The 143,292-nt window shown below is 40.4% G+C and overlaps 1 protein-coding gene across 1 annotated transcript; it reads right to left on the bottom strand.

Annotated features, from left to right (window-relative positions):
• Positions 1 to 23,437: 23,437 nt before the first annotated feature.
• Positions 23,438 to 135,426, bottom strand: grapa (GRB2 related adaptor protein a). Its single transcript, XM_061981591.1, has 5 exons — positions 135,144 to 135,426; positions 117,754 to 117,851; positions 114,279 to 114,398; positions 74,354 to 74,522; positions 23,438 to 27,548 (listed from the first exon to the last, which is right to left on the bottom strand). The coding sequence occupies exons 1-5, from the start codon at positions 135,219 to 135,221 to the stop codon at positions 27,363 to 27,365; spliced, it is 651 nt and encodes a 216-aa protein (XP_061837575.1). The 5' UTR covers positions 135,222 to 135,426; the 3' UTR covers positions 23,438 to 27,362.
• Positions 135,427 to 143,292: the final 7,866 nt, after the last annotated feature.

The following is a 143,292-nucleotide window of genomic DNA, read 5'->3' as shown; positions in this document are numbered from 1 at the left end:
GCGGGGGCAGCAGCCTCATCAGGGAAGCTCAGACTTCCCTCTCCCCAGCCACTTCGTCCGGCTCCTTACGGGGGATCCCGAGGCGTTCCCAGGCCAGCCGGGAGAGATAGTCTTCCCAACGTGTCCTGGGTCTTCCCCGTGGTCTCCTACCGGTCGGACGTGCCCTAAACACCTCCCTGGGGAGGCGTTCGGGTGGCATCCTGACCAGATGCTCGAACCACCTCATCTGGCTCCTCTCGATGTGGAGGAGCAGCGGTTTTACTTTGAGCTCCTCCCGGATGACAGAGCTTCTCACCCTATCTTTAAGGGAGAGCCCCGCCACCTGGCGGAGGAAACTCATTTTGGCCGCTTGCACCCGTGATCTTGTCCTTTTGGTCATGACCCAAAGCTCATGACCATAGGTGAGGATGGGAATGTAGATCGACCGGTAAATCGAGAGCTTTGCCTTCCGGCTCAGCTCCTTCTTCACCACAACGGATCGATACAGTGTCCGCATTACTGAAGACGCCGCACCGATCCGCCTGTCGATCTCACGATCCACTCTTCCCTCACAACAACAACAAAAGAGCAATAAATAACACATATTGCACACATAGACAAACAACAAAACACAACAAAAACACCATCCTAACACCCACAGACAGGAACAGACCCAACAAAGTATCCAAGGGAGCCGACTCCGTTCTAGGCTGCCCACTAGCTCTCGGCCAATGTCCTGTCCGCGGGGATAAGTGGCCGAACCATGCTCATTCAGCTAGAAGTCCGTGAAGGTCGTCCATCCGTACTTCCCTTGATCCTCTGGTCTCTTCACCAAACATGACCGTGGCCCAAAGAAGATCCAAAAGTCCACAAAGAAACACCAAAAAGCAGCGCAGAAGTCACCGAGGCAGAAACCCATGAAACCAAGAGGAAAACATCAAGAACACAAAGGAGGACACACAAGAGCACATAGCTCCTTCAACCAGCAGCCACTACAGAGCGCCATCTTGGGACAATAGAAGTAAAAAGATAGATTTGACAGCATTATAATAATAATTAAAGCTGCAAGCAGCGTTGGACGGGCCCGCGTATTTGGCAGGTGCTAGTCCTAAGTGTCCCAATACTTTTGTCTACTTTTAGTCTGAAGTGTCCCAAGACTTTTGTCTAGTGTACCTACCTTGTCTGCATTGTGTGGGCACGTTGGTGCTTCCTGCTTTTAAGCAGCCATCTTAAAAAAACAGCAGCACAGCAGCATCAGCGCTGCGGGTCTTTGAAGGGTCATAAAATCAAAACCGGAGCAGTTATAAAAAAAGCGCTTCTGTTGTTGTATTCACAAGGGTTCAATCTCTCTCCTGTGTTAGTTTGAAGGCGAAACGAGAAACGCGCTCAGAGGAGTTCGTTTTTGAAGGAAGGTGACTGGTTTTTACACAAATTTTGTTTTGAAGGGGGAATAGCAAACTTCCTGTTGATTTTTGCTGGGGGTTGTCAATTTATGAAAGGTAGGTCTAAGTGAGACCTACATAGAGGTATTTGTTTCATCTGTCTCCGACCTTCCCAGTGGGAGTTACAGGCAGTTTTCTCAGATTTGTCATCCGAGGAGCAGTTTTTTGTGCGTTTTATTAAAAAATTGCTGTAGAGCACAATTGTTTGATTTTGGGTTGGGTTTTTTCATTAGATCACAGTTTTAGACAGTCCTGATGTGTGTGTTCAGTTCGGTGAGTTTTGAAGCATGTTAAGGGGGTCAAATTACAGCTCAAAGATGCAAAAGTGACTGTTTTTAGTACTTTTTTGTCTTGAAGGGGGAATTGCCAACTTCCTGTAGATTTTAGCCCGAGAATGTACCATTATGAAAGTTAGGTCTGAGTCAGACCTACATAGAGGATTTTGTTTCATGTCTTTCCGACCTTCCTAGTGGGAGTTACAGGCAGTCTAGTTTGTTTTTTTCCTAGGGGGCGCTAGAGCGCAATTTTGATTTTTGCGGTTTGGTTTTTTTATTAAAAGACAATTTTCGCAGGTCCTGATGGGTGGGTCAAATATGGTGAGTTTTGAAGCATGTTAAGTGGGTCAAATTAGTGCTCAAAGAGGCGGCGGAAGAATAATAAAGAATAAAGAATAAAACGAACGAATAACAATAGGTCCTTATGTCCCATTGCATAAGGACTCCCTGTGGGAGTTCTTTTGCATAGGGCAGGGAGTCCTTATGCAATGGGCCATTGCGGGCCCTAATAATAGCGCTTTTTTACAGCTTTAATATTTTTAGTCTAATTTGGAAAACATCGCTCGTCTCTTTACTGGTTTATTGATCAGCAGTTTAACAACTCCTGGTGTTGTGTGTGTGTGTGTGTGTGTGTGTGTGTGTGTGTGTGTGTGTGTGTGTGTGTGTGTGTGTGTGTGTGTGTGTGTGTGTGTGTGTGTGTGTGTGTGTGTAGGGGGCTGTTAGTGCCATCATTACTTTCACTAAACCGCCCAAGGCTGTCAGTTAGTCAAACAGGTTTATCACTTCTAATTGTGTTCAGCTTCCCCACCTAAGAATATCAGCAACTCCTCAGCTGCCTGCCCTCTCGCTTTCTTACTGTCACTCCAATCTGTGCACTTGATCTACAGCTTTCTCTCCCTCTCAATAACTTCTCCTCCTCAGTTCCCGTCCCGTTCTAACCCGGCTTGACTCCATCCCGTGCTCTACCGCATGTGACGTCAGCAGCCACGCCCTCGGGTGATTTTCACTGTCACGTCTTGTGTGTGACACAAATATGACACACTTTTTGTGCGCTGGAGTGACTCATCAAATGAAAAAAGAAAAAGCACAATGCCTTTTAGAGCAAAAGCTGTTTTTGTCACTTTTTTGACCGACACCAATCTTGTCAGTGGAAAGGTAAAAAAATAAATACAAATGAAATAATGTCAGTATGACTGTGACCTCATTTCCAGCTTAAAACCAACATCCTGGTGAGAGAAACTGCCTTGCATTCTTTACATAGCACCAGTCAACTGCCAACTGCACTGTCATCCCTAATGACCTGCATTTTGTGTGTGTGTGTGTGTGTGTGTGTGTGTGTGTGTGTGTGTGTGTGTGTGTGTGTGTGTGTGTGTGTGTGTGTGTGTGTGTGTGTGTGTGTGTGTGTGTTCTTGTATTTCTACCCTTCTTGAGACACCAAGAAGGAAAAGTAGCTTTAATATGAGGAGGTGTGAACAAGTGATGACATAAATCATGGTCCCAATACGGAAAATCATTGCATCTAATAGAGAATGTCTCATTTGGTGGTGAAATCTATCAAATTAGGGTGGTCCCAAAAGGAGGGATTTACCAAAATCTATTTAGAAAATAAATAAATATGTTTATAGAGACATACTGTAATAACTTGAAGTAAAAAAATGAAGATTAAAAACCAATTACAAAATAACTAAATGCAGTCTTTTTCTCACAATGTGTTGACTTTTTTCTTATAAAGTTGGGAACAATTTATCATATTCTTTCTGTTTCTGTATTATTGCAGCATTTTCTCATAAAATTATTGCTTTTTATGTAAAATTATTACTTTTTAATGCAAAATGGTGACATTTGTCATAAAATTCTGACTTTTATCACAATATTGCCAATTTGTTTGTTGTTCTTGTAAAATAGTGAAATTTTTTGGGTAAAATTATGACGTGTCATAATTTTGCCAAGTGAATTTCTGATTATTATTATAATATTGCCAAAATGTTAAAGTTTTCTGATAAAATTGTGACTTTTGTCGAGTAAAATTACGACTCTTCTCATAAAGTTTCCAACATTTTAAGCTTTTCTTGTAAAATTGCGACTGTTATTGAGTAAAATTCCAACTTTTATCATACTATTGCACACTTGTTCAGTTTTTCTTGTAAAATTGTGACTTGTGTTGAGTAAAATTACGACTTTTATTATAATACTAGAGGTAGGCATTTTTCGAAGGTCTCAAGAAGGTAAAAAAATACAAGAATGTGTGTGTGTGTGTGTGTGTGTGTGTGTGTGTGTGTGTGTGTGTGTGTGTGTGTGTGTGTGTGTGTGTGTGTGTGTGTGTGTGTGTGTTCTTGTATTTCTACCCTTCTTGAGACACCAAGAAGGAAAAGTAGCTTTAATATGAGGAGGTGTGAACAAGTGATGACATAAATCATGGTCCCAATACGGAAAATCATTGCATCTAATAGAGAATGTCTCATTTGGTGGTGAAATCTATCAAATTAGGGTGGTCCCAAAAGGAGGGATTTACCGAAATCTATTTAGAAAATAAATAAATATGTTTATAGAGACATACTGTAATAACTTGAAGTAAAAAAAATGAAGATTAAAAACCAATTACAAAATAACTAAATGCAGTCTTTTTCTCACAATGTGTTGACTTTTTTCTTATAAAGTTGGGAACAATTTATCATATTCTTTCTGTTTCTGTATTATTGCAGTATTTTCTCATAAAATTATTGCTTTTTATGTAAAATTATTACTTTTTAATGCAAAATGGTGGCATTTGTCATAAAATTCTGACTTTTATCACAATATTGCCAATTTGTTTGTTGTTCTTGTAAAATAGTGACATTTTTTGAGTAAAATTATGACATGTGTCATAATTTTGCCAAGTGAATTTCTGATTATTATTATAATATTGCCAAAATGTTAAAGTTTTCTGATAAAATTGTGACTTTTGTCGAGTAAAATTACGACTCTTCTCATAAAGTTTCCAACATTTTAAGCTTTTCTTGTAAAATTGCGACTGTTATTGAGTAAAATTCCAACTTTTATCATACTATTGCACACTTGTTCAGTTTTTCTTGTAAAATTGTGACTTGTGTTGAGTAAAATTACGACTTTTATTATAATACTAGAGGTAGGCATTTTTCGAAGGTCTCAAGAAGGTAAAAAAAATACAAGAATGTGTGTGTGTGTGTGTGTGTGTGTGTGTGTGTGTGTGTGTGTGTGTGTGTGTGTGTGTGTGTGTGTTCTTGTATTTCTACCCCTCTTGAGACACCAAGAAGGAAAAGTAGCTTCCGTATGAGGAGGTGTGAACAAGTGATGACATACATCATGGTCCCAATACGGAAACGCATTGCATCTAATAGAGAATGTCTCATTTGGTGGTGAAATCCATCAAAATTAGGGTGGTCCCAAAAAGGAGGGATTTTCCAAAATGTATTTAGAAAATAAATAAATATGTATATAGAGACATACTGTAATAACTTGAAGTAAATAAATGAAGATTAAAAACCAATTACAAAATAACTAAATGCAGTCTTTTTCTCACAATGTGTTGACTTTTTTCTTATAAAGTTGGGAACAATTTATCATATTCTTTCTGTTTCTGTATTGTTGCAGTATTTTCTCATAAAATTATTGCTTTTTATGTAAAATTATTACTTTTTAATGCAAAATGGTGACATTTGTCATAAAATTCTGACTTTTATCACAATATTGCCAATTTGTTTGTTGTTCTTGTAAAATAGTGACATTTTTTGAGTAAAATTATGACATGTGTCATAATTTTGCCAAGTGAATTTCTGATTATTATTATAATATTGCCAAAATGTTAAAGTTTTCTGATAAAATTGTGACTTTTGTCGAGTAAAATTACGACTCTTCTCATAAAGTTTCCAACATTTTAAGCTTTTCTTGTAAAATTGCGACTGTTATTGAGTAAAATTCCAACTTTTATCATACTATTGCACATTTGTTCAGTTTTTCTTGTAAAATTGTGACTTGTGTTGAGTAAAATTACGACTTTTATTATAATACTAGAGGTAGGCATTTTTCGAAGGTCTCAAGAAGGTAAAAAAATACAAGAATGTGTGTGTGTGTGTGTGTGTTCTTGTATTTCTACCCCTCTTGAGACACCAAGAAGGAAAAGTAGCTTCCGTATGAGGAGGTGTGAACAAGTGATGACATACATCATGGTCCCAATACGGAAACGCATTGCATCTAATAGAGAATGTCTCATTTGGTGGTGAAATCCATCAAAATTAGGGTGGTCCCAAAAAGGAGGGATTTTCCAAAATGTATTTAGAAAATAAATAAATATGTATATAGAGACATACTGTAATAACTTGAAGTAAATAATGAAGATTAAAAACCAATTACAAAAAAATAACTAAAAGCTGTGTGTGAGTGTGTGTGCGTGTGTGCGTGTGTGTGTGTGTGTGTGTGCGTGTGTGTGTGTGTGTGTGTGTGTGTGTGTGTGTGTGTGTGTGTGTGTGTGTGTGTGTGTGTGTGTGTGTGTAAGTTAGTGTGTGTGAACTTTCAGTGAAAACATGCCAATGGGCCACAGGCCAGACACAGCGATTTTAAGCGTTTAGTTTGGCCTCACACCGCCATAAGGGGGAAGAGATCATCGCATTCCATAGATATGGTTAGGATTTACCGTCTTTTCCAGACCATTGTTTTTCAACCAGTGTGCCGCGGCGCACCAGTGCGCCGTGACATATTGTCTGGTGTGCCGTGGGAAATGAGGCAATTTCACCTAATTGGTCTGGACCGCTTTTCATCAGTAATGATGGCAACATCAGATCTTCTAAGCATTGTACAAATAAATATATACATTTTTTTCCGCAAACCAGAAATTATAATTCCCAAATAATGTGCAGTTGTTGAGGGTCTGTGCTGTCTAGCGATTGGCAGAGTAACCAAGTCATCAGTAATTAGTGATGCATGGATGGTTATGGTTATAGGTTATATCAAACAATTGCGTCAGGTATTTGATGAGAACGACTTTATATTGTCAATAAAAGCTACTGAGTTTAATTTTTTTGATAATTTTCTGCTGGTGGTGTGCCTCTAGATTTTTTCAATTAAAAAAATGTGCCTTGGCTCAAAAAAGGTTGAAAAACACTGTTCCAGAATAAAGACCGCACCGGTAATATAAGCCGCACCCAGTAAATCTTTAGAAGAAAAACAATATGTTTCCGTATATTAGCCACCCCGGACTGTAGGCCACAGATATATACGTCGTGAAATGAGTTATTTACACAGAAATGTGTTTAGATGTTTACAAACGGTGTATGTAACACGGCAGTAAAACGGCTGATCAAACAAAACAGAAGTCATTGTCATGGACCCACTAGCTGCGGAAGCTAGCTCTCCAGTCAGCTAAACAGACTCAATAACTCAATACACACAATAATTCACGTTTTGGTGAATTTACTGAGGAATTTGTGAAACTGAAACAATACAAAAAGAACATTGTAAGTGATACATACTAACAGAGACACTCATTAACGTGTTAGCATATTAGCTAATGCTAACGCTGCTAGCTTGATTACAAATTTCCACAATTTTCTTAGTAAGAATTGTTTTACTTATATTGTAATACTTGCTTGGATATTTAGGAGATGGAACGGCACTTGCACTTCCGGTTCAAAGCTTTAAATAACAGGAAAATAAATACAGCTACAATAGTAAAACACAACAAAAAAACAAAACAACAAGAACAGACTCAACATAGTAACCAAGAGAGACGACTCCGTCCTAAGCTGCCCACTAGCTCTCGACTAATGTCCAGTGCACGCAGATGGGCGAGAATCCGTTTAAGGAGACCGAAATGTTGGACCCATGCTCATCCAGCCAAGGCTCCGGGAAGCCCGTCCATCCTGACGCCCTTGGACGTCTCTTCCTCTCCGTCTCCTCCGGTCTCTCCATGCGGACCCCGATGTGGCAGACAGCCAGCAGCCAGTCTCCGGCGCAAACGTGGCCACGGCTCCCCCCGGCGGCAGACCAGAAAGTTGGCAAAGCAGAGAACAAACACTAACGGACTCATGCTGTCTTTAAGTTGAAGTGGAGTGGTAATTGTGTTTTTTGGCGACAACTAGTGGCCCCAGTAATTCAGTGGTAGTAGTTTGGATAAGTCTTCATCCCCATGCATTTGAGTCCATCCCTTCTCTACCATTCAGTCCAGGGATTGTCTCCAGCTGCCTGCAAGGCTTGAGCCAACCACAGGACGAATGTACAGAGGAGGTTCTGCAGTGTGTCTGATATGCAACGATAACGTCAGAAGTACTTGACCTATTATTGCTTCAGTATAACAGCGGTATTATGAAGAATACATTTAGACTTGTTTTATAACATTGTTTGTCTTGAAAATGCACACATTTACTTGTATCCAGTACGAGAAAATATCATGTGACTCTCATGGAAATACATTTTAAAATATATGTGTTTCATTGCCAAAAATGAAGCCCATGAAGTGGTACGTTGAATGATGTGGAGACGTTTGTTACTGCATACTTTCTAATAGGCTTCTGCCTTGGAACAATTTATGTGTAATATGCAACTATAATTATCTGGTACCGTATTTTTCGGACTATAAGTCGCAGTTTTTTTCATAGTTTGGCCGAGGGTGCAACTTATACTCAGGAGCGACTTATGTGTGAACACATTACCGTAAAATATCAAATAATATTATTTAGCTCATTCACGTAAGAGACTAGACGTATAAGATTTCATGGGATTTAGCGATTAGGAGTGACAGATTGTTTGTTAAACGTATAGCATGTTCTATATGTTATAGTTATTTGAATGACTCTTACCATAATATGTTACGTTAACATACCAGGCACGTTCTCAGTTGGTTATTTATGCGTCATATAACATACACTTATTCAGCCTGTTGTTCACTATTCTTTATTTATTTTAAATTGCCTTTCAAATGTCTATTCTTGGTGTTGGGTTTTATCAAATAAATGTCCCCAAAGAATGCGACTTATATATGTTTTTTCCCTTCTTTATTATGCATTTTTGGCCGGTGCGACTTATACTCCGGAGCGACTTATACTCCGAAAAATACGGTACTTGTTTATATTGACACACATGCTGTTTGAGACTGTAATATTGTTCAATTATTGATACGTATGTCTAGTTTGTGTGCTATTGTTTGCTTACCTGCAGTGTTGGGTTAGTTACTGAAAAGCAGTAACTAGTTACAGTTACTAGTTACTTCATTTCAAAAGTAACTCAGTTACTAACTCAGTTACTTACACCAAAAAGTAATGAGTTACTGTGAAAAGTAACTATTTAGTTACTTCTTTTTTCTTTCTTTTTTTAAAGCTCCAATTAATGCCCTTTTAGCCTTCATTTCAGTACTGTTATTGCACTGGAGAATAATACAATCTGTTGATCAACTTGACATGCATTTGCATCACTCAACTCTGCTAAGCCATGTGGTCTACATACAACACACAAAGACAAAGATATGTTACAAAGGCCAATTTGTTTCTGGCCAGAACAAATTGACAAAACTATTTTAAATAGCTGCAACATAACATACATAAGTAACAAACAGCATAATAACAGCATAGATGTAAACCAAGAAAGGCACACACTACATACACAAAGTCTAACCAGGCATTTTCTTCCTCAAGTAATTCTTATACAAAATCATGTCTGAAACCCAGAACACTACACATTTCCCCAGTTTTAGTTTAGAGATAAGGAAAGATTGGCCTGGCCCACTAGGATCCCTCTTTATGTTTGTGAACTTTATAGTCTATACATTTAGAGTGATGTGATAATCAAACACTCTAGAAGTCTAGAATGAAAGAGTATATAAGAGAATTGACAGCAACGTTCCCTCTCAGGAGCGCGCATGTGCAATTTCGCACTGCTCAAGCGTCCTCTGCGCACGGCAAATCTATGCCATGCACAAAATCAAATAAAAAAATAAGCGCATAACAATTTTCGACACGACACGGACACGACAGAGAAAACCGTTTTCGTCATCATTGTTCAAATATTGTAACGTCTGTCGAGACGCTTTGAGGACATGAATTCCATCCATCACTTTACTGAGCAAAACTCTTTACTGTCGGCCATAAACACATCACCAAAACATTAGTAAAAAAAAATGATATCTAGCAAAACTGGTCATTTTCTGCAGTACAAACCAGACCAAAAGCAACTTTGTTATATCAACAGCAGCCGCTCGCTCTCTCACGTGCGCCAACACTTGCACATATGGCACTTAGCCAGTGATGCGTTTACAGCCACACAAAAAGTCGGACAACTCCAACACCACACATAAAGTGTCATTCCAGGTCGTTACACTATGATTTACCAATCAAATGTGTGCTTATTCTAGTGTCATTTATTAGGAATCTTAATTTATAAATATTAATCATTAAATGCTGTTAGTATATTAAATAAATACTAATAAAAATATATTTTTTTACAAACAGGAAGTTGCAGGAATGTACACATGATCCCCTGCTTACATCTCATTGTGCAACATGTGAATGTTTTAATGGGAACTAAATGCAATGTCTGAAAGGGGTACAAATTATTTCCAAAGCAGGACCTCCACCCAGACAAACAATACAAGTACACAGTTCATGAAAAACAATATTTTTTGTTATTGTCATTATAAGTGGGCCTAAACACTTATATTAGAAATGGAAATGACTGCTGTCATTTGATTATAATAATAAGAGAATGTTGTCTGTCTATCTGTGTTGGCCCTGTGATGAGGTGGGGACTTGTCCAGGGTGTACCCTGCCTTCCGCCCGAATGCAGCTGAGATAGGCTCCAGCGACCCCGAAAGGGACAAGCGGTAGGAAATGGATGGATGGATGGAGATGTAAGTTGTTATTTAGTGAGGTTTGGGACAGGTGTGCTGCTGGTGTAGCCACAGTGTGCACGTCTAAAGTTGCTCACATGGACTCCACTCAATGCTCAGGGAGTTTTTGCGTTTGCTCACACATGAACAATTAGAGGGAACATTGATTGACAGAGTGTGTACCTTCAGCGGTGAATGGTGGTGGTGGTGGAGGTGAAGTGGCATCAGAGTCTCTGTCTCTCTTTACTAGCTTCGTCGAAGCATGTTGCTATGTAGCTTGTTTCAGCAGATTTGAATTGCTGTTTTGGGCAGTAGATGGCATCTTTGATCCAAAGCACAATTTACATTTAACTAAAATGTTATTTTCTTTGTGCTCGACAAAAGAAAAGTAGTGAAAATATCTCCATGTTAGCAAACTCGGCTCCTGGCTCCGCCATGATCAGACACGCCCCCCCCCCCCCCCTCGCTCCCCACACTCACACTCAGACACACCCACACAGAGCGCATGTCTCTCTCTCTTCTCCGGCTTGTGACACAAGAAGAATCAGCTCAGCGCTCCGATAAAATACACTTTATACTACATACAAAGTAACGTAAAATAACGCAGTAACGCATCATGTAGTAACGGTAACTGAGTTACTGAATATAAAAAAATAACGCGTTAGATTACTAGTTACCGCCGAAACTAACGGCGTTACAGTAACGCGTTACTTTGTAACGCGTTAGTCCCAACACTGCTTACCTGTTGTGTAGCTGCTAGTTCCTAATAGCCTATAGCCTCGCATGTTTACCTTTTGTAAATGACTTGACTAAAAAAGAGGAAATTGTGTGCTTATTGGAGGACATTTAGATGTTAAAGGCCTACTGAAATGCGATTTTCTTATTTAAACAGGGATAGCAGGTCCATTCTATGTGTCATACTTGATCATTTCGCGATATTGCCATATTTTTGCTGAAAGTATTTTGGAGTGAACATCGACGAATTGTTTACAATCATGGCCACCAGCAGCAAGAGCGATTCGGACCGAGAAAGCGACGATTTCCCCATTAATTTGAGCGAGGATGAAAGATTCGTGGATGAGGAAAGTGAGAGTGAAGGACTAGAGGGCAGTGGGAGCGATTCAGATAGGGAAGATGCTGTGAGAGGCGGGTGGGACCTGATATTCAGCTGTGAATGACTAAAACAGTAAATAAACACAAGACATATATATACTCTATTAGCCACAACACAACCAGGCTTATATTTAATATGCCACAAATTAATCCCGCATAACAAACACCTCCCCCCTCCCGTCCATATAACCCGCCAATACAACTCAAACACCTGCACAACACACTCAATCCCACAGCCCAAAGTATCGTTCACCTCCCCAAAGTTCATACAGCACATATATTTCCCTAAAGTCCCCAAAGTTACGTACGTGACATGCACATAGCGGCACGCACGTACGGGCAAGCGATCAAATGTTTGGAAGCCGCAGCTGCGTACCGCGTCTGCGTATCCAACTCAAAGTCCTCCTGGTAAGAGTCTCTGTTGTCCCAGTTCTCCACAGGCCAATGGTAAAGCTTGACTGTCATCTTTCGGGAATGTAAACAATGAAACACCGGCTGTGTTTGTGTTGCTGCAGCCGGCCACAATACACCGCTTCCCACCTACAGCTTTCTTCTTTGCTGTCTCCATTGTTCATTGAACAAATTGCAAAAGATTCACCAACACAGATGTCCAGAATACTGTGGAATTTTGCGATGAAAACCAGTGTTGGGACTAACGCGTTACAAAGTAACGCGTTACTGTAACGCCGTTAGTTTCGGCGGTAACTAGTAATCTAACGCGTTATTTTTTTATATTCAATAACTCAGTTACCGTTACTACATGATGCGTTACTGCGTTATTTTACGTTATTTTTTATGTAGTATCGGCTAGAAACTGAGGATCTGAGTGTGTTTTATTCCAGCGAAGCAGAGACGTGCTTCTGATTCTTCCTCTGCGCTCTCTGTGTGTGCGTGTGACTGTGTGTCTGAGTGTGGGAAGGGGAGGGAGGGGAGGGGAGGGGAGGGGGGTGCGCAATACAACCGTTGGCCAACAAAAAAGTAACCACAGAACACTATACGCCTATACGGTATAGTGTTCTGTGGTTACTTTTTGGTTGGCCAAGCGGACGTGACGACAGGCTGTCCCCACTCAGATCCGCACAGACCGGGAGGGGGCGTGCCTTAAGTCCGGCTGGAAATCGGCAGAAATTTGGAGAATGGTTGTCCCAGGGAGAGGCAGTGAAATTCGGGAGGGTTGGCAAGTATGAGATATTCTCACTTCTTTTCTTTTGTCGAGCACAAAGAAAAGAACATTTTAGTTAAATGTAAGTTGTGTCTTGGATCAAAGATCCCGTCTACTGCCCAAAACAACAATTCAAATCTGCCTGGTTAGGCTCTGTGTATGTCACGTGTGCCTTCCTTAGGTGAAGCCAGCTTTACAGCTATGTTGTTGATTGATTGATTGATTGATTGAAACTTTTATTAGTAGATTGCACAGTACAGTACATATTCCGTACAATTGACCACTAAATGGTAACACCCAAATAAGTTTTTTAACTTGTTTAAGTCGGGGTCCAGATACAGATATATACTATCAAATATATACTAACATCATAATACAGTCATCACACAAGATAATCATCAGGGTATATACATTGAATTATTTACATTATTTACAATCCGGGGTGTGGGATATGGAGGGGGGTTAGGTTTGGTTGGTATCAACACTTCAGTCATCAACAATTGCATCATCAGAGAAATGGACATTGAAACAGTGTAGGACTGACTTGGTAGGATATGTACAGCAAGTAGTGGACACAGAGAGAGAGATCAGAAAGTATAAGAAAAAGTGTCTACATTTGATTATTTACAATCCGAAGAGGTATTATGTGGAAGGGAGGGTGTTAGTTTAGGGTTGTAGTTGCCTGGAGGTGTTCTTTTAGTGCGGTTTTGAAGGAGGATAGAGATGCCCTTTCTTTTACACCTGTTGGGAGTGCATTCCATATTGAAGTGGCATAGAAAGGGAATGAGTTAAGACCTTTATTAGTTCGGAATCTGGGTTTAACGTGGTTAGTGTTAGTGTTAGTGTTAGTGTTATTATGCTGTTTGTTACTTATGTATGTTATGTTGCAGCTATTTAAAATAGTTTTGTCAATTTGTTCTGGCCTGAAATAAATTGGCCCTTTGAAACATATCTTTGTCTTTGTGTGTTGTATGTAGAGCACATTGCTTAGCAGAGTTCAGTGATGCAAATGTATGTCAAGTTGATCAACAGATTGTATTATTCTCCAGTGCAATAACAGTACTAAAATGAAGGCTAAAAGGGCATTAATGGGAGCTTTAAAAAAAAAAGTAGAAGTAGTAACTAAATAGTTACTTTTCACAGTAACGCATTACTTTTTGGTGTAAGTAACTGAGTTAGTAACTGAGTTACTTTTGAAATAAAGTAACTAGTAACTGTAACTAGTTACTGTTTTTCAGTAACTAACCCAACACTGATGAAAACAGACGACTTAATAGCTGACCACCATGCTGTCACAAAATGTTCTCTACAATCTGTGACGTCACGCGCAGGCGTCATCATATCGAGACGTTTTCAGCAGGATATTTCGGCGCAAAATTTAAAATTGCACTTTAGTAAGCTAACCCGGCTGTATTGGCATGTGTTGCAATGTTAAGATTTCATCATTGATATATAAACTATCAGACTGCGTGGTCGGTAGTCGTGGGTTTCAGTAGGCCTTTAAGTTTGCACGAGTAAACACCAGTGGTGGGACCAAGTCATTGTTTTGCAAGTCATAAGTAAGTCTCAAGTCTTTGCCCTCAAGTATCAAGTCAAGTCCCGAGTCAAGCCAGGCAAGTCCCAAGTCAAGTCCAAAGTCAAGACTGGAAAGTCTCGAGTCAAGTCCCAAGTCCTGCATTTAGAGTTCGAGTCCTTTCAAGTCCTTTTAACCACAGACTAATATTAGGTTACAGTTGCTGCTGTAGCAGATTGCAGCACTAGTCATGTATTTTAAAACTTATTTTGGGTTGAAGGGTTAGTTTGGGATTTGTGAAGTGGGGTTGTATGAGGGACTACATGGAAAATGGCGGGCAACCCACTCACAATAGAGAGAAGCAGACAGGCTACCAGCACACGACTCAGGCTTTACATTGCTGTGCACGGGTCAGCAGCTAGACGTATTTAAGCCACCTCAAAGAGGCAAACTTAATAAAATCAATGTCAGTTTAAGTGTAACCCATACAAATAATATTTCCATTGCTTTATCGTGCCGTCAAGACAGCCTATTCTGTAAAGAAACTTAAGTTATTTTGCTTGTTAATTCACCATCTCCAGCCCTGCAACTCACGTGTGTTGTGAGGTAAACAACCAGCAGTATGTCGGAAAGCTTGCTAAAACGGTACACATGTTCATAATATAGTATATATTTTAACTGACCTTTTTTTGACTATGTTTGTCTTTTTGTAGGTGGCTAAAATACGCGGTGCTGCTGACCGCCGTCTAACGTTGCGTTACTGTGTGTGATACATTGACTAACGTAATGTTATGTAAAGGTACCTCATGCAACCCTGCTTAAAAAAAAACACTTAAAAAGTATGAATAAGGTAGTGAACTGCAGTGGACGTGTTTGCAATAATGTTTTAACGTTAGCAGTGAGTTTACAGCCTCACTGATTTAACTACACGGCAAATAAAAGTTACGTTACTTAGCCAATAAACGTTATCTTACATTCAAAACTTACCTTTCTTTGTGCAACTTCAAATGTCGAAGGAAGTTGGAAGTTGTTGCGTCTCCGTCTGTAATCTTCGAACCGCATGTTTTGCATACTGCAATTACCTTTTTGTTGACCAAGTCGTAGTTTTTATACCCGAACAAAACTATTTTAGGCATCATTTTTCCTCACTGGCGCGTTGTTTGATAACTCTTCTTTGTTGGTTGTCCTGCAATTTGATTGGATGAATGTTGTTGGATGAAAACAACTTGGATGTAATTTGATTGGATGTTGTACCGACAGACACACAAGCTGACAGACACACACGTACACAATGAAAGATACAGAGGGCTCCTGAATAACTTTTTAATCGTTGGGTTTTGGGGAAAGTAGCAAGTCTTGTCAAGTCAAAAGGCTCAAGTCCAAGTGAAGTCACAAGTCATTGACTTGACTATAAATAAAAAGACTTGCAACTTGACTTAGATTTTAAGTCGAGTTGCAAGTCTCTTTACATTTCGTCAAGTCGAGTCTAAAGTCATCAAATTCATGACTCGAGTCTGACTTGAGTCCAAGTCATGTGACTCTAGTCCACACCTCTGCAGGACTGCTTGTATCGCACATGATATCACACACAAGTAAACACGCTGCAGGACTGCTTGTATTGCACATGATATCACACACAAGTAAACACGCTGCAGGACTGCTTGTATCGCACATGATTTCACACACAAGTAAACACGCTGCATGACTGCTTGTATTGCACATGATATCTCACACAAGTAAACACTTTGCAGGACTGCTTGTGTCACATATGATATCACACAAAAGTAAACACGGTGCAGGACCGCCTGTGTCGCACATGATATCACACACAAGTAAACACGCTGCAGGACCGCTTGTGTCGCACATGATATCACACACAAGTAAACATGCTGCAGGACTGCTTGTATTGCACATGATATCACACACAAGTAAACACGCTGCAGGACTGCTTGTATTGCACATGATGTCACACACAAGTAAACACGCTGCAGGACTGCTTGTATCGCACATGATATCACACACAAGTAAACACGCTGCAGGACTGCTTGTATCGCACATGATATCACACACAAGTAAACACGCTGCAGGACTGCTTGTATTGCACTTGATATCTCACACAAGTAAACACTTTGCAGGACTGCCTGTGTCACACATAATATCACACACGTAAACACGGTGCAGGCAGGACCGCCTGTGTTGCACATGATATCACACACAAGTAAACACGCTGCAGGACCGCTTGTGTCGCACATGATATCACACACAAGTAAACACGCTGCAGGACCGCTTGTGTCGCACATGATATCACACACAAGTAAACATGATGCAGGACTGCTTGTGTCGCACATGATATCACACACAAGTAAACACGCTGCAGGACCGCTTGTGTCGCACATGATATCACACACAAGTAAACACGCTGCAGGACTGCTCGTGTCGCACATGATATCACACACAAGTAAACATGATGCAGGACTGCTTGTATTGCACATGATATCTCACACAAGTAAACACTTTGCAGGAATGCTTGTGTCACACATGATATCACACACAAGTAAACACGCTGCAGTACTGCTTGTGTCACACATGATATCACACACAAGTAAACACGCTGCAGGACCGCTTGTGTCGCACATGACATCACACACAAGTAAACATGCTGCAGGACCGCTTGTGTCGCACATGATATCACACACAAATAAACATGATGCAGGACTGCTTGTGTCGCACATGATATTACACACAAGTAAACACGCTGCAGGACTGCTTGTGTCGCACATGATATCACACATGTGACGTGATAGCGAGAGAAGAAGACGACAGGGAGACGATGACGTCGTTTAGCTGTCAGCGTGTTTTATTGACAGCTTGGTGTGTGAATGAGATGTGTAATTAAACCAAAGAGATGAAGTGTGACTAAATGTGGAACTTATCTGAGTATGGTTGCCAGAGGATGTTGAGAGTGCGTGTTGATCCAGGCGGAAGTCCAAATAAGGGCAAGGCAGGCTCGAGTGTTGGAGGACAGGCGGGTGGTCGAGGACAGGAGCGCGGCGTCGTAGTAAGTGGGCAGGCGTGAGGTCGAAATCCAGGAAGGCAAGGGGGAATCCACAGGGAGGTCCAATGTGACAAGACACACAGCTTGACGACGAGGAACGATGACGGGGAGCTGGAGAACGACACAACACAAGAGACGATGAGAACGACGGGGAGGAAGCACAGGGAGAGAAAATGCACAAGTGGGTGAGCGAGATACGTGTGGGCTTACTGTACTGGGTACGAGAAGCTACGTTCTGGCGTCGGATCTCAGGTTGTGTTGGCTCTTGAAGGCAGATCGCTCATCACGGGCAGGTGTGTAGATTACAGATTGGCAGCAGGCGCGAGGAGGCGCGCCCGCAGCGGAGGGAATGCGTCTGTGGGCGTGGTCCGTGGTGCGCTTGTCAGGACGTACAGCAGGAAGAGAAACAGCAGTAGTTTGATCCATAACAGGACCCCCCCCCCCCCCCCCCCTTATGCGAGACTCCCGGCGAGCTTCGGGGTGCCTCAGGGTGAGCTCTGTAAAAGTCTTCGATAAGGGAGGGGTCGGCGATGTAAGAAGCCGGTACCCAGGACCTATCCTCAGGACCATAACCCTCCCAGTCCACAAAGTAGACCCATCCCCTCCCCTGTCGCCGGACCCTGAGAATCTCCTTGACTGTCCAGACTTGGTCCCCATCCTCGAGGACCCTAGGAGGGGGAGGAGCAGGGGTGGGGGAGGACAGGGAACTGCTAACTACTGGTTTGATTTGGGATACATGAAAGACAGGGTGAGATCTCATGGAATGTGGAAGATCCAAATGTACTGCAGCAGGGTTGATCTTGGATTTTACCGTATACGGTCCAACAAAACGTGGTGCAAGTTTCTGGGAGGAGATCGGGAGATGGAGGTCCTTGGCCCGAAGCAGCACCTGCTGTCCGGGCTGGTAGTCGGGAGCCTGAATGCGCCGCCGGTTGGCATTGCGACACATCCTTTCAGATGCCTTTAGTAGGGCAGCGCGGGCGGACCTCCACACTCTGCGACATCGTCTCAGGTGGGCCCGGGTGGAAGGAACTGCCACCTTGATCTCCTGGGAGGGAAACAAGGGAGGTTGAAACCCCAGCCAGCACTCAAACGGGGACATACCAGTAGCTGCGCAGGTCATGGAGTTAAAAGAGTATTCCACCCATGGAATAAACTTGCTCCAGGAGTTGGGCTGTTGCGCAGCCATACAGCGCAGCATGGTCTCCACCCCCTGGTTAGCCCTCTCTGCTTGACCATTGCTTTGGGGGTGGTAGCCGGAAGTCAGACTAACCATGGCCCCAACCCCCTTACAGAAGGCCTGCCAGACCCGAGAAATTAATTGGGGGCCACGATCAGAGACAATGTCGGAGGGGATCCCGTGGATCCTGATAACATGCTGGACCAGCAGGTCTGTCGTCTCAGCAGAGGATGGAAGTTTGGGCAATGGAATAAAATGTGCCGCCTTGGAAAACCTGTCGATGATGGTGAGGATTGTGGTGTTACCTCTAGAGGGGGGAAGCCCTGTGATGAAATCAACAGCAATGTGGGACCAAGGTCGACTGGGGATGGGAAGGGGGTGTAAGAGACCGGCAGGAGGCCTGTGGCCTGCCTTGTTCCGGGCGCAGACGCTGCAGGCGGCGACGAACTCACGGATGTCTGCCTCCATGGAAGGCCACCAAAAACGGCGTTGAATAAAACTTAGAGACCTATGGACACCGGGATGACAGGTAAACAAACTTGAGTGAGCCCAGTCAAGTACCTTGGCCCTTAAAAGTTCAGGAACGAATAGTCTATCAGGCGGTGCGTTTCCGGGACCAGGGTCGGAACGTAGGGCCGTCTTGACCAAGCCCTCGATTTCCCAAGTTACCATCCCGATGATGCGGTTAGGGGGAAGGATGGTCTCAGGAGTGGATTTAATGGTGGGTTCCTCTGAGAAGATCCGAGAAAGAGCGTCCGCCTTGCCGTTACGTGAACCAGGTCTGTAGGTGAGGGTGTAGTTAAATCGACAAAAAAATTGTGCCCAGCGAGCTTGCCTGTCATTCAGTCTTTTAGCGGATCGGATGTGTATGAGGTTGCGATGGTCGGTCAGGACCAGGAACGGATGCTTGGCCCCCTCCAACCAGTGTCTCCATTCAACCAGTGCATCGTGGACTGCCAACAGTTCTCGGTTCCCTGCATCGTAGTTCCTCTCGGCTGGAGAGAGGCGTCTAGAAAAAAATGCACACGGGTGCAACACATTATTCCCACTGGAACGTTGGGACAAAACTGCCCCAATCCCAGAGTCAGAAGCGTCCACTTCAACCGTGAACGGCACGTCCGGGTCAGGGTGTACGAGAACGGGGGCGGAACTGAAGCTCCTCTTGAGTCTCTGGAACGCCATGTCTGCCTCCTTGTTCCAAACAAAAGCAGTAAGTGTAGATGTAAGTGCGTGGAGAGGTGCAGCTACCTTACTGAAGTTGAGTATGAATCGACGGTAAAATCCAGCAAAGCCTAGGAATCTCCTCAGTTCAGTACGAGAGGTTGGTTGAGGCCACTCCACCACTGCCTTGACCTTCTTGGGGTCGGCTCGGATGTTACCCCTTTCGATGATGTGGCCCAGGAAGTTTACGGAAGAAGAATGGAACTCACATTTCTCTGCCTTGATGAACAAGCGGTTCTCCAGGAGGCGCTGTAGAACCAGACGGACGTGCTGCTGATGTTCCTGCCTGTTGTGAGAGAAGATCAGAATATCGTCCAGGTAAACAACAACAAATTTCTCGAGCATGTCTCTTAAAACATCATTGACCAGAGCTTGGAAGACGGCTGGGGCGTTGGTCAGGCCGAAGGGCATGACCCGATACTCGAAATGGCCTAGGTGTGTGTTAAAGGCTGTCTTCCACTCGTCCCCCTTCCTAATGCGGACGAGATGGTAAGCATTGCGGAGGTCAAGTTTGGTGAAGACTGTTGCAGGGGCCAGAGGTTCGAAGGAGGAGCTCATGAGTGGAAGAGGATACCTGTTCTTGACTGTGATGGCGTTGAGTCTTCGGTAATCGATGCAAGGGCGTAGGGAGCCATCCTTCTTGCCGACAAAGAAAAATCCAGCGGCTACTGGTGACTTGGAGGGAGTGATGATTCCTGAAGCGAGTGAGTCCGTGATATAGTCAGACATGGCCTTCTTCTCTGGTATGGACAGGTTGTACAGGCGGCTAGAAGGGAGTACTGCGTCGGGTACGAGATCGATGGCACAATCGTACGGTCTGTGCGGGGGTAGGGATAGTGCCCGGGCCTTACTGAATACGGCTGCAAGGTCATGGTAGACAGCAGGAACCCCGGACAGGTCGGACGGGGATGACTCGGGCTTGGGGTTCTCCGAGACGGGGGCTGCTGCCTTGAGGCAGTTAGCATGGCATGCCGTGCTCCAGGCCAAGATTCTCCCTGAGACCCAGGAAATATGGGGGTCGTGCTGGCGAAGCCATGAGCGGCCGAGGACAAGAGGAGCTACGGGGGCGTTGAGGATCAAAAAACTGATTTGTTCTGTGTGGTTACCTGACAGGGTTAGTGTGACCAATGCTGTACGGTGGGTGATGGGTCCCAAGGGGTGTCCATCCAAGGCCTGAGCTGGTAAGGACTTCTCCAGGGGAAGAAGTTCAATCCCGGCTTGACAGGTAAAATCATGGTCCAGGAAGCTCTCATCTGCACCTGAGTCCAAATATGCTCCCACCCTCAGACTCTTTGACTCCCAAGATAAAGTAGCAGGGAAGAGACTGCCAGGGTCACTGCGACCCTGGGGAAAGGTGGTATGGCTCACTAGTACTCCCCTTACTAGTGAGCCTGATCTTTTGGTCGTGTGGGGCAGGTCTGGATCATGTGACCCGCACAACCACAGTAGAGGCAGAGGCGCAGCAGGAACCTCCTCTCCCGTTCCTCCGTGGCAAGTCGAGTTCTGCCCAACTGCATGGGTTCCACCCCAATGGAAGGTGCGGGAAGAAACCCAGACTGGTCCACCAAGGGGGCACCTTCAGCCCGATATCTGGTCCGATTCTCCCACGCCGGTCGTCTGGTCCTCTCGCGGGCTGCGAGTCTTCGTTCCGCTGCCCGTTCCTTTAGCCTCTGGTCCATGAGCAGGGCCAACTGGATGAGGTCATGGTAGGTGGCCGGGCGGTCTCGCAACAATCCGTCCTTGATTTCGTCGGAGAGGCCCCGACGGTAAGCGCTCAACAAGGCCTTATTATCCCACCTACTATCAGCGGCCAGGGTGCGGAACTCGAGGGTGTAGTCTGCAACAGACCGAGAACCTTGCTGGAGGGAGTGAAGACGTGAGGCGGCGTCTCCTCCATCCGTGGGGTGATCAAAAACTGCCTGGAACTCAGAGCGAAAAGCTGCAAAGTTAGTGCTGAGGCCAATGTTGTGGTCAACTGCTGCCGTGGCCCACTGGAGGGCCCTTCCTGATAATAAAGAAAAAATAAAGGCTATTTTGGCTCCGTCAGAAGTGTAACGAGAGGGCTGGTGACGAAAAACCATGTCACATTGGACCAAGAAGCCACGGCAAAGTTCAAAATTCCCTTCGAAGGCTCTGGGACTAGCGATCTTCGGCTCGCAGGAAGCAGGGGGCAGTATGGGGGCTGCAGCGGCAGAGGCGGCTTGCTCGGGCGCCGATGGAGCGGAAGAGCCTGGAGAAATCAATTCAAGTCGAGCTAAAATGTCAGCAAAAACAGCATCTAACTTGTTTTCTAGTACACAAAAACGCTCTTGGTGCTGCTGGAGTGCCGAATGCACACCTGTGATGTTGGATACAGGGGAGGTTCTGGAAGTGAGCGGGGTACGCGTCATGTCTTTGCCGTCTGGTTCTGACATGGCCAGAACGTACTGTGACGTGATAGCGAGAGAAGAAGACGACAGGGAGACGATGACGTCGTTTAGCTGTCAGCGTGTTTTATTGACAGCTTGGTGTGTGAATGAGATGTGTAATTAAACCAAAGAGATGAAGTGTGACTAAATGTGGAACTTATCTGAGTATGGTTGCCAGAGGATGTTGAGAGTGCGTGTTGATCCAGGCGGAAGTCCAAATAAGGGCAAGGCAGGCTCGAGTGTTGGAGGACAGGCGGGTGGTCGAGGACAGGAGCGCGGCGTCGTAGTAAGTGGGCAGGCGTGAGGTCGAAATCCAGGAAGGCAAGGGGGAATCCACAGGGAGGTCCAATGTGACAAGACACACAGCTTGACGACGAGGAAGGATGACGGGGAGCTGGAGAACGACACAACACAAGAGACGATGAGAACGACGGGGAGGAAGCACAGGGAGAGAAAATGCACAAGTGGGTGAGCGAGATACGTGCGGGCTTACTGTACTGGGTACGAGAAGCTACGTTCTGGCGTCGGATCTCAGGTTGTGTTGGCTCTTGAAGGCAGATCGCTCATCACGGGCAGGTGTGTAGATTACAGATTGGCAGCAGGCGCGAGGAGGCGCGCCCGCAGCGGAGGGAATGCGTCTGTGGGCGTGGTCCGTGGTGCGCTTGTCAGGACGTACAGCAGGAAGAGAAACAGCAGTAGTTTGATCCATAACAACACACAAGTAAACACTCTGCAGGACTGCTTGTATCGCACATATCACACACACGTAAACACGCTCTAGGACCGCTTGTATCGCACATGATATCACACACACACGTAAACTTGTTTAAGGACTGCTTGTATCGCACATGATATCACACACAAGTAAACACTTTGCAAGACTGCTTGTGTCGTGCATTTTAGATGCAAGCTAATATCATCCGATACCTTTTTCATTTTTGCTGATATCGCATTTTCATCCTTTAGTAATACGGGTTTGGGACATCCCTCCACAATAGGACCCCTAAGTGACATACTAACTGGTTTATCCAGCGGTATCAGGGGCAGTAAGTGAACGAGTCAACTGAGATGACTCCCTGCGAGTCCTTTTGAACGACTCGTTCCTGAGTTGCAAGTACAAGTCATGGCAGGAGTTTGTCTGTTTTGCATGAGTCCGACACAAAATAGCACTGACCTGACAAGGTGCTGTCCAATCACAATGTTGCATTTTTAAATTTGTCCCTTTCCTGGTTCATGCAGCAAGTGACAGACGAAGAGAGAAAGTTTGCAGACTTTATTTCAATAACTGGTAAATACAAGTGTCTTTAAATAGGGTAGATGATGTGGAGCAATAGTCACTCACATTCTTCCATTACCTGCATACTTAAAATAGAAGATTACACACATAAACGCTTCAAGACTGCCATGTCTCTTTTACACTTTCAATCAGGGGTGTCCAAAGTGGGACCTGGGGACCGGTTGTTTTTTGAGGGCCTGCAGCACATTCTAAAAATACTATCAAAAAAACTATAAAAAGTGGACTAAACAGTTGGAATGTAACAAGAAAAAGTTGCAACTTTGACTCTATTTAGTTCTGTTGACTCCATGCAGGCTGTGTTTTATTTTCTTCAGAGTTGTCATTGCTCAAAAAATAATAATGCATTAAAAATCCATGTTATGAATTATTGGCAAATAATTACTTCACATCAAATATTCCACTTTGTAGGGAAATATTGCATGTTTTGTGCCAAATAAAAACAATGTTTACAAAATAAAAATATGAAAACATAAATTGCAATTGACGGATAGATCTGAAGTTGATCGAGAGACTAAAGTCTTGAAAGTAAAAAAACAAAAAAAAACATGTGTGACTTATTTTTAACACTTTTATTAGTGGGACCTTTTGGCTCCCTGAGAATCTTAGTGGGATTTTTTTTTTTGTTAAAACTCTAATAATGCATTAAAATCCATGTTGTTATGAATTATTGGTTTATTTACGACTCCAATTACTTCACATCAAATATTCCACTTTTGGGGGGATAATATTGCATTTTTTGTGCCAAATAAATAACAATGAAAAACAAAAACATGAAAAAATAATAACGTATAATTGACGTAGAGATCTAAAGTTGGTCGAGAGACTAAAGCCTTGAAAGTAAAAACAAACAAATATGAATTACTAATATGAGTGGGACCTTTTGGCACCCTGACAATCTTAGTGGGATTTAGTTTTTTAAACGGTCATTGCTCAAAAAGGAATAATGCCTTAAAATCCATGTTGTTATGAATTATTGGTTATTTACGGCTCCAATTACATCACATCAAATATTACACTTTTTGGGGGTAAATATCGCATTGTTTGCGCCAAATAAAACCATTTTTTTCTTTGACAAAAAAAAGCATGAAACAAAAATATGAAAAAATAATCATTTATAATTGACGGATAAATCTAAAGTGAATCACGAGACTAAAGCCTTGAAAGTTAAAAATAACAAATTACTTATTTTTAATACTTTTACTAGTGGGACCTTTTGGCTCCTTGACAATCTTAGTGGGGGTTTTTTGTTAAAACTGTAATAATAACTGTTAATAATGCATTAAAATCAACGTTGTAATGAATTATTGGTTTATTTACGGCTCCAATTACTTCACATCAAATATTCCACTTTTGGGGGGATAATATTGCATTTTTTGTGCCAAATAAATAACAATGAAAAACAAAAACATGAAAAAATAATAACGTATAATTGACGTAGAGATCTAAAGTTGGTCAAGAGACTAAAGCCTTGAAAGTAAAAACAAACAAACATAAATTAATTATTTTTAACACTTTTATGAGTGGGACCTTTTGGCACCCTGACAATTTGAGTGGGATTTTTTTTAAACTGTCATTGCTCAAAAAATAATAATGCATTAAAATCCATGTTATTATGAATTATTGGTTTATTTACGGCTCCAATTACATCACATCAAATATTACACTTTTTGGGGGTGAATATTGCATTTTTTGCGCCAAATAAAACTATTTTTTACTTTGACAAAAAAAAGCATGAAACAAAAATATTAAAAAAATAATAATTTATAATTGACGGATAAATCTAAAGTGAATCACGAGACTAAAGCCTTGAAAGTTAAAAATAACAAATTACTTATTTTTAACACTTTTATTAGTGGGAATTTCTGGCTCCTTGACAATCTTAGTGGGTTTTTTTGTTAAAACTGTAATAATAACTGTTAATAATGCATTAAAATAAATGTTGTTATGAATTATTGGTTTATTTACGGCTCCAATTAATTCACATCAAATATTCCACTTTTGGGGGGAAAATATTGCCTTTTTTGTGCCAAATAAATAACAATGAAAAACAAAAACATGAAAAAATAATAACTTATAAACGACGGATAGATCAGAAGTTGATCGAGAGACTAAATTTTTAACACTTTTATGAATGGGGCTCTTTTGGCTCCCTGACAATCTTAGTGGGATTTTTTTTCTAACTGTCTTTGCTCAAAATAATAATGCATTAAATTCCATGTTGTTATGAATTATTGGTTTATTTACGGCTCCAGTTAATTCACATCAAATATTCCACTTTTTGGGGGAAAATATTGCATTTTATGTGTCAAATAAAAACAATGTTTTCTTTGACAAAAAAGACATAAAACAATGAAAAAACAACAACTTATAATCGACAGATAAATCGGAAGTTAATCACGAGACTAAAGCCTTGAAAATAAAAATAAAAAAAGACTTATTTTTAACACTTTTATTAGTAGGACCTTTTGGCTCCTTGACAATCTTAGTGGGGTTTTTTTTGTTAAAACGGTAATAATAACTGTTAATAATGGATTAAAATCAATGTTGTTATGAATTATTGGTTTATTTACAGTTCCAATTAATTCACATCAAATATTCCACTTTTGGGAGGAAATTGTTGCCTTTTTTGTGCCAAATAAATACAAATGAAAAACAAAAACATGAAAAAATAATAACTTATAAACGACGGATAGATCAGAAGTTGATCGAGAGACTAAATTACTTATTTTTAACACTTTTATGAGTGGGACCTTTTGGCACCCTGACAATCTTAGTGGGATTTTTTTTCTAACTGTCTTTGCTCAAAATAATAATGCATTAAAATCCATGTTGTTATGAATTATTGGTTTATTTACGGCTTCAATTATTTCACATCAAATATTTCACTTTTGGGGGGAAAATATTACATTTTTTGTGGCAAAAACCCCCCGAAAAACCAAAACATGAAAAAATTATAAATTATAATGGACGGATAGATCTGAAGTTGATCGAGGGACTTAAAAGTAAACTTGAAAGTAAAAAAAAAAACAAAAAAACATAAATGACTTGTTTTTAACACTTTTATGAGTGGGATCATTTTGGCTCCATGACAATCTGAAAATCTTATAGGGGAAAATATTGCCTATTTTGTGTTGTTTCCCATTAAAACAGGGTTTTGACAAAAATAGCATAACACATAAAAAAATGTATAACAAACAGACCTGAAGTTAATCTCTAAATTTAAGTGGTGAAAAAAAAAGACTTATTTTTAAACTTTTTTTATGCATGGGATCAAACTTGAAGAGAGCCTTAAAGGTTAAAAACAATCTTTATAATGTATTGTTATTGAAAATGTAAAAATATGAAAATGGTCCCCGCATGCTATAAGTGAGCGTGCGGCCCAGTTTGGACACCCCAGTTCGGGCCCCAAAGTAGGAGTTCCCCTCCTGCCCCACGCAATGTGTTTTTGACACCATTTAGGAGGAAACCGAAGCATGAAACATTTAAAACTGCAAAAAGGCCAATAACTATTTTTACAAAGTCCTGCTAAATATGCACGAAAGCGGGCAGTGGTCCTCTGCAATTAAAGGGAGTGTTTACACGCGACACGGTCCTCATTAGTGCACGTCAAATACACACAAATCTGCTGTGTCAGTTCATCTTTAGGCCCAAATACGACACAGCGGTACTTGTGTCCGTCCACTTGGCGCGAGAAATGTGCGAGGGGGTGGGCTGATTGCATCATCACGTGGACTAGTGTGCACCAGGGTTGTTAACATGTTTGAGGGTTGTGGTAGTTCTGCACAGGAAGTGGTGAACAGGAAGTCTGCCAGTGATTGCGCGACACGTCGATCAAGCATCTGTTCCGGAAATAACGAGGGGCGGCGGCGGTGGTGGTAGTGGTGGGTTCACTGGCACTGGTAAACGGGCTGGACGTACTCCGGCGGGAAGTAGCCCACGTGTCCATGGCAACGGCCCCTCCAACGCAGCGCGTCGGAGCAGTCGATGAGCTCGATGACGTCGCCCCGCAGGAAGCGGAGCTGCGCGGGGTGGTGAGGGTTGAAGTCGAAGAGAGCGTGGGCGTGGTGAGGACGCTGGCGGAGAGCAAGACGCGGCCGGAAGTGAAGAGGGGAGGGGGCGGGGAGGAGAAAAAAAGGAAAAATGTCAGTATTGAACACTCATAATGTCCGGTTTTTGCTCCGTTTTATTATTAATGTGATCGGTGTTTGAAAAAACTACTAATCACTTATTTTGCCAAAAAGTAATCAAATTAAACATACTAAATTAGCTATAAGGTAAGCCGAAAATATTCGTATGCTAACATCAACATGCGAAAATTAAATGAGCGAGCAAACTTCTAAGATGGCGCTATGTATCTAAAAGTCAGGATTTTTAGGTTTAAACACTCAAAATTAGAGAACAAGCTAGCCAAAAACGTTAGGACTTTAACTTTGGCATGCTAATATAAGAGACGCATGCATACTTCTAAGATGGCGCCAAATATAAACAATTATAATTTTTAGGTTAAAGTATACAAAATTGTCTAGAAACCTAGCAAAAATTGTTGACGATAGCATACTTCCAAGATGGCGCCAAGTATCAAAAATCATGATTCTTAGGTTAAAACATAATAAAAAAAGCGGAAAAGCTTGCAAAAAATATTAGCATGCTAACGTGAGCATGCTAGCACATGACAGGGTAAGAGTAAATACCAAAAGGCACTATTTGTAGGTGTAAACATACTAAATTAGCTAAAAAGTTAGCATAGAATATTAGCATGCTAACAACATGCTGAAATGAGAGGAATTAGCAAACTTCCAAGATGGCGCTATGTATTTAAAAGTCATGATTTTTAGGTTTAAAAACTCAAAATTATAGAAAAAGCTAGCCAAAAACGTTAGGAATTTAACATCGGCATGCTAATGTAAGAGACGCATGCATACTTTAAGATGGCGCCAAATATAAAAAATGATAATTTTTAGGTTAAAACATACAAAATAATCTAAAAACCTAGCAAAAATTGTTGACGTAAGCATACTTTCAAGATAGCGCCAAATATCAAAAATCATGATTCTTAGGTTAAAACATTAAAAAAAGCGGAAAAGCTAGCAAAAAAAAATGCTAGCATGCTAACGTGAGCATGCTAGCACATGACAGGGTAATAGTAAAATACCAAAAAGCACTATTTGTAGGTGTAAACAAACTAAATTAGCTAAAACGTTAGCATTAAATATTAACATGCTAACATCAACATGATAAAATGAGAGGAATTAGCAAACTTCCCATATGGCGCTATGTATTTAAAAGTCATGATTTGTAGGTTTAAACACTCAAAATTAGAGAAAAAGCTAGCCAAAAACGTTAAGACTTTAACATCGGCTTGCTAATATAAGAGACGTTAGCATACTTCCAAGATGGCGCCAAATATAAACAATGATAATTTTTAGGTTAAAACATACAAAATGATCGAGAAACCTAGCAAACATTGTTGACAATAGCATACTTCCAAGATGGCGTCATGTATCAAAAATCATGATTCTTAGGTTAAAACAGAAGAAATTAGTGGAAAAGTTAGCAACGTGAGCATGCGCTAAGATCGGCAGTGCTAATATAAGCGATGTTAGCAAACTTCCAAGATGGCGCCAAGCATCAAAAATCATGATTTTAGGTTCAAACATACAACATTAGCTAAAGAGCTAGCATGTGAATGGGTGCTAGCATTGCAGCCGGCCCATAATTAACCACTCCAAAATGTAAAGTCATCAAATTAGGAACAGAATCACACTTAAACACAGTTTTAGTACCACCTCAGAAAATACTTGGTAAACAAAGTCCCACCAAAAATGACCAATTTTAAAATACAGTAGCGTAGAATGCCTAAGTATTCATTAAAAACGAGGCAGAGGTTTTTATTTAACAAATGTAGTTAAAATGTTCAGCCATCCGTATCATGACACAAAGCTTGAACAGTAACACTGTGTTTGAATATCGGAATATAAAACACTGTACTTTAATCAAATGACTATTTGGTGTGCCGCTAGATAGTGGCACACCTGCCACAGTTTGAGAATCACTGGTTTAAAAAAGAGCTAATTACTAGTGAAAGCACTTACGCAGTTGTAAGACGTTTCATGAAAGCAGAGTGTGTGCCTATAAAAGGCGGTGCCTGTGGCCAAGTGACGTGTGAGACCAGCGAGCCAGACAGAGCAGCATTAGCTCAGCTGTGTTGGATTGTATCAGTGCTAGTGGACAAGGAGATGGGGTGTGTTTCCATGGCGACTGATAAACGGCAACGGTGCATTAAGGGCACATATGTTATTCTGGACTGGGAAAAAGCACAACAATGGACACCCAACTGAAAATTGTGTCACTAAACCGTAACCGTAACCGATCCGAACTGTGGATTTTGCGAAGCGTTCCACCCCGAGTCCTTATGTCACAAACCCAGACTTTGGACACGCTTCACACACAACCGACATTTTTTTAAACCTTAAAGGGGAACTGCATCCTTTGAAAAAAATGTTTGCCCATCATTCACAATCCTTATGATAGACAAGAACACACGTTTTACTTGTTTTATGCATTCTAAATCATAAATAAAGGTTACTAAAAGTCAGCTAAAAATAGAGTCAATTGGAGTAGCTCCACTTCGCCTATAAAGTGCTCAAAAAACATCCAAAAACCTCCATCATTATTTGATACACGTGATGTAAGTACATATGTAATGTAGTAACATTGATAATAACATGTAATATATACATGATGTAAGTATGCATGGAATGTAGTAACATTCATAATAACATGTAATATTTACATGATGTAAGTATATAGTGTATGTAATGTAGTAACATTCATAATAACATGTAATATATACATGTTGGAAGTATGTATGTAATGTAGAAACATTCATAATAACATGTAATATATACATGACGTAAGTATGCATGTAATGTAGAAACATTCATAATAACATGTAATATTTACATGTTGTAAGTATATACTGTATGTAATGTAGTAACATTCATAATAACATGTAATATATACTACTACTTTGGGACAAATGATGATCCAGAACATTTTTGAGCCTGATTATAAGGAGGATGATCTACAAGTTTTAGACGCTGAGTAATAAACAGATCCAGTAACTATAGTAGTATGTATAAGCAATATAAACTAAAAACATAATAAAACAATTACTTACTGTACAATGTCTGCTCTCACTGGATAAAGACTGATGGGATGTTGATATCTTCCCCTTTACATGAAGAATGAGTCATAATCCTCAAGCAGGTTAAAAAACACAAGCGCTTTTCCAAGTCTTTCTCTGGATGTCAAAGTTGACCAACTTGTGGGTTTATGTCCACAACCTTCTACTATGCAGGTGAGAGGCCTGGTTTATCATCCAGAATTAACTTTCACCAACTCAGAGGCGATGCAGCAGCTTAATATGTCAATATCGCAGCTTAAGCCAGCTAGCGCTTTGTGATCGCGACGCCGCTAAAAGTAGTTCCTCTTATATATTTTTTAAAATAGGGACATATTTCCTGAGTTTATAAACATAATATACATTTTTTAAAAACGAAACAAGATGTGATGCCAAAAAAATATTGATGTAATCGTAGTAGTATCGACTAGATGCGTGCCTGTACTTGATATCATTACACTTATGACAACATTCAGGTCACGAGACATAAATGGAGTATTGTTGGATGTTTTTAGACGGCCACCTCTTACTTGCTGTATTTTACGACTAAGAATTAGTGTTGTAACGATACCAATATTTTGGTACCGGTACCGGTACTAAAATTATTTTGGTACTTTTCGGTACATTTCGGTACTTTTCTAAATAAAGGGGACCACAAAAAAATAGCATTATTGTCTTAATTTTAACAAACATTTTTAGGGTACATTAAACATATGTTTATTATTGCAGTTAAGTCCTTAAATAAAATAGTGAACATACAAGACAACTTGTCTTTTAGTAGTAAGTAAACAAACAAAGGCTCCTATTTAGTCTGCTGACGTATGCAGTGACATATTGTGTCATTTATCATTCTATTATTTTGTCAACATTATTAAGGACAAGCAGTACAAAATGAATTATTAATCTACTTGTTCATTTACTGTTAATATCTGCTTACTTTCTCTTTTAACATGTTCTATCTACACTTCTGTTAAAATGTAATAATCACCTATTCTTCTGTTGTTTGATACTTTACATTAGTTTTGGATCATGCCACAAATTTGGGTATCAATCCGATACCAAGTAGTTACAGGATCATACATTGGTCATATTCAAAGTCCTCGTGTGTCCAGGGACATGTTTCCTGAGTTTATAAACATAATATACATTTTTTTTAAACGAAAGAAGATGTGATGCCAAAAAATATTGATGTAATCGTAGTAGTATCGACTAGATGCGTGCCTGTACTTGATATCATTACAGTGGATGTTAGGTGTAGATCCACCAATGGCGTTTGTTTACATTTTGATGGCGGTGAGCTACGGTGTGTAGTGAAGCATGTTTAGCTATTCCTTGTCCTGCAGTGATAATGACACTTGTAAGAAACTTACTTTATTTGTCGCCATGGAGACCAGGATTAGTGATTTAAAAAGTCGCTAAAACACTGCGGACGTCGGATGGACGTTAGCCGCCAGCTAGCGAGTCTTGTCTTAAAGCACCTCTTCCTGAGGGTGTTTCAGTGTTATAACTTCACCTTTATTTTTACTTTTTACACCAAAATGCGTCCGTTCTCCCTTTTCTGTCTACACACTGTGTCTGCTTGTAAGTACTCTGTGTGTGTGTGCGCCGCCGAACATGCTCGTCTGTTCGTAAACCAGCAATGTCACGACGTGACTTCGACGCGGGCGCGGGGGGGTGCGGGACCGGTACGTTTAAGATACGGTATCGTACCGAAAATGATACATTAGTATCGCGGTACTATACTAATACCGGTATACCGTACAACCCTACTTAGAATGTATTAAAAAATAAAGTGTTCTTGTCTTACATAAAGATTGTGAATGATGGGCTAATTTCCAAAATCAGTGATGTTACCCTTTAAATATTTGAGTTAACTATAAGACTGAAACAGCATTTTCTTGGGTAAGTTCAAACAGTGAAAATATGTGCAGAGAAAAGTGCTACATAAATCTAATCCATCATTTTTATTATTAACACTGGAATGAAGTGCTCCTCATTGCATTGTGTTGCTGCCACAACATCGCAGTTGCAGCCATTCAAGGTATTTTTAGGCACATTTGATTTATCTTCACATAGGCTCCCAAAAAGGGACAAGCGGTAGAAAATGGATGGATGGATGGCTCAGGCCATGTGAAATAAAACCTGCACACTAAGGAGAGTTGCCACCTAGACCGGAAGCACAGCAGGAGCGTGAGGCGTTCAAGTACACGTCCAGTGAGGCGTTCGAGTACACGTTCAGTGATGACGAGCACGTCTCCGGAATGACTGATGTGTTCTGGCAGAGCATCCGTGACACCTTCAGGCTGTCAACTTTGCACGGGTGACATTACCTGCGCTGCCCCCGAATAAAACCATTAGGGTCAACCCACCTCATCCAGTGGTATCTTTGTAAATAGTCGTTATGGATGGTGCAGGTGGGCCTGACGTGTTGGCGCTCTGCTTCTGCGGGACGTTTGGCGAGCCCGTGTTGAATAACGCATGAGAGTGTTCATGTTTATGTCTGTAGTGCACCTCCCTCCCTCCCCCGCAGGGGACATGCATACACACAGGACATCAGGAGGGTCCAAAGTGCGGCCTAAAAATACTATTACATTCTCAAAGTGGAAATACTATTACTAAAAACAATTAGCATTCTAACATGGAAATAAACGGTTTGCATTCTAACAAGGGGATAAACAGTTGGCATTCATTTAGCATTCTAACATTGGAACACACAGTTTACATTCTAACATGGGAACAAATTGTTGAGAGTAAATAAAAAATCATATATTACGTACAGTATTTTTAACGCTTTTAGCATTACCACATGGGAACAAATAGTTAGCATTCTAACATGGTAACAAACAGTTAGCATTCTAACATGGGAACAAATAGTTAGCATTCTAACATGGGAACAAACAGTTAGCATTCTAGCATGGTAACAAACAGTTTGCATTCTAACATGGTAACAAACAATTAGCATTCTAACATGGTAACAAACAATTAGCATTCTAACATGGTAACAAATAGTTAGCATTCTAACATGGTAACTGTAGATCATTTGGTAAAATGACTGTTTTGTTGTTGTAATTTTCGAACACACCACCAGGGTGTGCACATCAGGGAATCAGTTATTACCACTCTCTCATGCAGTGCGTATGTAAAATTGCTGTCCTCCTGAAGTCTTTATTAAAGCCAAGTTATTCATGCAGCTCGACATGGTTCTTCCTACTGGTAACCACAAACAACAACATGGTGTCAGAGTAGTGGACAAACTTCTCGCCTGTGAGTACTTTTTGTACTAAAATTTGCCAACGGAGATTTTTTTCCTGCCGTGCGGTGGACACGCCGATCCATAATGGCGGACGGGTTTCGTCGTCCAGACCCAGTCGTCTTCAACGACAATGTCGCGGAGAACTGGCGCATTTTTGAGCAAGAATATGACATTTTCATTGCTGCTGCTCACTCGGACAAGCCCGCGAAGACCCGCGCATACATCCTATTAAACCTCGCTGGTCCAGAAGCGATCGAGAGGGAGCGCTCGTTTGCGTACGTGCCAGAGGTGCGTGCCAGAGGTGCGTGCCGCCGGCGCGGGCGGTGCTATTCTCGCTCCTGCGGAGTCGCGGGAAGATCCCGAGTGCCTGAAGAGGAAGTTCAGAGAAATGTGCAATCCGCGAACGAACAAAACATTGGAAAGGCACAAGTTCCATTCGAGAATTCAAAAGCATGGGGAGAGCATGGAATCATTCATCAGTGATTTGAAGATTAAAGCCAAAACATGTCAATTTGGAGATCTAACTGATGAACTCATATGTGACAAAATTGTGTGTGGCATCACAAACGACTCTCTGAGAAAGACATTACTGAGGGACAGTGAATTGACTCTTGCCAAGGCAATCTCAATCTGCCGTATTCACAAAATGACAGAGGAAAATATCAAAACATTGGCTACACAAGCTACCAATATTGATGAGATTAAACCCACACAATACAAGCAATTTAAAGGCAAATTCCAGAAAATTGCCCAGACTATCACAAAGTGTAACAATTGTGGAGGGAGTCACACAGCAAAAAAGGAAATGTGTCCAGCGTTTGGACAACAATGTCACAACTGCATGAAACAAAATCACTACAAAAAATGCTGCAAGTCAAAGCCACAGAGCCAGTCCAAGTTTACAACAAACAAGCGCTATGGACAGTCTGTGCATGATGTGACAATGGATCAACACAGCCAAAGTGAAAATGACACATTCTATGTGGATGGCTTGGAAATTGAAAATTGCGTTGACACTGTAAATCCACAACAAAGAGACCAAGGTGAAGGATTTGTCACAGTGTGCATAAATGACGTGCCAACAGAAATTAAAGTGGATACAGGTGCTAAATGCAATGTAATGTCATTAAATACTTTCAATAGAGTAAACAGCGGCGTGAAACTCGCCAAACAAAACAAAAGCACAAATTTGGTTGCTTACGGAGGAGCCAAAATCAAGACACAAGGTGAAGCTACACTGACATGCTTTTTAAAGGCACAGCGCCACTTACTGACATTTTTCATAGTGGATAAAAATGTGACATCGCTGTTGGGCTTCCGTGCATGCCTGCGTATGGGGCTAGTCGAGTTGAGTCCCAATGTGCACCATGTCACCACAGAGAACACTGGAGAGTTCAGCGCACGGATCCTCACACAATACCAAGATATCTTCAGTGAAGAGCTCGGAGAACTACCAGTTGTTTACACAATGACAGTGGACCCCAATGTGCCGCCTGTTGTAAGGCCGGCCCACCGCATCCCCATAGCGATGCAAGATTGTGTGAAAGCTGAACTTGAACGCATGGAACGCATAGGCGTTATTACTTCAGTCACCGAACCAACAGATTGGGTGTCATCCATGGTCGCTGCGCACAAGAAAGGCAAATCAGAAATCAGATTATGCATCAACCCCAAAGATTTAAATGAAGCACTAAAACGGCCCCACCACCCCATGAGAAGTGTGGAGGAGGTAGCAGCACAAATGTCAGGTGCAACAGTGTTTTTGGTGCTAGACGCAAAAAATTCATTCTGGCAGATCCGCCTGGACAAGAAGTCCTCAATGAAGACAACATTCAGTACTCCTTTTGGACGTTACAGATTCCTTCGCATGCCTTTCGGTATTAACTCTGCAAGCGAGGTATTCCAGCGCACAATGGATCAACTCTTTGCTGGATATCCATGCTCAGTCATTGTCGATGACATCATCATCGGAGGTCGTGATGTGGCGGAGCACGACGCCAACCTAAAAAAAGTGCTTGAACGTGTGAAGGAAATAAACCTCAAACTCAACCCGCAGAAATGCAAGTTTCGACTTGACCAAGTATGCTACGTTGGTCATATCTTCACAAGTAAAGGATTGAAAGCTGACCCCTCCAAAACTGCTGCTATCACGGAGATGCCAGTCCCCACAGATGTCACTTCACTTCAACGTTTCCTGGGAATGGTCAACTATCTTGGCAAGTACATTCCAAACCTCAGTGACATCGCAACGCCACTGAGGAAGCTGACTCACAAAGAGACGGCATGGTGCTGGTTCCAGCAACATCAAGATGCTTTCGACCGCCTGAAAGCATGTCTCTCCTTTCCACCAGTATTGGCCTACTACGATGTCAAAGAGCCAGTCACGCTGACCTGTGACGCGTCATGTTTTGGACTAGGAGCTGCTTGCATGCAAAATGGAAGGCCAGTAGCCTTTGCATCCCGCACCCTTACAGAAACAGAAACTCGATACGTTCAAATTGAGAAGGAGCTTCTAGCTGTTGTGTTTGCGTGCACCAAGTTCAGAGAGTATGTGTATGGCAAGCCCACCATAGTAGAAACTGACCACCAACCGTTGGTGACTATCTTGAAGAAACCAATTCACAATGCCCCTGCCCGTCTTCAGCGGATGCTGCTACGCCTGCAAAGCTATGACATAAGCTTAGTCTACAAAAAAGGAAAGCACATGTACATAGCTGACACTCTTTCAAGAGCCCCTAATGCGACAGACAGTGAGAGCCCATCTGATAGTGGTTCTTTCGACGTCATGTCGGTGAGCTACATTTCTACGGCCCGCCTGGAAGAACTCAAGAAACACACGGAGGAGGATGAAGTACTGCAGACTCTCAATACAGTTATCCAGCGTGGATGGCCTGCCAGACAGACTCAGCTGCAGCCTGCAATTGAAGTTTTCTTCCCCTACAGAGACGAACTCACTGTGGAAGATGGAATCGTCATAAAAGGGCAGAAAGCAGTTATTCCCCGGTCACTACAAAAAGAGTACATTAAGATTGTACATAAAGGTCACCCGGGCATTGAAGCAACCAAACGCAGAGCAAGAGGTATCATCTTTTGGCCATCAATGTCACGAGACATCACTGAAGAACTACTTTCTTGCACAGTGTGCAACAGCACAAAACCACATCAACAGAAAGAACCGCTCCATCTCCATCCAGTTCCAGACCTTCCCTGGTCCACAGTTGCTACAGACATTTTTGAATGGCGTGGACAACACTACCAGGTGCTAGTGGATTCCTATTCTGGATGGTTTGAAATTGACCTTCTACAAAACATCACAGCGACAGCTGTAATTTCCAAATTGAAAAGACATTTTTCAGTGCATGGTACACCACACACACTGCTATCTGACAATGCAAGACAGTACAAGTGTGAACAATTCAGGAAGTTTGCTGAGGAGTGGGACTTCATCCACACCACTAGCAGCCCAGAGTTTCCCCAGTCGAATGGACTTGCGGAAAGAGCTGTCAGGAGTGCCAAGCAACTGATGGAGAAATCCCACCGGGACAAAACTGATGTCTTCCTAAACCTCCTTAACCTCAGAAACATTCCCCGAGATGCGGACATTGGTTCCCCTGCCGAACGGTTAATGTCAAGACAAACGCGCGCAGCTATCCCAGTGTGTACCAGACTACTACAGCCAACAGCAAAAGACTCAAGACAAGTACATGCTCGACTAGTCGACAAGAGAACTACGGTGAAACGTCACTACGACAAGTCAAGTCGCCCACTGAGTCCCTTGGCAGAAGGGCAAGTGATCCGTATGCAAACTCCTGCTGGACATGACCGACTTGGAATAGTGGAAAAGTTGTGCGAAGAGCCACGTTCCTACATCATCCAATCCGATGGGAGAAGATACAGAAGGAATCGTCGCCACATCCTCCCGGTTCAAGAACGACCACCAACACCTCTCCAGAACGACGAAGCAGACTCTCAGGATGGTAGACATACCGTGGTGGACTTAGTCCCTCCCACACCACTGAGAGAAGAGACAGTGATTAGGCAAACGGAAAGTGCATCACCAATTCGACCCAGATTCATGACGCAGACTGACACAGCTTATACAACACGTGCAGGTCAAGTGTGTAGACCCAATCCAAAATATGTGCAGTAAGAAAAAAAAAAAAAAAAAATGTACATGTGATTTATTTTGAGAGATAGTATTTTTTCTACCTGTTCTGTGATGTGTTTAGATATTTCATACAGATAGTGAATTGTTTGTACTTACCCTACACAGTTAAGAGATTTAATCTCTGTTACATATAGATATTCATTTCACTTATCTGCTTTTGTTTTTTATGAAAGACTCTTAACTAAAAGGGAAGGATGTAGATCATTTGGTAAAATGACTGTTTTGTTGTTGTAATTTTCGAACACACCACCAGGGTGTGCACATCAGGGAATCAGTTATTACCACTCTCTCATGCAGTGCGTATGTAAAATTGCTGTCCTCCTGAAGTCTTTATTAAAGCCAAGTTATTCATGCAGCTCGACATGGTTCTTCCTACTGGTAACCACAAACAACAACAGTAACAAACAGTTAGCATTCTAACAAGGTAACAAAGTTAGCATTCTAACATGGGAACAAATAGTTAACATTCTAACATGGTAACAAACAGTTAGCATTCTAACATGGTAACAAACAGTTAGCATTCTAACATGGTAACAAACAGTTAGCATTCTAACATGGGAACAAATAGTTAGCATTCTAACATAGTAACAAATAGTTAGCATTCTAACATGGTAACAAACAGTTAGCATTCTAACACGGGAACAAACAGTTAGCATTCTAACATGGGAACAAACAGTTAGCACTCTAAAATGGGAACAAACAGTTAACATTGTAACAAGGGGAACACAGTTAGCATTCTAACATGGGAACAAACAGTTAGCATTCTAACATGGGAACAAACAGTTAACATTGTAACAAGGGGAACACAGTTAGCATTCTAACATGGGAACAAACAGTTGGCATTCTAACATGGGAACAATCTATCAATGGGGGGGGGGGGGGTTGCAGCTCACTACGGGTTGTTCTCCCGGGATGCAGAATGGACTACTCCGGACAAGGCGTGCAGGTAAAAACATGATTTAATGACCCAAAACTCAAAGAGGTACAAACAAAAAAGGAACACAAAGCGAAGGCACAACGCGCTGATCGCACTTGGATCTAAAGCTCAAAACTTAGCGCAGGAAACAAAGAAGCTAACACTTAGCATGGACTCGAGACAAGTAATACTCACAAAACTTTTGGCATGAAACAAAACTTCCGTAACAGGTTGCATGAAGCAAATAATGACGCCAGGCCGACTGACTGTCAAAGGCAAACTTAAATAATGCCTCTGATTAGTGCTCGGGTAGCAGGTGAGCGGCCGAACACTAATCAGTGATAGGTGAACATAATTAGCAACAGGTGCGTGAGTCCAAGACGTGCAACGGGTGACACTAATGGTTGTCAAGGTAACAAACAAACAAGGAAGTGCAACCAGGAACTATGGAGTCTTTAAACAGAAAATAACAAAACATGATCCAAACCACAGATCATGACACAAACTGTTGAGAATAAATAAAAAATCATATATTACTTACAGTATTTTTAACGCTTTTAGCATTACCACATGGGAACAAATAGTTAGCATTCTAACATAGAAACAAACAGTTAGCATTCTAACATGGGAACAAACAGTTAGCATTCTAAATTGAAACACAGTTAGCATTCTAACATGGGAACAAACAGTTAGCATTGTAACAAGGGGATAACAGTTGGCATTCTAACATGGGAACACACAGTTAGCATTCTAACATGGGAACATACAGTTGGCATTCTAACATAGAAACAAACAGTTAGCATTCTAACATGGGAACAAACAGTTAGCATTGTAACAAGGGGATAACAGTTGGCATTCTAACATGGGAACACACAGTTAGCATTCTAACATGGGAACATACAGTTGGCATTCTAACATAGAAACAAACAGTTAGCATTCTAACATGGGAACAAACAGTTAGCATTGTAACAAGGGGATAACAGTTGGCATTCTAACATGGGAACAAACAGTTAGCATTCTAACATGCGAACATACAGTTAGTATTGTGACAAGGGGATAACCGTTAGCATTCTAACATGGCAAAAAAACAGTTGGCATTCATTTAGCATGGGAACGTACAGTTGATATTCAGTTAGCATGGGAACAAACAGTTAACATTGTAACATGGGAACAGACAGTTAGCATTCTAGCAAGGGGATAAACAGTTGGCATGCATTCAGCATTCTAACATGGGAACAAACAGTTAGTATTCTGGCATGGGAACAAACAGTTAGCATTCTAACAAGGGGATAAACAGTTGGCATTCATTTAGCATTCTAACATGGGAACACACAGTTAACATTCTAACATGGGAACAAACTGTTAGCATTCTAACATGGGAACAAACAGTTAACATTGTAACAAGGGGAACACAGTTAGTGCTCTAACATGGGAACAAACTGTTAGCATTCTAACATTGGAACACACATTTAACATTCTAACATGGGAACAAACTGTTGAGAATAAATAAAAAAAATCATATATTACTTACAGTATTCTAACGGTTTTAGCCATACCACATGGGAACAAATAGATAGCATTCTAACATGGGAACAAACAGTTAACATTGTAACAAGGGGATAACAGTTAGCATTCTAACATGGCAACAAACAGTTGGCATTCATTTAGCATTCACACTTGGGAACAGACAGTTGAGAGTAAATAAAAAATCATTATTACTTACAGTATTTTTAACGATTTTATGAGTGTGACCCTTTTAGGTCCTTCAGATCTTTAGTGTATTTATTATCTTGAAAAGCAGTCATTGCTCAAAAAAACATTGTGAATCAAAATCCATATTGTCATTAATTATTGACTTATGCAAAGCTTCAATTACGTCACCTCACTTTGACTTTTTTGGGGGGTGAATATTGCATTTTTTGTGTTTTTGCCATAAAAGACCGATTTTTTGGACAAAATGGGCATAAAAAAAAAAGTAAATGTATACCGTCAGGGGTTGATTTAAGTGATGAAAGTAAACAAACTTTATTACTTTATGACTGAGAGCCTTTCTGCTCCACAGGATCTTTAACATGTACCGACCTTGAAGAAGGCCCTGAAGGTTACAAAAAAATCGGCATATTGTGTTGTTTTTTTAAAAATGGAAACCTATCAAAATGTCCCTGCATGCTTTGATTTCTCACTGTGCAAAACGTTTGGACAGCCCTGAAAAAGACGATTTATTGACACAATGTATTTTGTTCAAACAGCAAATATAGAAGAAGAAACGTGTCTTTCTTCAAAATAAAACACGTCTGAAAGGATTCAAATCAGGTGCAAACGCTTTGTTCTTTATTTGACAGCACAAAGCTTTTTATCAGCAGCCTGCACGGAATAAATGACAGGACAGAATTTACAGCAAGCGAGTGCAGAGGAATTGTGTGAGGCTGAGATAAGATCACACACCTGTACTCTAAAAATAGGACAGCAAAATGCGCCTCCATTCCCTCTGTGTTTGTCTTTAAGTGAAGACTTTTCTTCTCTCCTGGACACCAGCCTCCTCCTACCAAGCCAACGTAAACGCGTGCGCTAAGCGGCTATTTTAAGTCCAGCGTCTTGAACCCCGATGGCCTCTCTCGCTGTCAGCTGCACTCCTGCTGAGGAAAGTGGACGTGAACGAGAAGGACCAGCGAGAATTACGGATGCTTTTAAAGCAGTGTTGGCACAAGGCTCGATGAAGTCGTCGGGGAAGAAGTGTACACTGCCTAAACACTAATAAACCACAACATTTTGATGGGCCTGCTATGTGTGCCTTGAACCTCTGGCCGGGGTACTGGTGCCAAGTGTCCGAATCCATGGTTTTTAGGAGCAACCATACAAAATGAGCTAAAAAATAGCCTAAAACATTAGCATGCTAACATTAGCATGCTAATAGGAGACATTGACATACTTCCAAGATGGCACCAAGTATCAAAAATCCTAATTTTTAAGTTTAAACGTACAAAACTAGTTAAAAACCTAGCAAAATGTGTTAGTGTGCTAATGGTAGCATGCTAATATATAAAAAAAAAACATAGCATCCTTTCAAGATGGCGCCAATTATCAAAAATCACATTTCTTAGGTTAAAAAATCAGATATCAGGGAAAAAGCTAGCAAAAAACGTTAGCATGTTAATATGAGACGTTGGCATACTCCCAAGATGGCGCCAAGTATCAAAAATCCAAATTTTTAAGTTTAAACGTGCAAAACTAGCTAAAACCTAGCAAAATTTGTTAGCGTGCTAATGGTAGCATGCTAATATAAATAAAAAAAAACGATAGCATACTTTCAAGATGGCGCCACGTATCAAAAATCCAAATTTTTAAGTTTAAACGTACAAAACTAGCTAAAAACCTAGCAAAAGTTGGTAGCGTGCTAATGGTAGCATGCTAATAAATAAAAAAACGATAGCATACTCTCAAAATGGCGCCAAGTATCAAAAATCCTAATTTTTAAGTTTAAACGTACAAAACTAGCTAAAAACCTAGCAACATTTGTTAGCGTGCTAACGGTAGCATGCTAATACAAAAAATACGATAGCATACTTTCAAGATGGTGCCAAGTATCAAAAATCCTAATTTTTAAGTTTAAACATACAAAACTAGCTAAAAACCTAGCAAAAATTGTTAGCGTGCTAATGGTAGCATGTTAATATAAAAAACAAAAACAAACGATAGCATACTTTCAAGATGGCACCAAGTATCAAAAAATCCTAATTTTTATGTTTAAACGTACAAAACTAGCTAAAAACCTAGCAAAAGTTGTTAGCGTGCTAATGGTAGCATGCTAATATAAAAAAACTGATAGCATACTTTCAAGATGGCGCCAAGTATCAAAAATCCAAATTTTTAAGTTTAAACGTACAAAACTAGCTAAAAACCTAGCAACATTTGTTAGCGTGCTAATGGTATCATGTTAATACAAAAAAAAACGATAGTATACTTTCAAGATGGCGCCAAGTATCAAAAATCATGTTTCTTAGGTTAAAATAATCAGAAATCAGGGAAAAAGCTAGCAAAAAATGTTAGCATGTTAATATGAGACGTTGGCATACTCCCAAGATGGCGGCAAGTATAAAAAAATCATAATTTTTAAGTTTAAACATACAAAATTAGCTAAAGACTTTGCAAAAATTGTTAGCATGCTAATATAGAAAACGATAACATAGTTCCAAAAGTATAAAAAAAATCATGATTCTTAGGTTACAAACATACTAAATTAGCTAATAACTTAGCATAAAACATAGGAATACTAACATCAATATGCTAAAATAAGTGTAGTTAGCAAACTTCCAAGATGGTGCCATATATTAACAATCATGATTTTTAGGTTTAAACACTCAAAATTTGCAAAAAAGCTAGCTCAAAAATATGGATGTGCAACTTTTTTTTGTACATTTTCACACAAAAAAAATGTTTGTCATAAAATGGATTTGAAATGTAAAAAACAAATATTTGCAAACTAAAATAATTTGATTTGAAATACAAAAAATAAATACATTTTTTTTTTTTACATTTTCAAACAAAAAAAAGATTTGGAACACAAAATCCATCCATTTTCTACCGCTTGTCCCTTTCGGGGTCGTGGGGGTGCCGGACCTATCTCAGCTGCATTCGGGCGGAAATCATACCCAAAAAAAAATTATTTTATTTTTTTGGTTGCAGATATTTTTTTGGTAAGAAATAATTAGTGTAGTCTTTTTTTTGTTTGAAAATGTAAAAAAAAAAAGTTGCAAATCCATAAATGTGTGTGCGTGTGAGTGTGTGTGTGTGTGCGTGTGTGTGTGTGTGTGTGTGTGTGTGTGTGTGTGTGTGTTATGACTCAACTACAATCTGGTGCATATGTTTTATTTTCAAATATATTTTTTGTTAGAAAATTTTAAGAAAAATGGTTGCAAATCTATTATTTTTTCTTGCATTTTTTTGTTTAAAAATGTTGTTATTTTTCATGTCGGATCCATTTTTATTTTTTTTTCAAACCCGATTTTTTGGTTTGCAAGTATTTGTTGTAGTTGTAAACCCATTTTTATGGTTGGTAACAAATCTATTTTTTTTTTTTTTTGGTTATCACTCAACTTCAATCTTGTGCACAAGGCCTTTGATGAACAATCTTTTATTATATGTATTTCTGTATTTTTTTTTTATTGGTCATTCTTGGATGATGGCGCGACAATATATGGGCGTGATCACTGACAACTTCTGCCCTGAGAGGGAAAATTCTAAAGACTGGAGGAGGGGCAATACTGACCAATGAAACGGCATCTAACATATTATTCAGAAGACGCCCCACCCACAAGATTGAATTTGAGTCAAAAATGTAAAATAATTATTAGAAAATATATTTTTTACTTTCAAATTTATTTATTTTTGCTTGAAAATGTAAAGAAAAAATGGTTGCAAATCTTATAATTTTTTCTTGCATTTAAAAAAAAAAAAATAAATATATATATATATATATATATATATATATATATATATATATATATATATATATATATATATATATATATATATATATATATATATATATATATATATATATATATATATATATATATATATATAAATAAAATTTCAGATCTCTTTTTTTTTTTTTTTTGCAAATATTTTTTTGGTAGGTTACATTAAAACAAATTCCTCTCCATAGTTTATTGGAAAATCTGCTGCTATTTGTTGGTATTGTTTTGCCACTGGGAGCACTGCTTGATGTGGCCAGGTTGTGGTACAATGCATGATAAGATTAGGATTTAGCAGAAAGAACATCTTGTTAGCAGTCTAACCTGCTGGCTTCATAACAAGCTACAGTACCTAAATGACCGCAGTTGCCAAAATAATGAACACCCTCAGTGTCTGACATTTCTCCGCCTTAGACGACGATCGGAACATTCTTGTGTCAGCTGATAAGCTGCAGCTTTGTCCATTGATACGTTTGTTCGTGGCCCCCGGCACAGTTTTTCCACTTTCAGCCAAACACAAATGGACGCTTTGCATTCACAGGCTTTTATTTGGAAGTGTAAGCTTAGCGTTAGTTGGGAGATGTCAGCTGGGGCATAAAAAAATCATATCTTGATGTGGAAAAAGCATTGTTTGATTCTGGACTGGGCTTATGGTCTGTGGAACTGACCCACACGGTTCAAACAAAGCTGATATCATACAAACAGATATATTATGTCTGCGTGCTACCCCAGTGGTGCGTTCAAAGTGTTCTCAAATGTCTGAATTTTAATCGAGGTCCTAAAGAGGAACTATTAGGGATGCGGACCGAATCCGGTACTTTCTTGGCCCCAACCGAATCCCATCGATCCTACCGGACACTGGTTCACTTCATATCCAACGGTACCATGTTACGGTACTTGGGTTGTGCGTGACGTACTTTGGCGATCACTCCAGCAGCACTGAGAGCGGACTCAGTCAAACTACCTCTAGCTAATGTTGCAATTTTCAACGCCAGTGAAGAAATGGACTCAACGCTCCAATTCAAGTAAAATAAGGCTCTACTTTTCCAAAAATGTGCTAGCTTCATGTTAATATACACTGGTTTTGCTATTGACATGATGCTGATTAGCATTAGCGATTTTACATGGCGATTTTATCACCTCCAAATGTGTTAATGAAAACTACAACTAAGATGCACGTGGCAATAAAACAGCTGGTGCATAATATGTACAGTACTTACAGTATCAACACTTTTTGGGGCGCAACAAAAAACAAAGCAACACACCATAAACTATACACTACTGCCATCTAATGTCTTGGACTTGCAACTTAATGTCATACTTGCAGATGAGACTCAGAAATGTGATAATAAAACAAGATGTAACCAGTTATGTTAATTAGCTAATTTTTAAATGTTATGACCAAAATTGTATTTTATTATCAAAAACAACTACCATATTTTCCGGACTATAGAGCTCCCCGGGGTATAAACTGCACCCACAAAATCTAGGGAGAAAAAAATATTTATGTACCTTAATTGTTTCCAAATGGTGTCTGTAACACAGCAGTAAAACGGCTGATCGTACAAAACAGAAGTCATCGTCATGGACCCACTAGCTGCGGAAGCTAGCCTTTCAATAAGCTAAACTTGTGCAGCCCTTTGAGACACTTGTGATTTAGGGCTATATAAATAAACATTGATTGATTGATTGATAAACAGACTCAATAACTCCACAGTGGTGGTTTGGTGAATTTAGGAAACGGAAACATTACAAAACGAATGCCATTGTAAGGTAATAATACTAACAAAGACACTAGTAAACGTGTTAGCATATTAGCTATATTACATTACAATAGCACTTACATATATGCATGAAAACTCTCCTACAGACATCGGTGTAATAAGTATAAACAGTTGTAGTTATATTGTAAAAACTTACAAACGTTGCTTGGAGTGATACATTTGAGTAAAGACACTTGGAGCGCTTATTTCCAGTTTACGGCATCAAAACAGGAAGTACATTTTTAACTTTTTTTTAAATTTTTGCAATACCTGCAGTGAGTAAACTCATCCAAAAGATGCCGCATTAGAACCAACAATAACACACAATTTCAGTCCTCTGCTTGGGTTTAATGCAAACTATTGAACACAAAACATTATGGGCATTAGCGAAAAAAATCCCATAAATTAGCCGCTCCATTTTATAAACCGAAGGGTTCAAAATCTACGGAAAAAAGTAGCAGCATATAATCCGGAATTTACGGTAATTGGTACCGTTGAGTACCGGTATTGATTCCCAGGTACCAGGAATTGGTACTGTATCGCTTTAAATGTAAATGGTGGCCATCCTTAACTACTACTACTAAGAGGGAATAATGAACAACAATTCAATAAGCAGTGTTGGGTTAGTTACTGAAAAGCAGTAACTAGTTACAGTTACTAGTTACTTCATTTCAAAAGTAACTCAGTTACTAACTCAGTTACTTACACCAAAAAGTAATGCGTTACTGTGAAAAGTAACTATTTAGTTACTTCTTTTTTCTTTTTTTTTTAAAGCTCCAATTAATGCCCTTTTAGCCTTCATTTCAGTACTGTTATTGCACTGGAGAATAATATAATCTGTTGATCAACTTGACATGCATTTGCATCACTCAACTCTGCTAAGCCATGTGGTCTACATACAACACACAAAGACAAAGATATGTTACAAAGGCCAATTTGTTTCTGGCCAGAACAAATTGACAAAACTATTTTAAATAGCTGCAACATAACATACATAAGTAACAAACAGCATAATAACAGCATAGATGTAAACCAAGAAAGGCACACACTACATACACAAAGTCTAACCAGGCATTTTCTTCCTCAAGTAATTCTTATACAAAATCATGTCTGAAACCCAGAACACTACACATTTCCCCAGTTTTAGTTTAGAGATAAGGAAAGATTGGCCTGGCCCACTAGGATCCCTCTTTATGTTTGTGAACTTTATAGTCTATACATTTAGAGTGATGGGATAATCAAACACTCTAGAAGTCTAGAATGAAAGAGTATATAAGAGAATTGACAGCAACGTTCCCTCTCAGGAGCGCGCATGTGCAATTGCGCACTGCTCAAGCGTCCTCTGCGCACGGCAAATCTATGCCATGCACAAAATCAAATAAAAAAATAAGCGCATAACAATTTTCGACACGACACGGACACGACAGAGAAAACCGTTTTCGTCATCATTGTTCAAATATTGTAATGTCTGTCGAGACGCTTTGAGGACATGAATTCCACCCATCACTTTACTGAGCAAAACTCTTTACTGTCGGCCATAAACACATCACCAAAACATTAGTAAAAAAAATGATATCTAGCAAAACTGGTCATTTTCTGCAGTACAAACCAGACCAAAAGCAACTTTGTTATATCAACAGCAGCCGCTCGCTCTCTCACGTGCGCCAACACTTGCACATATGGCACTTAGCCAGTGATGCGTTTACAGCCACACAAAAAGTCGGACAACTCCAACACCACACATAAAGTGTCATTCCAGGTCGTTACACTATGATTTACCAATCAAATGTGTGCTTATTCTAGTGTCATTTATTAGGAATCTTAATTTATAAATATTAATCATTAAATGCTGTTAGTATATTAAATAAATACTAATAAAAATATATTTTTTACAAACAGGAAGTTGCAGGAATGTACACATGATCCCCTGCTTACATCTCATTGTGCAACATGTGAATGTTTTAATGGGAACCTAAATGCAATGTCTGAAAGGGGTACAAATTATTTCCAAAGCAGGACCTCCACCCAGACAAACAATACAAGTACACAGTTCATGAAAAACAATATTTGTTGTTATTGTCATTATAAGTGGGCCTAAACACTTATATTAGAAATGGAAATGACTGCTGTCATTTGATTATAATAATAAGAGAATGTTGTCTGTCTATCTGTGTTGGCCCTGTGATGAAGTGGGGACTTGTCCAGGGTGTACCCTGCCTTCCGCCCGAATGCAGCTGAGATAGGCTCCAGCGACCCCGAAAGGGACAAGCGGTAGAAAATGGATGGATGGATGGAGATGTAAGTTGTTATTTAGTGAGGTTTGGGACAGGTGTGCTGCTGGTGTAGCCACAGTGTGCACGTCTAAAGTTGCTCACATGGACTCCACTCAATGCTCAGGGACTTTTTGCATTTGCTCACACATGAACAATTAGAGGGAACATTGATTGACAGAGTGTGTACCTTCAGCGGTGAATGGTGGTGGTGGTGGAGGTGAAGTGGCATCAGAGTCTCTGTCTCTCTTTACTAGCTTCGTCGAAGCATGTTGCTATGTAGCTTGTTTCAGCAGATCTGAATTGCTGTTTTGGGCAGTAGATGGCATCTTTGATCCAAAGCACAATTTACATTTAACTAAAATGTTATTTTCTTTGTGCTCGACAAAAGAAAAGTAGTGAAAATATCTCGACTTCTGGCTCCGCCATGATCAGACACGCCCCCCCCCCCCCCCTCGCTTCCCACACTCACACTCAGACACACCCACACAGAGCGCATGTCTCTCTCTCTTCTCCGGCTTGTGACACAAGAAGAATCAGAACGATGACAGAGCAGCGCTCCGATAAAACACACTTTATACTACATAAAAAGTAACGTAAAATAACGCAGTAACGCATCATGTAGTAACGGTAACGGAGTTACTGAATATAAAAAAATAACGCGTTAGATTACTAGTTACCGCCGAAACTAACGGCGTTACAGTAACGCGTTACTTTGTAACGCGTTAGTCCCAACACTGTCAATAAGCATGTAACCCTACAACATCCTGTTTGTGGACAAGGACAGATACAGCCACTGAAGCACGTTCCGTCGCTATAATGACAACAATGTGACAAATTGTGGAGAAGTTGTGTGTGAATGTTTTAAAAGCTGAAGCCAAACGGACATGTTGAGGAGCTAAAATGCTTCTTTAGTTAGGCGAGCAGTAAGTGGAAGGCAAAGGTAACAAAGTGCAGTCACTACTGCTGAGTAAGATTCGCCCCCTTGAGATAAGAAATTAGCATAGGCCAGTTAGTTTTTTTAAAGCAAATACTTTCTATTAATAGCACACGTTTTGACTTGGACAATAAAGTAAACCGCATGGAAAATGGTAGTGAAAGGAGCAGTGTCACAGTCTCTGTCTGTGTCTGTTTGTCTCTGTGTGTGTCTTTGGGAGAGTGGCCGTGTTTTGGGCGTAGGCGTGGCTCCAGCTCTCAGCCTAGCACAGCTGATCCCAGCACCCTAATCACTCACCTGCCTGCCATCAACTCATCACCTACAGCCTACAAATGTTTGGACTTTACTCGCCGCGATCGCCAGATCATTTCACCTTTCTACATGTGGTAACGCTTCTCGCCCGTTTGTTCTAGAATTCTAGCACTTTTGATAATCTTGCGAATCTGCTATTTTTGTGTTTTTTGGCTCTTTATTCTACCCCTATTTTTTCCTCTGCCTTCAGTTCCCTACCTGCCGTGTGTGCCTGCTAGCCTCAGCCTGCTCGCCACAGCCTGCTAGCCTCAGTGTGCTCTCCTGGACTGCAAAGCCAAGGACTATTAGCTCCCTTCTTTCCCTCTGGTTTTATTAATAATAACCCTTGAACTTTAATTCTGCTTGTCTTTTCTGCATTTGGGTCCACCAGTTTTACCAACCGTGAGAAGCAGGTTATCATCCATCCATCCATCCATTTCCCACCGCTTATTCCCTTTTGGGGTCACGGGTGGCGCTGGAGCCCACCTCAGCTACAATCGGGCGGAAGGCGGGGTACACCCTGGACAAGTCGCCACCTCATCGCAGGGCCAACACAGATAGACAGACAACATTCACACTCACATTCACACACTAGTGCCAATTTAGTGTTGCCAATCAACCTATCCCCAGGTGCATGTCTTTGGAGGTGGGAAGAAGCCGGAGTACCCGGAGGCAACCCACGCAGTCACGGGGAGAACATGCAAACTCCACACAGAAAGATCCCGAGGCCGGGATTGAACTCACGACTACTCAGGACCTTCGTATTGTGAGGCAGATGCACTAACCCCTCAAGCAGGTTATCATGCATTTTTATTTTACACGCATTTATGGAAATGTTGCCCCCTCCCAGATGGCCATCTCGCTGGCACGTCACTGTGTGTGCTTACTTGCTATACTGCCGGTTAACCCTATCCATGATTTTTAGCCGAAATGTTTGTATAAACATTAGCACGCTAATGTTTACATTCTAACATGGGAACAAACAGTTAGCATTCTAATATGGGAACGGATTGTTAGCATTCCAACATGGAGATAAACAGTTAGCATTCTAACATGGGAAAATACAGCAAAGTAGTGCCCAGTCACAAAATCCATGCTTTCAAGGTTCAAACATCTAAATAAATTGCCAAAACATCTGAACAGTTAGCATACTTAAAAGATGGCGCCAAAGCATTGTTTGCAAAAACGGAGTCATTAAGGTTCACTCAGAGCTGTCCAAAACAAACATTGAGCTGCCCTGCAACTGCCTCTAGGACCCCCATTAGCTACGGAGGAACATTTAGCTGCCTACTCAGGTGCCTGATTTAAAAGCAGTGTGTTTAACAAATCACCCAGGCATAAATGTCTTCCTTGTGGATGTCTGAGTGTGAGTCCTTTGAAGAAAAAAGCTGAATTATTTTTCAAAAAGTGGCAGAAAATGCGGATTTATGGAAAATGTTGATAAAAATGTTGCTTCCGCGTCCTTACTAATACTTCCTTCTGCGACTTCTGCTATTTAAAATGTGAATATCATGTGCACTATACACACTTGTCTATTTATTTATGTACTTGACTTTGACAAATATAACTATTGACAACTAAAAAAGCGGTCACAATAAGGGGCTAAAGATGCCCAACAAAGTGAGCGAGTGAATATTCACCCGAGTGTGAGACAACACAGAAACCTTCCTTCATTAGGACTTGCCAAACTGGTTCTTATGTAAAAGGTTCTAAACTCTTTGTGAAGTCAAGTACAGTTCAAGTCAACAATGAAATGTGGGAATAGGACTTAAAACCAAAGCTTTTTAACGTCATTTATGTAGTTGATAACAATAGATGGACTAGCTACTTCAAGGGGATGTTTGCAACTTTCTCTTAGTTACACATTTAACAATTTAGCTTGGAGGAAAAAGTCTGGCGTTCAGGCCTGTCAATCACACGTACACGCCGGGAGTGCATGCACATACACAAAAAAACAGTCAACGGAAAGCAACTAAAAATGTGCAGTCATGCTGTTATGACTAATGTTAGAAGCTAAATGTCGCTAAATCGCTATTAGTCTGAAAGCCTGAAAAGCTGAAAACACATCAGAAAGTTAGCGCCCGTCAGACATGCGCGTATAGGGGCTGTGTGCAAACTTCACGCTGATCTTAAGCGTTATAATCCGCCGTCCTATGGTTTTTAGCACTTAATGGCGTAAATACATCCATATTTGTGTGTTGCTAGCTAACGTTAGCTGTCATTGAGTGTATCTTCTATCATAACAACAACATGGATGGAAATTGTTAGTTGCTTCTTGGACTGTTTTTGTGTACATGCAGGCGTTCTCTTGTGTGTACCAGACATTGGCATACTTGCCAACCCTCCCGATTTTCCTGTGAGACTCCCGAATTTCAGTGCCCCTCCCAAAAATCTCCCGGGGCAACCATTCTCCCGAATTTCTCCCGATTTCTGCCCGGACAACAATATTGGGGGCGTGCCTTTAAGGTCCTCTCTCCCCTGAAAAGGAGACTATTATATATGTCTCCGTTATCCATAGGTTTATCTACAACCCATAAAGTAGGCAGGCATGGAGCTATTTCTCAGCGTGTGTTTATTCCAGCCGGCACGTTAATACACTGACACACAACATCCGGATTCCCATCATGCACTGCTTCAAAACTACGGCAAGTAGTAATGTCCAAAAACATAACCGAGACGAAGCAGAAGAGCGAAGAAGAGACATGGCGACGACGAGTAAGAAGAAGTACGCTTGCAAGTTCCAAAATGATTGGAAAAAATAATTGCAGTTCATCCAGGACAGCTCGAAGGGGAAGGGGTATGCTGCATGCACATTTTGTAGATCAGACTTCTCCATTGAACACGGTGGCCGAACATATATACTCATTCATGAACGGATTATTTATATATAGGTTGGCAAGTATGGACATCTGTGAGCAACTGTGAATTGAAATGAATTATATTTATATAGCGCTTTTCTCTAGTGACTCAAAGCACTTTACATTGTGAAACCCAATATCTAAGTTACAGTTTTAAACCAGTGTGGGTGGCACTGGGAGCAGGTGGGTAAAGTGTCTTGCCCAAGGACACAGCGGCAGTGACTTGGTTGGCAGAAGCGGGGATCGAACCTGGAACCCTCAAGTTGCTACCAACCGAGCTATACCGCCCCAACCCATTCCTCGGACTGCCGAACAAGTGGTATATAATATCAATATTAGTAATGGTGAATAATATAAACTATGTATTTATTTATTATTCAAAAAGATAATATAAAAAAAGTATAAAATAAAATATTTAGAAAAATTACAAATAAAAAAATATATACATTTTCAAATTACAACAAAAAATAAACAAATATATATGTATATATTTATGTGTATATACATATTAGAGATGCGCGGATAGGCAATTATTTCATCCGCAACCGCATGACAAAAGTCGTCAACCATCCGCATCCACCCGAATTATCATTTAATCAACACCGCACCTGCCCGCACCCGCCCGTTGTTATATATCTAATATAGACGATGCAAGGCATTAGTGAGGTTATAAAGCTTTTGCCTGTTAAAGAAAGGAGACTGATCCAATGCAGCAATCATCTGGGAGCCGCGCTGAGCGCACCTCCAAGCGCGTGGAGGTGCGATGTCCCTCGCACCTGCGGCGGCTCCACCCGGGCTCGCGCCCGAGGCTTCAGCGCGCACCGCGACACCGGCGACGGCCGGGTATGGGCCCGACGCTCCAGCGCCATCCATTTTCAGGGCTAGTTGATTCGGCAGGTGGGTTGTTACACACTCCTTAGCGGGTTCCGACTTCCATGGCCACCGTCCTGCTGTCTATATCAACCAACACCTTTTCTGGGGTATGATGAGCGTCGGCATCGGGCGCTTTAACCCGGCGTTCGGTTCATCCCGCAGCGCCAGTTCTGCTTGCCCCACCCCTTTCGTGAGCGCACTGCGCGCGGAGTGCGCCCTGTTACGCGCCCCCGGCAACGGGGGTGGCGGGCAGGTAAGCTGCGCGGCCGGAGCGCGCGGAGTGACCCCTGTTACGAGCCCCCGGCCACGGGGGTGGCGGGCAGTTAAGCTGCTTACCTGCTGTGCGTGACGCCGGCCGCGGCGAAGGCGGACGAGGCGGGGTGTCGTGCGGTGGGCGCGGTGGTGACCCTGGACTTGCGTCGGGCCCTTCTCGCGGATCACCTCAGCTACGGCTCCCGGTGGGGCCCTCTCGGGGGAAGGGGCCTCGGTCCCGGACCCCGGCAAGGCGTCCCTTCTCCGCTCCGTAAAAGTGTCCATCTCTTTTTTTTTTTCTTCTTCTGTTGTGGCATATGCTGCAGGTGCCTGCTCGTTTTTCGTATGTGGGTAACAACATTTAACTATGTATATATATTTCCGAATTGGTTTAACTGACACCCGCCTGAATCTATTTAAAATCTAATTTTTTTTTATTTCAACCGCCCGACCCGACTCGCGGATAAAATCTAATTTTTTTTTATTTCAACCGCCCGAACCGCGGATAATCCGCGGACTCCGCGGTTGTGTCCGCAAACCGCGCATCTCTAATACATATACACACACACATATACACACAAAAAAAACAATATATATATATGTATGTTTATATACACAAGTATAAATACTAAAAAAATATATATATATATATACCGGTACACTGTTTTATTTTTTCCCTGTTAAGCCACCAATGGTTCAGTTCCCCCCAATGCAACTGGCTGCTTGACTTCCTCACAGACAGACCCCAATTTGTGAGAGTGGGCAACAACACCTGCAGTGCCATCTCCCTGAGGACCGGCTCCCCCCAGGGCTGCGTCCTGAGTCCGCTGCTGTTCACGTTGATGACCCATGACTGCTGCGCCAGGTCCACTACTAACCACATTGTGAAGTATGCGGACGACACGACAGTAGTGGGCCTCATCCGTGACAACAATGACATGGACTACAGGGAGGAGGTGAAACATCTGGTTGACTAGTGCAGAACCAACAACCCGGTCCTAAACGTCAACAAGACCAAGGAGATCATCGTCGACTTCAGGAAGCACCAGTCCAGCCACGCTCCACTCTACATCAACGGCACAGCAGTGGAGATTGTATGCAGCACCAAGTTCCTGGGGGTGCAGATAACTGACAATATGACCTGGTCCCTACACACCGGAGCTCTTGTAAGAAGAGCTCAGCAGCGCATGCACTTTTTGCGTCGGATGAAAAGAGCACAGCCCCCCCCATTCTCACCACATTCTACAGAGGCACTATAGAGAGCCTGCTGACCAACAGCATCTCTGTCTGGACTGGAGCCTGCAATGCCTCAGACAGGAAGTCTCTGCAGAGAGTGGTGAGGACGGTGGAAAAGATCATCAGGACTCCTCTTCCTCCTATCCAGGAGATCGCAAAAAGCCGCTGCCTGACCAGGGCTCAGAAAATCTGCAGAGACTCCTCCCACCCCCACCAAGGACTGTTTTCACTGCTGGACTCCAGAAAGAGGTTCCGCAGCCTCCGTAGCAGAACCTCCGAGTTCTGTAACAGCTTCTTCCCTCAGGCCGTTTGACTCTTGAACGCATCATAATAATCCTTTCAATTCCCCCCAAAAATGGATTAACTCGCTGGAATATAAAGACAATATAACATACATCCATAAACGTGCAATATATTTATCTGTACAGTAATGTATTTATTTATATCTGCACTTATTGTTTTTTTTATCCTGCACTACCATGAGCTAATGCAACAAAATGTCGTTCTTATCTGTACTGTAAAGTTCCAAATTTGAATGACAATAAAAAGGAAGTCTAAGTCTAAGTCTAAGTCTAAGTCTATAAGCTAGCTTGTTACATTTTTTGGTTTTGAAAAGTGCAACTATGCAAGTTGCAAACCACCCCTTTAAGTAACATTGGCGGACCAGCCAGGACACCTCTCGAGCATCCCTTTGTGCACAGTTCTAAACTTGACTCCGTAACAGAACGATCCAACTGTGCTCACTTGACGCCGTATTACGTCACGAAACAACATTGCACGGACTATGAACCAATAAAGACTGAACAAAACAAAAGGCAAGTATTACCAGGAGATTTATGCGTGCGGAACATGTGGGAATGAAACAATCACTTGAATTAGTGGGAAGACATTTGTGTCTTGCTAACCCTTGAAACAAACTTCGTGGCGATGAATCAAGTGTTTCAGACACTCCACACAACACTTGATGAGAGATGACAGGCAGGTTTTGGGAACTCTGTGCTGACCATTAAGTGTTTTGTCTAATGGAGCCTTCAGCTGCTCATTACAATAATTACAACAAGATGTCAAGCTGCTCATCAGCTCATTCTTTGCCAGGCGACAGAGTTTTGCAGGGAAACCTTTGATACCTCAACTGTTCAAGTGTTCATATTGGCTGTCAGGGTTTTAATCATCTATCTTCATTTTGAATATCGCACAACATAATCGCTTCAACTCCGCTGCGTTTTTGTGGACATTCTGAGTGATTCAGGTTAATAACCATGAATTGTGCGTTAAAGTGTTCACAGCACAGCATTTTTTTTAATATATGACCCAACTCAAACTACCTTTCCCACTCATGGCACAAAAGGTCAACACACATAAACGCAAACTGCTCACTGAACTTTGGGGATGTTATTAAAAAAAAAAAAAATGTCCAGGCTCAACACATAATTCAAAATGTCACCCATTTGAATCCCCTGGCAATGCATGATGGGAAAAAAAGCTGCTTGATATTACTGATTGGTCATAAAACTTTAAGCCGGCCGTCATGGACGTAAACAAGATTGGTGTCTATATTTTAAGATACTCTTAATAGTCAATATTATCAATTATCAGTGTTGGGACTAACGCGTTACAAAGTTACTGTAACGCCGTTAGTTTCGGCGGTAACTAGTAATCTAACGCGTTATTTTTTATATTCAGTAACTCAGTTACTGTTACTACATGATGCGTTACTGTGTTATTTTACGTTATTTTTTGATCTGAGTGTGTTTTATTGGAGCGCTGCGGTGTCGGAAAAGAAAAGGCGTGCTTTGTGTGGGTGGGAACGGAGGGGGCTCCCAGACCGTAGTCGAAGAGCGCAGGGGAGACGTTCCTCCAGGGCCTATGTACTTCGGGGCTAACAACCTTCACTCATACTTGCCAAGTATATTTACAGCTAGAATTCACCAAGTCAAGTATTTTTTATATATATATATATATATATATATATATATATATATATATATATATATATATATATATATATATATATATATATATATATATATATATATATATCCTGAAAATATGCAAACAAAACTGTGTTTAGATAATTGATACTTTAACCTTGCATAAATAAATCTTAAGGAATAAAACATAACTTGGCTTCTGAGAGCTTCAAAATGTAATGAATAAAATGCTAAAGTTGTTGATAAACAAGCAATTACTTTAATAATTAAATATGGTCATTTTAATGAATTGTTATGATCATTCAAAATTAATTATTTCAAATATGTTTATTTTAATGTATAATTCTATGGCTGGATGTAATGAGTCACAAAAAATACAAATAAAAAATACTATTAATTTTGATGTTTTTAGCAAAATATAGTAAAAATATATTTATTTTTTAATTTTTTTTATTAATAAACAACATAATAATAATAATAATAATAAATAATAAACAGAATAATAGAATAGTCTGGATGATTTAGTTCTTGTCACCCTGTTGTCCTCCCGTCTCTTCCCCAAGGATGGCTCCATGAGCTGAGCAAACGCCTGGAGATACTCTACGTCAACAACACGGTCGGCGGCCCGTCGGGGCGCAGCTCGTACATTGCCGCCCTCTACTTCACCCTCAGCAGCCTGACCAGCGTCGGCTTTGGCAACGTGTGCGCCAACACGGACGCCGAGAAGATCTCTCCATCTGCACCATGCTCATCGGCGGTATGCCGGACGCCTCGTATGGAATAACGTGATTGGGCAAGCACGCTGTTTATATCGTGGAAAAGCGGACGTGAAAAAAGGCTGTCCTCACTCAGGTCCGCAGGGAGCTGGAGGGGGCGTGGCCTCCAGCTCTGGCTGAAAATCGGGAGATTTTCGGGAGAATATTTGTCCCGGGAGGTTTTCGGGAGAGGCGCTGAATTTCGGGAGTCTCCCAGAAAATCCGGGAGGGTTGGCAAGTATGGCTTATTGGCAGACTTCCTGTACTCTGCTAATGGTAAGCCACGTTCTGCAAAATATTATTTATTACACTAAAGCTAACGTGAGATTTATTGTAAGATACACAGTTATTTAATAGCAGCTGAAATGCTATGTTGTGGAATTTTCGTTTTGAATTGGTTGTTGCTCACGTCAGATGTATTACTATTTTGCACTGAAGTCGATATTATTTTCCCCCTGTAGACATCGAAATCAGCAGAGGTGCTAACCACATATTGTGTGTATGTGCGTTCTGATCACTCATTGCAGGTAATAATTGTTGCACTATGTGCGTTTTACGTGTCAAGACGTTCATATTTAAATTGGTATTGTTCGCCATTTTAACATGCGAACAACGTGGTCTGTCATATTCGCTAGTCACCATTAGAGGGTGCTAAAAGTCCATTTAATTATTTGTGTCATGTCATGTCTTGTATTACATTTTGTATTTTTCTATTTTCATTAAAAAAAACAAGTAAAGAATATGTTGTATTGAATTAATTGTAATACCAGTAAAGATAAAAGCAAGTTAAAACCGCTATACGATCACACACGAAAAAAGTATACTGTTAAAAACCATTGTATTAAGTCACATCTGTAATTGCATTTCATGTAATTGTAAAAATATGAAAATGTTATGTACTTGGGCAGACTTCCTGTACTCTGCTAATGACATCGAAATCAGCAGAGGTGTTAACCACATATTGTGTGTATGTGCGTTCTGATCACTCTTTGCAGCTACCAGTAAAGGACCACATCATCCAATCCAGCCTGTGTGTGGGTTCTTGGCGGGACAGGTACACAGCAGCTACATATATATATAGACTTCATATGTATGTGTATACATATTTTTATATGTATGTATATATATATATATATATGTATATATACATGTATGTATATACACATACATATATATATATATATATATATATATATATATATATATATATATATATATATATATATATATATATATATTATATATATACAGGTAAAAGCCAGTAAATTAGAATATTTTGAAAAACTTGATTTATTTCAGTAATTGCATTCAAAAGGTGTAACTTGTACATTATATTTATTCATTGCACACAGACTGATGCATTCAAATGTTTATTTCATTTAATTTTGATGATTTGAAGTGGCAACAAATGAAAATCCAAAATTCCGTGTGTCACAAAATTAGAATATTACTTAAGGCTAATACAAAAAAGGGATTTTTAGAAATGTTGGCCAACTGAAAAATATGAAAATGAAAAATATGAGCATGTACAATACTCAATACTTGGTTGGAGCTCCTTTTGCCTCAATTACTGCGTTAATGCGGCGTGGCATGGAGTCGATGAGTTTCTGGCACTGCTCAGGTGTTATGAGAGCCCAGGTTGCTCTGATAGTGGCCTTCAACTCTTCTGCGTTTTTGGGTCTGGCATTCTGCATCTTCCTTTTCACAATACCCCACAGATTTTCTATGGGGCTAAGGTCAGGGGAGTTGGCGGGCCAATTTAGAACAGAAATACCATGGTCCGTAAACCAGGCACGGGTAGATTTTGCGCTGTGTGCAGGCGCCAAGTCCTGTTGGAACTTGAAATCTCCATCTCCATAGAGCAGGTCAGCAGCAGGAAGCATGAAGTGCTCTAAAACTTGCTGGTAGACGGCTGCGTTGACCCTGGATCTCAGGAAACAGAGTGGACCGACACCAGCAGATGACATGGCACCCCAAACCATCACCCAACCATGCAAATTTTGCATTTCCTTTGGAAATCGAGGTCCCAGAGTCTGGAGGAAGACAGGAGAGGCACAGGATCCACGTTGCCTGAAGTCTAGTGTAAAGTTTCCACCATCAGTGATGGTTTGGGGTGCCATGGTTTACGGACCATGGTATTTCTGTTCTAAATTGGCCCGCCAACTCCCCTGACCTTAGCCCCATAGAAAATCTGTGGGGTATTGTGAAAAGGAAGATGCAGAATGCCAGACCCAAAAACGCAGAAGAGTTGAAGGCCACTATCAGAGCAACCTGGGCTCTCATAACACCTGAGCAGTGCCAGAAACTCATCGACTCCATGCCACGCCGCATTAATGCAGTAATTGAGGCAAAAGGAGCTCCAACCAAGTATTGAGTATTGTACATGCTCATATTTTTCATTTTCATACTTTTCAGTTGGCCAACATTTCTAAAAATCCCTTTTTTGTATTAGCCTTAAGTAATATTCTAATTTTGTGGCACACGGAATTTTGGATTTTCATTTGTTGCCACTTCAAATCATCAAAATTAAATGAAATAAACATTTGAATGCATCAGTCTGTGTGCAATGAATAAATATAATGTACAAGTTACACCTTTTGAATGCAATTACTGAAATAAATCAAGTTTTTCAAAATATTCTAATTTACTGGCTTTTACCTGTATATATATATATCAGTGACGTGCAGTCACTAGAGGCAGGTGAGGCGGGGCCTCACCTGCCATCATGGAAAGAAAAAAAATGTAAAAAGAAAAAAAAAAATTAAATTGTTATATGTATCCAGTGATTATACTATAAAGTTATTTTCCATTTAACTTCACCAGTTTTTGATTATTTTTATTCAAAATCGCTGAATTTTCACATTTGCCGTTCAAATACTGAGAAGAGACGGTGCGGTGAACAGCAGCCAGTTGAGGCACGTCACTCAGTGCCGCAACATGGATTGCGCAATGACTCGGCTAACTGCTGGCCTGCTGTGCAGTGAGACTGTATTGCTATATGAATTATATTATACATTTCCATAGTTTAGTTAGCTGAGGTATATAATGTACAGTGTATTTTGTCAACAACTGTATGTGTGTAACGTATTTCTTGTGCTGAGCGATCATAAAACGGCTGCAAAAGACGCACTGGCTGAGGCTCGCCTCCTGCACCCCCGCCGTAGAATTGTTATATCAACTAAAGCCCACACTTAAACTTTCCACGTGCAAGATTGAATCTATTTAAAAAAATTATTTCATAAGAAGCCAAAAAGTGCAAAAACAATAATGTTGGTGTTGGAGGAGTTGTGAATGACTGCAGGGACACAACATTAGGTACACCTGCAAACTGCAGGTGTATCTAATTCACAACTCCTCCAACACGAACATTATTGTTTTTGCACTTTTTGGCTGCTTATTAAATAACTTTTGTAACCTATTTTCATGGGCTTTCCTCTTTGTGATGTTAAGTTCCTGTTATGCGCTGTTATACAGTATATGCCTTGAGCTCTTATTTTGAAGGCGCTAAGAGCGGAAGTGATGTCACGTTGCGGAGGTTTTTGAAAGAAGGTAAATAAAGTGGTCCTCGTGTAAACTGGAGCCTCCGTGTTTGTTATTTTGTAGTTTCATACAGTATAGGCAGGCCCGGCCCTAACCAATCTGGCGCCCTAGGCAAGATTTTAGGTGGCGCCCCCCCACATCGGCAGTGAAGTGTATATACTCACAAGAAACCGAATAGCTTTGTCTTTGACCTTTTTTTTTTTACTTACAACTACCGTATTTTCCGCACTATAAGGCGCACCGGATTATTAGCCGCACCTTCTATGAATTACATATTTCATAATTTTGTCCACCAATAAGCCGCCCCGGACTAAAAGCCGCGCCTACGCTGCGCTAAAGTGAATGTCAAAAAAACGCTGCGCTAAAGTGAATGTCAAAAAAACAGTCAGATAGTTCAGTCAAACTTTAATAATATATTGAAAACCAGCGTTCTAACAACTCTGTCCCAAAATGTACGCAAATGTGCAATCACAAACATAGTAAAATTCAAAATGGTGTAGAACAATAGCAACATAATGTTGCTTTAACGTTAATGTCACAACACACAAAATAAACATAGCGCTCACCTTCTGAAGTTATTCTTCATTCGTAAATCCTTCGAATTCTTCGTCTTCGGTGTCCGAATTGAAAAGTTGGGCGAATACGGGATCCAAAATGGCCGGTTCCGTCTCGTAGAAGTCATCGGGAGTCAGTGTCGCTGTTGTTCTGTGAATCCTGCCTTCCGGAAAGCTCGGACCACAGTTGTGACCGAAATATCTGCCCAAGCATTTACGATCCACTGGCAAATGTTGGCGTATGTCGTCCGAGGCTGTCTGCCCGTCTTAGTGAAGGTGTGTTCGCCTTCGGAGCTGTGTGAAAAAAGCCACCCGGCCTCTTCGCGTAAACTTCCCTTAACCACTCGCTCATCTTTTCTTCATCCATCCATCCCTTCGAGTTAGCTTTTATGATGACGCCGGCTGGAAAGGTCTCTTTTGGCAAGGTCTTCCTTTTGAATATCACCATGAGTGGAAGTTAGCATGGCAAGCTAGAACCACAGTGAAGGATGACTTCATTCCCTGTGGTGCGAATATTCACCGTACGTGCTCCCGTTCCACAGTGCGGTTCACAGGAATATCAGTTGCTGTGAAATACGGTAGTAATCCGTGTGCGGATGGAGAGATTGCGTCTTTTTATGAACCGGATCGCTTATTAGGAGCCATTTTGTGGTCTTTACAGATGTAAACAGGAAATGAAACGTACGGTGATATCCGCGCGTTTTTTCTTCTTCTTCCGGGGGCGGGTGAAGCGCTTCCTTTTCTATGGGGGCGGGTGAAGCGCTTCCTGTTCTATGGGGGCGGGTGCTTTCCTTGGCGGTTGCTTGCGTAGAAGAAGAAGCGCTTCCTGTTCTACCGGGAAAAAAGATGGCGGCTGTTTACCGAAGTTGCGAGACCGAAACTTTATGAAAATGAATCGTAATAAAGCGCACCGGGTTATTAGGCGCACTGTCAGCTTTTGAGAAAAATTGTGGTTTTTAGGTGCGCCTTATAGTGCGGAAAATACGGTATACCTAATATATAAAGGGGTGGAAAAGTGACTATTACCTGCAGGGCAAACATTAGCTAACCAGAAGGCAATAACAATGTAAAAAAAAAACAGCTGCTTAAAAGATCTAATACAAATGTCCCTGAAAAATGTAAGGTGGGAGTACTGTAATTACCTAACGTTACATTATTATTTTCCATAACAATTTACCCCCCTCCACAATATTAACCCGACGTTAAAACAGAACTAGCTATTTATTGATTAGCAATTGCCGAATCATGTAACATTAGCTTAATGCTAAAAAGCCAGGTTACTATCACATTCTGTAACAGACAAATAATTTCATGTTCGGCTCACCTACCTGCTACCTCTGTCTTTTCTCGTTTCTCCTCCTCTTCTTTTCTCTTTTTTCTTCCCTCGGCACCTGACAGTTTAGGCCGTTTTGACATCTTGTGTTGATTTTTTGATGTGGTGACGTCCAAAAAGAGTCATGATACGGGAAGGGAGGGAGTTGCACCGTGCGGGTGGGGTGGGGGGGGCTTAATGTTGTAACAAATAATATTTCTATTAAATAGGCTTTACTTTGCATTTTAATTAACGTGGGATTATTTTTTGTATTTAGAAATAATAGTACCAACTTTTTTTTCCTTTTTTTTTTCTCTCCAACATTTGTGGCACTGGCGTGGCGCCCCCTGATGGACGGCGCCCTTAGCATTTGCCTATACGGCCTATGCCACGGGCCGGCCCTGAGTATAGGCGACATTTATAAACCCTCGGTTACACTTTTTTAAATAGATTCAATCTTGCACGTGGAAAGTTTAAGTGAGGGCTTTAGTTGCGGCGTAAAGGTAAGACCATAATAACGTTTTTTTTAATTAAATGTGCTTTTTTGTGTGCTACAGTTTGTATGTGTAAAGTTAAAGTTAAGTTAAAGTACCAATGATTGTCACACACACACTAGGTGTAATGAAATTTGTCCTCTGCATTTGACCCATCCCCTGGTTCACCCGCTGGGAGGTGAGGGGAGCAGTGGGCAGCAGCGGCGCCGCGCCTGGGAATCATTTTTGGTGATTTAACCCCCAATTCCAAGCCTTGATGCTGAGTGCCAAGCAGGGAAGAATGCTGGTATGAGCTTTTAAACATAACCCGTTAACTGCTGCCAATCAAATGGTGAATAAGATACTCTTTAGGGTTCATATGTTTGTAAATCTGACTGTGATGAAGTCAGTGCCTCACCAGCCATCAACCTCACCGCACGTCACTGATATATATATATATATATATATATATATATATATATATATATATGCATATACATATATAAATATATATATGTATATGTATGTGTATGTGTATATTGTCCACACATTGCTAGTATTGCTACACTTCATGACGTGTGAAAGTACACATGAATTATTGAAGGTGGTGAAGGTGTGAAGGATGTGCGTGTGAGGCAGTGAATGTCACATGGTCGCCCAAAAGAGAGGCGCTCTCCATGTGCGTGTTCATCAAGTAAGAAAGTACGCTGCCAGGCAATAATATTTTGCATGAATATTTCAATATTGTCACGCAACAAAAGATGCTGTGAGTCTTGTGATGTGTCATGTGATGCAACAATGTTGCTACACATATTTACTTGTATGCCCTTTACTTGCTATATTGTGTTACCATTTCTTGTATCAGAAGTGGACATTGGGTTCATGTATTCACAAACAGCTGCATAGGAAATATATCCTCCATTATTCTTTCATTGACAATTATAGTAATAAACAAAGTAGTAGTTGGGCGTACTTTACTTTGTTACATTCAATTTCCAAGTTACTTGTAAGTTACTCAGTACTTGAGTGTATTTGACTTTCACATGAGTGGTATTACTGTACTACTGGTAAAGTAACAGTACTTTTACTTGAGTACAGTTTTGGCTACTCTACCTCTCAGTATTGGGATCTGTGGCCCCCAGGGGGTCTGCAGAGATACTGCAGGGAATCGTGAATTTTTTGAGTTATTTAGACTTTTTAAAACAAATTATATTCCCTGCAGTTGTCCCACAAATGTAAAAAAATGTCTTTAAATGCACATTACCATCCATCCAATACACTGTAGTGGATTGTCTTAATGACAGTGTCATGGCCGCCAAACTCACTGGAAAAACATGAATATTATTCATGTTTTTCCAATAATGACATCATTGTATTCATGTTAGCATTCAAAGCGATTAGCACTTTCATTGCCAACCAACAATTAGGATGCTAGTTGTCCGATAGCGATTAGCATGACAGTTGCCAGCTCGTGATTAGTGTGTTAGTTGTCAGCTAGTGATTAGTGCGCTAGTTGTCAGCTAGTGATTAGTGTGTTAGTTGTCAGCTAGTGATTAGTGCGTAAGTTGTCAGCTAGTGATTAGTGCGTTAGTTGTCAGCTGGTGATTAGTGCGTTAGTTGTCAGCTAGTGATTAGTGTGTTAGTTGTCAGCTAGTGATTAGTGCGTAAGTTGTCAGCTAGTGATTAGTGCGTTAGTTGTCAGCTGGTGATTAGTGCGTTAGTTGTCAGCTAGTGATTAGTGTGTTAGTTGTCAGCTAGTGATTAGTGCGTAAGTTGTCAGCTAGTGATTAGTGCGTTAGTTGTCAGCTGGTGATTAGTGCGTTAGTTGTCAGCTAGTGATTAGTGTGTTAGTTGTCAGCTAGTGATTAGTGCGTAAGTTGTCAGCTAGTGATTAGTGCGTTAGTTGTCAGCTGGTGATTAGTGCGTTAGTTGTCAGCTAGTGATTAGTGCGCTAGTTGTCAGCTAGTGATTAGTGCGCTAGTTGTAAGCAAGTGATTAGTGTTAGTTGTCAGCTAGCGATTAGTGCGCTAGTAGCCAGCTCGCATTTAGAGTGCTAGTTGTCAGCTAGTAATTGGCACATTGGTTGTCAGATAGCAATTAGCGTGCCAGTTGCCAGGTAACGATTGGCTTGCCTGTTATCAGCCAGCAATAAGTGCATTAGTTGTCGGATAGCAATTAGCGTGCCTTTTGTCAGCTAGCTATGAGTGCATTAGTTGTCAGCTAGCGATTGGCGTGCCCTTTTCCAGTCAGCAATGAATGTGCAAGTAGTCAGCTGCCGATTAATGTACTAGTTGTCAGCTAGCGATTAGTGCGCTAGTTTCCAGCAGTATTGCACAATATTCACCAAGGTGACAAAGCGTGTGAAAATGATGTTATTATTATAAATATACTCATTTCAATTTGACACTTTATAAGGGGACATTCTTTTTCTTCCAAACCCGTAATCCACAAACATCATCTTGAGTTTTCTCGGCGTGATTACCGATTGAATGAACTCGATTATGAGCATCAAGCGCGCCGTCACGTTTGTCAGATGGAAGGACTTCCTGGTGAACGGATGTTTTGCTCCCTGCTGCACTCGACACGTGTGACGCACCACGGAAGACCGTAGTATGGTGTGGGTGACATCATCGACTCACATGTCTCACCTGGTAAACACACCTGGGTGAACTAGACTAAACTTGTACTCACAAGTAAGAGTACTCTTACTTGTGAGTACTACGACTTGTGTGACAGAGGTACATTTGTGTCTTTTTTACCATTTTTTTTTTTTGACACTGAAATTTTGACACTGAATTATTGTGAACTCAGTATGGAGTGCAGCTGGTGCGTGGCAGCAGCACACACCTGACATTGATTAGGGGCAGCCTATTTAACCTGGCTGCTGACGGTCCGTGAGCGCCGGAACTTTGTCTACTACAATTGACAGCACGCTAAACGTCTCTGCATCCTTGGGATCCACCCATACTTGCCAACCCTCCCGAATTTTCCGGGAGACTCCCGAAATTCAGCGCCTCTCCCGAAAACCTCCCGGGACAAATATTCTCCCGAAAATCTTAATCTGGAAGCCACGCCCCCTCCAGCTCCATGCAACCTGAGTGAGGACAGCCTTTTTTCATGACAGGAGGACAACAGGGTGACAAGAACTAAATCATTCAGACTAGAGATCAATTGTATTATTATGTTTATCTTACCTAAAAATAAATATATTTATTAATAAAAAAAAACAAAAACTAAATACATTTTTACTATATTTTGCTAAAAACATCAACATTAATTGTATTTTTATTTGTATTTTTTCGTGACTCCTTATTACATCCAGCCATAGAATTATACATTAAAATAAACACATTTGAAATAATTGATTTTAAATTATCATAATAATTCATTTAAAATGACCATATTTAATTATTAAAATAATTGCTTGTTTATCAACAACTTTAGCATTTTATTCATTACATTTTGAAACTCTCAGAAGCCAAGTTATGTTATATTCCTTAATATTTATTTATGCAAGTTTGAAGTATCAATTATCTAAACACAGTTTGTTTGCATATTTTCAGGATGTAGATATATATATATATATATATATATATATGTATGAAATACTTGACTTGGTGAATTCTAGCTGTCAATATACTCCTCCCCTCTTAACCACGCCCCGCCCAACCCCCGACCACGCCCCCACCCCCCACCTCCCGAAATCGGAGGTCTCAAGGTTGGCAAGTATGGATCCACCACACCAGATCGTTACACTTCTGTCATAATTTACCGTTAGTATGAGTGTCTTGTGTCTTTGTTTTTGGACGCTAAATTTACAAAACTAAATAGTTTGCTTTTGACTTTCGTAAGTTCCATCCATCCATTTTCTACCGCTTATTCCCTTCAGGGTCGCGAGGGGCGCTGGAGCCTATCTCAGCTACAATCGGGCGGAAGGCGGGGTACACCCTGGACATCGTAAGTTGAATAATTTTTTTTTTTTACATCAAATTATGCTGATAATTTTATTAAACAACAATGTGCAAGCCAAATTGATGTTCAAAAATACAGTTTTTCAAAAATCAGTGTAAAAAAAAATCAGTGTGTAAAAAGATTCAGTGTAAAAAAAAATAATTAGTGTCTAAAAATTCAGTGTAAAAACATGGAGTGTAAAAAAATCAGTGTCAAAAAATTTTGTGCAAAAATATCAGTGTAAAAAGATTATGTGTAAAAAAAAAATCAGCATGTAAAAATTCAGTGCAAAAATATCAGGGTAAAAAGATTAAGTGTAAAAAAATCAGCGTGTAAAAATTCAGTGCAAAAATATCAGGGTAAAAAGATTCAGTGTAAAAAAATCAGCGTGTTAAAATTCAGTGTAAAAAATTCCATCCATCCATCCATCCATCCATCCATCTTCTTCCGCTTATCCGAAGTCGGGTCGCGGGGGAAGCAGCCTAAGCAGGGAAGCCCAGACTTCCCTCTCCCCAGCCACTTCGTCCAGCTCTTCCTGTGGGACCCCGAGGCGTTCCCAGGCCAGCCGGGAGACATAGTCTTCCCAACGTGTCCTGGGTCTTCCCCGCGGCCTCCTACCGGTCGGACGTGCCCTAAACACCTCCCTAGGGAGGCGTTCGGGTGGCATACTGACCAGATGCCCGAACCACCTCATCTGGCTCCTCTCGATGTGGAGGAGCAGCGGCTTTACTTTGAGCTCCCCCCGGATGGCAGAGCTTCTCACCCTATCTCTAAGGGAGAGCCCCGCCACCCGGCAGAGGAAACTCATTTCGGCCGCTTCGTCCGGCTCAGCTCCTTCTTCACCACAACGGATCGATACAGCGTCCGCATTACTGAAGACGCCGCACCGATCCGCCTGTCGATCTCACGATCCACTCTTCCCTCACTCGTGAACAAGACTCCGAGGTACTTGAACTCCTCCACTTGGGGCAAGATGTCTTCCCCAACCCGGAGATGGCACTCCACCCTTTTCCGGGCGAGAACCATGGACTCGGACTTGGAGGTGCTGATTCTCATCCCAGTCGCTTCACACTCGGCTGCGAACCGATCCAGCGAGAGCTGAAGATCCTGGCCAGATGAAGCCATCAGGACCACATCATCTGCAAAAAGCAGAGACCTAATCCTGCAGCCACCAAACCGGATCCCCTCAACGCCTTGACTGCGCCGAGAAATTCTGTCCATAAAAGTTATGAACAGAATCGGTGACAAAGGGCAGCCTTGGCGGAGTCCAACCCTCACTGGAAAAGTGTCCGACTTACTGCCGGCAATGCGGACCAAGCCCTGGCATTGAGCATACAGGGAGCGGACTGCCACAATCAGATAGTCCGATACCCCATACTCCCTGAGCACTCCCCACAGGACTTCCCGAGGGACACGGTCGAATGCCTTCTCCAAGTCCACAAAACACATGTAGACTGGTTGGGCAAACTCCCACGCACCCTCAAGGACCCTGCCGAGAGTATAGAGCTGGTCCACAGTTCCACGATCAGGACGAAAACCACACTGTTCCTCCTGAATCCGAGGTTCGACTATCCGGCGTAGCCTCCTCTCCAGTACACCCGAATAGACCTTACCGGGAAGGCTGAGGAGTGTGATCCCATGATAGTTAGAACACATCCTCCGGTTCCCCTTCTTAAAGAGAGGAACCACCACCCCGGTCTGCCAATCCAGAGGCACCGCCCTCGATGTCCACGCGATGTTGCAGAGTCTTGTCAACCAAGACAACCCCACAGCATCCAGAGCCTTAAGGAACTCCGGGCGGCTCTCATCTACCCCCGGGGCCTTGCCACTGAGGAGCTTTTTAACTACCTCAGCAACCTCAGCCCCAGAAATAGGAGAGCCCACCACAGACTCCCCAGGCACTGCTTCCTCATAGGAAGACATGTTGGTGGGATTGAGGAGGTCTTCGAAGTATTCCCTCCACCGATCCACAACATCCGCAGTCGAGGTCAGCAGAACACCATCCTCGCCATACACGGTGTTGATAGTGCACTGCTTCCCCTTCCTGATGCAGCGGATGGTGGTCCAGAATCGCTTCGAAGCCGTCCGGAAGTCGCTTTCCATGGCTTCCCCGAACTCCTCCCATGTCCGAGTTTTTGCCTCTGCGACCGCTGAAGCCGCACACCGCTTGGCCTATCGGTACCTGTACGCTGCCTCAGGAGTCCTATGAGCCAAAAGAACCCGATAGGACTCCTTCTTCAGCTTGACGGCATCCCTCACCGCCGGTGTCCACCAACGGGTTCTAGGATTACCGCCACGACAAGCACCAACTACCTTGCGGCCACAGCTCCAATCAGCCGCCTCGACAATAGAGGCGCGGAACATGGTCCATTCGGACTCAATGTCCAGTACCTCCCTCGTGACATGTTCAAAGTTCTTCCGGAGGTGTGAATTGAAACTCTCTCTGACAGGAGACTCTGCCAGACGTTCCCAGCAAACCCTCACAATGCGTTTTTATCTGCCAGGTCTGTCCGGCATCCTCCCCCACCATCGCAGCCAACTCACCACCAGGTGGTGATCGGTAGAAAGCTCCGCCCCTCTCTTCACCCGAGTGTCCAAAACATGAGGCCGCAAATCCGATGACACAACTACAAAGTCGATCATGGAACTACGGCCTAGGGTGTCCTGGTGCCAAGTGCACATATGGACACCCTTATGTTTGAACATGGTGTTCGTTATGGACAATCTGTGCCGGGCACAAAAGTCCAATAACAAAACACCGCTCGGGTTCAGATCCGGGCAGCCATTCTTCCCTATCACGCCTCTCCAGGTTTCACTGTCGCTGCCAACATGACCATTGAAAAAAATTCAGTGCAGAAAAATGTGTAACTTCAAAACTCGTGTCACATGACTGAAAACTTTACACCTCATTGGCTGGTTCTGTGCCTGCATCGATTGCTTCTGTCTTCATTTGCCGTTAGTATGAGTGTCTTGTGTCTTTATTATGAAAAAAAAATAATTTACACTAAATTTTCAAACTAAATATTTTGTGTTTCAATTTTGTAATGTAAGCTGAATTATTATTTTTATTGTTTTACATCATATTATGCAGATCATTTTATTATAATTGAATTGGTGTTCAAAAATACATTTTGTCAAAATTCAGCATAAAAAAAATTCAGTGCAAAAAAATGTGTTGTAAAACATGGTGGTAATTTACCAGAAGTGAGTTTTGAAGCAACACTATTTCTGCACTGAATTTTTGTGTACACTGAATTTTAACAAAGTAAAATTTTAAACACACATTTTGCTCACAAATGAATATTTGATAAAATTGCCAGCATAATTGGATGTAAAAAAAAAAAGACAATTATGACGTTATAACAGGGCTAATGTTAGCATATGCTTGCTAAAACATAGTCAACGTAGCGCAACATGTTTTCTCTAGTCTGAAGTGGAATAGACATCAAAACTACTCTGACAATACAAGTAATCCAACAAGTTACTTCAGTATACATGTAATGGAGTAAAAGTGATAAAGGTCAATAAAAGACATAATGGTCATGTGTTGGGTCATCAGACCGATGGAAGATGAATAAAAGAATAGTAAACATGTTGAATGAATGGACACATGAATGATGAATAAAAGAATAGTAAACATGTTGAATGAATGGACAGATGAATGATATGAATAAAAGAATAGTAAACATGTTGAATGAATGGACACATGAATGATGAATAAAAGAATAGTAAACATGTTGAATGAATGAACACATGAATGATATGAATAAAAGAATAGTAAACATGTTGAATGAATGGACACATGAATGATGAATAAAAGAATAGTAAACATGTTGAATTAATGGACACATGAATGATATGAATAAAAGAATAGTAAACATGTTGAATGAATGGACACATGAATGATATAAAGAAAGGAGTTTTATTTTGTTGTTATTGTTACTAAAATGTGTCAATGCCGCTGGTGAGAATCCTCAACACACCACAGTCCCTCCAAGATGTCACTCACTTCTTTTCTTTCATTCTTCAACACTGAAATGTTTCATTTTGTGGTAACTTTTTCAAAAAGTTGCTGCAAAGTTTTTTGAGATGCTTGATTTCGCAGGAGTTTTTTCCCCCCAAAATAAATACACACTTTCAAAATCACTAACTTAGCCATTAGCATGTAGCATTCTCTTCCTCACACACTTAGCTATTAGCATGTAGCATTCTCTTCCTCACACACTTACCTATTAGCATGTAGCATTCTCTTCCTTATACAGTTATTTATTACCATGTAGCATCGGATCTCGATTAAAACCACATGCTAAGTGTTAGCATGCTAACTTTTTATTTTTAGCTAATTTTACAAGCGTATGTTTCATAGCCATATGCCTTGGTACTTGACACATTCTAACTGTTAGCATGCTAACTTATTTTTTTGCACACATTTTACATGTGTATACTTCATAGTCATATGACTTGTGTAGTTGACACATTCTAACTGTTAGCATGCTAACTTTTTTTTTTTTTTTTTAGCTAATTTTACATGCATATGCTTCATAGCCATATGACTTGGTAGTTGACACATTCTAACTGTTAGCATGCTAACTTATTTTTTGCACAAATTTTACATGTGTATGCTTCATAGTCATATGACTTGGTAGTTCATGCATTCTAAGTTTTAGAATGCTAACTTTTTATTTTTAGCTAATTTTACATGCGTATGCTTCATAGCCATATGACTTAGTAGTTGACACATTCTAACTGTTAGCATGCTAACTTATTTTGTGCACACATTTCACATGTGTATGGTTCATAGTCATATGACTTGGTAGTTCATGCATTCTAACTGTTAGCATGCTAACTTTTGTTTTTTTTTTAGCTAATTTTACATGCGTATGCTTCATAGCCATATGCCTTGGTAGTTGACACATTCTAACTGTTAGCATGCTAACTTTTATTTTCTTAGCTAATTTTATATGCATATTAGAGATGCGCGGTTTGCGGACACAACCGCGGAGTCCGCGGATTATCCGCGGATCGGGCGGAAGAAATTAAAAACAATAAGATTTTATCCGCTCGCGGGTCGGGTCGGGCGGATTAATTAGATATTTATTTATTTATTTATTTTTTTTTGCGGGTGGCAGTTAAACCAATTCGGAAATATATATACATAGTTAAATGTTGTTACCCACATACGAAAAACGAGCAGGCACAAGCTGCATATGCCACAACAGAAGAAAAAGAAAAGAAAAGAGATGGACAATTTTACGGAGCGGAGAAGGGACGCCTCGCCGGGGTCCGGGACCGAGGCCCCTTCCCCCGAGAGGGCCCCACCGGGAGCCGTAGCTGAGGCGATCCGCGAGAAGGGCCCGACGCACGTCCAGGGTCACTACCGCGCCCACCGCACCGACACCCCGCCTCGTCCGCTTTCGCAGTGCGCTCACGAAAGGGGTGGGGCTCACCCTGGTTGATATAGAGAGCAGGACGGTGGCCATGGAATTTCATTTAAGGTTTGTGATAAACCATCAAACTCATTCGTTAAAAGGACTCTATAGTAATATAAAGCAAATTTTTCTGGACATTATCATGCAAGAAAAGTTTATTTTTGGGATCGCGATCACCGCGTAATGATTTTTAAAGGTTGCATTACATTATTAACTGTCCCATGTGATCAGCCAGTGCGATTGGAAGTCCATGCTCAATTATTGCCTCCGTAAATAAAACTTCGGCATTTATCACATCCAAAGAATCTGTTTGGGCGACGAAAAACGTTGAAAGTTTTCCACTTGTATCGCTAGCAACGGCATTAGACTTGTGTTTTTTTGTCCCAACGTGGTCTTTTACATCGCTAATTCCTCCGTGTCCGATCGAAAAATCTTGTCTGCACAAGGTGCAATTCGCGTAGTTTTCACCCTTTTTTTTTTTTTTTATTAATATTAGATATATAAAAACGGGCGGATGGCGGGCGGGTGCAGTTCTGATCAAACGTTACATCGGGTGGATGGCGGATGGTTGACGACTTTCTGACGCGGTTGCGGATGAAATAAATTGCCTATCCGCGCATCTCTAATGCATATGCTTCATAGCCATATGACTTGGTAGTTCATGCATTCTAACTGTTAGCATGCTAACTTATTTTTTGCACACATTTTACATGTGTATGCTTCATAGTCATATGCCTTGGTAGTTCATGCATTCTAACTGTTAGCATGCTAACTTTTTTTTTAGCTAATTATACATTTTGTCCAGGGTGTGCCCCGCCTACCGCCCGAATGCAGCTGAGATAGGCTCCAGCGACCCCGAAAGGGACAAGCGGTAGAAAATGGATGGATACATGTGTATGCTTGATATATGACTTGATGGTTGACGCATTCTAACTGTTAGCAGGCAAACTTTTTTTTTTAAGCAAATTTCTACATGTGTATGCTTCATAGCCATATGACTTGGTAGTTGACACATTCCAATTGTTAGCATTTCAGCATTCGCACGCAATTTTCCCCAAAATCGCATATTCTAGTTCTTCTGTGTAATGTTCTAATTCGGAATGTTTTTATTTTGTCTTTAGGAAGTGTATGAAGTAAATAAAAAACAAGCTGCACTTTGAACACCCGTTAACCACTTGGCGGTGCGTTTGAGTGCTGCTGGGACAATCTTGTTTTCCCAAAATGGGCGGAATATATTGCGGGGATTGTGCAAAGTCGCAAGGCCGAGGTTTATGAAATCCTGGACGGACCGCTAATAGTGAACAATTTGTTCAATGAATGTTGATCAAAAGTGAGAAATATGATGACGTTTTACTCCAGTTTCAAAAGACAGTGGAAGTAGCACAACATCAGCAAATGTGTCGGGGATGTTGATGAAGTCATGATATGTAAACAAAACAAGGGGGTGTCACGTGCTCACTCTGGCAAAGTGTTCTGGGTCTCGCAGAAAGACGGTCCTCTCCTTAGCGATGCTGTTGCTATGGTAGAAGTCCACCAGCTGGTTGAGGGAGGAGAAGAGCTCGTCCCACACGTAGAACTGACTGCAGCGGTCCTGCAGCACCTTGAAGTGCTGGACGTGTTCGCCATAACTACCAGCAGGAAAGACAAGGAAATACACAACAGGGTCAAATTCTATCATCTCTGAAAATAAAATAAAATTTTTTTGTTCATATTCAATTACGGACTGAGCTATTATTAAATAATGAATTGATTTAGAATGGGGATGAATAAGAATCGTGATTCTGATGTGAATCCATTGTTTGTGCAGCCCTAATATAATGTATTAATAACATTAATAATATTGTGTGATTCACAATGTTGGCAAAGAAAGTTGTACGAATTATTAGTATAATTTGTTGTAAATATATCTTTGAAAATTAGTAAAAAAAAACAATTTACACATCACATGGACAAAGATAAGACCTTCTGGAGGAATGTTCTGTGGTCAGATGAAACAAAAATTGAGCTGTTTGGCCACAATACCCAGCAATATGTTTGGAGAAGAAAATGTGAGGTCTTTAATCCCAGGAACACCATTCCTACCGTCAAGTATGGTGGTGGTAGTATTATGCTCTGGGCCTGTTTTGCTGCCAATGGAACTGGTGCTTTACAGAGAGTAAATGGGACAATGAAAAAGGAGGATTATCTCCAAATTCTTCAGGACAACCTAAAATCATCAGCCCGGAGGTTGGGTTTTGGGCGCAGTTGGGTGTTCCAACAGGACAATGACGCCAAACACATGTAAAAATGGTAAAGGAATGGCTAAATCAGGCTACAATTAAGGTTTTAGAATGGCTCACTTAAAGGTGCGGACAATGCTGAAGAAACAAGTCCATGTCAGAAAACCAACACATTTAGCTGAACTGCACCAATTTTGTCAAGAGGAGTGGTCAAAAATTCAAGCAGAAGCTTGTGGATGGCTACCAAAAGTGCCTTATTGCAGTTAAACTTGCCAAGGGACATGTAACCAAATATTAACATTGCTGTATGTATACTTTTTAATATATATATATATATATATATATATATATATATATATATATATATATATATATATATATATATATATATATATATATATATATGTATGTGTGGGGAAAAAAAATCACAAGACTATTTCATCTCTACAGGCCTGTTTCATGAGGGGGGGTTCCCTCAATCATCAGGAGATTTTAATGGGAGCATTCACATACCATGGTTTATATAGGGCACAGAGTGGGTGGGTACAGGCTGGCGTAGGGGCGTGGTGATTGGCTCATGTGTTACCTAGGAGGTGTTTCCGTCTGTGGCGGCATGCTGTTACAATTTCGCTGCGCTTGTTGAGGGATGACAGGTCCGGACGGTAAATAATAAACAGTTTCTCTTTCAAGCATAGGTTGCATCTTTTATTACCACTATTGTAAGGTGTGCTGGATGCAAGAATTTGCCATGTTATTGAATATTCAACATTATTGTCTTTGAGGTCCCAAATGTGTTTGCTGAGTTCTGTGGTATTCCGCAGGTTTTGGTTCCTGAAAGAAGCCTTGTGATTGTTCCATCTGGTTTTGAATTCTCCCTCGGTTAATCCTACATATGTGTCGGATGTGTTAATGTCCTTGCGTGTTACCTTAGATTGGTAGACAACTGATGTTTGTAAGCACCCCCCGTTGAGAGGGCAATCAGGTTTCTTTCGACAGTTACAGCCTTTGTTGGTTTTGGAGTCGCTCTGTCCGGGGGCCGACGGCTCATTTGCAATTGTTTTGTTGTGGTTTGAGATGATTTGTCGTATATTGTTCATACAGCTGTAGCTCAATTTAATGTTGTTCTTGTTGAATACTTTTCTTAGGGTGTTGTCTTTGGGAAAGTGTTTGTCAATCAGATTGAGGAATTTGTGTCCAATGTTAGTTGAGACGTTTTTGCTGTATGGGGGGTTGTACCAGATGATGTCGTTTCGTTTTCTGTTCTTTTTTGGCTGGTTTCCTGGCGTGGGTTCATAGGTGAGGGTGAAATTGTATCCGCTTTCATCAAGGGCTTTTTGGTACGGGGGGGTTGCCAATCACCACGCCCCTACGCCAGCCTGTACCCACCCACTCTGTGCCCTATATAAACCATGGTATGTGAATGCTCCCATTAAAATCTCCTGATGATTGAGGGAACCCCCCCCCTCATGAAACAGGCCTGTAGAGATGAAATAGTCTTGTGATTTTTTTTTCCCACACATACATATATTGCGCTCTACTACGGTATCGAGCACTATTTTTTGGATAACCTTATTAAGACTTATATATATATATATATATATATATATGAGCAGCTGGAACGGATGTGGAAGGTCAAGGCGAGCGTGGTCCCCGTGGTAGTGGGGGCACTCAGAGCAGTAACCCCCAAACTGGGAGAGTGGCTCCAACAGATCCCAGGAACAACATGTGTATATATATATTAGGGGGTGTAAAAAAAATCAATTTTGAGATTACTCGCAACTTTTATTTGTAACAATTATTAATCTATTAAAAAAAAAAATCTAAATTATATTTTGATTAAAAAAAATTTAAAAAAAATTCAGTCTGTCCTGTCCAGCCACTCAGACAAACCATTTTTAAAAAAAGTAATATAGAAATGGATCAGAGTTGTTTATCTTTTTTATTGAGGAATGTAGTTAATCATAGAACTGGCACCCAATGTTATTTAAAAAAAAGTGTAGGTTTTGAATCGAGAATCGATTCTGAATCGAATCGTTACCCCCACAAATCATATTAATCGTGTGGTGCCCAAAGATTCACAGCCCTAATGGGTATATATATGTGTATATATATATATATATATATATATATATATATATATATATATATATATATATATATATATATATATATATATATATATATATATATATATATAGTGCACATCCATGTAAGAATGATGTTGGATGAACAATATGTGGTGTGTGAAGGTGTGGTAGTGCACTGGTAATGGAGGGAGGTTAACCAGGGTGAGGAGTGGAATGAGGTGTTGTGTCATCCTGTCATCAGGGAGTCACTTCTGCTGCTTCAGTAAAGTTTCACGTCTGAGTAGAGAAGGAAGTCAGCTTGAAACAAACTTGAAGGTCCCACCAGACCTGTGAGGGTTCACCGGGTTCAAACCTCACACGTCAACGTGTGCTCCTGCTGTTCGCATAATATATGTTCCTCATCTCTGAGGGAGTGTCACACTTCCCCCCCCCCAAATGTGCTGCAAGGTTCCCGTCATCATGGAAGGTAAACATCACCTCCTCTGCCAACATGGAGTGTTTTGTGGACTTCCTGTGTATGTCCCACGGCGTTATATAAGATGTTCACTTTCTAAAGAGAAGTTGCTAAGTTACTGAGCAACCTACCACTGAGCAGGTGGGGAGAACTGCTGTTGGGGGAGGGGCTTGGATGTAACAGCACTTTCCTCGCCAACAGTGTGAATCACAAAGTAATAATAATCTTCATACATGATAGTAGGCGTGCACAGAAATGTGTTTGATTGTGGTTCCTGTTCATCCCGATTCTAAATCGATGCAAAAAATAGGAGAAAAAAATTAATTTGCAGCAACATTTTCCTCGCCAGTGACAAAACAATCTTCATGTCAGACATGGTGAGGCTGCGATTCAGTTTCATGCTGCTAAGATGTGGAGCAGTCCTCAACGTTGTCAGTGATCTAATCCAGGCTGAAAACACTTTTGTCAATATGACAACTGAAAGTTGTAATAATCACTTATTCTTCTGTTGTTTGATACTTTACATTAGTTTTGGATGATACTAGATATTTGAGTATCAATCCGATACCAAGTCGTTGCAGGATCATACATTGGTCATATTCAAAGTCCTCATGTGTCCAGGGACATATTTCCTGACTTTATATCAATCAATCAATCAATCAATGTTTATTTATATAGCCCTAAATCACAAGTGTCTCAAAGGGCTGCACAAGCCACAACGACATCCTCGGTATAGCCCACATAAGGGCAAGGAAAAACTCACCCCAGTGGGACGTCGATGTGAATGACTATGAGAAACCTTGGAGAGGACCGCATTACACATTTTTTTAAAAACGAAAAAAATATTTTATGAATATAAAAAATATTGATGTATTCAGGAGCTCCAGTGAGCTATGTGTGCAGTGAAGCATGTTTCGCTATCCCTCGTCCTGCAGTGATAATGATACTTGTGAGAAACGTACTTTATTTGTCGCCATGGAGACCAGGATTAGTGATTCAGAAGTAGCTAAAACACTGCCGACTGCGGATGGACTGTAGCTGCTAGCTAGCTAGCCATGTCTTAAAGCACCTGTGTGCTGCGATATTAACACGCAAAACTGAGTGTGAAGGCGTAATGTTATTGTGTGACGTCTTCATTCCCCACCGTGATAAACATGCTCGCGTAAACTTGGGAAGAAAAAAAAAAAAGACATCGGACTCAAGATTTGCAGCAAAGAAAAATCAGTTCTGGCAACATTGAACCGATGAAGGAGTAAACACAAGTCTGGAAAGATGCATGCTCGACATTTATGTACTTTGGAAATAATCATATTTAATTAGGACTGTGCATGGTATTAATTAGGACTGTGAATGGTATTAATTAGGTCTGTATATGATATTGATTAGGACTGTGCATGATATTAATTAGGACTGTGCATGGTGTAATTAGGACTGTGCATGATACTAATTAGGACTGTGCATGGTATTAAGACTGTGCATGGTATTAATTAGGACTGTGCATGGTATTAATTAGGACTGTGCATGATACTATTTAGGACTGTGCATGGTATTAATTAGGACTGTGCATGGTATTAATTAGGTCTGTATATGATATTGATTAGGACTGTGCATGATATTAATTAGGACTGTATATGATATTGATTAGGACTGTGCATGATATTAATTAGGACTGTGCATGGTATTAATTAGGACTGTGCATGATACTAATTAGGACTGTGCATGGTATTAATTAGGACTGTGCATGATACCAATTAGGACTGTGCATGGTATTAATTAGGACTGTGCATGGTATTAATTAGGACTGTGCGTGGTATTAATTAGGTCTGTATATGATATTGATTAGGACTGTGCATGATATTAATTAGGACTGTGCATGGTATTAATTAGGACTGTGCATGATACTAATTAGGACTGTGCATGGTATTAATTAGGACTGTGCATGATACTAATTAGGACTGTGCATGGTATTAATTAGGACTGTGCATGATACTAATTAGGACTGTGCATGGTATTAATTAGGACTGTGCATGATACTAATTAGGACTGAATGATATTAATTAGGACAATGCATGGTATCAATTAGGACTGTGCATGGTATTAATTAGGACTGAGCATGATACTAATTAGGACTGTGCATGATATCAATTAGGACTATGCATGGTATTAATTAGGACTGTGCATGATATTAATTAGGACTATGCATGGTATTAATTAGGACTGTGCATGATATGAATTAGGACTGTGCGTGATATTGATTAGGACTGTGCACGGTTTTAATTAGGACTGTGCATGGCATTAATTAGGACTGTGCATGGTATTAATTAGGACTGTGCATGATACTAATTAGGACTGTGCATGGTATTAATTAGGACTGTGCATGGTATTAATTATGACTGTGCATGATACTAATTAGGACAGTGCATGGTATTAATTAGGACTGTGCATGGTACTAATTAGGACTGTGCATGGTATCAATTAGGACTGTGCATGATACTAATTAGGACTGAATGATATTAATTAGGACAATGCATGGTATCAATTAGGACTGTGCATGGTATTAATTAGGACTGTGCATGGTATCACTTAGGACTGTGCATGATATAAATTAGGACTGTGCATGATACTAATTAGGACTGTGCATGGTATTAATTAGGACTGTGCATGATACTAATTAGGACTGTGCATTGTATTAATTAGGACTGTGCATGGTATTAATTATGACTGTGCATGATACTAATTAGGACTGTGCATGGTATTAATTAGGACTGTGCATGGTACTAATTAGGACTGTGCATGGTATTAATTAGGACTGTGCATGATACTAATTAGGACTGAATGATATTAATTAGGACAATGCATGGTATCAATTAGGACTGTGCATGATACTAATTAGGACTGAATGATATTAATTAGGACAATGCATGGTATCAATTAGGACTGTGCATGGTATTAATTAGGACTGTGCATGGTATCACTTAGGACTGTGCATGATACTAATTAGGACTGTGCATGATACTAATCAGGACTGTGCATGGTATTAATTAGGACTGTGCATGATACTAATTAGGACTGTGCATGGTATTAATTAGGACTGTACATGGTATTAATTAGGACTGTGCATGATACTAATTAGGACTGAATGATATTAATTAGGACAATGCATGGTATCAATTAGGACTGTGCATGATATTAATTAGGACTGTGCATGGTATCAATTAGGACTGTGCATGATACTAATTAGGACTGTGCATGATATTAATTAGGACTATGCATGGTATTAATTAGGACTCTGCATGATATAAATTAAGACTGTGCATGATATTAATTAGGACTGTGCATGGTATTAATTAGGACTGTGCATGATATTGATTAGGACTGTGCATGGTTTTAATTAGGACTGTGCATGGCATTAATTAGGACTGTGCATGGCATTAATTAAGACTGTGTATGGTATTAATTAGGACTCCTTCTGATGGCCTAAAAACGTATTTTAAAAATGTATTCAACATTTTTTATTCATATATTTGTATTTTTTAAAACTAAGAATCGTTTTAGAATCGGGATGAACAAGAATCGTGATTCGGATGTGAATGGATATTTAGTGTGCACCCCTACTATAGAGTATTGCTGGCTGAGGCTGGGGCCAATCAGAGGCCACCATACTGAACAGTGCGCTCTGACTAGTTTAGCCCCCTCCAGTGGCCAATCATGTGCATACAGACAAGGTAGACTGCAATCCTTTCACAGAAGCTTAACTCATTTAATGTAACAAGGGTTTTGAAGTTGAAGATTCGATTGTAGGTTATTTCAAGCCTTCGGTGCTGAAAACCTAAATGCTTTCTTGCCCAGTTCAGTTCTTACTTTGGGGATGAACATTCATTGAACGGAGATTGTGACTTCCTTGTTTCCTTGTTAAAAGACAAGACAGATAAGATGGAGTGATACCCAGAATGGTTTTGTAGATGAACACATACCAATGATTGAGGCGTCGAGCACATAAAGACGTCCAGTTAACCGTTGAGTATAACACACAATGGTGAGTAAGGGGAGCGCAGTTGGTGATGAATCTCAGTGCTCCGTGGTACACACTATCCAGCTTGTGCAGACAACCAGCAGTAGCATTCATGCACAACACATCTCCATAGTCAATAACAGGTAAAAAGGATGTTTCCACCAATTTCTGTTTCACAGTAAAAGAAAAGCAAGACTTGTTTCTATAATAAAATCCCAGTAAAAGTTTTAGTTTACATACTGAGTGTGCTCCTTAAAACTCTAGTGGTCATCAATTAAAAATCCTAAATATTTAAAAGAAGATACTAACACAGTTTGTTGCCCATTTCCTGTTAAAATGTTCTCACACAGTGATGATCTTACAGTTTTTGATGTGGTAAAGAACATACACTTTGCTTTCTCTGCATTTTAAACCAGTTGAAGATAGCAAAGTTGTTCTTGTACTCTGTCGAATGCATGTTGTAGATATTTCAAGGCCTCAGCAGGAGTGGGTGCTGTGCAGTATATGACTTAGACTTAGACTTAGACTTCCTTTTTATTGTCATTCAAATTTGAACTTTACAGCACAGATAAGAACGAAATTTCGTTCCATAAGCTCATGGTAGTGCAGGATAAATATATGTATGTATAAATAATATATAAATATTTATGTAAAATAAATAAATATATATAAATATATATAAATAAGGGCTTCACGGCGGCAGAGGGGTTAGTGCATCTGCCTCACAATACGAAGGTCCTGAGTAGTCTTGGGTTCAATCCCGGGCTTGGGATCTTTCTGTGTGGAGTTTGCATGTCCTCCCCGTGACTACGTGGATTCCCTCCGGGTACTCCGGCTTCCTCCCACTTCCAAAGACATGCACCTGGGGATAAGTTGATTGGCAACACTTAATTGGCCCTAGTGTGTGAATGTGAGTGTGAATGTTGTCTGTCTATCTGTGTTGGCCCTGCGATGAGGTGGCGACTTGTCCAGGGTGTACCCCGCCTTCCGCCCGATTGTAGCTGAGATAGGCTCCAGCGACCCCCGCGACCCCAAAGGGAATAAGCGGTAGAAAATGGATGGATGGATGGATATATATAAATAAATAAATAGATTACTGTACAGATAAATATATTGCACTTTTTCACATGTGTCCACATTTATGGATGTATGTTATATTGTCTTTTTTTATTCCAGCGAGTTAATCCATTTTGGGTAGAGTTGAGGGGACGGTATCATCAGCGTAGAAATGGAAAGTTGAGTTCGGAATATTCTGTCCAAGATTATTTATGTAAATAGTGAATAATAAGGGGCCCAACACAGAACCTTGAATATTGCAATAACAAAAATATTTAGACTTCATTTGGCCATTTTGAAGCTGGAAAAGGCCTAAAATAAGCGCTTAAAACAAGTCAGAGTGACGCTGCCAACGATGAATGAACACTTTTTTCACAGCGTCTGTATCGTGCTACGCTTTTTTTTTTCCCCCTGTGGGAAACATTAATTATGACATCAAATAGCGTCGCATGTCGTCAACCTCCAGTCTGACATTATCTAATGGAGTCACTTCCTGCAAGCACTTTGTCTCGTATTAGGAGGGTTAACAATCATTACGCATCAGTCGTCAATACAATCACCCCGAGGTCAACACACACACACACATACACACACACACACACACACACACACGCACGCACACACACGCTCTCATCTGTTTGTTCCATCCAGTGTAATTAGGGCCCGGAGTGGTTGCGAGACAATGTTATCGTTCGCAGTGAAATGGAAAGAGGAGCGAGAAAAGATAGCAAAGGAGAAGCCAAGCGGCGTCGCCGTGGCGATAGAGCGCGGTGACACAATCTGACAGCCCGGTTTATCTTTACAACTTTTTACCCTACGCCAGCACTATTTAAGATGCACGACTTCCTGCCTCAACCTGCTCTCACTTCCCTTCTCGCTCAGCCGAGCTTGTCGTCTAATCGCACCTTCTGTTCCCTCATCTCTAACGAAGCAAGACAGCAGTGTGTGTGTGCGTGTGTGTGTGTGTGTGTGTGTGTGTGTGCGTGTGTGTGCACCTACATGATACGTCCTCATGCTCCATCCATGTGTAAACAATCTTACATCTCTTGTTTAATGCGCTCACCTGAAAGATGTGTTATTGTGTCTCAGTAAATCAGACAGCAATACTTCCTGTCTTGATTGGTCATGTGACCGAGCTCTTTAACTCAAAGCACTTGTACAAACCCCATTTCCATAGGAGTTGGGAAATTGTGTTAGATGTAAATATAAACGGAATACAATGATTTGCAAATCCTTTTCAACCCATATTCAATTGAACGCACTACAAAGACAACATATTTGATGTTCAAACTCATAAACTTTATTTTTTTTTTTGCAAGTAACAATTAACTTAGAATTTCATGGCTGCAACACGTGCCAAAGTAGTTGGGAAAGGGCATGTTCACCACTGTGTTACATGGCCTTTCCTTTTAACAACACTCAGTAAACGTTTGGGAACTGAGGAGACACATTTTTTAAGCTTCTCAGGTGGAATTCTTTCCCATTCTTGCTTGATGTACAGCTTAAGTTGTTCAACAGTACGTGGGTCTCCGTTGTGGTATTTTAGGCTTCATAATGCGCCACACATTTTCAATGGGAGACAGGTCTGGACTACAGGCAGGCCAGTCTAGTACCCGCACTCTTTTACTATGAAGCCACGTTGATGTAACACGTGGCTTGGCATTGTCTTGCTGAAATAAGCAGGGGCGTCCATGGTAACGTTGCTTGGATGGCAACATATGTTGCTCCAAAACCTGTATGTACCTTTCAGCATTAATGGCGCCTTTACAGATGTGTAAGTTACCCATGTCTTGGGCACTAATACACCCCCATACCATCACAGATGCTGGCTTTTCAACTTTGCGCCTATAACAATCCGGATGGTTCTTTTCCTCTTTGGTCCGGAGGACACGATGTCCACAGTTTCCAAAAGCAATTTGAAATGTGGACTCGTCAGACCACAGAACACTTTTCGACTTTATATCAGTCCATCTTAGATGAGCTCAGGCCCAGCGAAGCCGATGGCGTTTCTGGGTGTTGTTGATAAATGGTTTTCGCCTTGCATAGGAGTTTTAACTTGCACTTACAGATGTAGCGACCAACTGTAGTTACTGACAGTGGGTTTCTGAAGTGTTCCTGAGCCCATGTGGTGATATCCTTTACACACTGATGTCGCTTGTTGATGCAGTACAGCCTGAGGGATCGAAGGTCACGGGCTTAGCTGCTTACATGCAGTGAGTTCTCCAGATTCTATGAACCCTTTGATGATATTACGGACCATAGATGGTGAAATCCCTAAATTCCTTGTAATAGCTGGTTGAGAAAGGTTTTTCTTAAACTGTTCAAAAATTTGCTCACTCATTTGTTGACAAAGTGGTGACCCTCGCCCCATCCTTGTTTGTGAATGACTGAGCATTTCATGGAATCTACTTTTATACCCAATCATGGCACCCACCTGTTCCCAATTTGCCTGTTCACCTGTGGGATGTTCCAAATAAGTGTTTGATGAGCATTCCTCAACTTTATCAGTATTTATTGCCACCTTTCCCAACTTCTTTGTCACGTGTTGCTGGCATCAAATTCTAAAGTTAATTATCATTTGCAAAAAAAAAAAAATGTTTATTAGTTTGAACATCAAATATGTTGTCTTTGTAGCATATTCAACTGAATATGGGTTGAAAATGATTTGCAAATCATTGTATTTAGTTTATATTTACATCTAACACAATTTCCCAACTCATATGGAAACGGGGTTTGTATATCAAATCAACATAATCATTGTAGGGTGGTCCCGATGCCAATATTTTGGTACCGGATACAAAATGTATTTTTGATACTTTATATATATATATATATACCGTATTTTCCGCACTATAAGCCGCACCTAAAAACCACAAATTTTCACAAAAGCTGACAGTGCGGCTTATAACCCGGTGCGCCTTATATATGGATTAATATAAATATTTATTTTCATAAAGTTTCGGTCTCGCAACTACGGTAAACAGCCGCCATCTTTTTTCCCCGTAGAAGAGGAAGCGCTTCTTCTTCTATGGTAAGCACCCGCCCCCATAGAAGAGGAAGCGCTTCTTCTTCTACTGTAAGCAACCACCCGCCCCCATAGAAGAAGAAGCCCCCGGATATTGCGTTTCATTTCATTTGTGTGTTTACATCTGTAAAGACCACAAAATGGCTCCTACTAAGCGACACGCGTATAACGCAGAATTTAAACTTAAGGCAATATTTAACCAAAGAACTCCAACCGCTCGATATTGGTGTCAACAGGGCATTTAAAGCACGACTGCGAACGGCGTGGGAACAATGGATGACCGAAGGCGAACACACCTTCACTAAGACAGGGAGACAGCGCCGGACGACATACGCCAACATCTGCCAGTGGATCGTAAATGCCTGGGCGGATATTTCGGTCACAACTGTGGTCCGAGCTTTCCGGAAGGCAGGATTCACAGAACTGCGACGAGACGGAGCCGGCCATTTTGGATCCCGTATTCGCCCAATTTTTTAATTCGGACACCGAAGGAGAAGAATTCGAGGGATTTATGAATGAAGAATAACTTCAGAAAGTGAGCGTTATGTTTATTTTGTGTGTTGTGACATTAACGTTCGAGCAACATTAAGTTATTGATGCTTATTGATTGCACATTTGCACATTACCGTACATTTTGGGAGTGAACAGAGTTGTTAGAACGCTGGTTTTCAATATATTATTAAAGTTTGACTGACCTATCTGACTGTTTTTTTGACATTCCCTTTAGCGCAGTTAGATGCGGCTTATAACACGGGGCGGCTTATAGGTGGACAAAGTTTTGAAATATGCCGTTCATTGAAGGCGCGGCTTATAACCCAGGGCGGCTTATGGTGCGGAAAATACGGTATATGTTAGGGTTGTACGGTATACCGGTATTAGTATAGTACCGCGATACTAATGAATCATATTTGGTACTATACTGCCGCTGAAAAGTACTGATATCTTTAATACTTTCTCTTTTAACATGTTCTATCTACACTTCTGTTAAACTGTAGTAATCACTTATTCTTCTGTTGTTTGATACTTGACATTAGTTTTAGGTGGTACTACAGATTTTGGTATCAATCCGATACCAAGTAGTTACAGGCTCATTCATTGGTCATATTCAAAGTCCTCATGTGTCCAGGGACATATTTCCTGACTTTATAAACAATAAAAAAATGACAAAAGATTTTGTGATACTGAAAAATATCGATGTAATCATTGTGGTATCGATTATATACGGCTCCTGTATTTGGTATCGTTACAGTCGATGTTTGCATTTGTTTACATTGAGGAGCGCTAGCTTGCTGTTAGCGGTGAGCTATTGTATCATCCTACGGTGCGTAGTGAAGCATGTTTAGCTATTCCTCCTCCTGCAGTGATAATGTTACTTGTAAGAAACTTACTTTATTTGTCGCCATGGAGACCAGGATTAGTGATTTAGAAGTAGCTAAAACACTGCCGACTGCGGATGGATGTTAGTCGCTAGCTAGCTAGCCATGTCTTAAAGCACCTCTTCCTGAGGGCGTTTCAGTGTTATAACTTCACCTTTATCTTTACTTTTTAAGCCAAAATGCGTCCGTTCTCCCTTTTCTGTCTACACACTGTCTGCTTGTAAGTACTCTGTGTGTGTGCGTTGTCGAACATGCACCAGTCTGCTCGTTTTACCAGCAATGTCACGACGTGACGACAGCTCTCCGTAATGTCCACAAAAATTTTTTAAAAAAGTGCCGTTCTTAATTCATTAGTACTAATTGCAAGGATGGACTCAAATTTCTGCTTGCAACTTAAATCGTAGACAGTTCTTATTTCAAAACACTCGTAAGTTGGGGCACTCTTGAGTAGTATGTATGTATATCGTTAGGATTTTATCGATACCAATATAGATATTCCTCATCGATACTTTATCAGTACTATAATCAGTTTGTGTAAATAAAAATGTGAAAAAATGCTTTTTTTATGAGCATTTTTACTAGCACAAGAGGTTGTGCACCAGCAACATCGTGTAACATCTCACAGCAGGGAAGTCTTTTATCAACACCTGTTTTTTAGGTCTTAAACAAGATCAAATACAGTTGTTATGTAATAATCTTGTAAAGACAATCACTATCTTATTATTCATTACGATTACACTCCGTATATCCACCCATTTTCTACCATTTGTCCCTGTAATAACGTTTAAAATAATAGTAATACAATTTGTAAAATAATATTAATGTCTGATATTCACGTTCTTTCAAAGGCCTCAGATCAAATGTACATCAATACAACCAATTAGCATATTAGGTGGGTGTGCATGTTGTAACAATAGTAATTAGGGACCGCAATGTCCCTTTGGGACAGAGGACCCTATTGTATTTCGTGCGTTTTATTATTATTATTCCACCGCCTCTTTGAGCTGTAATTTGACCCCCTTAACATGCTTCAAAACTCACCATATTTGACACACATCAGGACTGGCGAAAATTGCCATCTAATAAAAAAACCAAACATCAAAACTCAAAATTGCGCTCTAGCGCTCCCTAAGATAAAACACAGACAAAACTGCTTGTAACTTCCGGTAGGAATGTTGTAGAGACATGAAACAAAAACCTCTATGTAGGTCTGACTTAGACCTAGATTTCATACATTAACATTTTTCAGCAAAACTCAACAGGAAGTTGGCAATTCCCCCTTCAGTACAAAAGTTTACTAAAAACAGTCACTTTTGCCTCTTTGAGCTGTAATTTGACCCCCTTAACATGCTTCAAAACTCACCAAACTGGACACACACATCAAGACTGGCAAAAATTGCGAACTAATAAAAAACCCAAACCCAAAACTCAAAATTGCGCTCTAGCGCCCCCTAGGAAGAAAACACAGACACAACTGCTCCTAGGAAGAAAACTCAGACAAAACTGCCTGTAACTTCCAGTAAGAATGTCTTGGAGACATAAAACAAAAAAACACTATGTAGGTCTCACTTAGACCTACATTTCATATTTTGACAACCCCCAGCAAAAATCAAAAGGAAGTTTGCAATTCCCCCTTCAAAACAAAAGTTTTGTAAAAAACGGTCACCTTTTTTCAAACATTATCTCTTTTTTTTTTCTTTTTTTTTTTTTGTGTGTGTGTCTTGTCCAGCTTCTCAGGCAAATCATATAGTTGATGTAGATGCCCATGTCGGCTGTTCAGATTTACTTTACAAAAGAGAAGTGTAGGATACTTCTCTTGTTGCCTTATTTGTATTTGACTTTATTAAATGTATTTATATTATCATTTAGTGCAGCCGGGCCGGAGCAGGAGGGGATAGAAAGAGAAAAAAAAAGAAGACAGAGGGGGAAATTGTGGGGACAAGAGGGGGATTAGACAGAGAGACAAAAACAACAACAGCAAACAACAACAACAACAATAGAGCAACATCAGCAAATATGACATGTACAAATATGATGGTAAAAGTAATAGCAAATAAGCAGTTAGCGAAAAATAAAAAATAATACAGAAATGACAATGAGCATTATTACACTACAAATGGATCAATACAAATACCAATAGAAATAGCGCTATTGATAATGAACAATACCAAAAATTTACCTTTATTATCAACAATACAGTTGTTTAAATGCAACAATACATATACGTAATGATAACTTGAGATACGAAAGAATGCAGAAAAATGGAGGGGGAGAAAGAGAAGCAACCTACATGAACCTTGTAGATTGTTATAGTCACAATAGGTTAAGCTTTGTCAGTGTGCCATGTGTTACACCCAGTTTACCCTAGGGCAACAACGTTAATATATGTTTGATGAAACGTGATTATGTGCATGAGTGTAAGTATGCATATGTACTTGTATATGTACAGAATGTGTATATGTGTTTGTACAATGAATGTATATGTACAGCATGTGTATATGTGTTTGTACAGTGAATGTATATGTACAGTATGTGTATGTGTATGTTTGTATATTGAATGTGCGTGTGGATGTACGAACATTAGGTAGGTAAATATGTACTGTATTTGTGTATGTATGTGGGAGCGTACATATGTACATATGTACATATGTACGTATGTGAGCATATGTGAATTTGCATGTACAATACATTCGACTCCCAGAGTGCGTGGGAGCCAGAACACGGCCCCATCACCCCCGAGAGCCCAACCCACAAACAGGAGGCGTGGTGCCCAGGGAACCAGGGACCACCGCCCCCACGCAGCCAAGCCGGCCAGCGACAGGAACCCCAGAGCCCGGCCCAGCGTACCGCCCACAAGGGCCAGCAGCAGGCCGCAGACAGACGCACCCGGCAGAGGACAGGGCACGAGAAAAGCAGGGGACAGCCAGACCCCAAGCCAGCGAGAGACCACACCCCACACGGGCAGAAAGGCGAGACGCCCCGCCCGAGGGACCCAGAGACTCCCCGCAACCGGACGGGAAGACCGCCCCCGCCCCACCGGCAACCGGGCCCCCACGAGCCCCCCCCCACCCCCGGAGAGCGCGGCGAGGCCAGCCCCCGGCCACCCCACCCAAATCGGCCGCCGCAGGACCACCCAGGCACAGGGCCACGGGAACCACCCACCCCACCCGCAGGGACCCCAACGATGGAGATGGAACAACCAGCAACCGCCCTGCCGAGCCCCCCCCCTGAGGGAGGGGAAAAATTAAAAAATAATATTAATAAAATATATTAAAAAAAACAAAAAAAAACATTATCTCCTCTGAGCACGTTTGTCGTGTCGGCTTCAAACTAGCACAGGAGAGAGATTGAACCCTTCTGATTAAAAGTTGACAAACAAGTTTTAGATACTGCTCTGGTTTGGATTTTATGTGCCGTCAAAGTCGGTCCCGTCCATCGCTGCTTGCAGCTTTAATTCCTATTTGTGTTTGTGTTGCACATGGACCTATTTTAGTGACGGACAGCGCTCCTATTTTTAAAATCCCTTTTTTGAGTGCATTAATATTGGCCTGTGGATTACTGGAGCGTTTAGAGCAGGGGTGTCAAAGTCATTTTAGCTCAGGGGCCGTATGGAGGAAACTCTATTCCCAAGTGGGCTGGAATGGTAAAAGTATGGCATGATAACTTAAAAATAAAGACAACTATGGTGGTTTTCTTTGTTTTACTTTGGCCAAAAATAGAACAAGCACATTCTGAAAATGTACAAATCACAAATAATCCTCTGGACAAAACACTTTAAATTTGTTGAACATTCTGAGGAAATTGGTGCAGCTTCAAAAACACAACGAGCTTAGACTTGGTCTCAGTGTATCTACAAAGCCAGGATTAAACTTTAAGTCACAGTCTTTCTGAGATTGAACAAAACCACATTTAAACTTGTCTAGGTATCAAATACCTCCTTTGTCATGTCCACGTATCATTACAGTGCTAACTCAACAAACCGTAAGAATCAATCAATCAATGTTTACTTATATAGCCCTAAATCCTGAGTGTCTCAAAGAACTGCACAAGCCACAACGACATCCTCGGATCAGATCCCACATCAGGGCAAGAAAAAACTCAACCCAATGGGATAACAATGAGAAACCTTGCAGGGGACCGGTGCAATGGACGTCGAGTGGATCTAGCATAATATTGTGAGAGTCCAGTCCATAGTGGCTCTAACATAATAGTGAAGAAACGGAGGTAAAAACTATTCAAAAGGGTTAAGTTCACTTCTCTCGTGTTTGATGGAGACATTTTGGGACAACGAGGGTGCCAAATAACCATGTGTTCGAAGCAGAAGACATAAAACGGCAGGTTTTAAGTTTCATGTGGGTCGAGGAGGTGGAGCCACAGTTACCCTTTACTGTGTACCTCTTGCTTGGCCCCGGTATAAACCGTTGCTTGCCTAACATAATTGCTATTGTGACATCCAGTGGACACATTTAGAACAGCAGTTTATTTCGTTAAAAAAAAAAGCAGCTCATTTTAATACTTGGCAAACTCATCATGCAAACCGGATAAAACCTGTTTGCGGGTCTGATTCAGCCCACGGGCCGTACATTTGACACCCCTGGTTGGAGCAAACTCATTTGAAATCTATTCCCGAGTGGGCCGGACTTGGTAAAATCATGGCATGATAACTTCAAAATAAAGACAACTTCAGATTGCTTTCTTTGTTTTACTTTGGCCGAAAATAGAAGGATCACTGAAAATGTACATGTCACAAATAATCCTCTTGACAAAACACTTCAAGATAGTTAAAAAGTCTAAGGAAAAAATTGGTGGCGTTTCAGAAAAACACAACAAAGGACATACTTAGACTTTGTGTAGTTAGACTTTAAGTCACAGCCTATCTGCAATTGAACAAAACATTAAATAGATAATAAATAAATACATTTCTAGATATCAAATACGGTCTGTGTACGTTGCGGCCAATCGTTGTTTTTTTTTTAAATAAAAAACGATTTAACAAAAAAATCAGTTTTCCCTGTTTCTTGGTTTGATGATAATACATTTTTTTTAAAGAAAACTGGATCGTTATCCATTATCCAACCTTTTTACTGTGTTTGAAAATCGAAAGTAGGAATAAAACAGCAAGTGGAAAACTATTTTCTCTACTAGGGACGGCGTGGCGCAGTGGAAGAGTGGCCGTGCGCGACCCGAGGGTCCCTGGTTCAATCCCCACCTAGTACCAACCTCGTCATGTCCGTTGTGTCCTGAGCAAGACACTTCACCCTTGCTCCTGATGGGTGCTGGTTAGCGCCTTGCATGGCAGCTCCCTCCATCAGTGTGTGAATGTGTGTGTGAATGGGTAAATGTGGAAGTAGTGTCAAAGCGCTTTGAGTACCTTGAAGGTAGAAAAGCGCTATACAAGTACAACCCATTTATTTATTATTTACTCTGTGATCAATGTATGGAGATATGCTGGATTGCACATGTGCAGTCTTCCATATCCTGCTGGTCTGTCAGTGACCCGGAACAACAACAACAGAAGAAGAAGAGGGACGTTAGCCCGCTCGACCGAGAACCAATAAAATGTGTCACTTTTCATGTCTCTGGACATTAAAAAAAATGTAAAAGAACTCTTGACCGCGACAAACTGACACCGTTCTTTGTGGTCTTCTTCTTCTGTTGTTCCCGGTCACTCACAGACGAGGATCCTGAAAAGGGACACCCAAAAACCCTTCGCTTGCCTAACAGAATCGTTACTGTGACATCCAGAGGATCTATTTAGAACAGCAGTTTCCTTAATGAAAAAGTGCAGCTCATTTTTATACTTAGCAAACTCATATCGTGGACGATGGGTGGGATTAAACCTGGTTGAGGCGCCGTAGCGGTGGTCGTGAGTTAAATGGCGTTCACTTCAAACTGACACTAACTCTCATCGACTTTGGGGACAAGGAGGAAATATTGTTGTCTTACAAACTCCTGTGTGGTGTTGCTTCCTTATTTGTGATTACTCCAAGCTTATTTGCATCTACCTGTGCGCAGCAGCGGCACTTGAACTGATTGTGACAGCGGGATTAAACAAATTACCGATAGAAGTATCAGTAGTCCAGAGTCTTAACGGTCTTCCTAGGCCGACCCAATTACAAACCCCGTTTCGATATGAGTTGGGAAATTGTGTTAGATGTAAATATAAACAGAATACAATGATTTGCAAATCATTTTCAACCCATATTCAGTTGAATATGCTACAAAGACAACATATTTGATGTTCAAACTGATAAACTTGGTTTTTTTTTTGCAAATAATCATTAACTTTAGAATTTGATACCAGCAACACGTGACAAAGAAGTTGGGAAAGGTGGCAATAAATACTGATAAAGTTGAGGAATGCTCATCAAACACTTATTTGGAACATCCCACAGGTGAACAGGCAAATTGGGAACAGGTGGGTGCTATGATTGGGTATAAAAGTAGATTCCATGAAATGCTCAGTCATTCACAAACAAGGATGGGGCGAGGGTCACCACTTTGTCAACAAATGCGTGAGCAAATTGTTGAACAGTTTAAGAAAACCCTTTCTCAACCAGCTATTGCAAAGAATTTAGGGATTTCACCATCTACGGTCCGTAATATCATCAAAGGGTTCAGAGAATCTGGAGAAATCGCTGCACTTATCATTGAATGCCAGTGACCTTAGATCCCTCAGGCGGTACTGTATCAAAAAGCGACATCAGTGTGTAAATGATATCACCTCATGGGTTCAGGAACACTTCAGAAACCCACTGTCAGTAACTACAGTTGGTCGCTACATCTGTAAGTGCAAGTTAAAACTCTCCTATGCAAGGCGAAAACCGTTTATCATCAACACCCAGAAACGCCGTCGGCTTCGCTGGGCCCGAGCTTATCTATGTGTGTGTGTGTGTGTGTGTGTGTGTGTGTGTGTGTTTTGTTTCGTCTTGTCTTGTCATAGTAACAGTGGTACTATTGTATTGTTAGTGTACAGGAGCTTTTCTTGTTTTTGTTTGTATAGTATTGTTCTTGTATTATATTGTTTACGTTAAATGTGGAATGAGTGAGAGGGGTTGGGATATTATAAGCATCTGCTTCATCCAACCCCTTTTCAAGCCTAGCATAAATGTCCCTGCCAAAATGTTTAAAAAAAAATGTGTGTTGTTGTACTGTGCAGGTTTGAAATAAATAGTTCATTCATTCATTCATTCATCTAAGATGGACTGATACAAAGTGGAAAAGTGTTCTGTGGTCTGACGAGTCCACATTTCAAATTGATTTTTGGAAACTGTGGACGTCGTGTCCTCCGGACCAAAGAGGAAAAGAACCATCCGGATTGTTATCGGCGCAAAGTTGAAAAGCCAGCATCTGTGATGGTATGGGGGTGTATTAGTGCCCAAGACATGGGTAACTTACACATCTGTGAAGGCGCCATTAATGCTGAAAGGTACATACAGGTTTTGGAGCAACATATGTTGCCATCCAAGCAACGTTACCATGGACACCCCTGCTTATTTCAGCAAGACAATGCCAAGCCACGTGTTACATCAACGTGGCTTCACAGTAAAAGAGTGCGGGTACTAGACTGGCCTGCCTGTAGTCCAGACCTGTCTCCCATTGAAAATGTGTGTCGCATTATGAAGCCTAAAATACGACAACGGAGACCCCCGGACTGTTGAACAACTTAAGCTGCACATCAAGCAAGAATGGGAAAGAATTCCACCTGAGAAGCTTAAAAAATGTGTCTCCTCAGTTCCCAAACGTTTACTGAGTGTTGTTAAAAGGAAAGGCCATGTAACACAGTGGTGAACATGCCCTTCCCCAACTACTTTGGTACGTGTTGCAGCCATGAAATTCTAAGTTAATTATTATATACAAAAAAAAAATAAAGTTTATGAGTTTGAACATCAAATATCTTGTCTTTGTAGTGCATTCAATTGAATACGGGTTGAAAAGGATTTGCAAATCATTGTATTCCGTTTATATTTACATCTAACACAATTTCCTAACTCATATGGAAACGGGGTTTGTCCGAATTTCTGCTGAAATCTTAGAGGTGTACTCACTTTGTGATATTCTGGATCTTTTTTGTCTTGGTTATTATGTGTTCTGTTATGTTTAACCTAGTTTTTGTGTCACTGCCGCACAAATTCCCAGGAAAAGGGAATAAAGAGTAAAGGAATGTTGGTAGAAGTGTAGAAGAGAGATCCTCTTGTGGATCAGAGGAACAAAGTCAGTCCAGGTGTGAGAAGAGAAACATTATTTTATTATCCTCCCTTGCTGATCGTTCATCTTTTCTTTCTCGTTTTCTCCTTGTTTCTCTTGTTGCTCGATCTGGCCATCGAGCTACTGAGTTGTGTCACCGAGCAGAGGACACACGTACACAAAAAGCAATTTTCAGTCCAGATCTTGAAGATGGGATGACGCAAAGACACTCTAAAAAAATGGTGTCTTCATTATTTATCTCTGAGGGTGATTCATGAATCTTTTAGTTGTCGTGTTCGAGCCCTTTTCCAAACACGTTTTCTCTGCCAAACCAACTTTCCTGGTTTTTCAGCTGTATTTTGTGTGTTTGCGATCGCCATAAGTGCTGGAAACTCAAACTACGGAGGCCTTGAGAAGATATTTATCCACACTTTTGCAAACAAACCATTTGAGATTTGCCTAGACTTGTGACGTCAGCTTGTATCCCCATACACGGTTTTCCTGGAGACTACTGTGCGAGTCCGCCAGTTTTATTTTCCCTCACGGCAGTCCAGACAAACGTGAGGCGCTGATCTACATTTCTGCCAGTGGGTGCTCGTGTGTGTGTGTGTGTATTAGTGTTGTCCCGATACCAATATTTTGGTACCAAAAGTATTTTGGTACTTTACGGCACTTTTCAGTACTTTTCTAAATAAAGGGGACCACAAAAAATATCATTATTGGCTTTATTTTAACAAAAAATCTTAGGGTACATTAAACATATGTTTATTATTGCAATTTTGTCCTTAAATAAAACAGTGATCATACTAGACAACTTGTCTTTTAGTAGTAAGTAAACAAACAAAGGCTCCTAATTAGTCTACTGACATATGCAGTAACATATTGTGTCATTTATCATTCTATTATTTTGTCTACATTATTAAGGACAAGTGGTAGAAAATTAATTATTAATCTACTTGTTCATTTACTGTTAATATCTGCTTATTTTCTGTTTCAACATGTTCTAGCTACACTTCTGTTAAAATGTAATTGTCACACCGCGGAGAGGGATGTCTTGTCTTGGTTTTTTCTGTCTTGTGATTTGCATGTTTTAGTTTGAAAAGTAACTCTCCTCTCGTTTCAGGTCACTTGCCCTTCCTTTTGTGTCATCAATCTGACGTCATGCCTGTTCCCTGTTTGTTTCCACCTGTTCCCTATTACCCTCATGTGTCTTATAAGCCCACTCCTCCCTTTGTTCTGTGCCAGATTGTCTCGTTTATTCGTGCTCTCTAGCATCCATGTCCATGTCCATGCCTTGCCTTACCTTGCCTCGTCTCGTGCTTATGTTCCTTGATCCTAAATCCCTTCGTTGCTATTTTGAGTTTTCCTTTCTTCCTCCTCAGCAGAGTGATTTTTTTGTTATTTAGTTTATTTAGCCGAAGTGGTGAGTTATCAGTTATTTTTCATTCTTTCCTCCAATTTTTGAGTGACAATTTTTGTTAAACTTTATTAGATTAGATAGTGTAGAATTTTTCATAGCTGTTGTTTCTTCCTCCTGTTGGAGCGTTTTTTTGTTAATACATTTTATAGCATATACGGCGCCAATTATAGTTCGTCTTTGCTTTTGTGTTTTCCTCCGTTCGGAGTGATTTTCGGTTGTTCCTATTTTATGGAACCTTTTTCGCTGATCAGTTTTTTGGTTAATATAGATATTGTAATTCCTTGACTTTGGAGGTGAAAGGAAGCTGTCAAAATAAAAGCCTGTCAAAGTTCCCTACTCTGCATCTGAGTCCTATCCTTTTTACCAAGCCTGACAGTAATAATCACTTATGCTTTGTCACGACTGGGACTGTGGCGTGGTTTGTTCTCCCGAGGTGCAAAAGATTTGGACCATACGTGGCGTGAAGGGGAGTACATGATTTATTTAAACACTATAACTACAAAAGAAAAAGGATCAAACAAAAGGCGCGCACAGGGGCGGAAGTACAAAACTTGACTCTAAACACAAAACTTGCACAAAGGCAGAAACTATGAACCATTAAACAAAACTTGCAAACTATGGCATGAATAAAGAAAACTTACTTGGACGAGAAACCGGCATGAAAAAAGAGCAGCAAGGGTCTTAAGGGTGTGTGGAGAATGTGCAGAAGCATAAATGCGGGATGTCGCCAGAAAGACAAACTGAAAACGATGAACTTAAATACTACAGACATGATTAACTAAAACAGGTGCGTGACTCAAAACGTGAAACAGGTGCGTGACGTGACAGGTGAAAACTAATGGGTTGCTATGGTGACAAACAAGAGTGCACAATGAGTCCAAACGTGGAACAGGTGAAACTAATGGGTAACCATGGAAACAAGACAAGGGAGTGAAAAGCCAGAAACTAAAGAGTCCAATAACTAAACAAAACAAAACAAGACTAAAACAAAACATGATTACACAGACATGACATGCTTCTGTTGTTTGATACTTTACATTAGTTTTGGATGATACCACAACTTTAGGTATCAATCCAATACCAAGTCGTGACAGGATCATACATTGGTCGTATTCAAATTCCAGGGACATATTTCCTGAGTTTATAAAAAACCGAAAGAAGATTTTGTGATGTTAAAAAATATCGATGTAATCATAGTAGTATCGACTAGATCAGTGGTTCTCAAATGGGGGTACGCGTACCACTGGGGGTACTTGAAGGTATGCCAAGGGGTACGTGAGATTTTTTTTTAAATGTCTGTCAAAAAGAACTGTGAAAAGAAATGCAACAATGCAATATTCAGTGTTGAAAGCTCGATTTTTTTGTGGACATGTTCCATTAATATTGATGTCTTTTTTTGTGAAGAAATATTTAGAATTAAGTTCATTACAATCCCCAAAGAGGGCACTTTAAGTTGATGATTACTTCTATGTGTAGAAATCTTTATTTATAATTGAATCACTTGTTTATTTTTCAACAAGTTTTTAGTTATTTTTATATCTTTTTTTCCAAATAGTTCAAGAAAGACCACAACAAATGAGTAATATTTTGCACTGTTATACATTTTAATAAATCAGAAACTGATAACATAGTGCTGTATTTTACTTCTTTATCTCTTTTTTTCAACCAAAAATGCTTTGCTCTGATTAGGGGGTACTTGAATTAAAAAAAATGTTCGCAGGGGGTACATCACTGAAAAAAGGTTGAGAACCACTGGACTAGATAGCTAATGTACGTGGTATCATTACAGTGGATGTTAGGTGTAGATCCACCAATGGCGTTTGTTTATATTGTAGCGTCCCGGAAGAGTTGGTGCTGCAGGGAATTCTGGGAATTTGTTCTGTAGTGTTTATGTTGTGTTGCGGTGAAAATGTTCTTCCAAAATGTGTTTGTCATTATTGTTTAGTGTGGCTTCACTATATGGCACATGTTTATGACAGTGTTGGCATTGTTCATACTGCCGCCCTTAGTGTGACATGCATGACTGTTGACTAAGTATGACCGTCATTCCCTTGTGTGCAATGAGTTCAAAGTCAAGATGACTATGTCATTAGTTCATTATCAGGCAATCTTTGTTAGGCTTTGTTAATTATAGACTATATGATTTGTGACTTTTCTTTTGTGTAAAACGGACCAAACTCGCCACAAAATGAACAACAACAAGATTGAGTTTTCAACAATTATTTTAAAGATCAAACGTTGCCATCAATCCCACGTGGGTGTTCGGTATTTTTCAGCGCCTATGGTCCATGGTGCGACTCGATGACCGAAAAAGTGATGATTTGATGGTATTAACCAGCACAAGTCACTACACAAACTTTCAACCGTTGGTGTTTGGTGAAACTTGGAGTGTTGACCGAGAAACTTGGTCTGACGGTAAATAGACAGAAACAATTAGCATTAACATGGAGACAGTTCCTACAACATATGACAGTGGGGGATACAATAAAAGGGCAAGTCCAATAACAGTACAAATATAATGATGCGTTAGCATGTAGCGTTGTTAGCTTGATTGAGACGTAAATAGGCTACTAATAATGCAATAGTCTTGCATGGAAATACAAACCCCAAAACCAGTGAAGTTGGCACGTTATGTAAATGCTAAATAAAAACAGAATACAATGATTTGCAAATCCTTTTCAACTTATATTCAATTGAATAGACTGCAAAGACAAGATATTTAATGTTCCAACTGGAAAACTTTGTTATTTTTTTGCAAATATTAGCTTATTTGGAATTTGATGCCTGCAACATGTTTCAAAAAAGCTGGCACATGTGGCAAAAAAGACTGAGAAAGTTGAGGAATGCTCATCAAACACTTATTTGGAACATCCCACAGGTGAACAGGCTAATTGGGAACAGGTGGGTGCCATGGTTGGGTATAAAAGTAGATTCCATGAAATGCTCAGTCATTCACAAACAAGGATGGGGTGAGGGTCACCACTTTGTCAACAAATGCGTGAGCAAATTGTCCAACAGTTTAAGAACAACATTTCTCAACCAGCTATTGCAAGGAATTTAGGGATTTCACCATCTACGGTCTGTAATATCATCAAAAGGTTTAGAGACTCTGGAGAAATCACTGCACGTAAGCGGAAATGCCCGTGACCTTGGATCCCTCAGGACGTACTACATCAAAAAGCGACACCAGTGTGTAAAGGATATCACTCAGGAACACTTCAGAAAACCCCTGTCAGTAACTACAGCTGGTCGCTACATCTGTAAGTGCAAGTTAAAACCCTACTATGCAAAGCCAAAGCCATTTATCAACAACACCCAGAAACGCCGCCGGCTCACTGGGCCCGAGCTCATCTAAGACTGATGCAAAGTGTAAAAAAAGTGTTCTGTGGTCTGACGAGTCCACATTTCAAATTGTTTTTGGAAACTGTGGATGTCGTGTCCTCCGGACGAAAGAGGAAAATAACCATCTGGACAGTTATAGGCACAAAATTCAAAAGCCAGCATCTGTGATGGTATGGGGGTGTATTAGTGCCCAACGCATGGGTAACTTACACATCTGTGAAGGCACCATTAATGCTGAAAGGTACATACAGGTTTTGGAGCAACATATATTGCCATCCAAGCAATGTCTTTTTCATGGACGCCCCTGCTTATTTCAGCACGTGTTACAACAGCGTGGCTTCATAGTAAAAGAATGCGGGTACTAGACTGGCCTGCCTGTAGTCCAGACCTGTCTCCCATTGAAAATGTGTGTCGCATTATGAAGCCTAAAATACCACAAGGGAGACCCCGGACTGTTGAACAACTTAAGCTGTACATCAAGCAAGAATGGGAAAGAATTCCACCGGAAAAGCTTCAAAAATTGGTCTCCTCAGTTCCCAAACGTTTACTGAGTGTTGTTGAAAGGAAAGGCCATGTAACACAGTGGTAAAAATGCCCTTGGGACAACTTTTTTGCTTCCATTAAATTCTAAGTTAATGATTATTTGCAAAAAAGAATAAAGTTGCTCAGTGTGAACATTAAATATCTTGTCTTTGCAGTCTATTCAATTGAATATAAGTTGAAAAGGATTTGCAAATCATTGTGTTCAGTTTTTATTTACCATTTACACAACGTGCCAACTTCACTGGTTTTGGGTTTTGTATATAGTCCTTTCAAATATATAAATAACACGTAGCATGTCTACTTATAGTTTTATGGGCTGAAAAGTGTTGAAAGAATCAGCTTTTTTTTTTTTTCTTCGCGTTCTTTTCTCTACGCTTGGATGCTAAAATCCTACGCTGTTGCCATTCCTAATAAAAATAGTGTAGATTTAGCGCCCGATTGAAATTGATGTTTCTTCCTCGTTTGGACGCCTTTTTGAGGCCCGTAACATGCACGAAAAGTCCCCATATTTTGCAGGCACGTCAGGTATGGCACAAATGAGTGGCGGTCCAAACAATTAAGATTTTAAAGGTGGGTTAGGGTAAAGATTAGGGTTAGGGTTATCCCTAACCCTACCAGTTTTGCGTATCAACAAGAAAACTGCAGGAGACGTCTATCATGACGGAACGCACATAAAATTCTCAGGAACCCATACCTGAAAACGAACAGGAAGTCGGCCATCTTGGTTTTTGTTTGCCGTTTTTTCGGCGAGAAAAAGGGGTCGTACTTTAAGGAAGTCCTCCTTGGGACTTTGACCAAATGAGTCGTGGTTAAAATTACAGATACACATTGAGGTGGTGTTAAATTGCGATCAAATCTTTCCTACGCCATAAGATGTGGGCGTGGCATGGCACCAAACTTTGCTCAGACGGCTTTTGGCCACTTTTAGGCGAAAAAAAAGGGTCGTAATTTAACGAACTTCTCCTAGGGACTTTGACCAATTGAGTCAGGTTAAAATTACAGATACTACACATATAGGCGATGATACATTGCAAACAAATCTTTCCTACGCCATAAGATGTGGCCGTGGTATGGCACCAAACTTTACTTTGACGGTTTTTGGCCATTTTTCGGAAAAAAAGGGGTCGCATTTTAAAGAAGAACTCCTCTTAGGGACTTTGACCAATTGAGTCGTGGTTGAAATTACAGATACTACACATATAGGGGATGATAAATTGCGAATAAATCTTTCCTACGCTATAAGATGTGGGCGTGGCATGGGGCCAAACTTTGCTCAGGCGTTTTTATTGGCCATTTTTCGGCGAGAAGAAGGGGTCGCATTTTTAAAGAACTCCTCCTAGGGACTTTGGCCAAATGAGTCAGGTTAAAATTACAGATACTACACATGGAGGCGATGATAAATTGTAGACACATTCTTCCTACGCCACAAGATGTGGGCGTGGTATGGCGCCAAACTTTGCTCGTTTGGTTTTTGGCGAAAATAAGGGGGTCATACTTTCAAAGACCTCCTTTGAGAGACTTTGACCAATTTAGTCGAGGTTAAAATTACAGATACTGCACATATAGGCGATGATAAATTGCGATCAAATTTTTCCTACTCCATAAGATGTGGCAGTGGTATGGCACCAAATTTTGATAAGACGGTTTTTGGCCATTTTTCGGCGAAAATAAGGGGGTCGCACTTTCAAAGAACTCCTTCGAGGGACTTTGACCAATTGAGTCGTGGTTAAAATTACACATACACATGGAGGTGAAGATAAATTGCGATCAAATTTTTTCTACTCCAAAAGATGTGGGCGTTGTATGGCGCCAAATTTTGGTTTGACGGTTTTTGGCCATTTTTCAGCAAAAATAAGGGGTCGCACTTTCAAAGACTTCCTCCTAGGGACTTTGACCAATCGAGTCGTGGTTAAAATTACAGATACTACACATGGAGGTGATGATAAATTGCAAATAAATCTTTCCTACTCCATAAGATGTGGGCGTGCCATGGCGCCAAACTTTGCTCAGGCGTTTTTTGGCCATTTTTCGTCGAAAAGAAGGGGTCGCATTTTCAAAGAACTCCTCCTTGGGACTTTGACCAAATGAGTCAGGTTAAAATTACAGATACTACACATATAGACGATGATAAATTGCAGACAAATCTTTCCTACGTCATAAGATGTGGGCGTGGTATGGCGCCAAACTTTTCTCGTTTGGTTTTTGGACATTTTTTGGTGAAAAAAAGGGGTCACACTTTCAAATAACTTCTCCTAGGGACTTTGACCAATTGAGTCAGGTTAAAATTACAGATACTACACATATAGGCGATGATACATTGCAAACAAATCTTTCCTACGCCATAAGATGTGGCCGTGCTATGGCACCAAACTTTGCTTTGACGTTTTTTGGCCATTTTTTGGAAAAAAAGGGTTCGCACTTTAAAGAAGAACTCCTCTTAGGGACTTTGACCAATTCAGTCATGGTTGAAATTACAGATACTGCACATATAGGGGATGATAAATTGCGAATAAATCTTTCCTACATCATAAGATGTGGGCGTGGCATGGCGCCAAACTTTGCTCAGGCGTTTTTTGGCCATTTTTTGGCGAGAAGAAGGGGTCGCATTTTCAAAGAACTCCTCCTAGGGACTTTGACCAAATGAGTCAGGTTAAAATTACAGATACTGCACAGATAGGCGATGATAAATCGCGATCAAATTTTTCCTACTCCATAAGATGTGGCAGTGGTATGGCGCCAAAGTTTGGTTTGACGTTTTTTGGCCATTTTTCGGCGAAAATGAGAGGGTCGCACTTTCAAAGAACTCCTTCGAGGGACTTTGACCAAATGAGTCAGGTTGAAATTACAGATACTACACAGATAGACGATGATAAATTGCAGACAAATCTTTCCTACGCCATAAGATGTGGCCGTGGTATGGCACCAAATTTTGCTTTGACGGTTTTTGGCCATTTTTCGGAAAAAAAGGGGTCGCACTTTAAAGAAGAACTCCTCTTAGGAACTTTGACCAATTGAGTCGTGGTTGAAATTACAGATACTACACATATAGGGGATGATAAATTGCGAATAAATCTTTCCTACGTCATAGGATGTGGGCGTGGTATGGCGCCAAACTTTTCTCGTTTGGTTTTTGGCCTTTTTTTGGCGAAAATAAGGGGTCACACTTTCAAAGAACTTCTCCTAGGGACTTTGACCAAATGAGTCAGCTTAAAATTACAGATACTACACATATAGGATGATAAATTCCAGACAAATTTTTCCTACGTCGTAAGATGTGGGCGTGGTATGGCGCCAAACTTTGCTTAGGCGGTTTTTGGCCGTTGTTTGGTGATAGGGGGGGGTTGGAATTTTAACAAACTCCTGCTAGGGACTTTGACCAAATGAGTTGTGGTTAAAATTGCAGGTAATACACATGGCGTTGATTATAAATTATGATAACATTTTTCCTACGTCATAAGATGTGGGCGTGGTATGGCGCCAAACGTTGCTTAAGGGATCGCACTTTCAAAGTATATACATATAAACATGATATATATACTGTACACATATATATATATATATATATATATATATATATACAACTATTATATAATTACATAATGCAAGGCTTATTTCTTCCAAAATGTGCTAGTTTGATGCTAATTTACATTGATTTTACCATAGACAGGATTCTTTTAGCATTAGCAATTTTACATGGCAATTTCATTCCCTCCAAATTTGGGAATGGAAAATACAATTAAAGGAGTCATAGTATGATTATTTTCTACATTTAAAATAGTTCCTTGTGGTCTACATAACATGCGTTTTCTAACATGTTTTATCGCTGCTTTCTGAACGTCTCTTCAGGATGCGCCGTTTTGTGGGCGGTCTTATTTACTTAGACTGTGTCTTCTCCCCGTCACCCATGTTATGGTTTTTAGCACTTCCATAGGGGTCTAATGACAGATATAAGTTTGTTTCAGAAAAGGCACCAGGGGAGAGTGCATGTGCATGTGCAAGCCAGTCTGCCCCAAAACAGGGGGATGGAGAAAAAGAAAGTACCTATTTAAAACACTGTGAACTACAATGGCGGACTCGTGCAAAGCACTTTGGGTACATTTACACCGCATATGGATTATCCGCTAATGTCACCAATGGCAAAAACGTAACTCGGCAGTATGAAGCAAGATTGTCTATAAATATCTACGCAATGCACCCGCGGTTTGACTTGAATTCTCGGCGCATATGCAGCAGGTACCAATGGGTAAGAAAAGTTGTTTTTGCGTAATAGGTCCCCTTCAAGATAATCAAACAGCTAGTGTGTAAGAAGTACAACACTTACAGTATAAACACTTGGTAGGCCGCAGCAAAACATACTTACATACGTAACATTATTTTACATGCAGTCGGCTTTCGGCCACCGGCTACATTTTTTCGAAAAGTTTGGACACCCCTGGTCTATGCAGTACTGCCATCTAATGTCTTGGAAGTGCAACTGCATTGCAAAGGAGACTCAAATGTAATCAGAAAACAAGCCAAAAGTATTTGGCCACCCATCCAAATGATGAGAATCAGGTGTCCTAATCACTTGGCCCGGCCACAGGTGTATAAAATCAAGCACTTAGACATGGAGACTGTTTCTACAAACATCTGTGAAAGAATGGGCCGCTCTCAGTGATTTCCAGCGTGGAACTGTCATAGGATGCCACTTGCGCAACAAATCCAGTCGTGAAATGTCCTCACTCCTAAATATTCCAAAGTCAACTGTCGGCTTTATTATTAGAAAATAGAAGAGTTTGGGAACAACAGCAACTCAGCCACCAAGTGGTAGACCATGTAAACTGACAGAGAGGAGACAGCATAGTACAAAGACTTTCTGCACAGTCAGTTGCTACAGAGCTCTAAACTTCATGTGACCTTCCAATTAGCCCACGTACAGTACGCAGGAAGCTTCATAGAATGGGTTTCCATGGCCGAGCAGCTGAATCTAAACCATACATCATCAAGTCCAATGCAAAGCGTGGCATGCAGTGGTGTAAAGCACGTCGCCACTGGACTCTAGAGCAGTGGAGACGCCTTCTCTGGAGTGATGAATCAGGCTTTTTCATCTGGCAATCTGATGGACAAGTCTGGGTTTGAAGGTTGCCAGGAGAACGGTACTTTTCGGACTGCATTGTGCCGAGTGTGAAATTTGGTGGAGGAGGAATTATGGTATGGGGTTGTTTTTCAGAAGTTGAGCTTGGCCCCTTAGTTCCAGTGAAAGGAACTTTGAATGCTCCAGGTTACCAAAACATTTTGGACAATTCTATGCTCCCAACCTTGTGGGAACAGTTTGGAGCGGGCCCCTTCCTCTTCCAACATGACTGTGCACAAGTGCACAAAGCAAGGTCCATAAAGACATGGATGACAGTCTGGTGTGGATGAACTTGACTGGCCTGCACAGAGTCCTGACCTGAACCCAATAGAACACCTTTGGGATGAATTAGAACGGAGACTGAGAGCCAGGCCTTCTCGACCAACATCAGTGTGTGACCTCACCAATGCGCTTTTGGAAGAATGGTGGAAAATTCCTATAAACACACTCCGCAACCTTGTGAACAGCCTTCCCAGAAGAGTTGAAGCTGTAAAAGCTGTAAAAGCTGTAAAAGGTGGACCCACATCATATTGAACCCTATGGGTTAGGAATGGGATGGCACTTCAAGGTCATATGTGAGTCAAGGCAGGTGGCCAAATACTTTTGGCAATATAGTGTATAACAATTGGACAGCACAGCTTATTTTTAAATATGACATTAAAAAATCCAATGTAATTATTAAACAATTCATTAACACCCACTAAAGAGCGAAACATTGGCAATGTGAACTTTTCCTGACGAGGTAGCAGGACTCAGTGACCAGCTCTTGGCGTTCATGGAAGGGTTAATTCCTCATGTGCCAGTTGGGACTTCAGCCTAAAGAGTCCTTTGCCTTTCCCAGCCACTCAGACACTAGTGATGACTGATGACGGGCGTGCACACAGCCAGGCGGCGTGACTCAGAGATAGCGGCGCTCATGTGAGCTGAGACTAATAGCGACGTGTTTGCACAGTCGTACTGTACACCTTCAGCGTGGACATGCATGTCTCAAAAGCATGCAAAGGTAAGGTAGTGATGAGATGATTATTGTAGGATTATGTCATTATTATTAATATTATTATATTATTAGTGTGTCTTTAAAACCTGGTGACACCTCTGTTTCGAACTTTAAATCAGGGTCCTTATACGCATCACAGTTTTGTGCTTAATGTTTGTAATAATGGCGTTATACAAAAACGGCATGCTAGTAACGAGCAATCTAATTAATGACGTTGTATAAAAAGTGGCATGCTACTTTTGATGTGGTTCTACGTACGAAGTCACTTTTTACTAATAAAAGCAGCAACCTAAAATAAACTTGGTATTAAATGGAAGGAGGCAACATCACCCAGCAAACAATGTGTAACACACATACGTACACACTACTACTACTACTACTACTACGAGGGGATAATGAACAACAAATCAATGAAGTGACACGCTTGCAATCCGACAATATTGTGGACAAGGAGACTACAGCCATGGAAGGACACCTATGCTCTTTATTAATCAGCGCTAACGAGGGTTGTCCTGATGCCAACATTTTTACCAAAATGTATTTTGTTGCTTTTCAAAATAAAGGGGACCACAAAAAAAAAAAAAAAAATGTACATATATATATATATATATATATATATATATATATATATATATATATATATATATATATATATATATATATATATACATATATATATATATATATATATATATATATATATGTATATATGTATATATATATATATATATATATATATATATATATATATATACAGTATATATATATACATATACATATATATATATAAATATACATATATATATATATATATATATATAGGCTTGATTTTAACAGAACATCTTATGATACATTAAACATGTTTCTTATTGCAATCAAAGAATAATTTAGTCCTTAAAAAAAAAAGTGAACATATTAGACAACTTGTCTTTTAGTAGTAAGAAAACAAACAAAGGCTCCTAATTAGTCTGCTGACATATGCAGTAACATATTGTGTCATTTATCATTCTATTATTCATCTATTTGTTCATTGTGTGAACGCTCCAAAGCATTCACACGTATGATTTTCTACACCAAAATTCATCTAATTATTCTTCTTTTTCTCCAGATTTTGACGCGCTCTATCTTCCACATTTTACACCCGATTCAAACCGTTCCAACTTCAAACCGTTCAGCCTTTTCGGGAATCGCAGGCTTTCCTTTGACAAATTCCAAAAATTCCCAATTTTCGTAGAATTCCAGGTTTTTCGTGACATTTTTCCCATTCAAAATGAGTTGGCCATTTTTTAAACTTCCACCATTTCCACATTTTTCAACCAATTCCAACCATTGCACCTTCAACACATTCCACTCATTCTGGAAATTTAAACTACCATTTTTTCCAAGTTCAAAACAATTCCAGAATTTTCCAAAATTCCTGGTTTATTCCCACCCTTTTTTTTGGCGACTACTCCTCCCACATTTTTCAACCCACTTCAACAGTTCCACCGTCAACACATTCCTCTTAATAAGGACAAAAAACGAAGTTGTTTTTTCAACTGGAAAAATTCCCGGTTTTCTCAAAATTCCAGGAATTCCGTAATACCAATTCTCAATTCAACATGTTACTACTTCAACATTTCTCGACCGATTTGAAAAATCCCAACACCAACCGTTTCAACTCATTTACACCATTCAAGTTTTTTACCATTACCAAAAAACTTCCCACTTTTCCCGAAATTCTCAATTTTTTGGGAAATTCCCATTAAAATCAATGGGACATTCTTCAAAGTTCCACAACTCCCACATTTGTCATCCGATTCAAACTGTTCCAACTTCAAAATATTCAGCCTGTTTGGGAATTGTGTGCTCTATTTCAACTATTCTAAAAAAAATTCCAGGATTTCAGTTCAACTTCAGCATTGGACTTCAGGACTTGCCTCATCTAGTTTACGGTTAATATCTGCTTACTTCCTGTTTTAACATGTTCTATCTACCCTTCTGTTCAAATGTAAAAATCACGTATTCCTCTGTTTGATACTTTACTTTAGTTTTGGATGATACCACAAATTTGGGTATCGATCTGATACCAAATGCAAATGACTGATTGAAGTTGTCATGAGTGAATAAAGAGCGGTGGTGTGTAAAATTACACCTTATTTTCATTAATACACATATGTTAGAAGTGCAATTTCAATCTTGCTGGTGTGCTTTTATTAGGAAAAAAAATAAGGGCAAGCAAAAAAACAACAACAGTTGTTTATTTCAACTATTTTCACCAAAATACGCATTGAGGCTTTTTAAGTGTGTTCTATCCGATTACTCAATTGATGGAACGATTAACAGATAGATAATTCGATTACTAAAATAATCGTTAATTTCTGCTCTAAATGAAAGATTAATTATTAAAGATTCAACTCCCTCTGAAGATTGAAGCCAATATGTCCAACTTCCAAGAGCAGCGCTTGAACGTCGCACGCTGAATTTGTCTCTTCCTATCAGTGACAGAGCAGGAAGGGGCTCGGTATGAATGTGTGCTGAACTTTCATATGAAGCTAGGTCCCTGTCGTTCATTAATTGACTCTGTTTTTTTGGCGCTTCTTCACACAAAACGAGGCCGATCCCTACGCACGGCATGACCTTTTTGGTCAATTGTGTATTTGCGACAAGGTCACACTGAAGGTCAAACTTTCTTCTCTGCTTCACCAGCACTTTGACCTTCTTTATTTGTGTGTCTCCTTGACTACTCATGTTAAAATGCATCTGTTTTTAAAGATCGATGTTAAAGCTTGGCCGAGTCAAGAGTGACTGCCACCAGGAACACACACACACACACACACACACACACACACACACACACACACACACACACACACACACACACCTGACCCACTTTTTGGACCATCCCCCCAGCAGGGAGATGCTAGAAGTGGATCAAAAAAGTCCCCTCTTTGCCAGGGACCTCTCTTTCCTTTCCAACTTTTGACTTCACACTTGAAATTTCTCCTCTCCTCCTCACAATCATCCTCGACTGTCAGCTCCTGACGTCAGCTCCTAGAGACCTGCTGGTGTGCCAGATCGTCTCACATCAGACCAGAGGCTTCCTGCTTCTGAGCCTGCGTCTAACAACCTTCTGTCCTCACTACTCCTGCGTCTGACACTCCCATCATGCACCTGGGCATCCACGTGCAAGATGCACAACATGACGTGTGCGTCTGAGATGATCCATGCAGGGATGTAGTCTACCTTTACAAACTCAAATATTTCCCAATTCATGTTTATTCACAACTTGCTGAAGGGTGACTTTTAACTTGAAGAGTTATTAAGTTGGTGCAACTAGCTTGCTAATCGCTAACTGGCCACTAGCTTGCTAATCGCCAGTTGGCAGCAAGGAAGGGCCGCTAATCGTTAGGAAGCAAACTAGGGACGTGAAAGTGCGAGCTGGCATCCAGCACGCTAATGCAAGCCGGCCACTGGCTTGCTAATCGCTAGCTGCCAGCTCAGGCCACTAATCGCTACGTGGCCACTAGCTTGATAATTGCCAGCTGCCAGCTAGGGCCACTCATTTCTTGGTGGCAACTAGCATAGCTAATCAATAGCTAACAACTCGAGCCGCTAAGCGCTAGCTGGGATTATATATGTATATATGAATATATATGTATGTATTTATATTTTAATGTATGCATGTTTATGTAACTACGTATGTATAGATACATATATATGTCTATGTATGTATAATATATGTATGTATATATGTACAGTATGTATGTGTATATATGTATGTATGTATGTGTATATGTATTTATATGTATGTGTATATGTGTATATACAGTATATGTATATATATATATATATATATATATATATATATATATATATATATATATATATATATATATATATATATATATATACATATATATATATATACATATATATATATATATATATATATATATATATATATATATATATATACATATATATATATATATATATATATATATATACATATATATATATATATATATATATATATATATATACATATATATACATACAGTAAAGCAAATAGAACTAGATGTTTCAATCCCTTTGGTAAGTAGGAACAATCTTGACGGTAGCAGTCGGTGTGGAGTGGTGAAAGGGAGGGTAAGTATGTCATTGGGGTCTTTGGGTGGGCACTCTGCTTCATCGACGTTTCATTGATTGAAGCCCACGACGTCTCCAGAGGGCTCAACGGTGTACCTAGCGTCCCAGGTACACCCCCCTCCATGCCATACCCTCCATATCCTGTCGGACTCTGCATGGCAGGGTCGTCCTTTTCCCTGAGTCAGGCTTAAGCTGTAGGTATATATATATATATATATATACCCTCCATATCCTGTCGGACTCTGCATGGCAGGGTCGTCCTTTTCCCTGAGTCAGGCCTAAGCTGTATGTATATATATATATATATATATACCTACAGCTTAAGCCTGACTCAGGGAAAAGGACGACCCTGCCATGCAGAGTCCGACAGGATATGGAGGGTATGGCATGGAGGGGGGTGTACCTGGGACGCTAGGTACACCGTTGAGCCCTATATATATATATATATAGTCGTGGTCAAAAGTTTACATACACTTGTAAAGAACATAATGTCATGGCTGTCTTGAGTTTCCAATAATTTCTACAACTCTTATTTTTTTGTGATAGAGTGATTGGAGCACATACTTGTTGGTCACAAAAAATATTCATGAAGTTTGGTTCTTTTATGAATTTATTATGGGTCTACTGAAAATGTGACCAAATCTGCTGGGTCAAAAGTATACATACAGCAACATACATTATCAATTTTGGTGATGTAGAAAAGATACAGTCAAATCAAATTAGCTTAATGGCATGGCCTCTTAACTTTGTGAGTGACTATGATTGACGACACCTGTTAACTTCTCTGAGGCCATTTAAATAGGGCTCATGTGATGCTGTCATTAGACTTGGTTACAAACACGACAATGGAAAAGTCAAAGGAACTCAGCACAGATCTGAAAAAACAAATCATTAACTTGAACAAGTCAGGAAAGTCACTTGGAGCCATTTCAAAGCAATTAAGGTCCCAGAAGAGCAACTGTGCAGACAATTGTCCGTAAGTATAAAGTGCATGGCACAGTTTTGGCACTGCCACGATCAGGAAGAAAATGCAAGCTATCACCTGCTGCTTAGAGAAAATTGGTCAGGATGATCAAGAGTCAATAAAGAACCACCAAAAAGCAGGTGTGCAATGAATTGGAAGTGTCCACATACAAGCGTGTTTTGCATCGCCAAGGACTGAGAGGCTACCATGCAAGAAGGAAGCCCTTGCTCCAGAAGCGACACCTTAAGGCTCGTCTAAAGTTTGCTGCTGATCACATGGACAAAGATAAGACCTTCTGGAGGAAAGTTCTGTGGTCAGATGAAACAAAAATTTAGCTGTTTGGCCACAATACCCAGCAATATGTTTGGAGGAGAAAAGGTGAGGCCTTTAATCCCAGGAACACCAGGCCTACCGTCAAGCATGGTGGTGGTAGTATTATACTCTGGGCCTGTTTCGCTGCCAATGGAACTGGTGCCTTACAGAGAGTAAAGGGGACAATAAAAAAGGAAGATTACCTCCAAATTATTCAGGACAACCTAAAATCATCAGCCCGGAGGTTGGGTCTTGGGCGCAGTTGGGTGTTCCAACAGGACAATGACCCAAAAATTCAAGCATAAGCTTGTGGATGGCTACCAAAAGCGCCTTATTGCAGTGAAACTTGCTAAGGGACATGTAAGCAAATATTAACATTGCTGTATGTATACTTTTGACCCAGCAGATTTGCTCACATTTTCAGTAGACCCATAATAAATTCATAAAAGAACCGAACTTCATGAATGTTTTTTGTGACCAACAAGTATGTGCTTCAATCACTCTATCACAAAAAAATAAGAGTTGTAGAAAGTATTGGAAACTCAAGACAGCCATGACATTATGTTCTGTACAAGTGTATGTAAACTTTTGACCACGACTGTACAGATATATGTCTATGTATGTATGTATGTATACAATATGTATGTATTTATATGTATGTGTATATATTAGGGCTGTGAATCTTTGGGTGTCCCACGATTCGATTCAATATCGATTCTTGGGGTCACGATTCGATTCAAAATCGATTTTTTTTTTTTCGATTCAACGCGATTCTCGATTAAAAAACGATATTTTCCCGATTCAAAAAGATTCTCTATTCATTCAATACATAGGATTTCAGCAGGATCTACCCCAGTCTGCTGACATGCAAGCAGAGTAGTAGATTTTTGTAAAAAGCTTTTATAATCGTAAAGGACAATGTTTTATCAACTGATTGCAATAATGTAAATTTGTTTTAACTATTAAATGAACCAAAAATATGACTTATTTTATCTTTGTGAAAATATTGGACACCGTGTGTTGTCAAGCTTATGAGATGCGATGCAAGTGTAATCCACTGTGACACTATTGTTCTTTTTTTTTTAATTTTTAGAAATGTCTAATGATAATGTCAATGAGGGATTTTTAATCACTTTTATGTTGAAATTGTAACTAATATTGATACTGTTGTTGATAATATTCATTTTTGTTTCACTACTTTTGGTTTGTTCTGTGTCGTGTTTGTGTCTCCTGTCAACTGCTCTGTTTATTGCAGTTCTGAGTGTTGCTGGGTCGGGTTTGGTTTTGGAATTGGATTGCATTGTTATGGTATTGCTGTGTATTGTTTTGCTGGATTGATTAATTAAAAAAAATTAAAATAAAAAAAAATAAAAATAATAAAATAAAAAAATAATAAAAAAATCGATTTTTTTTAAATTGAGAATCGATTCTGAATCGCACAACTTGAGAATCGCGATTCGAATTCGAATTGATTTTTTCCCACATCCCTAGTATATATGTATGTATATATGTGTATATTTATACGTGTATGTATGTATGTATGTATATATATATATATGTGTGTGTGTGTGTGTGTGTGTGTGTATATATATATATATATATATATATATATATATATATATATATATATATATATATATATATATATATATATATATATATTAGCCTATATTTAAAATAATAATAATGAATAAATAAAATACTAAAACTAAAACACAATCAGTAAAGCATAAGAAACACAAATTATGCAAAATGGTGGCTTTTCTAACAGCATATATATATATATATATATATATATATATATATACATATTTTTTTTTTTTTTTTTTTTAAACTAGATTTCAGTGTGTTTAAAAGTAATTTTTGAGCACACTCCACAATATTGCGATACTAAATATAACCCTGATCATTTTGGTCACAATAATCATGATAGGAAATGTTGACATCATTACATCGTGACTACAGTAGTACCTCAACTTGGGAGTATTTCTTTGTCATGCTTTTAAGTTGTGAATTTGAGTCATGAGCCTCCCCAACACTAGGGGGCGTAGTAGCATTAGCTCACAGCTACAGATGGACATAATTTTGTTTTCCAAGCATTGTGACGAGAGAAAGTGAGAGGAAGAGGTATGAATATTGTCCTCACCTGACGGACATGGAAAACTCCCCAGGTGCACTCTCACTCTCTCGCACCAGGAAGGCTCCACACTCTCTGTGTCTCAGTCGACTCTCCGCCACGCCTCGAGACACACGGCCCGCAAACCACCTGAGGGTGCGAGCACACGAAGGATATTTCACACAACATCTTTGGAGCACACGCCCCCTGCTGGCAGGCTGTCACTAAGTACAACTGCTGCTACTCAAGCTAAAAATGCACCTTTTTCTTATTTAAAAGTCCGACGTTTCCGTTTGTACTCGTTAGTTTTCATTGTTGTCATATTAGCATCTGTCGCTACACAACATGGCAGCCCAGCTGGTGCACGGCCGAGTGATGGAAGTGCACCAGCAACTACACACGCATACACACACACACACACACACACACACACACACACACGCACACACACGCACACTTGTATTTATTACCTTCTTGAGACCTCCGAAAAATGCCTCCCTCTTTAAGACCAGCCTTTCTAGATATATAAATATTTGTATTTACAACATTAATAAGATATACATACTATGCAAATATAAAAAAGCGTGTGGTGAAAAATGAGTTGGAATTTCACAAGAAAAAGGTCACAATTTCACAAGAAAAACTTAGAATTTTGTCAGTATTATAATAAAAGTCGTCATTTTACTCAACGAAAGTCAAAATGTCCCAAGAAAAACTGAACATTTGTGCAATACTATGATAAAAGTTGGAAATGTACTCAATAACAGTTGCAATTTTACTAGAAAAGCTTAAGATGTTGGCAATTTTATGAAAAGAGTCGTAATTTTACCCCACCAAAGTCACAATTTTATAAGACAACTTTAAAATGTTGGCAATATTATAACAATACTCGGAATTTTACTTGGCAAAATTATGACAAAAGTCGTATTTTACTCAAAAAATGTCACTGTTTTACAAGAACGACAAAAAAATTGGCAATATTGTGACAAATTTCAGAATTTTATAAGACAAATGTCACCATTTTGCATTAAAAAGTAATACTTTGACATAACAAAAGTAATAATTTTACGAGAAAACATTGCAATATCACAGAAACAGAAAGAATATGAGAAAAAAAGTCGACACATTGTGAGAAAAAGACTGTTTTTAGTTAAAAAAAATGTTTTTGAATTGTTTGTGTGTAATTGTTTTTTAATCTTCATTATTTACTTCAAGTTATTACAATATGTCTCTATAAACATATTTGTTTATTTATTTAAATAATTTTGGCCAAAGGGGGCATATTTCAATTTCTTACACACACTTGTTATTTCATATGTTGACCAGGCGGAGAGCACTTTTAAAACCGACACACAATCCATTCGAAAAATTGCCCCTTTTTAGGACCACCCTCATTTTGATTGATTTCACCACCAGGGGTGCAAATGAGATATTCTCTATTAGATGCAATACTTTTCTGTATTGGGTCCATAATTTATGTCATCACTTGTTCACACCTCCTCATATGGAAGCTACTTTTCCTTCTTGGTGTCTCAAGAAGGGTAGAAATACAAGAACACACACACACACACACACACACACACACACACACACACACACACACACACACACACACACACACACACACACACACACACACACACACACACTGTTAGCGGTTACATAAGTGAGCGTATGAGTAGGACGAGGCTGTCTTATGCTGGAGTGCAGATGTCCAAAGCAGAGCAGAAGATGCCTGGAGCAACACACACACACACACACACACACACACACACACACACACACACACACACACACACACACACACACACACACACACACACACACACACACACACACACACACACACTAATGAGCTGTAAACATAGACTACTGCTGGATGTGTGAAGTCTGTTTAGCTGCTTTACTGATGCGTTGTTTTGTGTACGTGTGTGTGTATATATATACATATATATGTGTGTGTGTAGTTTGTATACGTGTGTGTGTACACGTGTGTTTATGTGTACGTGTGTTTGTATATATATATGTGTGTGTGTACACGTGTGTATGTGTTTACGTGTGTGTGTGTATATATATGTATATGTGTGTGTATACGTGTGTGTGTATACATGTGTGTGTACGTGTGTGTGTGTATATGTATATGTGTGTATATACATGTGTGTGTAAATGTATACGTGTGTGTGTATATATATGTGTGTGTGTAGACACACACGTGTATACGTGTGTGTGTGTACATACATGAGTGTGTATACGTGTGTATACGTGTGTATACGCGTGGGGGTGTGTACATGTGTGTACGTGTGTATATACATGAGTGTGTATACGTGTGTATACGAGTGGGGGTGTGTACATGTGTGTACGTGTGTGTATACGTGTGTGCGTGTATACGTGTGTGTGTACGTGTGCGTGTATATATATGTATATATATATATGTGTGTGTGTGTATATACGTGTGTGTGTATACATGTGTGTGCGTGTGTGTATACATGTGTGTATACGTGTGTGTGTATATATGTGTGTATGTGTGATGTGTGTATACGTGTGTGTGTACACGTGTGTGTATACATGTGTGTGTATACGTGTGTGTATACGTGTGTGTGTATAAGTGTTTGTGTGTATACGTGCGTGTGTGTGCGTACACGTGTGTATGTGTGTACGTGTCTATACATGTGTGTGAATGTGTATATGTGTGTGTGTATACGTGTTTGTGTATATACGTGCGGGAGTGTGTACACGTGTGTACGTTTGCACGTGTGTATACATGTGTGTGAATGTGTATACATGTGTGTGTGTGTGTACGTGTGTCTGTGTGTATACATGTGTGTATAGGTGTATATACATGTGTGTGCGTGTATACGTGTGTGCATGTGTTTGGGTGTGTATATACGTGTGTGTTTGTGTGTATACGTGTGTGTGTAAATGTATACGTGTGTGTGTATGTATGTGTGTGTGTATACATGTGTGTGTGTATGTGTGCACGTGTATATGTGTGTGTGTACACGTGTATATGTGTCTGTATAGGTGTGTGTGTGTGTGTGTGTGTATGTGTGTGTGTACACGTGTGTATGTGTGTACCTGTGTGTGTGTATGTGTGTACGTGTGTCTGTTTATGTGTATACATGTGTGTATAGGTGCGTGTGGGTGTGTAAGTGTATATACGTGTGTGTGAATGTGTATACGTGTGGGTGCGTAAGTGTGTATAAGTGTGTGTGAATGTGTATACGTGTGTGCATGTATACGCGTGTGTGAACGTGTATACGTGTGTGTATACATGTGTGCGTGTATGTGTGTGTGTATACATGTGTATGTGTGTGTGTGTATACGTATGTGTGTGTGTGTATACATATGTATGTGTGTGTAAATGTGCGTGTATACGTGTGTATACGTGTGTGTATACATGTGTGTACGTGTATACGCGTGTGTATGTGTGTGTACATGTGTGCGAGTGTATATGTGTGTATGTGTGTGTATACATGTGTGTGTGTGTGTGTGTGTGTGTACTCACGCATGTGGCCGCAGGTTAATGTAGTTTTTGGGCACAAAGCCTCTCCTGTTGTGGAGCTCAGCTGTGTACCAGTTGGGATCATCCTCCATGTTGGTGATCTAGACAGACACACACACACACACACACACACACACACACACACACACACACACACACACACACACAGATAAATGAAGGCCCTGCCCATAATAACACTATTTGTTCACGTCGGGTAAAAAGGTAATGGTCCATCATTGGTCTTGCTCTTAATTAGAAAAGATGACGGCAGAGACAAATATGCCTTATTAAGTCATTAGTTAGCATAATTCATACTTCTAGAACAAAAATGATGGAATCGGCAGACTTGTTTCATTTTGTGAAAAAAAAAGCTGATAAGACATGACACAAAAATATAGTCATTTTTAATGGAAACTCCGCCCACACACACGTATTTGTGGCCTGCACCATGTTCATCATTTCACATGATAAAGTAGAATATGTCCGCCACAAAGGACACTAGATACAAGTGACCATTACCTGCTGTATCTAAATCCATTATTATTATTATTATCAGTATCACTACCACCATTTCTCATGTCTCCTTTAGTGCGTCACATGCGTTAACTTCCTGCACACGCCGACTATTCTTGCCGTTATTGTGTTGGGGATTTTTCACACCCTGCCGAAGACGGAAAGAAAAAAAGTACTTTATTCTATGAACTTAAACCGCAACCAGTAAAAGTGAAATGCTTGTTTTTGAACCGATCCCCAGTGGGACGTTGCCAAATGTTCAAAAGTTCTTCTTTTTCAGCGAGCCCATTTCACGCCATTTAAACATAGTCGCCCGTAGCTTGAACACAAAAAGGGGTGAGAAAGATACATTTGATTGATTATTAAAGCTACATTAGCATGCTAACAGTTAGTAGGCGCAAAGTAGCTTTGTATATGCATGACTTTGTGGTTTTGACCTGAGAAATGAATTAAAAAAGTTAGCATGATAACATTCAGCATTTATCCAGTACCAAAATATATGACTCTGAGGTGTATACCTGTAAATTAGCTTAAAAAAAGCTAACAGGCTAACAGTTAGCATACGTCATGTACCAAAATATATGACTCTAATGTGTGTACCTGTAAATTTGATGAAAGAAAACTAGCGGGCTAATGTTAACATACTAGCATGCTAACAGTTAGCATGTGCCAAGTACTAGCATAGATATGACTCCTAAGGTGTATACCTGCAAAATTAACAACAACAAAATTTTAACTTTTTTTTTTTTAAGTTATCATGAATATGTTAGTATTGATTAACATTAGTAAGGATCATTTTGACTTTGGCATGGTTTGAATCTGTTAATAAATGTGGAAGCTGTAACACTTTTTAATAGAGAATATGTCACGTGGGGGTCGCAGCTTGCTGCGGGGTTGTTCTTCCAACGCAAGATAGACGGCTCCGGACAACAGCGTGAAGGTAGGCTAGGATTTATTGAACATAAATCACGCACTACCGCGAACATAAACAATACAACAACAACAACAACAACAACAAAAAAGAGGCAAGCGTGCCTAAAACGCAAGTGAGGCTAATCTTAAACAAAAACTAGGACATGGACATGGGAACTTACTTTGTCAAAACGAGACCTGAACCGGAGTGACATAACGACAATGCAGCCAGGACGAGTGATGAACAAGGTATGCTTAAATATCAGTGACATGATTGGTGACAGGTGTGTGTGAGTCAAAACGTGAAACAGGTGCGTGACGTGACAGGTGAAAACTAATGGTTGCTATGGTGACCAGACAAGGGAGTGAAAAAGACAGAAACTAAACAAAACATGACTTAAAACAAAACATGATAATACAGACATGACAGAGCCCCTCCCTTAAGGACAGATACCAGATGTCCAAGAAAAAACTTAACAAAAGTCATGGGAGGGCGGGAGGGGGACATGGCGGTGGGTCGCCAGCCCAAGTGGCCCCGAATCCACCGAGGCAAAGTCAAGTGGCGGCGGCGAGTGGAACGCCGCTGCAGCAGGCGAGGCGGGCGCCCAGGGATTGGCCACATTCGTGGCCGACTGGGAGGTGGGCGCACTTGGCGTGGCGGGCGACCAGGTAGCGGCCATATCCGTGGCCGACGAGGAGGCAGGCGCGTCGTCATCGTGGCAGGCGTGGCTTGGCGTGGTGAGTCAGGCGGCGAAGCTCGGCGTGGCGCATCAGGCGGCGAAGCTCGGCGTGGTGCGTCAGGCGGCGAAGCTCGGCGTGGGTCTTGGTATAGGTCTTGGTCTTGGCGTGGGTCTTGGTCTTGGCATGGCGGGTCTTGGTCTTGGCATGGCGGGTCTTGGTCTTGGCATGGCGGGTCTTGGTCTTGGCATGGCGGGTCTTGGTCTTGGTCTAGGTCTTGGCATGGCGGGTCTTGGTCTAGGTCTTGGCATGGCGGGTCTTGGTCTAGGTCTTGGCATGGCGGGTCTTGGTCTTGGTCTTGGCATGGCGGGTCTTGGTCTTGGCGTGGAGGGTCTTGGTCTTGTTGAGCTGGTACCAGAGCTTGGCGTCGTGGAGCTGGTACCGGAGCTTGGCGTCGTGGAGCTGGTACCGGAGCTTGGCGTCGTGGAGCTGGTACCGGAGCTTGGCGTCGTGGAGCTGGTACCGGAGCTTGGCGTCGTGGAGCTACTGGTGCAGGTGGAGGTGGTCTAGCTGGAGGTTGCGGCTTGGCATGGTAAAAGACTGGTGGTGGCGGCCGTGAGGGAGGCTGTGGCTTGACATGGTTAAGCTGAGTCACCCCACCAACACAGCTCCCGACCCCAGCCCCCCCCTCCAGGGGCGGATACCAGACGCGCTCCCTGCGGTCTGGAACTCTCTGTAGGGGTGGGCGGAGGAGGGCAGAAACTTCAACATTAAATTGTCCAAATTGTCTATTCCCTACCCCCACTTTAGAATGGGTCTGAAAAAACAAAAAAAGACAATTTTCTCAAAAGGATTTTTCTTTGAAACAAAGTCCATAGTGGGCGGCTGACAGAGGGTGTAAATAGACTCAAAAAAAAATCTTGGTTTCTGACGTCATCACCAGTGGGCGGGATGACGTCATCAGCACGGGTCTCCTGCGGCGGGAAGGAAGAATGGGCTGGTTGAGGAATCTTGTTGTCCGTGGGAGGGTTTTGGGGGAACGACGCGTCATGCTGGCGAGAAAGAGCCTTTCTGGTTGGCTTCCAGCTTTGCCAGCGCGTCTCCATCACCTCCTCGTGGCCGGTCTGCGGAAGAACGTCTGCTGCCTGCATTCTGTCACGTGGGGGTCGCAGCTTGCTGCGGGGTTGTTCTTCCAACGCAAGATAGACGGCTCCGGACAACAGCGTGAAGGTAGGCTAGGTTTTATTGAACATAAATCACGCACTACCGCGAACATAAACAATACAACAACAACAACAACAAAAAAGAGGCAAGCGTGCCTAAAACGCAAGTGAGGCTAATCTTAAACAAAAACTAGGACATGGACATGGGAACTTACTTTGTCAAAACGAGACCTGAACCGGAGTGACATAACGACAATGCAGCCAGGACGAGTGATGAACAAGGTATGCTTAAATATCAGTGACATGATTGGTGACAGGTGTGTGTGAGTCAAAACGTGAAACAGGTGCGTGACGTGACAGGTGAAAACTAATGGTTGCTATGGTGACCAGACAAGGGAGTGAAAAAGACAGAAACTAAACAAAACATGACTTAAAACAAAACATGATAATACAGACATGACAGAATACGTTTTTTGGACAACAAAAACAGAAAATGCCATTTCAGTAGAAATTGCGTGTGAATGCCGAAAAGCTGAAGCTGCACTGAAACGCCAAGAGTTTATAACGTCAAGTAACAAAATATATAATTGAGATAGAAAAAAATGCTACATTTGCATACTAACAATTAGTATGCTAACAGTTAGTATGCTTACAGTTAGTATGCGTAAAGTAGCTATGTACAGTTAGGTCCATAAATATTTGGACATTGACACAATTTTCAGTATTCCAGCTCTGTACAACACCACAATGGATTTGAAATGAAACAATCAACATGTGCTTTAAGTGCAGACATTGAGCTTTAATTTGAGGGTATTTACATCCAAATCAGGTGAACGGTGTAGGAATCACAACACATTTTATATGTGCCTCCCACCTTTTAAGGGACCAAAAGTAATTGGACAATTGGCTACTCAGCTGTTCCATGGCCACGTTTGTGTTATTCCCTTGTTTTTTTTTCATTTATTTCATTTACAAAGAGCAGATAAAAGGCCTAGATGGCATTTCAAGTGTGGTATATTCATTTGGAATCTGGGGAGGTCATCTCTTAATATGAAGTCCAAAGAGCTGTCACTATCAGTGAAGCAAGCCATCATTAGGCTGAAAAATCAAAACAAAGCCATCAGATAGATAGCAAAAACATTAGATGTGGCCAAATCAACTGTTTGGTACATTCTTAAAAAGAGAGAACACACTGCTCAGCTCAGCAACACCAAAAGACCTGGAAGACCACGGAAAACAAGTGTGGTGGATGACAGAAAAATCCTTTCCCTCGTCAAGAAAAAGCCCTTCACAACAGTTGGCCAGATGAAGAAAAGTCTCCAGGAGGTAGGTGTATCTGTGTCCAAGTCAACAATTAAGAGACAACTTCTCCAGAGGAAATCCAGAGGGTTCTTCACAAGGTGTAAACCATTGGTGAGCCTCAAAAGCAGGAAGGCCAGATTAGAGTTTGCCAAGAAACATGTAAAAGAGCCTGTGCAGTTCTGTAACAACATCTTATGGACAGATGAGACCAAGATCAACTTGTAGCAGAATGATGGAAAGAGAAGAGTATGGAGGAGGGAAGGAACTGCTCAAGATTCAAAGCATAGCATCTCATCAGTGAAGCATGGTGGTGGTAGTGGCATACATGGCTGCCAGTGGAACTGGATCTCTTATATTTATTGATGATGTGACAGCTGACAGTAGCAGCAGAATGAATTCTGAAGTGTTTGGGGCAATATTATCTGCTCATATTCAGCCAAATGCTTCAAAACTCATTGGACGGTGCTTCACAGTGCAGATGGACAATGACCCCAAGCATACTGCGAAAGCAACCAAATAGTTTTTTAAGGCAAATAAGTGGAATGTCCTGCAATGGCCAAGTCAATCACCTGACCTGAATCCGATTGAGCATGAATTTCCCTTGCTGAAGACAAAACTGAAGGGAAAATGCCCAAAGAACAAGCAGGAAGTGAAGACAGCTGCAGCAGAGGCCCGGCAAAGCATCACCAGGGACCAAACCCTGCGTCTGGTGATGTCTATGGCTTCCACACTTCAGGCTGTCATTGACTGCAAAGGATTTGCAACAAAGTATTAAAAAATGACAATTTTATTTATGATTATATTAGTTTGTCCAATTACTTTTGGTCCCTCAAAAAGTGGAAGGCACATATAAAATGTGTTGTAATTCCTACACCGTTCACCTGATTTGGATGTAAATACCCTCAAATTAAAGCTCAAAGTCTGCACTTAAAGCAGATCTTGATTGTTTCATTTCAAATCCATTGTGGTGTTGTACAGAGCTGGAATACTGAAAATTGTGTCAATGTCCAAATATTTATGGACCTAACTGTATATGCATGATTTTGTGGTCTTGACTTGAGAATTAACTAAAATAGTTAGCATGTTAGCATTTAGCATTTATCAAGTACCAAAATATATGACTCTGAGGTGTATACCTGTAAATTAGCTTAAAAAAAAGCTATCAGGCTAACAGTTGACATACGTCATGTACCAAAATGTATGACACTGAGGTGTGTACCTGTAAAGTTAGCGGGCTAACATTAACATACCAGTATGCTAACAGTTAGAATGCTTCAAGTGCCAGCATATATGACTCTGAGGTGTATACCTTCAAAATTAACCTATATTTTTACTCGCTTCCTCTTTTTCTTTTTCTCTACCTTTTTTTTTTTCAACGCCGAAAAATGTAGTAATAATTAAGAGTGCACAAAAATCTATTCTTCTTTATTCCGATTTTAAATCAATTGAAAAGTTTCAAAAATGTAATTAAAAAAATTATGTTTTTATAAAAAACGATTTAAAAAAAATGTTTTAGGCTATCTCCATGCAACTAAAACAAACTTTTTTTTTTTTTTTTTACCAATTACTACCCCAGAAAACTACTCTCCAAGTACCACCATAATGACAACATTAAAATACAGTAGTGTAGTAGACCTAAGTTTAAATTAAGTACCACCATAATGACAACATTAAAATACAGTAATGTAGTAGACCTAAGTATTCATTAAGTACCACCAAAATGACAAACATTAAAATACAGTAGCGTACTAGACGTAAGTATTCATTAAGTACCACCATAATGACAACATTAAAATACAGTAGTGTAGTAGACCTAAGTATTCAATAAGTACCACCATAATGACAACATTAAAATACAGTAGCGTAGTAGACCTAAGTATTCATTAAGTACCACCATAATGATCAACATTAAAGTACAGTAGTGTAGTAGACCTAAGTATTCATTAAGTACCACCATAATGACAACATTAAAATAGAGTAGTGTAGTAGACCTAAGTATTCATTAAGCACCACCAAAATGACCAACATTAAAATACAGTAGCGTACTAGACCTAAGTATTCATTAAGTACCACCATAATGACAACATTAAAATACAGTAATGTAGTAGACCTAAGTATTCATTAAGTACCACCAAAATGACAAACATTAAAATACAGTAGCGTACTAGACGTAAGTATTCATTAAGTACCACCATAATGACAACATTAAAATACAGTAGTGTAGTAGACCTAAGTATTCAATAAGTACCACCATAATGACAACATTAAAATACAGTAGCGTAGTAGACCTAAGTATTCATTAAGTACCACCATAATGATCAACATTAAAGTACAGTAGTGTAGTAGACCTAAGTATTCATTAAGTACCACCATAATGACAACATTAAAATAGAGTAGTGTAGTAGACCTAAGTATTCATTAAGCACCACCAAAATGACCAACATTAAAATATAGTAGCGTACTAGACCTAAGTATTCATTAAGTACCACCATAATGACAACATTAAAATACAGTAATGTAGTAGACCTAAGTAGTCATTAAGTACCACCATAATGACCAACATTAAAATACAATAGCGTACTAGACCTAAGTATTCATTAAGTACCACCATAATGACAACATTAAAATACAGTAGTGTAGTAGACCTAAGTATTCAATAAGTACCACCATAATGACAACATTAAAATACAGTAGCGTAGTAGACCTAAGTATTCATTAAGTACCACCATAATGATCAACATTAAAGTACAGTAGTTTAGTAGACCTAAATATTCATTAAGTACCACCATAATGACAACATTAAAATAGAGTAGTGTAGTAGACCTAAGTATTCATTAAGCACCACCAAAATGACCAACATTAAAATACAGTAGCGTACTAGACCTAAGTATTCATTAAGTACCACCATAATGACAACATTAAAATACAGTAATGTAGTAGACCTAAGTAGTCATTAAGTACCACCATAATGACCAACATTAAAATACAATAGCGTACTAGACCTAAGTATTCATTAAGTACCACCATAATGACAACATTAAAATACAGTAGTGTAGTAGACCTAAGTATTCAATAAGTACCACCATAATGACAACATTAAAATACAGTAGTGTAGTAGACCTAAGTATTCATTAAGTACCACCATAATGTCCAACATTAAAATACAGTAGTGTAGTAGACCTAAGTATTCATTAAGTACTACCATAATAACCAACATTAAAATACAGTCGCGTACAAGACCTAAGTATTCATTAAAAACAAGGCAGAGGTGTTATTTAAGAAGTATATTTAATATTTTTAACATTACACACAAGTCAAAATTATCATCAACAATGATACTCCATAAACATTGTATTAATTTTCCTTTATCTAACCAGATAAAAACTTATTCAGATTAAAATATACTTTGCAAGAGTAACCTGGCCACAAAAACAGGAGCAGTCACACACTATAGTAATACACATGACTTACAACGTAAACATAAAAAAACGCAATAGGTGAAAAATAAAATGTCTCAATAAAAATTATTTCAAAATAAGTACAATGTCCAATAGAAACAGTTTCTTGATCCTTTAAAATGACCTGAAATTCCCCCAAAGTGATGAGTTCAGGTAACCTCTGATCCTTTTGTATTGCAATCCATGACTGTCTCAGCAGACACAAGACATTGATACAACGTTGATTATACATACATGTCCTTTAAAACTGACGTTGAAACAACGTTGAAAAATAGTTGTATTTGTAAATAGAGACAACCTTGGTGTCAAACGTTAGATCCACTTTGTTGGTCCAACAGTCAAATCAACGTCACAACCTGACATTGAATAAACGTCATCAAAAAGCATGTTGTTTCAACTTTGTATTTGTGTTATAGAATATCGGTTGGGAAAATGACCAAAATACAATGGTCATATCAACGTCAGAACCCAACATTGATTAAACGTCGTCAAAAAGCATGTTGTTTCAACATTGTATTTCTGTTGTAGAATATTGGTTGGGAAAATGACCAAAATTCAATGGTCATATCAACGTCAGAACCCAACATTGATTAAATGTCGTCAAAAAGCATGTTGTTTCAACATTGTATTTGTGTTGTAGAATATTGGTTGGGAAAATGACCAAAATTCAATGGTCATATCAACGTCAGAACCCAACATTGATTAAACGTCGCCAAAAAGCATGTTGTTTCAAAGTTGTGTTTGAGTTGCTCAATGTCAGAACCTAATTCAACAAGTTCTCAACGTTGTTTCAATGTCTTGTGCCTGCTGGGATGGAGCAGCAAATCTGAAGGGTTTTTTTTACCGAGACTTGTGATGGCTCTAAGAACCAACATGCCAAGGATGTCCTGTGACCGCAAACTGTAGCGACTGGAATCTCTACACATTTAAAAACTGAAATAAGTGGGAACCAGACCAAGAAGTGAATTATACATCAAAAATATCCATCAAGAAAATCTGCATACAGACTAAGATGGACATATAAAGTGCAATGGTGGACAAGGTTACCACAGCCAGTAATAAAACATAAGGCACAGTGATAAACATTATTACGTTTTTTCAAATAAGTGTCGGGTGCATTCATAAAAAGCAAGTCTCCATAATCTTGCAAAGGCATAAAAGTGGTCAGAATCAAGCGTTTTTTGCTATCTTGTCGGGAAAACAGGACTTGTTTTTAAAGAAAAAAAACCAATACATTTTTAAGTTTAGCCACAAGTTTTTCTGTGTGTGATTCAAAAGACAAGTTCTCATCAATGACAATCCCCAAGTACCATTTCAAGTTCAACCTTACAAGCAGTTGATATGTTGGAACAGGGCCGGCCCGTGGCATAGGCCGTATAGGCAAATGCTAAGGGCGCCGTCCATCAGGGGGCGCCACGCCAGTGCCACAAATGTTGGAGAAAAAAAAAAAGAAAGTTGGTACTATTATTTCTAAATACAAAAAATAATCCCACGTTAATTAAAATGCAAAGTAAAGCCTATTTAATAGAAATATTATTTGTTACAACATTACGCCCCCCCCCCCCCCCCCCCCCCCTCTCCCTTCCCGTATCATGACTCTTTTTGGACGTCACCACATCAAAAAATCAACACAAGATGTCAAAACGGCCAAAACTGTCAGGTGCCCAAGGAAGAAAAAAGAGAAAAGAAGAGGAGTAGAAACGAGAAAAGACAGATGTAGCAGGTAGGTAACGTTAGCCTACATGAAATTATTTGTCTGTTACAGAATGTGATAGTAACCTGGCTTGTTAGCATTAAGCTAATGTTATGATTCGGCAATTGCTAATCAATAAATAGCTAGTTCTGTTTTAACGTCGGGTTAATATTGTGGAGGGGGCTAAATTGTTATGGAAAATAATAATGTAACGTTAGGTAATTACAGTACTCCCACCTTACATTCCTCAGGTATTAGATCTTTTAAGCAGGTGTTTTTTGTTTACATTGTTATTGCCTTCTGGTTAGCTAATGTTTGCCCTGCAGGTAATAGTCACTTGTCCACCCCTTTATATATTAGGTATAGTTGTAAGTAAAAAAAAAAAAAGGTCAAAGATAAAGCTATTCGGTTTCTTGTGAGGGGGGGGGTCACCTAAAATCTTGCCTAGGGCGCCAGATTGGTTAGGGCCGGGCCTGTGTTGGAATGTTCAATGGCGGTCGTTTACCATTTGAAAATAACATTACCTTGGATTTCTCTGTTTTTGGCAGTGGGACTGAACAACATCAAAAGCAGACTTCAGGAGCTCAAAGGTTCACACAACAGCGGGGGATGAACAATATATGGTCGCGTCATCTGCATAAGAATGGAACGCGGCATTTGGTACATCATCCCAGAGATTATTTACATGAATAGAAAACAACAACGGACCTAATATGGAACCCTAAGGTACGCCCTTTAACACAGGGAGGAAATACGAGAACACACTTTTCTTCTTCACAGTTTGAGAATGACTGAACGACAAGAAGCTTTTCTAACCTGTTTTGAAAACGTTTCGCTTTGAATTGCGAATCGTGTTAAATCGAGATTAAATTCTGAATCGAATTGTCACCCCAGGAATCAGAATCGCATCAAATTGTTGCGTGCCCAAAGAATTACACCCTGAGTAAAAATGTCTGGCCAAACATGTTACCCCCAAAATAAAACTAAATCTTCTGAAAATGATTCCAGGTGAAGATTATATTAGGTGTGAGAAAATGAGGTCAGTTAAAAATAGCCGTTTTATGTTTGTGACGTTGGAAGTGAATAATGATTTTTAACTCTCTGCAGAATTCTACCTGCCAGACATTTCTTTTATGTCAACACCAAAGGGACGCTTTCATGTTGGACTATTTGGAAACATATGAGCGCTTATTTTTAGGCCTTGACCGTCGCTCTTCTCCTTAAAGTTATTCTAAAAGAGAAGGATACTCCCGTGCTGCCTGACTAATGCGTCGTCACACTGCACATGTGGACCAACTCCAGCCCTCAACATACTCAGCTACAAAAAGAAAATATGTCCTGTAAATTTGAAGAAATCATTTAGATTTATTTCACCCAAATCTGAGTCAGAGCTGACCACTTCTCTTGTGCCAATATTGCATAATCGCTCCTACATTGGAATTGACCTGAGAAATGGACTAAAAAAGTTAGCATGTTAACATTTAGCATTTATTAAGTACCAAAATATATGACTCTGAGGTGTATACCTGTACATTAGCTTTAAAAAAGCTAGCATGCTAACAGTTAGCATACGTCATGTACCAAAATATATGACTCTGAGGTATGTACCTGTAAATTAGCTAAAAAAAAAAAGCTAGAAGGCTAACGTTAACATACTAGCATGCTAACAGTTATCATGTACCAAGTACTAGCATAGATATGACTTTGAGGTGTATACCTGCAAAATTACCCAAAAAATTTAAAAGTTTTAAAAAAAAGTTAGCATGTATATGTTAGCAATTGATTAGCATTAGCAAGGAGAATCTTGAATTTGGCATGGCTTGAATCTTTTAATAAATGTAACACTTTTTAATAGAGCATACGTTTTTTGGACAACATAAACAGAAAAAGCAGCGTGTGAATGCCGAAAAGCCGAAGCTGCACTAAAACGGCAAGAGTTTATAACATCAAGTAACAAAATGTATAACTGAGGTGGAAAAAAAGCTGCATTTGCACGCTAACAGTTAGTATGCTAACAGTTAGTATGCATAAAGTAGCTATGTATGTGCATGACTTTGCGGTCTTCACCTGAGAAATTAGCTAAAAAAGTTAGCATGTTAACATTTAGCATTTATCAAGTACCAAAATATAAGACTGTGAGGTGTATACCTGTAAATTAGCTAAAAGAAAAAAGGCTATCAGGCTAACAGTTGGCATATGTCATGTACCAAAATATATGACTCTGAGGTGTGTACCTGTAAATTAGCAACAAAAGAAAAGTTAGCGGGCTAACAATAACATACCAGCATGCTAATAGTTAGCATGCGTCAAGTACCAGCATATATGACTCTGAAGTGTATACCTGCAAAATTAACCAAAAAATAATTACAAAATAAATAAGTTAGCATGTTGATGTCAGCAATTGACATGTGGAAGTCGGAACACTTTTTATTAGAGAATACGTTTTTTTGATAACATTAACATAAGATACAAATGCGTGTGAATGCTGAAAAGCCACAGTTGCACTGAAAGGCCAAGTAACAAAATATATAATTGAGCTAGAAAAAAAGCTACATTCGCACGCTAACAGTTAGTATGCTTAGTTAGTTAGCAATTTCCTGTAAGCAAGGTGACCCAACAGTGTCAAAATATAACATTTTTACATTCAAGTTTACATTTAAAATGCTTTAAGGTCTACGATAGCGCGAAGACCAGGGCTAGTAACCAAATCTCGTCACCATACCGGCCCCCGAGTTTAGTTCAAAACTTGGTAGACAAGAATTTTTGCTGCTGTCGTACAGAGGAACTTGGAGCACTGTAAATACATTAGCACATCCTTACAATGACACTTTAACCTTGTTAGCTAACAGAAGACACTCAAAGGTCCAAACGTGTGATTTAAATCAGTCTTTCTTAACCATGGGGCCGCGAGCAGGCCCGGCCCTAACCAATCTGGCGCCCTAGGCAAGATTTTAAATGGCGCCCCCCCACATCGGCAGTGAAGTGTATATACTCACAAGAAACCGAATAGCTTTGTCTTTGACCTTTTTTTTACTTAAAGAAAGCAAATTAACAATCAGAATAGTTAACAAGATTAAAAAAAATATGAATAAATAAATGAATGCAAAAAATAAAAAACGAATATATGAAATACAATATTTTTTACATACATATTGCTTAATTAACATTAATGATGTGCACTTTAACAACTAGGCTTACAACTATACCTAATATATAAAGGGGTGGAAAAGTGACTATTACCTGCAGGGCAAACATTAGCTAACCAGAAGGCAATAACAATGTAAACAAAAAACACCTGCTTAAAAGATCTAATACAAATGTCCCTGAGGAATGTAAGGTGGAAGTACTGTAATTACCTAACGTTACATTATTATTTTCCATAACAATTTAGCCCCCTCCACAATATTAACCCGACGTTAAAACAGAACTAGCTATTTATTGATTAGCAATTGCCGAATCATGTAACATTAGCTTAATGCTAAAAAGCCAGGTTACTATCACATTCTGTAACAGACAAATAATTTCATGTAGGCTAACGTTACCTACCTGCTACCTCTGTCTTTTCTCGTTTCTACTCCTCTTCTTTTCTCTTTTTTCTTCCCTGGGCACCTGACAGTTTTGGCCGTTTTGACATCTTGTGTTGATTTTTTGATGTGGTGACGTCCAAAAAGAGTCATGATACGGGAAGGGAGGGGGCGCACCGTGCGGGCGGGGGGGTGGGGGGGTAATGTTGTAACAAATAATATTTCTATTATATAGGCTTTACTTTGCATTTTAATTAACGTGGGATTATTTTTTTGTATTTAGAAATAATAGTACCAACTTTTTTTTTCTTTTTTCTCCAACATTTGTGGCACTGGCGTGGCGCCCCCTGATGGACGGCGCCCTTAGCATTTGCCTATACGGCCTATGCCACGGGCCGGCCCTGGCCGCGAGGGCCCTCCAGAGGACCGCCAAACATATTTGTTTCTCAGCTGTGGTCTGTATGGTCCTCATCCTCATCTGACATCACATGGACAAAGATAAGACCTTCTGCAGGAAAGTTCTGTGATCAGATGAAACAAAAATTGAGCTGTTTGGCCACAATACCCAGCAATATGTTTGGAAGAGAAAAGGTGAGGCCTTTAATCCCAAGAGCACCATGCTTATCGTCAAGCATGGTGGTGGTAGTATTATGCTCTGGGCTTCATTTGCTGCCAATGGAACTGGTGCTTTACAGAGAGTAAATGGGACAATGAAAAAGGAGGTTCGCCTTCAAATTCTTCAGGACAACCTAAAATCATCTGCCCGGAGGTTGAGTCTTGGGCGCAGTTGGGTGTTCCAACAGGACAATGACCGCAAACACACGTCAAAAGTGGTAAAGGACTGGATAAATCAGGCTAGAATGAAGGTTTTAGAATGGCCTTCCCAAAGTCCTGACTTAAACGTGTGGACAATGCTGAAGAAACAAGTTCATGTCAGAAAACCAACAGATTTAGCTGAACTGCACTAATTTTGTCAAGAGGAGTGGTCAAAAATTCAAGCAGAAGCTTGCCAGAAGCTTGTGGATGGCTACCAAAAGCGCCTTATTGCATTGAAACTTGCCAAGGGACATGTACCCAAATATTAACATTGCTGTATGTATACTTTTGACCCAGCAGATTTGCTCACAGTATGTGCTCCAATCACTCTATCACAAAAAAAATAAGAGTTGTAGAAATTATTGGAAACTCAAGACAGCCATGACATTACGTTCTTTACAAGTGTATGTAAACTTTTGACCACGACTGTAAATGAATGTTGGACATTAAAACACTATTAATAATAATAATAATAATAATAATAATAATAATAATAATAATAAATAGATTAGTTTCTGGTGTGGACTCTTACAGGTGTGAATGTTGGACATTTACATAATATAAATAATAATAATAATAATACATATATGATTTTCTGGTGTGGCGTCTTACATGAATGAATGTTGGACATTCACACAATAATAATAATAATAATAATAATAATAATAAATAGATGAGTTTCTGGTGTGGAGTCTTACATAAATGAATGATGGACATTCACACAACAATAATAAATAGATGAGTTTCTAATGTAGAGTCTTACATGTGTTTATGTTGGACATTCACACAGTATTAATAATAATAATAATAATAATAATAAATAGATGATTTTCTAGTGTAGTCTTACATGAATGAATGTTGGGCATTCACACAATATTAATAATAATAATAAATAGATGATTTTCTGGTGTAGAGTCTTACATGAATGAATGTTGGACATTCACACAATATTAATAATAATAATAATAAATAGATGATTTTCTGGTGGAGAGTCTTACATAAATGAATGTTGGACATTCACACAATATTAATAATAATAATAATAATAAAGGGAATAAGCGGTAGAAAATGGATGGATGGATAATAATAATAATTAGAGATGTCTGATAATATCGGACTGTCGATATTATCAGCCGATAAATGCTTTAAAATGTAATATCGGAAATTATCGGTATCGGTTTCAAAAAGTAAAATTTATGACTTTTTAAAACGCTGCTGTGTACACGGACGTAGAGGGAAGTACAGAGCGCCAATAAACCTTAAAAGCACTGCCTTTGCGTGCCGGCCCAGTCACATAATATCTACGGCTTTTCACACACACAATTGAATGCTGCATACTTGGTCAATAGCCATACAGGTCACACTGAGGGTGGCCGTATAAACAACTTTAACACTGTTACAAATATGTGCCACACTGTGAACGCACACCAAACAAGAATGACAAACACATTTCGGGAGAACATCCGCACCGTAACACAACATAAACACAATAGAACAAATACCCAGAACCCCTTGCAGCACTAACTCTTCCGGGACGCTACAATATACACCCCCCGCTACCCCCTACTCCGCCCCCACCTCAACCCCGCCCACCTCAACCTCCTCATGCTCTCTCAGGGAGAGCATGTCCCAAATTCCAAGCTGCTGTTTTGAGGCATGTTAAAAAAAATAATGCACTTTGCGACTTCAATAATAAATATGGCAGTGCCATGTTGGAATTTTTTTCCATAATTTGAGTTGATTTATTTTGGAAAACCTTGTTACATTGTTTAATGCATCCAGCGGGGCATCACAACAAAATTAGGCATACTAATGTGTTAATTCCACGACTGTGTATATCAGTATCGGTTGATATCGGTATCGGTAATTAAGAGTTCGACAATATCGGAATATCGGATATCGGCAAAAAAGCCATTATCAGGCATCTCTAATAATAATAATAATAATAGTAAATAGATGAGTTTCTAGTGTAGAGTCTTACATGTGTAAATGTTGGACATTTACACAATATTAATAATAATAATAATAATAAATAGATTATTTTCTGGTGTGGAGTCTTACCTGTGTGAATGTCGGACATCCACTCAATATTAATAATAATAATAATAATAAATAGATGATTTTCTAGTGTAGAGTCTTACATGAATGAATGTTGGACATTCACACAATATTAATAATAATAATAATAATAAATAGATGATTTTCTGGTGTAGAGTCTTACATGAATGAATGTTGGACATTCACTCAATATTATTATTATTAATAATAAATAGATGATTTTCTGGTGTGGAGTCTTACATGAATGAAGGTTGGACATTCACTCAATATTAATAATAATAACAATAAATAGATGATTTTCTGGTGTAGAGTCTTACATGTGTGAATGCTGGACATTCACCCAATATTAATAATAATAATAATAATAAATAGATGATTTTCTGGTGTAGAGTCTTACATGAATGAATGTTGGACATTCACTCAATATTATTATTATTAATAATAAATAGATGATTTTCTGGTGTGGAGTCTTACATGAATGAAGGTTGGACATTCACTCAATATTAATAATAATAACAATAAATAGATGATTTTCTGGTGTAGAGTCTTACATGTGTGAATGCTGGACATTCACCCAATATTAATAATAATAACAATAAATCGATCATTTTCTGGTGTGGAGTCTTACATGTGTGAATGTTGGACATTCACTCAATATTAATAATAATAACACTGATGATTTTCTGGTGTGGAGTCTTACCTGTGTGAATGTTGGACATTCACTCTATATTAATAATAATAATATATGATTTTCTGTTATATTTAGTCACATGACTTCAGTCGCACCCTGACTACAGTCCCAGGTCAATAGTCTGTTAAGTTACATTTGTACATTCTCAGGAAGATGTGAGTCGCCGCAAAAATGCAAAACCTGACCTTTGACCCGAGTCAAAGACCCCGGGACATCTGCTAAAGCGAAACCTAACGAAGTGGCGCGGGGAGTTTCACTCCACTTCCTGATTGGTTGCCCTGTGTGCCCTCTTTTTCCCTGCCGCCTTTAAAACACCCTGATTAATGGCGTGAGCCCTGAGCAGCTGGCGACATGTCGCACGTCCGCAGAGAATCCTGACGTTTGCCGCCACTCAACACTTTGAGGAGCAATTTTCTGCCACAATCATCCTGTGCAGATATGCGCTCACTTTTGTCCTCTTTAACGAGAATAACAACGGAAAAAAGCCCAATTTGCTAAGACATCTATGCGCTACCCCTTCAGTTACTTTAGCATTGTAGTAGTAACTTGCAGATGTGGAGGTATAAAAAGCGTTTTTGGTCTTACCTTGAGTAATTCTCCTTTGTTGAAACTGAGTTCATCGCCCTCAGTGGCATGAAACGTGTACAGTGCCACTGCTTCCATGCTGGAAACCACACTCTCACACACAGACACACACACACACACACTCACACACACACACACACACACACACACACGCACACACACACACGCTTAAACACTGCCACTAAAGATCCGGAATGAGAAACTTCAAGAGGTTGATGTGAAACGTAAAAAGGAGGAGAGGCGGCTAGCGGATGAGAGAGAGGAGTGTGAGCTCCGAGAGAGAAAACACACAACTGGCTGCCGCTCGGCAACACACTGCCATGACTAACACACACACATACAGAGAGAGAGAGAGAAAGAGTGGGAGGCACATCCTGTGTGTGTATTTATCTCACATCTTGAGGTCCAAAGCAAAATGTTTTCACACATAGAATGTGATCTGCGAGGATCCAGAAAGTGCTAAATAGTAGGAGTGTGGGAAAAAAATCGATTTGAATTTGAATCGCGATTCTCACGTTGTGTGATTTAGAATAGATTCTCATTTTTAAAAAATCTTTTTTTTTTTGTATTTATTTATTAAAAAAAAAAAAGTTTAATTAATTAATCCAACAAAACAATACACAGCAATACCATAACAATGCAAGACACAAACACGACACAGAACAAACCAAAAGTAGTGAAACAAAAATTAGTATTATCAACAACAGTATCAATATTAGTTACAATTTCAATATAGCAGTGATTAAAAATCCCTCATTGACATTATCATTAGACATTTATAAAAAAAAAGGAAAGAAAAGAACAATAGTGTCACAGTGGCTTACACTTGCATCGCATCTCATAAGCTTGACAACACACTGTGTCCAATATTTTCACAAAGATAAAATAAGTCATATTTTTGGTTCATTTAATAGTTAAAACAAATTTACATTATTGCAATCAGTTGATAAAACGTTGTCCATTACAATTATAAAAGCTTTTTACAAAAATCTACTACTCTGCTTGCATGTCAGCAGACTGGGGTAGATCCTGCTGAAATCCTATGTATTAAATGAATAGAGAATCGTTTTGAATCGGGAAAAAAATTGTTTTTGAATCGAGAATCGTGACCCCAAGATTCGATATTGAATCGAATCGTGGGACACCCAAAGATTCACAGCCCTACTAAATAGTGTGTGCAAACTGCTGTGTCCCCAATACCAATTTGAACAAAATGTATTTCAATCTTGTGGTATACGAAATATGTTTCTTATTAACAAAGGTTCCTAATTAGTCTGCTGGCGTATGCAGTAACATATTAAGTTAAGTTAAAGTTAAAGTACCAATGATAGTCACACACACACTAGGTGTGGTGAAATTTGTCCTCTGCATTTGACCTATCCCCATGTTCACCCCCTGGGAGGTGAGGGGACCAGTGAGCAGCAGCAGCGGTGGCCGCGCCCGGGAATAATTTTTGGTGATTCAACCCCTAATTCCAACCCTTGATGTTGAGTGCCAAGCAGGGAGGTAATGGGTCCCATTTTTATAGTCTTTGGTATGACTCGGCCGGGGTTTGACTTAAGAGTCACAACCTACCGATCTCAGGGTGGACACTCTAACCATTAGGCCACTGAGTAGGTTGTGTACCATTGTGTACCATTCTATTATTTTGTCAACATTATTAACCTACTTGTTCATTTACTGTTAATATGTGCATACTTTCTGTTTCAACGTGTCCTATCTAGTAGGGCTGTGCATCTCGTTAGCATATTAGCTAATGCTAAGGACGTCATTACATTACGCTTGCACGTACAAATAAGCATGAAAACACTCCTACAGACATCACACATGGTGCGGTATAAAAAGTAAGAATTGTTTTAGTTATATTGTAAAACTTACAAATGTTGCTTGGAGTGATGAATGGGTAGTAACGCTATGGACGGTTTTACTTCCGGTTCAAGGCATTACAACAGGAAGTGCATTGTCAACCCGCAGCACTTGCACTGAGTGAACTCGTACAAAAGATGGCGTCACAGCACAAACAATAACACACCTTTGTGCGTCGCTTGCAGAGTGAAATGTACTCTCACCCCGACACCCCCGCACTTGTTATTACTTGAGGGGACATCTCTCAAGACCACAGCAAAGCAACATGTTCTCACACAGACATCCAAAGAGGGTCACTCGGAAGAAAGTGAAAGTAGCGAAGCAAGATTGGTTGCATGAACGCAGAAAGTGATCACTGATCAGTGGGCGTGACACGCTAACAGCCAATCAGGTAACAGTATCAAGTTTGGTTGATTCTTTGCATGGAGTGAGAAGAAAAAGTCCAAGTGAAGAAATTGTGGGTAAAAGAGCAAAAGTCAACTGGACAGGTTTTGGGATGTTTCCAAAGGGACCCTAGTCAGACCAATGTGGTCTGTAACTGATGCAAGGCGCTCCTAACACGACATCACATAAGCCACGCTCACCCTTTAGAGCACAGCTGTCAGAAAATAGCTCTTCTCAGGTTTCTCCACTGCAGTGGTCACCAACCTTTTGGAGCCCAAGATCCCTCAAGTTTGGCCCCAGGGACCTGGAAGGGTCCAAGTCATAAAAATTTAAAAAAATAAGTCATGTATTATGTTTTTCAGGCGGTGTAGATCCAAGGCCAAGAGGATAGTGAGGGACTCTAGCCACCCAAGCAACTGCCTCTTCTCACTGCTGCAGTCAGGCAAGCGCTACCGGAGTCTCATGGCCAACACGGCGAGACTCGGGAGGAGCTTCTATCCCCAAGCCATCAGACTGCTCAACTGCACCGCTGATTAACAGTTATCACAATTGCACAAAACCGTACTCACAAGAATCACTTTACTTACCACTGTAATTACCGGACTACAATACTCTTCATTCAATGACTGTAAATAATGTAAAAACAAGAGTATAAAGAAGTCATGCTGTTCCATTACCTCTGTTCATACTACTGTCACTACTCAACTGCCAAAAGAACTGTAGACACCTTAATATTTATTACTTCCTATACTGTATATACTGTGTATACTGTATATACTGTTATACTATTTGATATTGCACTGGTACTGTATGTGACTACTGTACTTTTACTTGTACTGATACTTCTTCCATAACTACTGGGACTTATTGTGCAACTTATTGTCTTGTAATTAATGTACATCAGAGCTATTCAAATTGTTGTATTTTTTGTATTTAGTGTATTAGATTCAGCAACTAGTGTTTGGATCCCACTGTACGCAATATATGAAGAGCATGGAAAAAAGCATTTCACTGTCGTGTACTCTGCACGTGACGAATAAAACCCTTGAACCTTTTTCCATTACTATCATTATTCAACGCTTAAATCTCCAGATCAACTTCAGGTCTATCTGTCGAAAAAAAGTCTGAAAAAAAACAACTTTTATGTTTTAGGCCCTTTTTTGTCAAATAAACCCATGTTTTTTATGGCAAAAACACAAAATATGCAATATTTTTCTCCCCAAAAAGTCAAAGTGAAATACATGATGTGAAGTAATTGGAGCTTTCATCCATTTTTTTTTTAGCAATTAAAAATACACTAATGATTTTGGGGACCCAAAAGGGTCTCACTCATAAAAATAAGTCATATATGATTTTTTTTCTTTACTCTCAATGTTTAGATCTCTAAATCATTTTCCGACCTCTCCTTCCTGAGCTGCTACCTTATCGTGGTGGAGGAACTCGCGTGTCCCAATGATACTAGGAGCTATGTTGTTCGGGGCTTCTTTTCCCCCTGGTAGGGTCTCCCATGACACACAGGTCCTTGGTGAAGGACCAGACAAAGAGCAGCTTATAGATGTCTATGAGGAGACGTAATCAAGGATCGAGGTTTCCCTCCCCTGGATGCAGGTCACCGGGGCAACCCTCTGGAGCCAGGTCTGGTGGTGGGGCTCGATGGCGAGAGCCTGGTGGCCGGGCAACCACCTATAGGAGGGGCCAAAGAAGTCGAGTGCTTTGTGAACTAGGTGGCAGTCGAAGGCAGGGCCCTTGGTAGTACGATCCTCGGCTACAGAAGCTAGCTCTTGGGACATGGAATGTCACCTTGCTGGGGATGAAGGAGCCTGAGCTGGTGCACGAGGTAGAGAAGTTCCGACTGGATCTAGTCGTCTCACCTCGATGCAAAGCAAGGGCTCTGTAACCAGTTCTCTCGAGAGGGGATGGACTCTCTTCCACTCTGGTGTTGCCAGCAGCTGAGAGGCTATCCCTGTTTCCCCTCGGCTCAGAACCTGTACATTGGAGTTCAACCCTGTGGACGAGAGGGTAGTTTTACTTCGCCTCCAGGTGGGAGGAAGGGTCCTGACTGTTTTTTGTGCTAATGCACCAAGCAGAAGTTCAGAGTACCCACCCCTTTTGGAGTCCCTAGAAGGAGTACTGGATTGTGCTCCCTCAGGTGATTCCCTTGTTCTACCAGGGGAGTTCAACACTCACGTTGGCAACAACAGTAAACCTGGAGAGGCGTGATTGGGAAGAAAACGGCCGCCCTAATCTGACCCAGAGTAGTGTTTTATTGTTGGACTTTTGGGCTCGTCACAGATTGTCCTTAACAGATTGTCCATGTTCAAATATAAGGGTGTCCATATGTGCACTTGGCACCAGAACAACCTAGGCCGCAGTTCGATTTTCGACTTTGTGGTTGTATCATCAGATTTGCGGTCTTGTGTTTTGTGCACTCACTTGAAGAGAGGGGAGGAGCTTTCAACTGATCACCACCTATTGGTGAGTTGGCTCCAATGGTGGGGGAGAAACCTGGCAGGCCCAATCTCATAGTGAGGGTCTGCTGGGAACATCTGGCAGAGTCTCCCGTCGGAGAGAGATTAAATTCTCACCTCCGGAAGATCTTTGAACATGTTACGAGGGAGGCACGGGACATTGAGTACGAGTGGATCATGTTCTGTGGCTCTATTGTCGAGGCAGCCGATCGGAGCTGTGGCCGCAAGGTGGTCGGTGCTTGCCGTGTCCGTAATCCCAGAACCCGGTAAGAGATGCCGTCAAGCTGAAGAAGGAGTCCTATCGGGTCCTTTTGGCTCATGGGACCCCGGAGGCAGCGGACAGGTACCGACAGGCCAAGCGGTGTGCGACTTTGGCGGTTGCAGAGGCAAAAACTCGGACATGGGAGGAGTTTGGAGAAGCCATAGAGAACGACTTCCGGACGGCTTCGGAGCGATTCTAGACCACCATCCGCCGCCTCAGAAGGGGGAAGCAGTGCACTGTCAACACCGTGTATAGTCTGGACGGTGTGCTGCTGACGTCGACAGGGGATATTGTGGATCGGTGGAAGGAATACTTCGAAGACCTCCTCAATCCCACCTACACGTCTTCCAACGAGGAAGCAGTGCCTCGGGACTCTGTGGTAGGCTCTCTTATTTCTATATCTGGGGCGGTATGGCTCGGTTGGTAGAGTGGCCGTGCCAGCAACTTCAGGGTTCCAGGTTCGATTCCCGCTTCCACCATCCTAGTCACTGCCGTTGTGTCCTTGGGCAAGACACTTTACCCACCTGCTCCCAGTGCCACCCACACTGGTTTAAATGTAACTTAGATATTGGGTTTCACTATGTAAAGCGCTTTGAGTCACTAGAGAAAAGTGCTATATAAATATAATTTACGACTTATTTCACTTTCTGGGGCTGATGTTTCTGAGGTAGTTAAGAAGCTCAGTCTACATGTGTTTTGTGGACTTGGAGAAGCCATTCGACCGCGTCTTTCGTGACGTCCTGTGGGGAGTGCTCAGAGAGTATGGGGTATCGAACCGCCTGATTGTGGCGGTCCGCTCCCTGAATGATCAGTGTCAGAGCTTGGTCCGCATTGCTGGCAGTAAGTGGGACCAGTTTCCAGTGAGGGTTGGACTTCGCCAGGGCTGCCCTTTGTCACCAATTCTGTTTACAACTTCTATGGACACCATTTCTTGGCGCAATCGGGGCATCGAGGGGATCTGCTTTGGTGGCTGCAGGATTCGGTCTCTGCTTTTTGTGGATGATGCGGTCCTGCTGGCTTCATCTGGCCAGGATCTTCGGCTCTCACTGGATCGGTGAAGCGACTGGGATGAAAATCAGCACTGCCAAGCCAGAGTTCATGGTTCTCGGCTGGAATAGGATCCATGGTTCTTGGCTGGATCAGTCCGTCGTGGTGAAGAAGAAGCTGAGCCGGAAAGCAAAGCTTTCCATTTACCCGTCAATCTACGTCCCTACCCTCACCTATGGTCATGAGCTTTGGGTTATGGACAAGGACAAGATCACGGGTACAAGCGGCCGAAAGGACTTTCCTCCGTCAGGTGGTGGGGTTCTCCCTTAGAGATAGGGTGAGAAGCTCTGTCATCCGGGAGGACCTCTAAGTAAAGCCGCTGCTCCTCCACATCGAGAAGAGCCAGATGAAGTGGTTTGGGCATCTGGTCAGAATGCCCCCCGAACGCCTACCTGGGGAGGTGTTTAGGGCACGTCTGACCGGTAGGAGACCACGGGGAAGACCCAGGACACGGTGGAGAGACTAAGTTTCTCAGCTGGCCTGGGAACGACTCAGGATCCCCCTGGAAGAGCTGGACAAAGTAGTTGGGGAGAGGGAAGTCTGGGCTTTTCTGTTTAGGCTGCTGCCCCCGGGACCCGACCTCGGATAAGCGGGAGAAGATGGATGGATGGATTTTCCGAACTGTTTGTTGATTATAAGTTTTTTTTGTTTTGTTATTTTTTTTATGATTTACTGTATGCTAATATTCCACTAAAACTCTTGGGCATCCAAAAGGTCCCCACACTAAAAAATGTAAAAATAAGTCATACATTTATTTATATTTTACTTTTAACACTTTTTTGTTTTTATCATTTTTTTAAAGTTTTTTTTTTTTTAATTATTATTATTATTGTTTGTTTCATGTCCTTTTTGTCGAAGAAGACTTTGTTCTTTACATGGCAAACATAGAAAACATGCGATATGTTCCCAAAAAATATTTCAAATACAAATATTTGATGCGACGTAATTGGAGCCTTGAATATGTCAATGTTTCATAACAACATTGATTTTATTTCATTATTATTTTTGGAGCAATAAAAGCACAACAAAAACCACAGACAATTTGAGGATCCAAAAGGACCCCACTCATAAAAGTGTAAAATTAAATCATACATTTTATTTTTTAAATGTCAACGCTTGAATCTTTAGATCAATTTCAGATCAATCCAATTCTAAATTTGTATTATTATATTATGGGTTTTTTGTTAGTTTTATGCACTTTTTGTAAAAGAACACTTTGGTTTTTTTTGCCAAAAAAACAACATATTTGATATTTTCTCTAAAAAAATTTCAAAGTGGAATCTTTGATGCGAAGTAATTGGATCCTGGAATATGTCAAAAATTCATAACAACATTGATTTTGATTCATTATTATTTTCTGAGCACTGACAACGTTATAGAAAAAAAGTTAAAGTACCACTGATAGTCACACACACACTAGGTGTGGTGAAATTAACCTCTGCATTTGACCCATCCCTTTGTTCCACCCCCTGGGAGGTGAGGGGAGCAGTGAGCAGCAGCGGTGGCCACGCTCAGGAATCATTTTGGTGATTGAACCCCTGCAAACAGCCTGCATAGCAGCTTTGTGTTGTTAGAGTCGACATTGAAACTTTTTCTCCTAACATTTCGCCTGTTTTATATAAATATATATACATATATATATATATATATAATTTTTTTTAATAGTATTTCTAAAATGTGGTATTAAAAAATAGATAATAATAATAATGGAAGTGTTACAAATGACAGTCACTGTGTAAAAGAACATTAAAACTTCAAGTTGTTCAAAGCCAATCAGTATCACACACATTTTTACCATATAAGGTAGCCAAAACATCAAATAAAGTAAATATGAACATGCTACCTTTTTAGCTAACTTTACGTTGTTTTCTCTACTTAGACAGCCATACACCATACAGTCATATGACTTGGTATGTGACACATGCTAACTGATTGCATGCTAAAATTAGCATGCTAACTTTTTGAGCTAGTTTTGCAACCGTTTACCCCAGAGTCATATAACTTGGTACGTGACACTTGTAAACTGTTAGCATGCAAACGTTAGCATGGTAACATTAAAGTGCTAACTTTTTTTTTGCTCAATGTACTCTTTTTTTCTCTAATTCCCCAGCCATACACCTTC

The sequence above is a fragment of the Nerophis lumbriciformis genome, linkage group LG24 (assembly GCF_033978685.3).
Source record: "Nerophis lumbriciformis linkage group LG24, RoL_Nlum_v2.1, whole genome shotgun sequence".
NCBI classification, from domain to species: domain Eukaryota; kingdom Metazoa; phylum Chordata; class Actinopteri; order Syngnathiformes; family Syngnathidae; genus Nerophis; species Nerophis lumbriciformis.
The sequence above is the reverse complement of the archived record's forward strand: the minus strand, read 5'-3'. Positions and strand labels throughout refer to the sequence as shown.

What these genes read in the sequence shown, in the direction of transcription:
- grapa (XM_061981591.1), bottom strand. Translation starts at nt 135,221, where the DNA reads ATGGAAGCAGTGGCACTGTACACGTTTCATGCCACTGAGGGCGATGAA. An exon ending in ACAAAGGAGAATTACTCAAG is followed by an intron (nt 117,852 to 135,143) that starts GTAAGACCAAAA and finishes GTGTCTGTCTAG; the next exon opens with ATCACCAACATGGAGGATGA. An exon ending in ATTAACCTGCGGCCACATGC is followed by an intron (nt 114,399 to 117,753) that starts GTGAGTACACAC and finishes TCGCACCCTCAG; the next exon opens with GTGGTTTGCGGGCCGTGTGT.